The sequence below is a fragment of the Eulemur rufifrons genome, chromosome 7 (assembly GCF_041146395.1).
Source record: "Eulemur rufifrons isolate Redbay chromosome 7, OSU_ERuf_1, whole genome shotgun sequence".
In the NCBI taxonomy this organism is placed as follows: domain Eukaryota; kingdom Metazoa; phylum Chordata; class Mammalia; order Primates; family Lemuridae; genus Eulemur; species Eulemur rufifrons.
Window position 1 is genome coordinate 125,136,315 of NC_090989.1, and position 143,758 is coordinate 125,280,072.

The 143,758-nt window shown below is 44.7% G+C and overlaps 3 protein-coding genes and 1 pseudogene across 5 annotated transcripts; 2 read left to right on the top strand and 2 right to left on the bottom strand.

The window, feature by feature from the left end:
- Window positions 1–20,772: 20,772 nt before the first annotated feature.
- Window positions 20,773–37,596, bottom strand: METTL6 (methyltransferase 6, tRNA N3-cytidine). The gene is made up of 7 exons (XM_069473264.1): window positions 37,507–37,596; window positions 36,321–36,693; window positions 35,373–35,507; window positions 29,829–29,999; window positions 24,582–24,723; window positions 22,765–22,957; window positions 20,773–21,187 (listed from the first exon to the last, which is right to left on the bottom strand). Exons 2-6 carry the CDS (start codon window positions 36,543–36,545, stop codon window positions 22,776–22,778), a joined length of 855 nt encoding a protein of 284 aa, XP_069329365.1. The 5' UTR covers window positions 36,546–36,693; window positions 37,507–37,596; the 3' UTR covers window positions 20,773–21,187; window positions 22,765–22,775.
- Window positions 37,597–37,627: 31 nt separating this feature from the next.
- Window positions 37,628–52,129, top strand: EAF1 (ELL associated factor 1). The gene is made up of 6 exons (XM_069473265.1): window positions 37,628–37,994; window positions 40,157–40,251; window positions 42,456–42,592; window positions 44,573–44,778; window positions 46,970–47,203; window positions 48,918–52,129. The coding sequence occupies exons 1-6, from the start codon at window positions 37,628–37,630 to the stop codon at window positions 48,962–48,964; spliced, it is 1,086 nt and encodes a 361-aa protein (XP_069329366.1). The 3' UTR covers window positions 48,965–52,129.
- A 7,041-nt stretch (window positions 52,130–59,170) lies between these two features.
- COLQ (collagen like tail subunit of asymmetric acetylcholinesterase) lies at window positions 59,171–121,443 on the bottom strand. Of its 3 annotated transcripts, none has more exons than XM_069475440.1 (17): window positions 121,257–121,443; window positions 91,066–91,178; window positions 89,481–89,582; window positions 86,227–86,271; window positions 85,882–85,908; window positions 83,694–83,765; window positions 81,959–82,021; window positions 81,440–81,466; window positions 80,741–80,785; window positions 80,524–80,559; window positions 76,465–76,545; window positions 71,442–71,547; window positions 65,662–65,801; window positions 64,300–64,419; window positions 63,731–63,851; window positions 62,046–62,148; window positions 59,171–60,669 (listed from the first exon to the last, which is right to left on the bottom strand). In XM_069475440.1, the coding sequence occupies exons 1-17, from the start codon at window positions 121,360–121,362 to the stop codon at window positions 60,600–60,602; spliced, it is 1,377 nt and encodes a 458-aa protein (XP_069331541.1). In that variant the 5' UTR covers window positions 121,363–121,443; the 3' UTR covers window positions 59,171–60,599. The 3 variants fall into 3 exon arrangements, with proteins under 3 accessions (XP_069331541.1, XP_069331542.1, XP_069331543.1); XM_069475441.1 differs by lacking the exon at window positions 121,257–121,443 and adding an exon at window positions 96,237–96,583; XM_069475442.1 differs by lacking the exon at window positions 89,481–89,582.
- LOC138387758 (large ribosomal subunit protein uL24 pseudogene) lies at window positions 78,603–79,076 on the top strand (annotated as a pseudogene).
- Window positions 121,444–143,758: the final 22,315 nt, after the last annotated feature.

Consider the following 143,758-nt stretch of genomic DNA (forward strand, 5'->3'; position numbering starts at 1 on the left):
GAACTAAATGAGATTAGGTATCTTAGTATCTGGCATAAATACTCAATTAATGTAAATTTTCATTTTCTTCTTTCTATGAGAGTATCTAGATCTGTGGTTTACAAGGTTTACAAACCTGAGTCGGTGTTGGTGCCCAATAAGGAGCCAGTCACAATGAATCTGCAGGCGGCCACTCCCCAGTGGCGGGCAGGGTCTGTGCCTCCACCCTCGGTACCTCCAGCTCCTGCCCATCATGGGATGTGGCACATACTAGGGATTCAACAAATGTCTATTGAATGAATTAATGGACAGCTGAGTGTGTGAATACACTTCTCTAGAATGGTAAAGGATTTCAGACAAATAGCTAAGTTATGTCAAAGTAATCAAATAATTTATAATACGTGAAATGCATCTCCAAAAATCTATCTGATCCTTACAGCTCCGACACTATAAAATATTAATAAAAAGTTGGTTGTGAAAGTCCACAACACTGAGCGAGGGGGGCATGTGGAGGGGAGGCAGGGGCCTTGAGAAATTCAAGCACCCTACCATGCATGCAAGAGCAGGTGGGCTGAGCAGGTCACTTGCTTGCAGGAGTTAATTGTTAGGGCAAGGATTTAGGGGAGGCGAGAAGAGGAGTTGCCCTGTAATTACGATTGTTTCAGCATAAATATATGTTTTTTTCTGGCAAGTAATTGCTGTGTATCTGAGTTGCAGGGATAGGTTCTGATTGTAGAGATGTCTTTGAGGAATGGCTCCGATGATTAAGCACAGCCTGCCATCAGCAGATGGTTTGCTGTGGTCTGCTGTCCCAGGCTGCAGCAGCAGCCTCCCAGCGAGGCTGCTCCTTCCACGGTTGCCCCATCACATTCCAGGGCAGAGGCGGCGAAAACTGACTTTGGCTATCTAAACAAAATGAGAATTTATTGGAAAGATATCAGAAGCTCATAGTTCCAGGAGAGACTGGTATGATTAAGCCAAGGACGTGAGGAAATGCAGGGCAGAGTAGGTGAACCACGGAGGACGTGAAGGCAAGCCAAGGACGTCTGCAGGGCAGGAAACCCATCCCTTTGTTTCCCGGGCACATTAGGTGGGCCCCTGCCCTCTCTCTTCCGTTTCTTTCAGGGTTGAGAAGAGGCAAACTTGTCTGAAGCAGGATATCCACAGACTAAGGAAGCAGCGCAGTTTCCCTTGCTAGCTCTGCCTGCTGAAAAATGAGGAGGTGACGGTAACATCTTCGTCACTACCTCCAAAGGACCTGATCAAGCCCTCTAGGGGAAAAGTGGCCCTGGCAAGGTTAGGCTTTACTGACTTGGCAGTAAAGCAGGTGTCACAAACTGACATGCCTTGGGGACCAGCAGGTCGGGGAATACGTGCAGCTAGCTGGTGAGAGACAATACAGAATGACGATTGCCTGTGCCCAAGTGGAGCTCAAGCCCGCCTTGGGCATCCAATCCTAAACACGCTTGATATGGCAATGGGATTTTACTTCTTCAATGTATTGACAGAATGGATTCTTTGACAGATTTCCTAATTTTGTTTTGGTTTTTTCTTTTTTTTGAGATGAAATCTCACTCTGTCACCCAGGCTAGAGTGCAGTAGCGTCAGCCTAGCTCACAGCAACCTCAAACTCCTGGGCTCAAGCGATCCTCCTGCCTCAGCCTCCTGAGTAGCTGGGACTACAGGCTTGCGCCACCATGCCCAACTAATTTTTTCTATATATTTTTAGCTGTCCAGATCATTTCTTTCAATTTTTAGTAGAGACGGGGGGTCTTGCTCTTGCTCAGGCTGGTCTCGAACTCCTGACCTCAAGCCATCCTCCTGCGTCGGCCTCCCAGACTGCTAGGATTACAGGCGTGAGCCACCACGCCCAGCCCTGTCCAGCTAATTTCCTTCTATTTTTACTAGAGATGGGGTCTTGCTCTTGCTGAGGCTGGTCTCCAACTCCTGACCTCAAGTGCTCCTCCCACCTCGGCTTCCCACAGTGCTAGGATTACAGGTGTGAGCCACCACACCCGGCCCCTAATTTTGAATCAACCTCTAATAGTGAGCTGCAGCTGGCTCTTACCAGCTTGTGAGAGCCAATTGTTAAATTTTCAGGAATTTTTCAAGCTGGTTGAGATCATGTTGGTAGCTTAAAATTGGCCATGATGGGAGTATTTACACCATGGGAATTGTCAGATGTTACAAATCAGGACAGTTTTTCTTTCTCAGCTAGTTGTTTTGGTTTTTTGGGTTGTTTTATTGAAACCGGGTCTCACTCTGTTGCCCAGGACAGAGTGCAGTGGTGCGATCATAGCTCACTGCAGCCTCAAACTCCTGTTCTCAAGCCATCCTTCTGCCTCAGCCTCCCAAGTATCGGGGACTACAGGTGCATGCTACCACACCCAGCTAATTTTTTAGTTTTTGTAGAGACAAGATCTCACTATGTTGCTCAGGCTGATCTCAGACTCCTGGCCTCAAGCAATCCTCCCACCTAGGCCTCCCAAAGTGCTAGGATTACAGGCATGAGCCACTGAACCAGGCCTCAGTTAGCTGTTAATCCAGCATGCTACCCTTGTGTTCCTGGGATAAACTGTGCTTGCTCTTGTATTTTTTGTTTTATTATTATTGCTGTATTTTTTTTTTAAAGACAGGGTCTTGCTCTGTCGCCCAGGCTGGAGTACAGTGGCATGATCATAGCTCACTGTAACCTCAAACTCCTGACCTCAAGTGAAGCTCCCACCTTGGCCTCCCAGAGTGCCAGGATTACAGGCTTGAGCCACTGCACCCAGCCCAGGCTAATTTTTCTCTATTTTTTGTAGAGACGGGGGGGGGGGGGGGGGTCTCACTCTTGCGCAGGCTGGTCTTGAACTCTTCACCTCAAGCGATCCTCCCACCTAGCCTCCCAGAGTGCTAGGATTACAGGCATGAGCCACCCTGCCTGGCCCATAACTACAGTTTTGATTGTATAAGAGATTGATTTCTATAACTTTCTCCTGGTAAGAGACCACTGACCATGGACCGGATCTGGCTAGTTTACAGAGGCTGCACACTGAGTGCCTCTGTGTCCCTGCTTCATCTTTTGATGTAGAGGGCTTGACTATAATACATTTATTTTATTTATATTTTTTTAATTTATATTTATTTATTTATTTTGAGACGGAGTCTCACTCTGTTGCCCGGGCTAGAGTGCCGTGGCGTCAGCCTAGCTCACAGCAACCTCAAACTCCTGGGCTCAAGCAATCCTCCTGCCTCAGCCTCCTGAGTAGCTGGGACTACAGGCATGCACCACCATGCCCGGCTAATTTTTTCTATATATTTTTAGTTGTCCAGCTAATTTCTTTCTATTTTTAGTAGAGATGGGGTCTCATTCTTGCTCAAGCTGGTCTTGAACTCCTGAGCTCAAATGATCCTCCTGCCTCGGCCTCCCAGAGTGCTAGGATTACAGGCGTGAGCCACTGAGCCTGGCCCCATGATCCTCTTCTTAAGAAATAAAGCTCTCCTCTCCAAATTTATGAACTTTTATCTTTTCATTTGACAAACTCAAATATTGGTATTTTTTAAAACTCCACAGATCAGCCAGGTAATAGTGGCTCACACCTGTAATCCCAGCACTTTGGGAGGTGGAGGTGGGAGGATCATTTGAGGCCAAGAATTCGAGATCAGCCTGGGCAACGTAGTGAGATCCCATCTCTGCAAAAAATTTGAAAAATTTGCCAGGTTTGGTGGCATGCACCTATGGTCCCAGCTACTTGGGAGGCTGAGGCAGGAGGGTGGCTTGAGCTCAGGAGTTTGAGGCTGCAGTTAGCTATGATTGGCCCACTACACTCCAGCCTGGGCAACAGAGTGAGACCCAGAGCAAGACCCAAACAAACAAACAAACAAAATATATGTGTGTGTGTGTGTGTGTGTGTGTGTGTTACCGAAGTGATAATCCCAGAAACAGTTTCAGAGCTGTACTATGCTTAACAACTATGTGATCCAATCACATTATTTTACACATGTGAATGATGTGCAAGGCACAGGGTTTATCTGGCACTCAGTCTTCTATATTCAGACCACTTTTTTTGATGTTCACAGCTTTTCTTCATGACCCCAGGGAGAAAGTGATATCATTAAGGAAACAATGATTGTAGGAAGCCAATAGCGCCCACTGGGCTGGAGGACAAAAAGGAGAGAACGGTTTTACCCAGAGCCCATGAGCATGCGCTTACAGCAGGTGCATCTGTAGTGTTGTTGCTGCCACCAGCACCACCAAAATCATTGCCTCTCCGCTGAGCAGGAAGCCGAGAGCCCATCTGTTCATGCTATTGAAACTGGCACCAGAGCTGCTGGAGCCCTGAGTTGCCCATAGCCCCCCACTTCCCCCACCCCACTACCCCACAACTGCAGAGCCCACAGCTGCCTGTCATTAGCTGCTGCTAATGTCACAAACAGAAAAAAAATTGCCTCTCCTCTCCTCCTGCCTTCCAACCAACCTCACATAAGTGCCTTCCACCGGCAGAACCTACCTGGCAAGGAACCCCGCTTGCAAGGAAGTTTGGGAAATGCAGCTTCCAGGCTTCTAGCCTCTGAGATATAGAGAACGTGGAAAGGCAGGAATGGGCCTGAGTTGCCACAGACAACATCTGGGTACAGTTACTAGGAGAAAGTGGAGAGACAAGAATGTGGCACCTGAAAGTTAAGTTTTGGAATTTAGACGTGTCCCACCAAGAATAATCACCAGTGCTGGATTATCGCAAATTCCATCTGGAACAGCCCTTTGTCTATTAAACTGTCTAGCTCTTCTCTCCTGGCCTCAGGGCACAGCTGGGGGAGATCAGAAAGTCTCCTGTCACAGCAGAGTGGGCCAGAAACCAGAGACTCCCCCGTTCCATTCCCAGGTTAGGAGCTGTATTGGGCCTCCGGGCTGCCGTAACAAAACACCACAGACGGGGTGGCTGTAACAAAAGAAATTTGTTTTCTTACAGTTCTGGAGGTTGGAAGCCCAAGATAAGGTAGGTCGGTTTCTTCTGAGGCCTCTCTCCTAGACTTGCACAGTCACCTCCTTGCTGTGTCCTCACACAGCCTGTCTGTGCACATCCTCGTATCTCTTCTGCTTCTCTAGGAACATCAACCCTATTGGATTAGGGCTCTGCCTTATGACCTCATTTAATCTTCATTACCTTCTTCTTTTTTTTTTTTTTTTTTTGAGACAGAGTCTCTGCTATACTGGCCAGAGAGCAGTGGCACAATAATAGCTCACTGTAACCTTGAACTCCTGGGCCCGTGGGAGCCTCCTGCCTCATCCTCTCAAAGTGCTGGGATTACAGGCACGAGCCACCGAGCCCAGCCTTAATTGCCTCTGTAAAGGACCCATCTCCAGATAGAGTCACACTAGGGGTTAGGGCTTCAACTTATACATTTTGGGGGGACACAATTCTGTCCATAGCAAGAGCCGAGTGGGTATTCACAACTCTGAGAGTAAACAGGGACCTGGCTATTGAGCCCTCGTCAGGAATATGCTGTCACCCCTAGTGCTCCCCCCACAGTTAAAACTTACATTGGTTTGTCTTTCCATTCATTTATACAACAAATATTTATTAAATCCCAACTATGTACTGGAGACATGGGTGTTGACATTAGGCAGGCGACTATGGTGCAGTGTGATATGCTCACAGTGTAGGCAAAGATGCAGGGAAGGCTTCCTAGAAGAGGTGACATTGGAACCCAGTTCTGAAATATGAGAACTGGTGGAATTATCCAGTCGAGGCGGGGGATTTGTTTAATCAGCAGGCCCCCAAAGGGTCCCTATTTGCCTTGCCTCATACAAGAAGGGAACTCAGAGTCTGTAAAGCTTTTCTACCCCAAGTGTGGGCCACACAGCAGGAGTATTGGAATCAGCTGGGAGCTTCTTTGATAGAAACATAGACTTTCAAAGTCCATGGGAGACTTAACTGAATCAAAAGCCACAGTTTAAGAAGATTCCCGGGGGAGTATGTAAACACATTTGGGGAAACACTAAGCGAGTGCAATCCTAGTGTTTCACAGATGGAGAAACCAAGGCCCAGAGGGAGGAAGTGATCCTTCTAAGATAATACAGCATTTAGAGCAAAAAGGAAAATTTCAAATGTAAATTCGCCCTCGTCCCTGCACCAACAGTCCTTGTGGATTGACGCATTTGCCAGTTCACCTGCGACTGGTACATCACACTATGCTGATCTCTCTACCCAGTAAGCCCTGGCTAGGCCTAGAGGACTCATCAGAAGCTCTCACTCCTCAGGTGGGACAGGGAGGACCCAATAATAGACCTCTGTTAACATTGTCCTGCCTCTGGTCTTGGATGGTTTTGACTGCTTTGAGGCAGGCTCCCACCACGTCTGTATTTTCCAGGGAGTCCGCTCTTCTCCCTGCCCTTGCTGACGCAGCTGCTGGTGCTGCCTGGCAGGTGGTGAGGACAGCCGAGGGCTGGACCATTCAACATTATCGATTGTGCTCCCACATTCGATATTAATTGTGTGTGTTTACGTACGCTCTGGTGTGTGCATTTCTTTTATTTTCCTGGTTTATTTCTTTATTTGGTAGACACTGCTAGTCGTCTGCGCCAGGAATATCAACCCCCGAACATGGTTTAAGATGTTTTGAGACTCTTCCACCCCTGGACGCCTCACAGAAGCAAATGCAAAGACTTTTCTGCTGGAAGATACCTTGAACATAGGCCTCAAATAATTTCTACACATAATGCTTTAAAAACAGTATCCAGCACACATAGATAACTCAGAGTCCAGGAGTGACAGTTGGTAGGAAAACCACCAATTAACAGAAACAGATCTGCAAAGAGTTTAGGTTTTGAAATTATCAGATGTAGACTCAAAACAAATAGGCTAAATTTCATTTATTTGTTTATTTATTTATTTGAGACAGAGTCTTACTCTGTTGCCCAGGCTAGAGTGCTGTGGCATCAGCCTAACTCACAGCAACCTCAAACTCCTGGGCTCAAACGATCCTCCTGCCTCAGCCTCCCAAGTAGCTTGGACTACAGGCAAACACCACCACGCCCAGCTAATTTTTTCTATTTTTAATAGACAGGGGGTCTTGCTCTTGCTCAGGCTGGTCTTGAACTCCTGGCCTCAAGCAATTCTCCCACCTCAACCTTCCGGAGTGCTAGGATTACAGTTGTGAGCCACTGCGCCTGGTTAAGTTATTTTTAAGATGCAAACTTGTTGATATCTTCAAGGACTTGAAAATTATTAAAAGCAATGTAATTTGTTTGACAAATAACTAAATAGAACTTCTAGGAAAAAACTGCAATAACCAAAATATGTACACACATATGTACATATATAGACACTAACTTCAATGGGTAGATTTAACAGCAAAAGAAATACAACTAAAGAGAGAAGGAATTGTCAGATAGGTCTAAAGAATGTAATTCCAAGAGGTAAAAAGAGAGGGAATACAGAAGAGCAGATAGAAGACATAGAAAACATATAAAAAAACCTGGTGTACCTTTCATCCGAGACGCAGAGGAGTAAGGGAGAACAGGCGGTGGCAATACTGAAGACAGACTGGCTGACAAGGTGGTCCTTACAGCACTGGCCAGGAGTAAGGGGGCCGCTGTAAAGAAACAGGTGGATTACAGCAGTCCTCAATTAGAAAAAAAGAAAGAAAACAAACAAAAGAGAAACAGGTGGTCTCCATGACAGTGAGGGCTGGTGGTTCCTTTTCCATGGAATCAGAAAATCAGAATCAAAGGGCTGAGCTCCACCTCCAGTCTCATCCTCCAGATGTCTTCTTGTTTCTTTTTCATCTATTTTCAGTAGGTCCTTATTTGGTGTGAAAAAATTAAAAATCCAGTGTTTATTTCAGATCTCACACACAAGGCAGGCACAGTTTCTAGGCAAAAATATATAATTCAGGGATCAAGAGTTTTGAGGCTGAGCAAGGTGGTTTATTCCTATAATCCCAGCACTTTGGGAAGCCAAGACAGGAAGATTGTTTGAGGCCAGAAGTTTGAGACCAGCCTGGGCAACATATTGTGATTCCATTTCTACAAAAAATTAAAAAATTGCACTTGTGTGCTGGGGGGAAAAAAGAAAGAAACAAAAAATAAAAAAATTAGCCAGGTGTGGGGGTGTGCACCTGTAATCCCAGCTACTTGGGAGGCTGAGGCAGGAGGATCGCTTGAGCCCAGGAGTTTGAGGTTGCTGTGAGCTATGATGATGCCACTGCACTCTAGCCAGGGCAAACAGTGAGATCCTGTCTCAAAAAAAAAAAAAAAAAAAAGTTTTGTGTTTTCTGTCACTGCTGCTGTTAGAGGCATCTAGGACAAGGAACAAATCTCTCTGGAGTCTCACAGCAGGCCTGCCACCTACATTGTGTGATTTGTGCCTGCACAAAGGTCCCTGCTAAGAGGATGGGGGCCTGAAATCCAGCCAGGGCCCTGCTAGCCAAGCGGTGTGTCCCAGCTAGGGCCTAACAGAAGGGTGCCTTCTACCAAAGGGGATACCCCAAGCTACAAGAGCTACATTTGCCCAGAGCAGGCCCCTTTTCTATTTTACACAAAAGCACGCATTGGTCGATGGATTTCTGCCAAACTGTGCACTGGAGAAATGTCTAACAAGAGACAGATCCATTCCCAGGTACTTCACAAGGGCCAGTCAAGGCTAGGAAACAGTGGCAGAGTGTGGCTCCTAGGGTGGCTGACTGCCAGGTTCACCCCATGCTAAGAGGTTTCCTGCCATGTGTTGCTGCCATGGTAAAGTCGGGACAGTCCCAGCAAATGTCACAGCTGAAGTCTCCTCATACAAAGTATGCATATAACAGAATGTTCCAGTGTCAACTCAGATATCTTGGCTGACTTGGAGAGTCACTTCTTTTCTCCCGCACCCACACCCTCCCAAAGGAGCAGGCTTGTCTGCTACCCCTGTACTCTGCACCATTCTGTTCCCTCCTGATTCCCCGCTGCTGTCCCTCAGAACACTCATCCTCTGCTCTTTGGACCCCTGGATAACCAGTTCCTTTCCTAATCTGACCTCCAGTTCTACTGTCAGTTTTCAGTCTGAAACGTCGGTTCTTGGCAAGCTCATGGCGAAGGAAGCACCAGACACGCCAAAGTAAGGCAAGGTGGAAAACGAGGTTTATTGCGGAGAGAAAGACAGGAGTATAGAGCAAGAGCAAGATATAGGTTTATAGAGTGTGACACACATGACGACCGGACCCATCATCGCAGCAAAGGTAGAGCAGAAGGAAGGGCCAAAAAAGGGATTGGTTATGGTCTGCATCTTGTTTTATAGTGCCCGGATTAGAGGATTGGGACCTCCCGGGTGGCTCCGATGTCACCACGCAACCACTTTGATTGGACAGCTGGGAGTTGCATGACCTGAATCTTACTACGCATGTGGGTTGTTCTAGGTCAGTTTCCAGACTCTAGGGTACCTATGCTGCTTGGCCCATGGGCTAGAGAGTCCTCTGCATTCTTTTGCAGCTGGCGCACTGTTATTTATGATTGGCAGATTCGTAGGGTATTTCCTCCTCCCCCAGGTATGGAGAGGATTAGGGTGGGGCAGAACCAAGATGAGGGCCTGGGGCCCACCCTTGTTTTTCTTCCTAGGTGGGGCAATTGCACCAAGGCGACAGAACCCACTTTCGTCCCTTGCTATCCACCTAATACTACGTCTGAGCTTCTGGTTGTGGCACAGAGAAATATTAACATTTTATGGTACTAAATTTCTTGCCAGTGTATTTTTTCTGTGCATATTTTTATGTAGTTCAGAACAGACTAATTTTATATCTAGCTTTTTTTACTTATCATTATTACATGAACATTCTATTAAAATGTTAAACACATTTTTTCCTAGACACAATGTTCGTTGACTATATTCTATTTCTTTTCCTTTTTTTTTCTTGAGGCAGAGTCTCTGTCGTCCCAGCTAGAGTGCAGTGGTGTCATCATAGCTCACTGCAGCCTTGAACTCCTGAGCTCAAGCAATCCTCCACCTCAGCCTCCTGAGTAGCTAGGACTATAGGTGCATGTCACCATGACCAGCTAAGTATTTTTAAATTTTTTGTACAGATGGGGGTCTCACTATGTTGCCCAGGCTGGTACCAAACTCCTGGCCTCAAGTGATCCTCCTGCCTTGGCCTCCCAAAGTGCTGGGATTCACCACACCCAGCCCATTTCTCTTATTAATCTATATTTTGTGAATTGATTTTTCAGTGAACCTTCAGACGATGAAGGGGAAGCTTTTCACTGGCCCCAACCCTTTCAAAATTGTTAAAAGTATAGATTTTAAATTTTTCACGACAAAAAAATAAGTATGTGAGGTGACAGATATGTTAATTTGCTTTGGGAATAGCACTCCCCAAACTGCACTTTCCTCTAAAATGCATAACAATCAACGCAGAGGAGGACTTCTGTGACCAAATGTGGGTTTTTCCCCACACACCAAGCAGCAGACGCCAGCTGGGTGTCCTCTAACTCAATTCCAACGTTATCTACCTGGAGATAGCATCAGATCCCACAGGATGAGGGCTCAGTCCCTAAGATAGCACCCCCAGACACTGGTCACAAGGCCAGGCCTCCAGAGATTCTGACGGACTGGCTTCAAGTTGAGGCTCCCACAACCTCCTCTTTGGGTTCAATCAATTTGCTGGAGCGGATCGCAGAACTTAGGGGAATACTTACATTTACCAATTTCTTATAAAGGATATTACACAGGATACAGATGAAGAGACATGAAGGGCAAGGGATAGGGGAAGGGGTGCGGAGCCTCCATGCCCTCCCTGGGCACGCCGCCCCCCAGGAACCTCCACGTGCTCAGCTATCCGGAAGCTCTCAGTCCTCTTGGGTTTGCACGGAGGCTTCATTACATAGGCATGATTGACACCTGTGTAGAAATGTGATTGCACAAAAAGCGCATGATCTAAACCCAGCAAGGCCTGTCTGCTCAGATTCTTCCTGGCCTCTCTGTGCAGCATGCCTTCCTCCAGGGTATGGGGCAGGACCCTCTCTGGAATCAGGGTCTTTTGACCCACAATCAGATTAGTGTCCTGCCTGGGGCAGGTGAAAGGAGGACAGGAAGTCAGAGAGAGAGAGAGAGAGTCTATCTCCTGAGACCGCAGCGCCTCAACATTATAACAGAGACTGTGGGAACTATGAGCCAGGAACCATGGATGAAAACCAATGTATATATCCTAACACCACATAATTAGCTTGGTATAATCATTCCACAGTGTATACATATATCAAAACATCATATTGTACCCCATAAAGTATATAATTATTATCTGTAAATTAAAACTAAAAACTTTAATTTAAAAAATGTGAGGGGCTGAGAAGCAGAGTATGAATAGCAACTGACTTAGCAGACTCAAGAAGCTGAGTCTAACGCCAGTAGTGACAAAAGACTAGAGGAACTCAGTTTGCACTGATGAGGCAGAGCTGGGACCCCTCTTGGGGGCCTGCAGGGTGGGGTGGGGGATCCAAGCATGGAAATAAAGGAAAAATCTTGAGTCCCGCCAAGGGGAATTCTAGGAACCTAGCTAGCCTTGAGAAGTAAAAGAGCAACCTGATAAACAAGAAGATGGTAATAATTTAAACAGCAGCCTCCCAGGCAAGTCAGAATCTTATTTATTTATTTAGAGACAGAGTCTCACTCTGTTGCCCAGGCTAGAGTGCCGTGGCGTCAGCCTAGCTCACAGCAACCTCCAACTCCTGGGCTCAAGCAATCCTCCTGCCTCAGCCTCTCGAGTAGCTGGGACTACAGGCACGCGCCACCATGCCTGGCTAATTTTTTCTCTATATATATTTTTTAGCTGTCCATATAATTTCTTTCTATTTTTAGTAGAGACGGGGTCTTGCTCTTGCTCAGGCTGGTCTCAAACTCCTGAGCTCAAACAATCTGCCCGCCTTGGCCTCCTAGAGTGCTAGGATGATAGGCATGAGCCACCGCGCCCGGCTGCAAGTCAGAATCTTTAAGTGTTCTGGCACCGTATAGAAACTAAAAGATAACATCTTAACATATGTTCTTGCGTTGTTTTTCAGAAACCCTGACCCCCACCAGATGGAAAATGCCAACTGCCAAGGAACTGAGGACTGAACTCTGATCTTTGTTCTAGTTTTCTTCCTGAGGGACCGGGAGAGAGTCCTCCCCACAGGCCATACTTTAACATTCTTTTCACTGACCACAAGTTTTTAGACAGAGCCTTGCTTCCTTAACCAATTGCAAATCAAAGAATCTCTGAATTCTTTGAAAGCCTCTGCTTTAACATATTCCTCCTTTTTGGGCCAAACCAATGTATAACCTGCATGTATTGATTTGCAATTTTGCCTATAACTTCTGCTTTCCGGAAATGTACCCCTGCCTTTAAAAACCCTTGCTTGGTCCATGCCTGTAATTCCCATGACTGAGGGAGGGAGGCTAAGGTGGGAGGATTACTTGAGGCCAGGACTTCAAGACCAGCCTGGGCAACATAGCAAGACCCTGTCTCTATAAAAAAATAGAAAAATTAGCTGGGCATGGTGGAGCACACCTGTAGTCCCAGCTATTCAGGAGGCTGAGGCAGAAGGATCGCTTGAGCCCAGAAGTTTGAGGTTGTTGTGAGCTAGGCTGACGCCACAGCACTCTAGCCCGGGCAACAGAGCAAGACCTTGTCTCAAAACAAACAAACAAACAAACAAACCTGAGAGAAAGATACTATATTTAAAATGATTTAGGCTAGGTCAGGTTGCATTTTTGATCATTTTTCCGGCAATATAGTGAGATAACAGGGAGGGGAAGGGAAGTCAATTGTTCTTTTGATCAGTCAGTCTGCTTTATGTAAATAGAGGAAAAGCCTCTTTCAATGCTTTTTGATCCTGAAGGGCCTTTAATTCAAAATATTCTCTACACCAAGGAGTCATATTTTGAGGTGAAATTTCCTGAGCTCCTTCAATCTCCATTAGTGGGAAAGATGGATTTGAGGCAGTTTCTCCTGTTCTCCTGACAAGACATCTTTCATATTAAAAAAAATTCCTTCCTTCCTTGGCAATCCTAGTCTCAATAATTGGATCTTTGTGTGACAAGTAACTAGACCTAGGCCAAAATACCCCTTGAAGTTTTGATACAAGTATTTGGTTTTTTCTGCGTGCTGGGTTGAGTGCTCCCAAGTTCATTTTGTAACATTGAGAACTCCTAGAGGTTTTGTGGCTCAGGATTTGGTAGCACCAGATGTCTCTAGAAATGGAGGTGCAATGGGACTGAAACAGGGGGATTGGTTAGAAGTCCATGAGAAGCAGTTAGACCCCCAACCCAATTCTTTCCCCCAGTCCACACAGTCAGACAATGGTACCTCCCCCGCCAGAGCAAGATTAGAAGATGAAAACAAAAGGTCTCTGGATAAGGGGACACCAGGCAAAATCAAAAGTGGGATACTATGCTGAAAATAGTACCATTCTGGAAGATTATTCTGTGTGGGTCATTTACTACAACTGCCCAGCAGGATCACCATAAAAAGAAGTCCATGCTGACAACTGCTCCTCGTGCACTCAGAACTTCCAAGCAGCCTTTTAGCTCCCCATTTAAAAATATGAATGGAAAACCAAGGATCGCCACACATCTGAGCAAAGCTCCTAATAAAGGTAGAGACCCAAACAGGAAAGGTATTATATTTAAAATGATTTTAAATATGAAACAAAAAAGAGGAACTATGCAGAGAGAAATTAAATATTAAACACATGATTTCGTTGGACAGGGTTGAGTTTTGGAGGGCCACAGATCATTGTAATATGTGTTTTTTTTGGCCAATCCTCAAAGAAAGGATTTTTGCCCCCTTGGGGTGTGACTGAAAGCTCAGTACTTGTCCCCCAGGCCAAATCAATGAGCACAAAGAATGAGGACAGTGGTTTGAGGAAAAAGGAAAGATAAGTTTATTAATTTGCCAGCAAATGAGGAGGACAGTGGACTAGCATCTCAAAGACCAACATCCTGTCTTTAAGCAGAAATACAGGGCTTTTCTAAAGGGGGGGCATCGGCAGCAGGGCTTGGGCCTACTTGACCAGTGTCACATGTCACAGGTATGGGCTATTGTTGCTTAACTATAATTGGTGTTTTTGGTCTTGGGCCATAGTGACCTTATCTCCAGTGTCTAAGACCTTGTGATCCTTGTCTGGACAATTCTGTTTTAAGATAATAGAGAAGAAACAGCAAAGAACATTTTTCTGCCCCTTTGATCACTGGCCTGGGGATGGAATGCAAGTTTTAATTCCCAGAAAAGGTGGGGGCTTTTAAAGAGACAACTTGTAAAATATTGTGTTGCCCTTTTTCAGAACTTTACCTCTGTTACATGGGTACAACATTGCCCCTTTGGAAAGCACATGTCCTAGAGAGACAAAAGAACACATTTCATCTGTGAAACAAGGTTACTACAATATTTTTAAAATGAACATTAAAGTGAGAAAGAAAAGTAGCTCAGAACAGTCTGAAGAATGTGTGGTATGCAGAATATATTAATATCATGCATCAGGCCCGGGACACCTGAGAACGAGTCATGCCTCCCCTCTGCCCCCTTCCCCTACCCATGCCTGGGGGCGATTATTTAAAGGAATTTCATCTTTCCTTTCCTTCCCCACAGTTTCCACACAAGCTGATGAATTACCTAAAATGCTATCACAAGTTGCACAATGTGACCCTCACCCATTCTCTTCATGTTCCTGCAATTTGTGATAGAAAGAATAATCTATAGTTAATCCATAGCTTATGTTCAATCTACGAACTGCTTCTTTTTTCCTTGAAAAACTCACTTGTAACTGCTGCTCATCAGAGCACATATTCAAGCCAAATTTGCAGTCCTCAAATTTGACCCAAATAAACTCTCTACTTATATTAAATTTGCCTCAGTTTCTTTCTTCAGGTTGACAGAAGGAATAAGAGCTTCTTGGAATTGTAGGGGCCAAGGGGCCAAATTTCCCCTTCGCCCTCTTAAGGTTCACTGAAAATCGACTCACAAAATGCAGATTAATGAGAGAAATGAGGTTGGGCGAAATGCCTATAATTCCAGCACTCTGGAGGGTCAGGGGGACATGGGGAATATAGTAATTCTGTTGAGGGGCAATAAATGATTACTGGAGAGAATGAATGGATCTGGGAAGAGAGATTAACTTGTAAGTGGTTCTCCTTGGAAACTGGTCTTTTCTGCAGTAGATAATGAGCTAATAGAGAGGGGAAGGAAAAACAGTTGTTCTCCTTGGTGGGTCTGTGTGGTCTTTATGTAGATGGGGGAAAGTCTCTTCCATGTCTGTTGATCTCTAAAGGCCTTTAATTCAAAATACTCATATCAGGGAGCCGTATTTTGAGATGAAGTTCCTTTTACTCCTTCAGAATTTAAAAATATAAAAGCAGAAATTAAAAACTCAATGAAAACATTGTGAGTTAAATCCCCTAGAAAGCAAAACACTTAGAGAGATGGGAGAGAAGGCGAGAATAGATTGTAAAATTATATCATCAGTTCAGGAAGTTCAACATTTTAACAATAAGAGTTCCAGAGAGAGGAGAAAATGTGTGTGTTTGTGTGTGTGTGTGTGTGTGGCGGGGGGTTGGGGGGGTGGGGAGTGGTGGTGGGGTAGTGTTGGAAGTGGTAGGGCATCAGTAAATAAATAATTAAATTTCCCAAAACTAAAGATTATGAATTTCCAAATTCATAGCAGCCATGAAGGACCCAGACCAACGTCTGAAAATACCCCCGGTTAGAGGCAACTCACCACGACATTCCAGTGCCTGGGAACTGTTGGGGCGAAGGACACCTTGCCCCAAAATATGACTGTGGGAGACTAAAATATGCCACCCGAAAATAAACTTCTTTGGCATATTTCGAGACGGCTATTCAGGAAAACTGCAGATATAGAAATAGCCGTGAAAAGCTCTCCTTTCGTAAAAGAAATATATACCTGTAAAGGAAATCTACATTAGTAAACAGCAAATGCCAGCCCAGGCTTTCTCTGGGGCCCCTTTATCTGCCTAAAGATGGATTTAGGAAAGATCATACCAAAGGAAGAAGAGATTGGGGGTACAGACGCCTCGCAGCGATTACCAAGGCAGTCACCTATTCTTCTGACGGCTGCTGCCTGAGAGACTTTATCTGCGCAAGATGACAATCACCTTTGCTGTGCATTTCCTCCCCTCAACCCCCCATAACTTGTGTCTGGACCTCCCCCCAGCCCCCAGAAGCCCCAGGTCCCTACTCCTTTCTGTGGCTTCAAGATGGTATACAAACTTCAGTTATCTGGCCCTTCTGGGAGTCTCATACTGTGTGAGGCTCCTGGGTACATGTGCACATAATAAATTTGTATGCCTTTTTTCCTGCTGATCTGCTTACTGTCAAGTTTATTCCAGAGACTCAAATTTTTGAACCTTCAGAGGGTGGAAGGAAAGTTCCTTTTGTGCCTACAGAACAAAGAAAATATTCTAAGAGCGCTCATTCTTATTCCTGGTGTCCTCTAGCTTCTGGTGGGTAAGAATCTTAAAGGTTGAAATGGGATTTCTAATAGATTTTTCACAAGGATTTTAGTTCACTTAACTTGTGAGCTTCAGAAAGAAGTTCTGAGGATGCCAGAATACATTTTTTATTTTTTGGAATGTAAAAGTAATAAATTCTTATTACAGAAAACTTGGGAATTTCAGAAAAGCATAAAGAAGAAAAATTATCAGCTATAATTGAACAACCCTGAAATAAATACTATAACCATTTTTGATTGGTTCCTTCTTGTGTGTGAGGTTTCCTTCCCCATATATCATCTTCTTAACCTTTTATAATATTTATTATTAAGCATAATTGAAACTACATTTATGTACAGTTTTATATTCTTGCTTTTGTACATGACATTGAGTGTTTTGATGATTGTACAATATTCTTATTGTACTATAATTTATATAACCAATCTCCTATTTTTAGACATCTGAGTTGTTGCCACCTTTTCACTGTTCTAAATAACACCATGATGAACATCTTTGTAAAAACACCTCTGATTATTTCCTTAAACTGGATTGTAAGACATCCTGGATCAAAAATTGCATATAGATTTAAGGAGTTTGATATGATGCCTCTTTGTGTCTAGATCTCTGGCTATATTAACATATAAATTTAAATGTAATTAAAAAATTAGTTCCTCTGTTGCATTAGCCACTGGCTGCAGTTCTCAGTAGCCACATGTGGCTAATGGCTACCATCCTGGACAATGCAGATAGGGAACAGTTCCATCATCGCAGAAAGTGCTAGTAGACAGTGTTATTTTAGGAAATCATACTTTTTGAACCCCCATAATATCTCTCTACTCCCTCACCAGCATTAAGTATTTTTTAAACTTTCTTAGTTTGATAGGCAAAAATAGTCTCAATTTAACTTACAATTACTTCTAATTAGAATTGACCATTTTGCCCATTTTGTTAGCAGTTGTATTTCCTTCAGAAATTGTCTCATTTTGCCAGTCTTGATATTTTTTTATAGACTTGTTTGGCAAGATACTCAGGGAGCTATGTGTCATGTTCTCATCTGCACTGCCATGCCCCAGACCAGAGAATATGACGTCTTTGCTGTGAAAATGTGGAAATATTCTTTCCAAATGATGGTCACAGTTGTCACACTCAAGTTTTCCATGTCTTTCCTTCCTCCTTTTTCTTTCTCTGATGCTCTGTTTGTGTTTTGGTTTCCTAGTTATCTTCTTCTGGCTTAGGGAACATGTGGCTGGAGCTGTTTCCCTGCCTCCCAGCATGTGCCCACACTGTCCTCGATCCTCTCACCCTAACCCTGCATTCCGTGCCCTGCGCAGGTGGTACCCACCAGACATTATGTAATGAAATGCCACATGTTTGAGAAGGACGGCAAAGTGAAGAAATATCTAATAATTTTATTTTTAATGGAACGTTTGGTTTCAGTAGAACTTAAATTTATATGGAATATTTGCTCCCCAACAGAAAACATGGTCCTGCAAAGCACTCTTGGTTTACTTGATTTATTTCACAATTTTCCTTTCCTTGGCTGACAACTATGAAATAGGGAACCAAATATTACCAAGGATAACTATGAATAATGTGTGAGGCAGACAAGAGTCCATGCTGCAGCTCATTCTCTTGCTTTGGCCTCAATCCCACGCAACAGTAAAAGCAAATCCACAGAACCAATTAGGGACAAGGGAGGTGCGAAGGGGTATTTTATTTACCCACAGGAAAAAAACTTTAGGGTCCTTGATTGGCATCCAGCATGTATTTATGCTCCCCAATGTGTCTGGGGCCTTACACTTTTAGAGCCCATCACAGACATTGCCCAAATTTAGTTGAAAGCAAATGCCCTCAGTAGGTAGACTGTTAGGTAAAAGCACCCTTATTTTCTTATCTCCAGTGAGGCCAGAAATGATCTTGTCAGCTAAAGCTGACCTAGAAAGCACATTTGTAACAAATATTTTTCTCCCTCTTCAATGACAATAAAAATGGACACTATACAACTGTAATTAAGATGGGAGTCGGCCAATAAGGACACTTAGCGTCTAGCGCCACCTTGTGGTGGCACATCCAAATCTTGGGCCCTATCAAGGACCTCAAGATTAAAAATGACTGAGCCTTCTTGAAAAGAAGTTGGCTTGTGAGCTGTTCCACCATTTCGATGTAACAATAATCATGGGAGAGGTTACCTTCTGGGGGAACACAAAATAATAGAAATAACTAGCACTTGACTGGCACTTTATAGTAAACAAAGCACGGGGTGCGGGGACAGAAAAAACAAACAAACAAAAAAACAACAAAGCAGCACCCACTTGGATGATGTCACTTAATGATGGCAGCAGCCCTGCCAGGGACGAGGTTCTAGGATGTCAGTCTTAGACATGTGAAAACTGAGGTTCAGAGAATTTGGTGATTCGTATTGGGCAAGCCTGGACTTGAATCCATATGCTCATACTCCAAATCCTGTAATATAATTTTATTAGTACCATTGTATAGAATGTATACATAGTGCTATACAATATTATCAAAAGTTCCAAAGGAACATGGCACGATGTAGAATGACATAATACATTTTAATGTAACTACAGTACTTATTCTGTTTTCCGTAGTACTGTTAACTAGTAGTCACTACCTTTCTGGAGGCTCCGCCTGTAAAGACAAGGCAGTATCGGTCGACTCTTTACAGTATGATTCCACACATGCTGTTACGAGAAGAGTTTTGCCACTAAACCAACCATGGCCTTGCTTTTCTGGTACCTGGGTACCCAAACTGTGGTCCTCTGTTGTCTTAATTTAGGATGCACTAAGGTAAGTGTGCCCAGGGAGAATGAACACCAGGACACTGAGGCAATGGGACTGAAGCCATGTTTTTATTATGTTTGGCCTTTTAAAAAAAAAATCCTTTGAGTTACTTATTATACTAATCTGCTGGCTCATAGCTAAAGCACTACTGGGTGCAGTGGCACACACCCATAGTCCTAGTTACTTGGGAGGCTGAGGCTGGAGGATTGCTTGAGCCTGGGGGTTCAAAACCACAGTATACTATGATAGCACCTGTGAATAGCCAACACACTCCAGCCTGGGCATCATAGTGAGACCCCTTCTCAAAAACAAAAAAAACCCTCCCAAAACCCACTGATGGACTAGGTTACTTCACTATTTAATAAGTTTATTTTGCAATCAACATATCTTAAAGTTATATCTGAATGTATCTTAAAAATATCTGAGAGGTTACATTGCTTAGCATCAGAGATCAGCATGCTAATAAACCAACTTTAAATATTCTAAGTGAAAACTTTTGCAGCCTGGCTTTATGGGGTAGGAATTTGGGGCCATAATTGCTCCTGGTGGTAGAGGCAACTCCAAGTTGTTTGGAGGAAACTGTTGGCTCCATTCATAGGTGTCCCCTCAGCAGAAGAAGTCTTCATCAGCCTGTTCTGCTTTCTCTTGGCCAGATTGTCTGCCCAATACCTGCACTTCTCAGGGAGGAAAACCTAGACTCTCTGGTTCCTGGAGTCACATCAAACCTTCAACTGAGAACACTACTGATGGAGGATCACCAGAGGGACCAAGAGTCCATCAATCAGTCTTTCAGGGATTCTAAAACCTACCTGGACCATCTCCTTTCAGTCCTCCCCACATACAGATAACTGACTAGTCATCTGGCGTTGTACCTACACTAAGCAATATTAGAAACAATGTTTTGATACTCGTATTTATTATCGCTGAAGTTGCTAAAAGTGTGGTTTGCTATATTAGTGTTCTTTATGAGAACTGAAGGAAAAGATTCCTTGAGTAGCTGCCTCAGGTTTATCTTATGGAGGCTGGATTTGATCTTGTTTCCCTCTTTACACTAACCACTACGAAGCCAAATTTGTAATTTATCTTTTAAATGTATCAGACCACCGATAATGCAGTTTCTGTGCTAACCTTATTCCTGGCCTCAACTTTTTTCCTTTAGCCCAATTTTCTTACAAATGAGGAATCTGAGGTTCAAACAGGTTAAGTAAGGAATTAGGCCAAAATTCCAAATGACTTCTGATAACAAAAGCCCATGCCTATTTTATTATATTACACTGCTCCCCACTTTTCTACTTTAAATAGCTTATCTTTATCCAGCTTAATGACTAGAACCCAAGTGACACTGGTCAGACCTGGTGGAGATACAGGTGAAAAGACTTTTGTGGAGGGGGTGCTGGGTAGCATCAGGGGCTGGAGCTGGCTGTGGGACTCACCTGGTGCAGGGGCTTAGTGGAGAGAGCCCTGGACTGAAGTGAGGAGCCTGACGCTGGGCCCAGGCAAGGCTTGACCCTCTCTGTGAGAAGGCCCAGGAGCCGTCCTATAGGCACATTTCTTTCCAAGTTAATTTCAGGAAAACCACTGCAAAGGACAAATTCTGTACTACTCCTGACCAGTTTTGCTCTTAGCGGGAATAGCATCTTCCAGCCTCCAAAGGAAGGAGAGAGAATATACAAAGCAACAGACCAGCAAGAGGTAGGGGTTCCTCTAGCTACCCCCATCAGCCCCACCCAAGAAGCTGAGGACAGATGGCAGAGTCAGGACATCCAGCAAGCACGCTGAGTCCTGCTGCCTGTCCCTCTTCTCTCCAGGAGCCCCAAGGATTTATTCTGACTGTACAGAACTGCTATGACTATTATCCAGCCCTGTCCCACTGGGACCCCTCCTCTCCAGGTGTGGCTGGGGTTGAGGGGCCCAGGCTTGCTGCACGTGCAGTCCAGTCATATACTCGAGACAGTATTCTCATGAACAGCTTTCTGCAGAAAGAGAAACATAAAGGCTGACAGGATTCTTTTGTTAGCAGATCAAAAGAAGTTAGATTTTATTTCATAAAATGAAAGTCATTGTATGGCAATGCTTGGGAAACAGGTCAGCAGACCAACTGAGGGATTTCCCCACACTCCACCACAACACTAGCTGTGTGATTTCTGGACTCATCATTTACCATTAGCCACTGCTTCCTTATTTCCCAACAGGGAGTTGGGACAGTCCATTCTAATGCCCCTCTCAACTCTGAAATTCTAACTCTAAACTAGATGTTGCCGTCTTCCCAGAGAAATTGCATCGCACAGATGGGATGGGCGGGTGGGCAGGAAGAACAGGTGGTGGCCTTCCCCTCTCTCCCAGGGCAAACAGTGTGGCCAGGAACTGCCCCAATTATAGGAGGTCAAGAATCAGGCAGAGGGCAACAGTGAGTTCCTGAGCAGAAGACATAATAGCAAAAGTGGTATCTGTAGAACACTGGTCTCGGTCGGGCGTGGTGGCTCACACCTGTAATCCTAGCACTCTGGGAGGCCAAGGTGGGAGGATTGTTTGAGCTCAGGAGTTCGAGACCAGCCTGAGCAAGAGCGAGACCCCGTCTCTACTAAAAATAGAAAGAAATTAGCTGGACAACTAAAAATATATAGAAAAAATTAGCCAGGCATGGTGGTGCAAGCCTGTAGTCCCAGATACTCAGGAGGCTGAGGCAGGAGGATTGCTCGAGCCCAGGAGTTTGAGGTTGCTGTGAGCTAGGCTGATGCCATGGCACTCTAGCCCAGGCAACAGAGCGAGACTCTGTCTCAAAAAAAAAAAAAAAAAAATAAGTTAAAAAAAAAATAAGTGTAGAACACTGGTCTTGAATAGGTACATAAATGAACTAAAGGGGAGGAAAATGGGCAAACGTGAGACATTGGAGAAAGAGAAGAAAAGGGAACAATCCTTCAGGCTAAAAATACACAGGAATATCTTATTTTAGCAAATTTGGCCTCATTTTTCTACAGGATTGTCTAACATGCTGCCTGGAGGCACACTTACAGTGCTACAGGTCCTTATGCTTTCCTTCGTGGAATTTTATAGGCAGACAACACGGCTAAATTCTGTTATACTACAAAACTTTTACTTTTCAGGCTTTGAACTTTTATTTGCATTTCTATAAGACACACACTTGCTACTTTTTAATACAAAAATCATATAGTAGTCCCCCTTATCCACGGGGGATACATCCCAAGACCTCCAGTGGATGCCAGAAACCGCTGGATAGCACCGAATTCTATATATACCATGCTTTCCCTATGCATATATAGCTATGGTAAAGTTTAATACATAAATTAGGTAACAACTAAAAATAAAATAGAACAATTATAATATACTGTAATAAAAGTTCTGTGAATGTGCTCTCTCTCTCTCTCAAAATATATTAATAAAAATAACTACCACAGTTGACCACAGGTAACTGAAGCCGTGGATATGGGGGACTACTGCATATGCTCATTTAAAAAATCAAAATACAAAAATATAAAGTAAAAAGAGTGATTTTAAACTTTCTTCTTCAAGGGGAGGCACAAACGCCAACCTCATGAAAGGTCAGGACTTATGTCCCAGGTCCAGGGTCACAGGACTTGGGTTCTTTGGAGGCTTTTGAAATTTGCTCTGAAGGAAAACTCTCGACACACATAGGCTTTCTTTTTTATTCACCGTCTCTCGAAACACATATTCATTCACCACTTCCTCATAACCTGTGTCCGTAAAGAGCTGAGCCAGGAATTCTGTAAGACAATCAGGTCAACAATGCTCAAAGTCGTAACAACATCACCTTGCTTTGCAGTAGTAAGGTAGAGGGCTGAGATTTTTTTTTTTTTAATGAAAACTTCAATGCTAAAAAGTTTCTTTCTTTCTTTCTCTTTCTCTCTCACTCCTTTAATAGATTTGGGAGGTACAAGTGTATACATGTGTGTATATATTGTATAGTGGTGAAGTCTGGGCCTTTGGTGTACCCACCATCCGAGAAGTGTATGTTATACCTCATAGGTAATTTTCATCGCTTCCTCCCTCCAACCTCCCCCCTTTTGAATCTCCAACATCCATTATACCACTCTGTGTGTTCTTATGTAGCCATAGTTTAGCCCCCACTTATAAGTGAGAACATGTGGTATTTGTTTTTCTGTTCCAGGTTAATTCACTTAGGATAATGGCCTCTAGTTCCATCCAAGTTGCAACAAAAGACATTATTTCATTCTTTTATCAGTGCTAAAATTTAAAAAAGGTTTTGTTTTGGGAACTAATGCACTCCTACTTCTCACCTTACACCCAAATAGAAACCTCCAGTTAAACAGTTTAATCAGAAAGTAGTAAAGGACAATCTGGTGCGCTCATCCTGCCCTGTCGTAAGTTCTCAAATACAAAAGCCTGAGTAAGAAGAAACAGAATTCTAAATTCATACAAGATCTGAGAGTGGAAAAAAATCACCTGATAGTGATACATTTCCAGGAAAATTTAACTCAAATAATACACCACTACACATTAAATGAAATAAGTAGAATAAATGACTGTGTAGAAAAAATAAACTCTTACTAAAAGCATCACTCCAAACAATGTGCTATGAAGCACTTTGCAGATATCAATGCATCTTCTCAATTATTTGTAATTGGTTTAGTCAGATTTTATGAATCAGAAACATTAAAACATCTTTTCCGTTTTCACCTGATAAAATTTTAACGATTTTGCAGTTTTTTAATGGTAATCATTTTTAGTTTCATTTTAGTTATCCAGAAGAATATTTCATTTTAAGAAATAAAAACGATTGTAAAAACAGAGCTTAAGAAGTTAAGTATCTCATGGTCCAGATTATTAGGTAGACTTAAAACTAATGTTCAAGACACTGGAAGAAAATGTTTATTTTCTTACCAAAAATGACTATTTAAAATACCACTTTATAGCAAATTTGTATATTTAAAAACAGATCCAATCAATTCTATAGAAAAAAGTTTCTTGTTTTTGTGCTATGGGAAAGTAATCTCAAGGCATTATACTGTCCTATTTGCTTTATTTTTAACTGGACAAAGAGAAGTTTTTGACTTGCCCTCCCTCTTTTTTTGAGCACAGTTCCTGGCAAGGCATCCACGTGCCATGTCAGAGCCTGTTGGTTAACCTAGGTGAACTATGGGGCAGGCACTGTCACCAGAGAAGGCTTGTGAACTCTCCATGGGCAGGGGCCATGTCTGTGCCTTCCCAGGTGCTGCATAAGTGGTGTGTATCAGCTTGCTCAAGGGCCCTGTGCATCTGTGCTAAGTGCAGCCACAAGCTCTCCCCACCAGCATTGTAGTGATAATGCAATCAAATAAACAGAAATAAAGAATAAAACATCTTAAAGCTAGATTCCATTCATCTTACCATCAGTAAAAAAATATGATCTGGTCCCATCTTGTCTAACATAAAAGTTTTCTCCAAGTTTGCTGCCGGCTTTAAACCTAAGCATGGCATGATCATATAGCCCATAGTCACGAAACAAGACGCTTTTGCCTGGTTTTAATACCTATGAAACAAAAGCAGGTTGCATGTAACTCTGGAGAACCCAGTCAAATAAAATAAAATCTAATCAAGTTAGGAATTAAAATAACTTAGATTTGTGATAATTATGAAAGGGGTCAGACTGAAATACCCATAATATGAAGGAAAAAGGGCCCGCTACTCAAAGGGATAGGGAGACTTGACAAGGCCCCTTAATATTGGAGACACTTCTTGAGCACCTCCAAGTGCACTCTGGAATGTGCAATGTCATACAATTAAAATGTTAAAGACAAGAAACGAAACAGTCTTATCCTCATTAAAGCACTTTCTCCCATATTTTATTAGCCATTTCCTAGTATTCAAACTGTATTCAACTGTCTCTTTAAAAAAACAGGATGTCATTTTGTCTTTTTTTTTTTTTTTTTTTGAGACAGAGTCTCACTCTGTTGCCCAGGCTAGAGTGAGTGCCGTGGCGTCAGCCTAGCTCACAGCAACCTCAAACTCCTGAGCTCAAGCGATCCTCCTGTCTCAGCCTCCCGAGTAGCTGGGACTACAGGCATGCACCACCATGCCCGGCTAATTTTTTCTATATATATTTTTAGCTGTCCATATAATTTCTTTCTATTTTTAGTAGAGATGGGGTCTCGCTCTTGCTCAGGCTGGTCTCGAACTCCTGAGCTCAAACGATCCGCCCACCTCGGCCTCCCAGAGTGCTAGGATTACAGGCGTGAGCCACCGCGCCCAGCCTCATTTTGCCTTTTTACTGATTTGGGCTGCTATTCCTTATTCTGAGTGTCAGCTCTGGTTTCACTGTACTACAATAAAGTATATAGCTCAATCAATGTGCTAATAACTGGTAAATGCCTAGCACTTGACAGCTTACCATTTTCTCACTGTATTTTCACCCAATTCTGGGAGGAAGGAGTGTGATTATTATCCTCACATGAAATGGGGAAACTGACACTGACCTGCCCATTACACATTAACTATTAAGTGGGGGGAGTCAAGACCAGGACTCACACTTAGTTCTAAAGGTCTCATACTGGAGTATCAGAGATTTTTGTTAGTCCTGGCGGGGGTGAGGTACATGGTATCACTCCATTCACACTAGAAATAAGAAAAGAGAGGCTCAGTTGGGCATGGTGGCTTGTGCCTATAATCCCAGCTACTCAGGAGGATTGCTTGAGCCTAGGAGTTTGAGGCTGCAGTGGGCTATGATTGAGCCACTGCACTCCAGCCTGGGTGATAGAGTGAGATCTCATCTCCTAAAAAACCAAACCACCAACCAATGCGTCCCCCCCCCCCCCCCCCGCCCAAAAAAAAAAAAAAAACCAAACAGACAGACAGACAGAACAGATAGAGAGGCTCAGAGGGGAGGGAGAGGGGTAACCAACTGTGCCGGAATTCTTGATATGAAGAGTGGATCCTCAGGCCAGAGTGCAATAGTGTAGGGAAGGAGATTGCTAGGACCAAGTGGTGAGTCCCAAAAGAAAGCTTTTCAGAGACAGTGTCAGACAACGGTGTCTCAAAAATTAGAAGGCAAGATCCACAGGGTGTATGCACAACTGCCCCTATTTTACAAAGCAAATAGCCATATGCTTTTCAGAATGAAAATTGGTATACATTGTGACACTTGTTTTTTGTGCGAAAATTCTTTCAAACTATGTAATATCACCAAATGAGAAGGAACTAGGAACTTCAAAGAGGGTATCATTAAATCATTTTTTTTTTTTTTGAAACAGGGTCCCACTCAGTTGCCCAGGCTAGAGTGCAGTGGAAAATTATAGCTTACGGTAACCTCATACTGGGACTACAGTTGTGCACTACCACACCTGGCTAATTTTTCTATTTTTTTGTAGAGATGGGGTCTCACTATGTTGCTTAGGCTGTCTTGAATTCCTGGCCTTAAGCCATCCTCCTACCTCAGCCACCCAAAGTGCTGGGATTACAGGTGTTAAAGGGATTACATGGCCACCATGCCTGGCCATGTTACTCTTTTCTTGTGTGTTAAAATACATATATAATTTACCATTTTAATCATTTTTTTTTTTTTTTTGAGACAGAATCTTGCTCTGTTGCCTGGGCTAGAGTGCCGTGGCATCAGGCTAGCTTATAGCAACCTCAAACTCCTGGGCTCAAACAATCCTTCTGCCTCAGCCTCCCATGTAGCTGGGACTACAGGCATGTGCCACCATGCCTGGCTAATTTTTTCTATATATTTTTAGTTGTCCAGCTAATTTCTTTCTATTTTTAGTAGAGACAGGGTCTCACTCTTGCTCAGGCTGGTCTTGAACTCCTGACCTTGGGAGATCCTCCCGCCTCGGCTTTCCAGAGTGCTAGGATTACAGGCGTGAACCACCACGCCTGGCCCATTTTAACCATTTTTAAGTGTATAGTTCTGTGAAATTAAGTACATTCATCTTAAGCTTTTACAACTCTTTTATATTTTCTGGTTATATTTTATGCAAATACAAGTTTTGTTTTCTTTCTTTCTTATCCTTAAATATTTTCTTTTTCTTGTATATTTTGAACTGACTAGCACCCCTGGTAGAATGCTGAACAGAAGTTCTGATGGTGGGCAATCTTGTCCTCATAAAGCTCTGGATATTCTTTCTTGTATCCCTCTCTTCCACTCCTCCCTAATACCTGAAACTCTTCATTAGTGAAATCACTGGTATCCACCACCTCTTCTGGATGTTCCCTTCACATTCTCGTGCTCACAGAACCTGACTGTCCCCTGAGGACACTGTTTTCCTGGCAACCTCTCAAGTCATGGCTGTGTTTTCTTCCATCATCCTTGTGCCACGGGACCTGGTAATGGGGCTGGTGTCCTCCTCCCTCCTCATTGCTTTCTGTGCATTTTCCTTTCTCCTCTCCAAACCCCTAGCTCTGAATCTCCTGTCATCACATTACATTACCCTCTATCCCTTATTGTTACTGCTGTCAGTTCCAGGGTTACTTCCCTCCATGAAGCCCATGACTCCCCAAGTAGTTGAGGCTTGGAGGCTTTCTAGAGCATGCACTCTTGCACTTTAGTGCCCCAGGAGAGCTGCATGCTCACCATCAGCCACTTGTCTTTGTTCCCAAACTTGCTTATGCCAGTTGCACTTGGCTTTATAATTATATTTTAATTAACATATTACCATGTGAGTTGTATTTAACTCAAGCTAGTTTTGAGCCTAGGGCCTCTTGAAGCATATGAAACTCACACGTCTCTGGAACCTTGGGAACCACGTTTTTCAAGTTGCATATACCTCACACACAGAAAACAATAAAAAATAACAAATTTTTCATTAAATTAGAAAGCATTGTTTTGTTTTTGAAGTTTTTATTCTATCTTCATAATAAAACACCGTGACCCAAGGAAACATTTTTTTCCTAGTGTGGCAGTCAATGTGTTAAGAGAGTATGTAACAACGAATGTAAATAGGAAGCATTTTAGCTAAGGCTGGTCTTGAACTCCTGATCTCAAGTAATCCTCCTGCCTCAGTCTCCCAGAATGCTAGGATTACAGGCATGAGCCATGGCGCCCAGCCTTGGCTCCGCTTTTAAAGAAACTAAAACTCTATTACATGGTGGCTTATGTAAGAAAGATGATCAACGGCCTCATACTTAAAGAAAAGACCTTGGCCCCACATCAAAAGAATGATGAATAAATTAATACTTATAGATTTTAAGTTATAACAAAATGTTTTGTTTTGTTTTTTTCTTTTTTTTTTTTTTTGAGACAGAGTCTTGCTCTGTTGCCCGGGCTAGAGTGAGTGCCGTGGTGTCAGTCTAGCTCACAGCAACCTCAAACTCCTGGGCTTAAGCCATCCTACCACCTCAGCCTCCCAGGTAGCTGGGACTACAGGCATGCGCCACCATGCCCGGCTCATTTTTTTTCTATATATATTTTAGTTGGCCAGATAATTTCTTTCTATTTTTAGTAGAGACGGGGTCTCGCTCTTGCTCAGGCTGGTCTCGAACTCCTGACCTTGAGCGATCCACCCGCCTCGGCCTCCCAGAGTGCTAGGATTACAGGCATGAGCCACCGCGCCCGGCCTACAAAATGTTTAAGGTAAGTACCATTTTGAGTGATATCTTGATTTAGTTGATTTTTTAAATTAACCAACACTGCTACCAACTGTTTACATAGGTCAGAAAGCTTCCACTGCAGCACTTACACATGATCTTACCTGCATCTCATAACAACCTTGTGTGTGAGACACTTCCATTTTACAGACAAGGAAGCTGAGGCTCAGAGATGGAAGGTGAGGTGGCTTATCTTGAATCACATGACTTATGAGTGAAGCTTTTACTTCCTGAGTGCTAGAGCAGCCTCCTAGTGGCCAGGGCAGTTTGGGTCTCCCCAGTCTATTCACAATCATGATGGTAGTAACAACAATAATGGCTGGCTTTTAAAGGGCACTTACCATGCTCTAGGCATTGTGCTAAGCACTTTATACATATCTCATTTAATCTATTCAAAATCCTACGATCTGAGAATTATTACCTCAACATTTTACTGGTAAAGAAACTGAAGCTCAGAGAGGTAAAGGAACTTGCCTAAGTGGTGAAGTCAGGCTTTAAAACTAGGCACTCTGACTCCCAGCTACTCAGGAGTCTGAGGTGGGAGGACTGCTTGGATCCAGGAGTTTAAGGTTGTGGTGAGCTATGACTGCTCCACTGTACTCCATCCTGGACAACAGAGCAAGACTCTGTCTCAAAAAAACAAAACAAAACAACAACAACAACAAAAAAAAACCAGTCACAGAACAACCCGCCATCCTAAAATATGGAGAGAGACAGGTGCCCTCAGGGAGACACAGGACCCAGCCTGTGTGCTCTTGACCACTGAACCATACTCCTCCCATCTTATAGCAGGGCTCCTCGGATCCCAGGTAAATGCAAAATCAACCTTGCTCCAAGGCTGGCCAACCTCTGAAGAGCAGCGATAGCATTGTCACAAATCAGAATTTAGGGTGGATGTTATGCCAGAGAACTCCTTTCCACATACTGACTACAAAGCTTACCTAGTAAGAATGGAGAGACTATGTGTATCTAGACAACAGTCCATGAGCCTCAGAGGAAAGGTAAGCAAGAAATTAGGATTCTCCATCCCTCAAGTGCAGGCCCCAAATCACTGACCTTGTAAACATTTTGTAGGACAAGGTGCATTTTATCAGGGTGAACAGCTGAAAGCACAAATATCAACAAGGCAACATCCACAGACTCTGGTGGAACATGATCCAGGAGGTCATCTTTAGTCAGATCACACTGGAATACCTTGCATCTTTCTGTGTTATACAAAGGATTTTGCTAGAGAGGGAAAAAAACACAAATGAAGTTTAACACAACACTATGCTGATACATACAGAAAAATACAGCATCCTGTTTAATATTTCCATTTGTGTACTGCTGCATAGAAACGAGCGAGCACTTTGTTACTGGATAAAACTGAATAAGTCACTTGCATATAAAGCATGTAATATTCAATATCACTACAATGGGCAAGATTTCATTTCAACAAATCATTTTTAACAAATGATAGAATACAGCCTATTACATATCCAAAACTGAACATTTTAGAAGCATATACTTCCAGAGGGATGATAGTCCAAAACTGCCCTCTGCTTCCTTAATCCTCCTTTAAATCATCCACAACAAGACAACACCCTGTGAGAACCCCTGCAAACTGTCCTTATTGAGATGCTCCCACAGTTCTTCTGGGGTATATTTTCCCTTGATGCAGCAAGCTAAACAAACTTAACCTTTGTTTGACTATAAGTGTGCTCCTGGAACATTTTAGTTGGTAGACTTCAACATATGTGTAAGTCCATTAGGAAGAAAATTATTAAACATCTTTCGTGTAAATGAGGACCTGAATAAATATAGTTACTGGGTGGGAAAATTAACATTGAAAAAATGTCAATTCTACCCATAATTTCACTTATAAATCCAATGTAATCTCAACTGAATCCCAACGGTTTTCTAGAAACTTGACAAGGTGAATCTAATTCATCAGGAAGTAAAAATCTTCAGGAATAGCCAATTCAATTTTTAAAAGGAAGAACAATGAACAATGAAGGAGGAAGTACACTACTGGACATCAAAACATATTATAAAATGTAGTAATAAAACAATGTGACTTGAGAATGGGGACATATAGATCACTGAAACAGAATAGAGTCCCCAACACTGACCTACGTATACTACATACACACAAAGGAATTTAGTATTTTCTATAAGAAAGAGAAAGGTGACAATTATATTTAAAGGTAGATAAAAGTGACAATTATCAGTGAGGAAAAATTAATTTCTCATTCAACTTATTGTGTTCAGACAGCTGGCAACCCATATGCATTAAAGGACCACCAGTTTCAGCCAGGAGATGTATATAAAAGTGGAAAGACATAGTTCCCATCCTTAACAAGAAACAAACTGGAAAGACAACAAAGTAATAACTTTTCTGTGAACCTAGAAGAACAGAGGTCAAGCCTGGGCAACAAGTGAGATCCCTTCTCTACTAAAAATAAAAAAAACAGCCAGGTGTAGTGGTGCCTGCCTGTAGTCCCAGTTACTCAGGTGGCTGAGGTGGGAGGACTGCTTGGGCCCAGGAGCTCAAGGTTGAGGTGAGTTATGATTGCACCATTGTACTCCATCCTGGGCGACAGAGCAAGACCTTGTCTCAAAACAAACAAACTAACGGTCACAGAACAGCACACCACCATTCTAAAATTTGGAGAAAGACAGGTGCCCTCAGGAAAACACAGGACCCAAGCACTTGCTTACCTGAGGCCAAAGCCTCCACAGTGGAAAGATAAAACTAGAAAGTTGACAAATTGCTGGAGACCAAGTGTGGGCATTAGACGTCACAGGGATGTTCCCACACCTTTGCAGGTATTTCCACCAGGAATATCACCAGGCCCTCACACAGAGGATGGTGCTCTTTCCAGTGCAGGCCTTTCTCTTCTCCTTTAAGGAAGAAAAGGCTTAATCTGCAGGGGAGAGGTTATCTGAGGCCTGTAGCCTAAGGGCACTGGTGGAACACCACTGCAGCCAGGAGGAGAAAGGAACTGTTCTACCCAGACTCAGTCCTAATCTACAGGGGAGAACAGCCTCAAGATCACAGGAGAGGACACTGTGAAAAACTCCTGTAGCTGGGGGAGAAATGCAGGAGACAAGCTTTATTCTTGGAGAGACAGAAACACTTGTGAAGGCCACACCCTTGAGACACAGGCTCACTGTACAGTTCAAAAATGGAGAGCAGAGCATTAGAGAACAATCCCGTCCCTGACACCCCACCAACCAGTCTCCAATAATAACAGTAATGCAGCTGGGAGAGCTGCAACAGACTGACCCTTTTTGGGACACACCACAAAGAGAAGAAGACCCAAAGCCAAGAGGAGAGACCAAAACAAAGTCACAAGAGGAGTTTGAAGTCTCTGGTACCCATAGCAATGACAAACCTCACAGATAACTGTAGCAACAATAGACTTCAAACACAGTCCAACTCCTGACTAGATTATTACAAATCTCTATTACCTCAGTATCTACTGCCCTGTTTCAACCAAAAAATACAAGGCATACCAAAAGGCAAAAAAAAATAAATCTGAAAACGCAAAGCAATAATCAACAGAGTCAGACTCAAATATGACACAGATGTTGGAACTAAAAGTTTGGGCATTTAAAATAACTATGATGAAAATATTAAAGGCTCTAATGTAAAACATAGATAACATGCAAGATCAGATAGGTAACTTCAGGGATGGAACTATAGAAAGACTCAAACGGAGATGCTAAAAATCAAAAACATCATAATATAAATGAGGAATGTGTTCAATGGGTTCATCAATAGGAACATGAACTGCCTAGAAAAGAATCAGTAAACTTGGACGGGCATGGTGGCTCACACCTGGGGAGGCTGATGTCGGCGGATTGCTTGAGGTCAGGAGTTTGAGACCAGCCTGAGCAAGAGTGAGACCCAGTCCCCACTAAAAATAGAAAAAACTAGCCAGGCAACTAAAAATAGAAACAAACAAACAAACAAAAAACACTAGCCAGGCGTGGTGGTAAGTGCCTGTAGTCCCAGCTACTCAGGAGGCTGAGGCAGGAGGATCGCTTGAGCCCAGGAGTTGGAGGTTGCTGTGAGCTAGGCTGATGCCACGGCACTCTAGCCTGGGCAACAGAGCGAGACTCTATCTCAAAAAAAAAAAAAAATCAGTAAACTTGATGATAGGACAACAGAATTATACAAACTGAAAATGCAAAGAGGAAAAACCCTAAACAATAGCATTTAAGAGTTGTAGGGCAATTGCAAATGGTATAATATACATGTAACTGGAATCCCAGAAGGAGAAGAAAGAATGAGAACTAAAGAAAGGAAGAGAAATAATGAGCAAAATTTTTCCAGATTAACTAAAAGACATAATGAAAATTATGAAAGCAATATATACGTGGTTGTGTCTAAATCCTAGGAGTAAAGAACTCCTAAACAAGACATAAAACTTAAGCACATCAAAGGGAAAAGATTAATATATTTGACATGACAATTTAAATCCCGTGAAAGAGAAGAGGTACCATAAAACAATGCTGAATAAACTGGAAGAAATGTTTGCAATGTATATACCAGAATATTCAGCATATATCCTGAAAATAAAAAAGGAAATGACAATCCTATAGAAAAGTGGACAAAGGTTATAAAGGGACAATTCATACTATAATATAAGCTTCACATGGGCAAGGATTTTTGTCTGTTCACTGCTTACCCCTAGTGCTTAGAAGAGTGACTGACACACACTAAGCTCTCAATAAACATGTGGAATAAAGGAACTTACAGGTAACTAACACTATTTACTTACTATAAGTTAGTTTAACCTCTCTGGTAATTTGGAAAAAAACAAATTAAAACGTGGAGACATTATTTTTTGCCCATAAGATTGGTAAATATTAATATAAAAAAGACTGTTACCAAATATTGAGGAAATAGAGAAAAAGGTACCTTTATATTATTGGTGAAATTATAAATTGATATGATCTTTTTGGAAGGAAACTTGGCATTATCTACTAAAATTTAAATGTGCATACTCTTCTTCCAAGGAATTCTACTTCTTCCATTACTCATCACAGAGAAATGGGCACACACTGTTTTGGGAAGTACGTGTACGATGCTGGTCACGTTAACCCTATTTGTAAGAGCAAAGAATTAGAAGTGATTCAAATGAGTATCAACAAGGTAATTGTTAAAGTATGGTATATTCATTCTATGGAGTGCTATATATGTTCTATGGAACATGTAAATAAAATCTACATGTGCTAACATAAAATACACTAATGTTAAGAAAGCAAGTTATAGTAAATGTGATACCACTACAATTAAAAAAAGTTCTAATGAATGCTAAAATTGTGAAAGGTTGATGGGGAATTATATATTTGCATGTTGCCAAAGTGTCCCCCACATATTCGTTAATGGCAAAAGGGAAACAGTTTTTACAACAGGCGACTTAGGCAGTTACTACTTTAACCCTGTGGTCAAAATGAATATCACTTTTTTTTTTTTTTTGAGACAGAGTCTCACTCTGTTGCCCAGGCTAGAGTGAGTGCCGTGGTGTCAGCCTAGCTCACAGCAACCTCAAACTCCTGGGCTCAAGCGATCCTCCTGCCTCAGCCTCCCGAGTAGCTGGAACTACAGGCATGCGCCACCATGCCCGGCTAATTTTTTCTATATATATTTTTAGCTGTCCATATAATTCCTTTCTATTTTTAGTAGAGACAGGGTCTCGCTCTTGCTCAGGCTGGTCTTGAACTCCTGAGCTCAAACAATCCGCCCGCCTCGGCCTCCCAGAGTGCTAGGATTACAGGCGTGAGTCACCGCGCCCTGCCAAAATTAATATCATTTATAGTGAGATCACTGGACAGTATTGCCTCCTGTCAGGATGTAATATGCAAGATATAACATCACCTATTGAAGTATTTTTGACAAAAATATTTTGTCTGACTTAAATTTAACTTCTAATTTACAAGAAATACAGAAGATAGAGGAAAAAGCTAAACAATAACATAAAGAAACGATCTGATCAATCTGGAACGTGGGACTTTATTATAGAAAATTGCCTTGATCTCTCTAAGAACTCACTGTAAATGAGGGAAAAGGTACGAGTAGAGCAGGAGTATTTTAGGTTAAGGAGATTTAAAGGACGTAATGGAAGAGTTAAGAGGTAGCCCTTGATTGGATTAAAACAGTAATGAAAGACACCTGGAACTATTTGGGGACCTCTGAATCTGGAATGGGAATTAATGACATTAGGGGATTACAGTTATTTTTGTTAGATATCACAAGCTTATTATGGTCATGTAGAAAAAGGCCCCCCTTTTTTAGAGATGTATGCAGACATATTTAGGAGTGAAATGTCTTTATGTTTGTAATTTACTTTAAAATAGTTCAGTAAGAAGTCTATAAAGCAAAAGGTGTTAAGTATATGGGTGTTGTTATGGTATTTTTTCCTACTTTTCTTGACTAAACCTGTGTTTCTATATGTACTGTATAAGTAGGTGAACAGGAAAACTATATTCATGGTGATCACAGCTGGTTAGCTCCAGGGAAGACTGGATTCGGGCAAATGGGTGTAGAATGCAAGTCAAACAAATCTAAGAAAACAGAATCACAGCAGAATACATAGATGGTGCACCAACCTTAACATATTCAACTGCTCTTGGAGAGAAATCACAGGCATAGGCAAAGATATTCACATCTTCTTCTAAAAGTGGAAATAAACAGTTTCCAACCCCACAGCCAGCTTCAAGCACTATCAACTTTTGATCTTCAAACTGGAGAAAGAGAACCCAAAGTTACAGTACATTATATTTGTATAATGAAGAATCAAACAAAACTAATGGCTAACTGAATAGGCTCTGGAGTTAAATTGCCTGCACTCAAATCCCAACTCCTTCCCTGCCCCTGATTTCTATCCTTGGGCACATCACTAAAACAGTCCCTTGTCTCAATTTCACCTGCAAATGGGGGTGATACTAATACTAATACACTGCACAGAGTTATTATATTAGAAGGCTTAAATGAGAAAACACATGTAAAGTTCTTAAAAAAGGGCCATGGTAAATAGTTCACTAACATTAATGATTATTATTTTGAATCTGTCACTGAAGTCATTCAGTATGAATTTATTTATTTAATTTTATTTATTTATTTTTACTTAAGATACAGAGTCTCATTATGTTGCCCTGGCTGTAATGCAGTGGCTATTCACAGGTGCGATCATTGCACGCTACAGCCTCAAACTCCTGGGCTCAAGTGATCCTCCTGCCTCAGCCTCCAGAGTAGCTGGAACTATAGCCCCAAGCCACTGAGCCTGGCTCTTGAATTTAATATTTAATATTTACAACTTTCAGATTAGCATTAAAGAGATAGAAAGTGTCGCACTAACATTCTCTCTCCTATGTATTAAACCAGAAACTGCTAAAAGCTACTTGAGACCAAACAGTACATTTCTCTTCCAAGGTGCAAAGCATTTTGATAGGCTTCATAAATTCTCTAGTTTACATGCCATGGGAATGCACTAAAGCACCCCTCCTCTACACATTTTAAATGAAGAACAATTCAGATAAAGTAGAATATTAGCTTACCTCCCTACATGATCTTAGCTCCTCAAACTCTCTGGTGGTCCAGTGTCTATCTTTGAAGAAATTAGTGCTGTTTCTTTTGTAAAAAAGGTCCCAGTTCTTCTGAGCCTCTTTTTCCAGCTTTTGCTGTTTAAAATCAGACACCAAAGCTTGGTCTCTTTTCAGTTTCTCCTCTTCTTGAGAGCTGAGAATCCTTGTCTGCAGCCCTTTCCTTTGCAAAGAAGCCATCTCATAAATTGACCGCAATACATTTAACACTGCTAAAGATTCTCCATCCCTAAATAATCTGAGGTATCCATGCTGATACTGCAGACACAGGGTTTTCTCTGATACGTTTCCTCAGGTGGATTTCACGCTCCAGATATAGCACAGGGTGCTTAGCAAGAAAAAGAATGAGATTCTGTTTAGTGGTTCTAGAAAAGTTCAGCACACTGAGTTAGCAGTTGTAGATCAGTTAAGACGCTGGGTTCAATTCACCAAATATTTACCAGATGCTGACCCTAAGAAAAATCCTGCCTGTTATGCGAGGAGAGGTCACAAAGACAACCAAGTCACAGTCCCTGCCTTCAGAGAGGTTACATTCAGTGCTCAGGATTATCTCAAGCATCAAACCATGCATTCAAACCAAAATGAGCCAACTATTACAATAAATTGGTTTAGTTTAGGAAAAATAAAAAGGACCCTTCCACGAATTGACTGAGAAACCCTGAGGAGAAAATACTCATCAATTTTCAGGGTCCCTTAAAGGGGTGACTTAAAAACCGCAACAGCGGCCTGAACTGGAAGCGGTAGTCAATTGCCAGACAGAAGTGGGGTCATCGTTTCCCAAGGGCAGTAGCTCCGTTTTTTCGGGGGATACGACACTGAACCTGAGCGGCCTGTTTCTGATCGCACTCACAAGAAGCTTTCGCACGAACCAGAAGAGGTGTCGCTTTCCCAGGGACTTAAGTCCTAGCACCGCCATCACCGCGCGAAGTGGAAGAAAAGAGCCAGTAGGCTCGAGGCTAAGGTCCCTAGGATCCACCTCTCTCAGGACAGTCGGGATAAACTGGGCCGCACGGGCCCCTAGGGCCCGCGGAGGGCCGCCCATGTTGGCTATCAGACCCGCGTTAACCTAGTCAGCCACGCTCAGGGCTCACCGTCATCAGTTTCTGAATTCACCTCTAGGGGTAGGGCCGGGCGTACTCACCTCGCAGCTGAGCCCAGGCCTAGGAGGCAGAATTTGGAAGCAGCCGCGGACAAAGCCTGAATCTGGACATGCCAGGTCTAAACACCTCGAATTAGGATTCTCCCGGCAGAATTCTTTTGCCATGGTACCGCCCCCGCCACTTCCGCTAGGAACCCGGAAGTTCCTTCGCGACATCGGAAGTCCCGCGGCCTCGCATCCTCAGAGTCTCCCCCAACCCAGACGCCGAGAAGACTTGCTTCCGGCGTTCGGTGGGCGCCGGCTGGGCTCGCGGTGCGCTCCGGAGTGGTGTCCCGGGAGCACCGTCCTCCCACACGCCGGCGCCGGAAGCACGGGCTGCGGCCGCGCCAGGAGAGCGCCGCTCTCGGCGCTAGGCCCGTGCGCGGCCATGAACGGGACCGCGAACCCACTGCTGGACCGCGAGGAACATTGCCTGCGGCTCGGGGAGAGCTTCGAGAAGCGGCCGCGGGCCTCCTTCCACACCATTCGCTGTAAGTCAATGCTCCCACGGTTCCCTTCGGCTGCTCCAGCCGCCACATGCCAACCTCGACTTCTTCCTTTATTACCTCCGTCCACCAAAGTCCAGGGAACCCCCTGCCAACGTTAGTTCCCCTCTTTTCTTGCCCCAAATTCTCCGGGACCTCGGTCTGTTCCTTTTAACAGATCAGTCCTCCTAAACCTTCGTCACTCCCAACTATTCTTCTACCTCATAATTCCAAAAGTCATTGGCCCCTTTCCATTTTCCCCCAGATCTTAAGCCAAACCACCCTCTCTTATCGGGGTCCAGTTCTTCTTCCACGGATCCACCCTTCCTTTTTGATTACCCCATCAGGGTTCTCCACATGTAAAAGACTCTTCCCGTTTGCTATGAGCCTCATCTATTCCCTCCTAATTCATTCTCTTCCCTGCTTTTCTCAGCCTTCTTTCCATCTCGGTCTTAGTCCTGGACACGCTAATACTGCGCTTTGTCCCCTCTACAGCCGAAGAATTTTCATTCTGTCTGCGCCGCATCAGTCTTCCTCTTCCTCCTTGCCGTGCTTCGTTTTACTTCTATGTCCTTTGAAGTGACCTATACCATTCTGACTTTTCCCCTGGACCAAGTCCCTTGTGGGTAAAGAATAAAATTAGAATTTGTGAGCCGGGAATAGGTTAAAGCTTGATCTATGTTTGGAAGAAGAGAGCAGGCATAAGGAATGTGGAAATAGTCATTATGCTGAACCTTTCCCCACATGATTATAGACTCTGTTTAGACAGTACACTTCCACTCTATGTCCTGGGTGAAGATTTGGTTGTTAGGAATTGGCTGACTGAGCATCCCTCCATGATTCACAGCCTTTTGGTTTCCCGTAGCACTAACACTGGTTAAGACTTGTTTTTGTCAGAGGAGGTAATAATAGATGTGACTCAACATATATGAAGAGGGTGTGTTAGATAATGAAGTTCCAGCTTTGTGTGGACATTTGCTGTGCCATTACTGCGCTTCCTACTGACAGCTCTTTCAGAGAGAGAATGCTGGGAATATGATAAGAACATCATTTCCTGAGTAGTTTGTTAAGTTGCTGTTTTCCTCTAGTGAAGGGGAATATGGAATTTAAATGAGATCATTCGTGTATGCACACGACCTGTAGTTTGAGGCAGGTGTGTGTTAATGTCAAGGAAGATGGCCACTGATGTGGTCTAACTGCAGTTAAGAAACATGACCAGGATAACCTTTAGAGATACAGTTCAATTGTCTACTCTGAACATCTACAGAAGCATCTTTGTTAAAGCTATGGAACTTGAGTGTGGCAAATCCTAATTTTAACATTTTCTATACAAAATGAAATCAGCTTTTATGAGGCTGTGGCCTTTTATATTTCATACAGGTTTTACAATCACAGAATCTTTTTCGTATGCTCTTTTTCATATGCTTGTGCTCCTCACAACTCTAATAAAACACTTAATGGATAATGAGGCATTAATTTTCATCTATCCCTTTTATTATCTTTGTTTAATAAAATGGTATGTAAATTCTAGCTTTTTCCCCCCCATAATAATCCAGTGGGGGGATCAGAGGAAAAATATGTGGAAGAGTCGATGAAACAAGATCATCTCTGAGTTGATAATAATTGAAGCCGGATGATGGTACATGAGGGTTCACTGTCTATTCTATGTTTGCATATGTGAAGTTTTCTATAATGAAATAGTTTTTTAAGAATTCTAAATTGGCCTGGTACTGTGGCTCACTCCTGCAATCCTAGCACTCTAGAAGGCGGAGGCAGGAGGATTGCTTGAGATCAGGAGTTCAAGACCAGCCTAAGCAAGAGCAAGACCCTGTCGCTACTAAAAAATAGAAAGAAATTAGCTGGACAACTAAAAATAGAAAAAGTTAGCTGGGCATGGTGGTGCAAGCCTGTACTCCCAACTGCTCAGGAGGCTGAGGCAGGAGGATCGCTTGAGCCCAGGAGCTTGAGGTTGCTATGAGTAGGCTGATGCCGTGGCACTCTAGCCCAGGCAACAGAGTGAGACTCTGTCTCAAAAAAAAAAAAGAATTCTAAATCATTTTTATTTTCCATTTATTTGAGGAATAAAAGTTTAATTCTTAAATGAAAATACCAAAAGAACCCTATTATAAATGACCTGGTGGTTAAATGTTTTTATCCTTTCTCATTAGATGATTTTAAGCCAGCATCTATAGACACTTCCTGTGAAGGAGAGCTTCAGGTTGGCAAAGGAGATGAAGTCACAATTACGCTGCCACATATCCCTGTAAGTTTATTTCATTTTTTAAAAATATAAGATCATAGTGAATTCTCATATTTTATGTCACTGCAATTTAAACTTCCTACTGTTTAAAAATGTCTAGATTTCTAAAGTACCAACGTTAGGAAAAAAGGAATTCTAGGTGGTAGAAGGAGGTGGAATTCATGTTACTCAGGTGCTTCATTAAAAATGATTCTTTGCCATTTTCCCCAAGCTCCCCTTTCCTCCATTTGCTACGCAGTAGACAAAGTTCCTGTCTGGACACCTAATCCCTCTTTTAGACATGCATTCTTTTCTCCCAAGTAACTCCAAAGAGAAAAGCCTTAGGTGCCCTGCTGTTTATATGGGTATAACAGCTCAGGAGTGTGGGGTAACCTAGCCAGGAGTTAAGGCAGGTAGGAGCAGGATGGACATATTTCTATCTGGCACGGGTCAAGTGCATGCTGTTAGTCTCAGGCAGTAACCAGAGGTTTGGAGCATTCAGCTAATTTAGGGATGAAGACCTTAGTTAAAAGCTGTATCGACAACCCTTGCAAAGAGAGACTTCTGTGAAGCCCTGCCCAAGACAGCACTCATCACCAAGCCCAAAGGCTTACATGATGTTGTTAATGAACATGTGTCATTGCATGTCACAGGTCCATCCAGGAACATAATAAATTCTTGGTAGCTGATGATAGAATGAAAAGACTCTGGACACAAAGACCTGGAAAGCTTTGTGCTGAGGAAAAATTGCCTGCCTGTTCAAACTGCTACTTCATTACTTGTTGCTTTTGGCAGGTTACATCATCTCCCTTTGGACCTTAGCTTCCCAAATGTAAAATGAAAGAGTTAGATAAATGGTCCCTAAAGTCCCTTCCAATTCTAAATTTTTATTGTATGAACAAGGAGTCAGAGAGCCAAGCAGTTTTGATTCTAAGCAAGGCATTAAATCCTATATTCAACAAATATTAATTGAATGCTTACCATGTTGTTGGCCCATTACTAGGCACTAAGAATACAGCTTCAAACAAAACAAGCATATTTTCTTGCCCTTGTGGAGGTTATGGTTTGGAGTGTAAGTAAATATAAGAAAATATGGGCCTGGTGTGGTGGCCCACGCCTGTAATGCTAGCATTCTAGGAGGCTGAGGTGGGAGGATTGTTTGAGCTCAGGAGTTCAAGACCAGCCTGAGCAAGAGCAAGACCCCCCTCTACTAAAAACAGAAAAATTGGCTGGCTGCAGTGGCACTCGCCTGTAGTTCCCAGCTACTTGGGAGGTTGAGGCGGGAGGATCGCTTGAGCCCAGGAGTTGGCAGTGAGCTATGATGACGCCACTGCACTCCAGCCTAGTTGACAGAGTGAGACGCTGTCCCGAAAAAAAAAGAAGAAAAAGAAAATACAGCACGTATTCTTGATAATCAGGGAAGACTTCCTTAAGGAAGTAACCTCTGAGCAGATCTGAAGATTGAATAAATTAAAGAGAAAGGGGTAAGATGTAGCAGGCAGAACCGTTGTTAAAGCCCTGAGGCAGGAAAGAGCTTGAGGATCTGAGAGAAGCCAGTTACCATCTGCTCTGAAGCACGCAGAGCCCACGGGTTCATGGTACAGGGTGAGGCTGGAGAGCCAGGGAAGAACCAGGTATTGCAAAGCCAGATAGCTGGCTGGTTTAAAATTTTATCCCTTGGCTTGAGAGCACCAGAGGAGTGATAGAAGGGCTTAGGCAGGTGAGTGGCATGATCACTTACTCTGAGCTAACCAGGAGAATGACCTGCCCTTGGAGCGGGCTCTGTTGGTTACTTGCCATAAGAGAGGGAAGCCCTGGACTCTTCAGTTACAAAGAAGTATGAAAGAAAACAAAACAAGATAGCCCTTTTGTTTTGCTATGCAAAGTGATAGCTCTACTTAGTGTAATGCAAGTAATGGCTAATTTAGTTTTCTAAGTTTGTACTTTACCATTATTTGTAATGTTTCCCCAATCCCTTAGAAACATGTACAGTAATTTAAAATTTTTACACTACCTTTCTTAGAATAATCAGTTGCACAGTCACAGATTTTTGCTGCATTATTATATCTCTTTTATTTTAACTCAGAAGGAGTTAAAATAGAAATCAGTTCATTCTGTTCATTTTGAGTAGCTTTGATAAAAGATTTATCACATAAAGTCATCTATAAATTCAGTTTTGTTATTTATAACTGTTTAGTTTGATCATCTTATACTTTTGTGGCAAATAGGGATCCACACCACCAATGACTGTGTTCAAGGGAAACAAACGGCCTTACCAGAAAGACTGTGTGCTTATTATTAATCATGACACTGGTGAATATGTGCTGGAAAAACTCAGTAGTAGCATTCAGGTGAAGAAAACAAGGTATGTAAATAACCAGATACAGATTTATATCATGTTTCTAAACCTTTGTGTTATCTATTCAGTTTTCAGAAGGTTGTGAGCATCTACTTGCTCATAGTGTTCTGTTGATAATCTTAACTCCCCGTGTCCTCTCAGACAAATCAGTAAAATATATCTTTTCCTCAAATGCAATAAAAAGAAATATTTTAAGACCTAAAACATGGGAGCCATTGGGGAAAGGGACGTACTTTATAATTAAGCCAATTTTGTTAATGTCATGATTGTCGATATAGTACCACCTAAGGGATAAAACTTAAATTTATAGATTTATAATTATGAGATAATAATTAAATATATTCTTTATTAAAGTGAAACATTAATTTTTTTATAAGATACATTTGAGGTCATTATATTACCAAAATAAAACTGTCTATTTTTTAAAATAGTGAACTCTTTCACTCAGGTATTACATATCTAATATGAAGCCAGAGTTTATTTGAAAGTCAAAATTAGTTCTATTAATAGAAGTAACCAAGTGATTCTATTTGTTACATTGTAATATAGTAATTATTATAGTAATTAAGTTATAAAGAGAGGCTTACAACCTGATGTTTTCCTGTTCATGTGTCCTCAAGCCCCTTTTCTTCATTCACTCATTCCACAAAATAGCTACCATTTATTGAGGGATTATCATGTGTTGGGCACTGTGTTAGATGCTTTATGTACATTATTTTATCTAATCTTTATGAGTAATTTTTAGGTGCTATTATTGTCCTTAAAAAAAAAAAAACAAATCAGGAGACTGAGGATTAGAGAGATTGTGACTTACCTAAATTTGAGTGCTAGAGCTGAGAACTAGCCCAGGCAGTGTGCTGCGTAGCCCTTGCTCTAGAGCCCTTGCTCCTGTTCTGCTGCCGTCTATTTGTATTCATTACGTACAGTGAACCAGGTGCTGCAGTTACTCCTCCAATGTCTGGCTGTTGTGGTGTGTTCCTTCACTACCCAGTGTGATGTGGGGACTAGCAGCATTGTATCATCTGGGTACTTGTTAGACGCAACATCTCAAGACCTACTAGGTCTGAATCTGCAGAGTTCCCCGGGTGATTATACATACGCTAGAGTTTGAGAAGCACTGGGCTAGTTCATTTACAAAAGAAATTATTACTGGAAAGAATTTTCTCAGTTTGGGGTGGAACTCTGCTTGTCTGCCAACAAGAGCTGGCATGTGATGAAATGAGCAAGCAGTATATAGATAATGGAAAAACTCACAAGTTGGCCAGTATTTTAAGAGCTAGTTTATTTAGGAACCCATGCACTCATGAGTGTAACTTCATATTGCACACAGTGAAGTAATCACACAGTCATGTATTGCACAATGATGTTTTGGTCAGTGACAGGCTGCATATACAACAGTGGTCCCATAAGATTATAATGGAGCATATATGGAAACCTGATATATGGCACTTGATACTGGCATTGCAGATCAAGTAGGGGAAATGACTGATATCATTAATGGTGCTGGGACATTGGGTTTTCCATATGAAAAAATATGTATAAATGAAAATATATATACTATCTAGGTTTGTGTAAGTACACTTCATGGTGTTCACATGATGACGAAATCACCTAACGATGCATTTCATAGAACATACCATGGTTAAGTGATTCATAACTATTTTCTACTAGTAAAATGGATTCTCATAATCACATTATATCTTATATCTGTTTTATCTCCTTCTTGCTATAAAATGTGAGCGTCTTGAGGGCAGCGAGTCTATTTTATTCATCTCTGTATCCCTGGTACATAATACAGTGCTAGAATGCAGTAGACACTGAGAGGTTAAATGAGTTGTTCACATGATAAAATTATAAATATCAATATTTTCCAGTGGTCTGGAAAGAGCGTGGGATTCTGCGGAGACTTCTGGGTGCTTGGTCACCTGGACAAATTTGAGAACCACTGTTTTTCCTCTCTGATGTAGTGTCTGTCTGTCCTTTCAGAGCTGAGGGGAGCAGTAAAATCCAGGCCCGAATGGAACAGCAGCCTACTCGAACCGCACAACCATCACAGCCACCACCACCACCACCACCTCCACCTCCACCACCTATGCCATTCAGAGCTCCAATGAAGCCTCCAGCTGGACCCAAAACTTCTCCCTTGAAAGATAACCCCTCACCTGAACCTCAGTTGGATGATATCAAAAGAGGTAGAGAACATTTTCTGGAGCCATGGTAGCAACTTGGAGTAGATTGTTGATGTTCTTGTGGAGATCACAAGGCTGCTGTATTGACATGGTGGCGGGAACAGTCACTGCCATCAAAAAAATTTCTGCACAGCTCACTGTTCCAGAGGTGGTAAGGATAGGGCTTCTGCCACTTATCTCATTTGACAAGGGTGATTCCTTGAATAGTGACTTGAATTATGGCTATTTTGGTAGCATTCTGCTTAGAGGTCCAGGGTTTAAACAAGCACGACTGCCATCTAAAGCTCCATATGGCATGCCTCTAAGACTTTGGAGAAAGAAAGGATTCTAGGTGTTGGGGGGTGAAACCCAAATGTAGCAATGTTTCTGAGCTCTATATTAATATAGTATCTGGGTTAGAGGGGCCAGGTGTGGTGGCGCACACCTATAGTCCCAACTACTTGGGAGGCTGAGGCAGGAGGATCGCTTGAGGCCAAGCATTTGAAGCATTGGTTGTACTGTCATCATGCTTGTGAATAGTGACTGCACTCTAACCTGGGCAACACAGCAAGATCCCATCTGTTTAAAAAAAAAATAGGTTAGAGGGCTATTTAAAATGCCTTGACCAAATGTTTTGTGCTGATACAAAGTGTATAAATATGAACAAAGCCATGAGGACCAGTGGAAATGGATACTGGCCTAGAAAGACTTCAAGGTCTGGTTTGGCTCTCTGCGTTGCAAACCTGAGACTAAGGAGTTTACTTTGTCTTTCTCTCCCATACAATCAATGGTTTTAGTCCTCCAGAGTCTTATAAGTTATGAGGTTAAGTGGCATATTTCATATCTGTAAGTTTTATGAAGCAAAATTAAATCCGTAATATAGTAGTAGGGAAACAAAGAGTTGTCCTTCGGAATTTTGCCTGTTCCACCCTATAGAGAGGCTGCCTTTTAGCAAATGAAATCACTCTGTGCACTGTTCACAGCTATACACGCCTTGATTTTTTTCCTTGTGGATATTGGAATGCTGTTACAGAAGTTTCCGCTCAAGTTAAATAGGAGTGAGACCATGAGTGGTTGGTTGTTGCCAGTTATGCTTAAAGGAGCTTTTAACCATTTAAGGTCACCTGGTGTGTTTGGACAGGAAAACCTGGCATCTTTATTGATATATACTGTGATGATGTATCCTTAATGTATTCGGTGACATTGAAATGGCTAGGTAAAACATGTTTTTTCTTCTGTACTTAATGTCTGTCGAAAAGGCATGGCTGTCAGTCAGGTATTTGTAGAGTGGAGAGGAGGAATGTTGTTCCACCATTTTTCTTAGCTGGAAAGGACCTCAGAGGCTGTTTGGCCTTAATTTTTCCAGAGTGGCTTGGGATATTCATTGACTTCCACCTGGGTCTCACTGCTGGTTAGAGGGAGATCCAAAAAAATCACTCAGACCTTCCAACTCCTAGTGAAGTATTTTTCAAACCTTTAGCATAATATTTCTCTTATTTGGGAATTATGGTTTTATCCCATAATTCACAATCTTTTTTTTTGTTGTTTTTTTTTAGTAGATAAAGGTAAAATAGACTTAAATCATTTCTTATACAGAATAGTCATCCTGAAACATAGTCTGCTTTTTATTTATTTTGGGTGCATTTAATGGTTCCATTGTCTCTCTGTAAACAGGTTTTTTTGGTTTGTTCGTTTTGGTGTTGGTAATTTTGTTTGTATGGTTTTTTTTGTTTTGTTTTAGTTTTTTGAGACAGAGTCTTGCTCTGTTGCCTGGGTTAGAGTGCCATGGCATCAGCCTAGCTCACAGCAACCTCAAACTCCTTGGCTCAAGCGATCTTCCTGCCTCAGCCTCCCGAGTAGCTGGGACTACAGGCATGCGCCACCATGCCCGGCTAATTTTTTCTATGTATATTTTTAGCTGTCCAGATAATTTCTTTCTATTTTTAGTAGAGATGGGGTCTCGCTCTTGCTCAGACTGGTCTCGAACTCCTGACTTCAAGTGATCCTCCCACCTCAGTCTCCCAGAGTGCTAGGATTACAGGCGTGAGCCACCGCACCTGGCCTGTTTGTATGTTTTTTAAGGAATTGAGAAGTAGGGCTTTGTTTAAAATATTTTTAATTCTGTTGGTTTTGCTGATTTACTGTTTATAGAAGCTTCAGTGCACTGCCTTGGGAATGGGAGCTGTGCTGACCCATGTCATGTCATTTATTCCAGAGCTGAGAGCAGAAGTTGATGTTATTGAACAGATGAGCAGCAGCAGTGGGAGCAGCTCCTCAGACTCTGAGAGCTCCTCGGGAAGTGATGACGATAGCTCCAGCAGCGGAGGCGAGGACAATGGCCCAGTCTCTCCTCCACAGCCTTCACACCAGCAGCCCTACAACAGCAGGCCTGCCATTGCCAATGGAACCAGCCGGCCACAAGGAAGCAACCAGCTCATGAACACCCTCAGTAAGTGTGCTCTCCCTCTTGTGGCCGAGAGAGGGCTATCGATGCAGCTTCTATTTATCTTATAGCAGAACCTGTAAACCTAAAGACATTTAAGGCCTAGGAAAGGATCTTGGCAAAGATAATTTGGAGCAGAAAGGAGTGAGTTACATAACATTAAAAAAGGGAAGTACAAGACTCAAAATCTGTTCTCCCTCTTTCCCATTCCCCACTGGCACAAAGTGAGTTTTGTGAATTTTGGAAAATGCTTGAGCGTGAACGAGTAGGCTCTTTGCTTTTGCTCATATACCAGGCAGTAGGGGACCTACCGGCCACCACAGTACCCCCTGCCTCCAGGTCTTTCATAAAAAAGAATCCACTGTCTCTGCAATGTGGTTCCTGTAGCTCACAGACTTGGGAACCTCTGCCATTAGGATATATTTGGAGACCTATTAACCTCTGGCAAGGGGGAAAGAAATGGATATTGTAATGTCTGGGTGGCTTTTAATGTAGTTGATAACTAAAGTAAAACAGGAAAACAAGAACAAAAATTTCTTTGTTTTAGAGGTGGGGAGAGAGATGATTTTCTATATTTTTTCTCTTTCTGGGAGCCTGATGAATGTTCTCCCTTGATGCACCTCCTTTTGGGGAAATTGGAAAGTCTGGAGACAACAGTGGGGAAGCTAACCTAGCTAACCTAGTTAACCCTACTGTTGTGGACCAAGCAAAGATATCTTAACCTTGGCACTATGGACATTTTGGGCTGGAAGTATCTTTGTTGTGGGGGGCTGTCCTGTGCATGGTAGGATGTTTGAGAGCATCCCTGACCTCTGCTCAGTAGATGCTAGTACCATTCCCCTCTCGCCCCTGCCCCCCAACACACACTCTGCCAACCAAAAATGTCTGAAGACATTGCCGTACATGTCCTGTGTTCAACATAGGGTGAAGTGTATAAAGAAAATGGCATTACACAGGTAGTTAGAAAAGGGAGGACCTTGGGGTCAGACCCCTGTGAAAGAGTCTCAGGGATTCCAGAGTCCTCAGAACAGACTTTGAGAAGAACTAGCCTGGAGATTAGCAATCCAGAAATACAGAAGTTCGCTTTTGTTTTTTAATCCAAATGGTATCAGCTGGGACTCTGTTGTATGTATTCCTGTTATATTAGATTGAAAGGTTGAGTACTTAAATTCTTCACTCCTAAATTCTGTACACTAAACAAGAATCCGGGGGGTTGTAAAACTCATTGGTTCAGATTTGAGGTTGAAAATAACGTGTGTATCCTGGACAGAGGTGTACAAAGGGAATATTGCATTAGTAAATTATTGGTGTTAGCAGTATTCAGCTTCCTTAATGGGAAGCCTAACTTGGTGTTTTCTTAGCTTTTATAAAGCAACTTAATGTGAACAGTTCTACCAAATGGTGAATCGGTTATTTATAAATATTTTCTTGCTACTTACTAACACATTTAAAAGCTTTCTAGCCTACTCCTCCCTTGCTCCATCCTAATCAGTATTGCTGTGCTTTGCAGATACCAAAAATAGCATCTCTTTTAAAATGTTGACTATACCAGTTTTTTTTTCAATGAGCTAAATCGATTTTTCTCCCTAATTAAGTTGAATTAGCAAGATTTTACTGTAGTGTGGTAGCTAAGGCAGTCAACCAAAAAATTGAGAGGAAGTCATTTTTAAATCCTGTACTTTTGGGTTTATTCTGTTTTTTTGTTTTTTTTTTCTTGCAGGAAATGACTTGCAGTTGAGTGAATCTGGCAGTGACAGTGATGACTAGCGCTGGATCTTTCAAAATCTGCTTTTTGGTGCACATACATGCTGCAAGACCGGGCTACTTTAGCATGGAGTCCATTGCCAAGAGGAAAATGTTATGAATCAGTGACTGTAGTAGGAGTTTGAGGCTCTGGAGCTCTCGGATATTCAAATCTTTAACTTAGTGGTGATGGGTGATTTTCTCATGTAATTTTTGAACAATCTCATGTTTCAAAGTAGATCTATAGAAGAATTAACAGAATTATATTTCTATTTAGTTAACATTGTTAATGAGAAACAGACAAATATGCCCTGGTCTAGGTTACTCAAAGGCCAAGTCTTCACCAGGCCAGTCAGTTTGGCCAAGTGGTTTGCACCAGTGAAGTGAAACAGTCTTTGAGGGGATAGGAGAGAGGGGGAAACCTCAAACTGTATCACCAAAATATGTGAAAACCACTTTAAATTGTTGACACAAAGTGGTAAGGAAGTTGTCTGACCCAAGCCTGGGTAGAAATGGATTTCAAGACTGAGTGCTTGCGTGTCAGCTGGTTGGGAACCGGGAGATCTGGCTAGCTGAAGCCCATTTACAGACTAGGAAAAGGAAGCACACGGCCAGCTATGGCGGTCTCCTGGGTACTGCCGGCCCCATTCCCAGGCTTTTCTCGTTACTCCCTCCCTTGAATCTCTTTTGTTGGAATCAGAGATTTCTTGCACATGGGACTTTTAGATGCACATTGGAGCTTTAATGAGATTCCAAAAGACAAAAGTGTTGGGTACTTCTAGCTTGAATTCAGATCCACACAGTCCCTAAACCCATGAGGCTGGGTGAGCAGATTAAACCAGCAGCCACTGTGCTGATGCATGTGACTGAGTTAAACTGGGGCTTTTGGTTCCACGTGGATCCATAATAAGTGTTCTTCATTCAGTGGATTTTAGCAGGAAGAGATAGGAATAGAAGAGAGGTGCGGTGAAGAACCTCTCTGAACAAATGAACCAGCAGTAAGTTTCCAAAAACCGGAATCTAGATAGGAGTTCTGCAGTAGGAAATGACACATTCTTTGATAGGGGATTTCTGTTCATGCTTTTGTACCACTGTTTGTGCCTGACTCCCAGACTGATTTGTATTTTTTATATACAACAAGATGAAAGTCACAAGATTGCCTTCTGCAGTGTGCAGTTTCCAAATGACTCTATTGTTGCAGGAAACTGGTCACTAGTAAATGTTCCATATTGAGTGAATGTGTGATAAACTGTCCTGTAATTAGTATAGAGTAGCCCATTTCTGCAGTTTGAACATGTCCTGAGAAATTTCCATCAAGACAGTAATAATAATTTTTCCTCTTTGAATCCCCCCACTCAGATGGCCTCCCCTGCCCCCGCTAGTGGAGGGAAGTAGTCTAGACCTAGAAAGGTAATGGTCTGTGGTGGGGGATTTTGTTTGAGTTGTACCTTGTAGAGTTGACTATTTTCATCCGCGTAGCGACCCCAGCGAGCTGGAGACAGGGACAGAGCCCTTGCCCAGCAGCACGTTCACACCACTCCACCCAAGTTTAGGTAATCGGTGTGCACCAGTACTCTGTGGTGGGTTCTCAGCTGTTGGGAAGTTGTGACGTTTCAGTGGATTTAGTGGCAAGTAGGAACTTATTTATAGTGGATTGATGATGACAGCTCAGGGAAGGTGAAGGTCATGATTGGGAGACTTGAATCATTACTGGATGTGGGAATTGTTTCACTACTCTTAACTTGCTCAAACTGGGGCAGGTTCTAGGAACTTGAACTAAAAATATCTATTTAAGCCTCTCTCTTTCCCTTTTTTCTTTGAAAGCCTTTATTTATATAGACAGAACTGTGGTTTTTGGTATGTTGGGCCAATTTGCTTGGTTCTATAGGAAGTACTTGCATGTGGCACTGGGCTCAGTGAGTTAAGCTTTCTGAGCTTCAGACCCTTGCCTCCCTGTCGTGTGTCCTACCCAACACCGGATGGTTATTCTATAGCACAGGTCCAGTTTTGTTCTCTGCACAAAACCTTTGGTGGTTCCGGTCCCCTACCCCCTATTTGTACCCACCAGAGTAAGGAATCTTTTTCTTTTTGGAAATCAAGAATTTGGCCTCACAGATGGCTTCTCATAAGTAACCTCATGCCAGCCAAACTAGACTTGGTTCTTCCTGCCTCTGTGCCTTCTCTCAGCCTCTCCTCCTCCCCTCCACCTCCAAACCCCACTCCTGAGGCTCTGTAGGGCCATCTTCGTGGACCCTTTCTCTGTTTCAACCACATGGAGTGTCCCGTGTGTACATACTGACCTTTCTCTTGCCTGAATTCGAGTTGGTATGAGCTCCTTAAAAGCAGAGAATATTGCTCTCATCTCTATTCCGTGGTGTGTCCACAGGAATAGACATTCAGATGCTTGTAGCCTTGTGGGGGAGGAGGCAGAGAAAACTAACCAGTGAAGTATGGGGGATAGACATAGAGAAAACATTCCAGGCATTTGGAGACAGCTGAAAATATTCATGTTGATTTTCATGATTTAGAAATCTTTAACTGAATTGTTAAAATTGCCTTTTCTTTGCTTTATACAATGTCTACTATACTGTGGGTCATTTAGGCAAGATGAAAAGACTTAAGTCTAAAGTGTCTGAAATGCCATGGCAAGCCTTAGTAAAGATGTGATTTGGGGAAACTTAATACAAATAAACTAGAGATTTGTAATAATGCCACTTATGAACTATTTTATTTCTGTAGCAGAACCATTTTTTCTGTGGAGGTGTTAATATGTATGTGTATCAGTGGTGGGAAAACTTGAAAATTCCAAAATCCTTAACTTCCCTATTTGAGAGGCTGGTTCAGCAGTGTGTGTGTGTGTCTGTGTATGAGAGAGAGACTGTGTGTGTGTGTGTGAATGAGAAAATGAATGATGTATTTATTATATTATTTTGAAAGAGAATTAGTCTGTTATGTGGATACATATTAGGTACAGCCAAATTGGATGTTTCCATTTGGCAAGGAAGGTAGGATTTCTGAAACTCAGGCCTTAACCAGTAGGTTGGAAGAGAAGACCAATTGAAGCGTTATAAAATGTTTTTACTGTTCCTGTTATTTCTCTCTTGGATTCATTATTTTATTTGCTTCAATGATTTTTAAAATTTTGTGCCTAAAAGTTTATTTTGCTTAATTATTAAGTAGACATGCATGTTTACATTTATGTAAAATATTTGCTGTGTAAAGTTTTTTTTTTTGTTTATTCTCTTAAAAGATCATTGTATTTAAATAAAAATGAAGGTCATCAATACACTTAACGTCTTTGTGGCTTTTATTTTCTTACTAGCAATCAATGAGCCATATGGGTTCTTTTAAGAGACTTTTGTGCTTTAATCAGCTAGCTAGAGTGATTCCTTTTTAATTTGGTGTTTATGATCATTAGGAAGTACACCTCAGTTTTTAAAAGTTGTGACATTCAAAACTGAAGGATGAACTTCAGTTTTTAGAGGGTATGAAATTCAAAAGTGAAGGATGACTTTGGCGAGCCACATGGCATCTGAGGGCTTTTTACTTGGTCTGGAAAAGCAGGCTTAGCTTTGGGTCTGAGAACTATGTAAGGGTTAAACTGAATTCCTAGGCATCCTACAGTCATTTGAGTTCACCGGATTCCCTGCACCTGGGGCGTCATGCTGCAGGCACACAGACACCGCTGCCCCCAGTGGACATTCCGCTGGGGTGATCTGCACTCCTTCCATTCTGTACTGCGCCAGCACTGCTCACGTCTGCCTTGTGGTCTTGGCTCCTCTTCTAGACTGTAAACTCCTAGGTGGGCAGTGACTATGTTCCTTTTTAATTCTCTGATGTTTCTAATGGTGCTCAGTAAATCTGGGTTGAATAAAGTCACATGTTAAGTTTCTAGGAATTTTCTGCTGTTAATTCTGCAACTGGTGCTCATTCCCTCAGGTTGAAATAGGAGTTTGGCTTGAACCTTGTATACATTTATCACCTAAGGGAGTTTTTTCTGCAGTTAACTGTGGGCACTATAATGGTATAAACAAACCATCCCCAAACTCAATGGCTTAGTAAGCATTTATTTTGCTCACAAGTCTGTGGGTTGATGATTCAGACTGGCCTTGGCTAGTCTTGACTGGCTCCCTCATATGTCCTGGCTGTTGACTGAGGTTCAGCTGACCTAGGATGGCTTTGGCCAGCATAGTGGGGACAGCTCAGCTTGTATCTCAGCCTCCAGTAACAGCCTGGGCATACTATGGCAAAGGCAGAGGAGCAGGAGAGGGAAGAAACAGGAAATGCTTCCATCACAATTGCTAACATGTCATTGGCCAAAGCAAGTTACTGGGCCAAGTTCAGAATCAAGGGGTAGGGAAATACGTTCTACCAATTGATGGGAGGAGTTGCAAAGTACATTGCAAGGGTGTGGATGCAGGGAGGTTGGGAAGAACTGGGGTTACTAATGCAGTCAATCTGCTACATCCACATACCCCATGGTCAAGAACTTGGGACCATATGATCTCTAAGACCCCTCACAGCTCTGGCATTTTCCCTGATCAGATAAATAGAAGTCCCAGCAGGAGTTAAGACAGATTTCTATTCATCATTCCTGTAGAGGGTGCCAAATGCAAGCCAATAGCTGGCTCCTCTTGGCTTGGCAACCCCACCCACCCTCACCCCTTACTGCATGTAGTTTGCTTTCCTCCTACCATTTTACCAGAGCACTATTCTGATTATCTGTTGTTAACTAATAAACTACCCCAAAACTTAGTAGCTTAAAACAACAAACATTTTATCTCATGAAATCTGTTGGTTAGGAATTGGGACAGAGCTTGGCTGGGCAACTCAGCTGGCAGATGGGCCGGACTGAAGGGTCCAAGCTGTCTTCACTCACATGTCGGGCACCCTGGTGGGGATGGCTGGAAGCAGGCTCATCTGGGACTGTCAGCCAGAGCCTACACCGCCTCTCCTGCATGGCCATCTCAGGGTAGTGGGCCTTCTTCCACAATGGCTGGCTTCCTCTAAAATGAGTGTTTTGAGAAGCTGCATGACCTCTTAGGACCTAGCCCGGGAAGTCACATAGCATCACATCTATAGTATTCTATTGGTCAAAGCAGTCTAAAACTTACCCGGATTCAGGAGGAGGGGGCACAGACTGTACTGCTTGAATGGAAGACTATCAGAAAGCCATCCACCCAAAGTCCCTACCTTTCCTCCCTGTGTTCTTTCGATCTAGTTTTCTGCCATTGTTCTTAGATGAACCATCTCTCCAGTGCAGTAGCTCTTAAAATGTGATCCTGGACCCAATATCATCTGCATTTTCTGATGCCCTTGTTAGAAATGCAAATTCTTAAGCCTACTAAATCGGAAACTCTGGGGAGGGGGCCCAGCAACCTTTGTGACAAGCCCTCCAGGTTGATTCCAGTGAACACTGAAGCTTGAGAACCACTGCTCCAGGACAAAACAGCCTCCCTTGCTGAGCCTCAAGGGATGATCCATGACCATGATGGCTGCCTTCAGCTTCCCCTGCTGGGTCAGAAAGGGTTGAGGGTAACCCGAAGGCGGGACATGCAGTGGCAGGTAGTACTGTTTATGGGTTGACACGTCAAAGACCAAAATGTGGAAGAGCTGGGGGGACAGGGAAGACAAGCTATTTCCTCATCATCCTTGAAGAAATTCAGGGGCCAAAATAACCCCAACTGAAATTCTCATGGGGTAGTAATGTCTTTGCAGCAGAATTCAGTGTTACACGCGGTCCCTTTTTAGTTCTATAAAGGGGTAGGTGGTGGGGCAAGGAGGAATAGAGAGCAGGGGAAATAGTTAATTTCTTCCTTTATTAAGGTTGTGTTGCTTGTGGAATGGTCTGACTCTAAAAATCAACTGTCTGGGACTGAAAAGAACTCAGGGTGAGCCCCCAGAGAGAAAGCCCCAGATAAAGGCAATGTGAGTTCTTTCACTGTTTTCTTGGGAAGGGTTGGATGAGGTGGAAATGGGGAGTCCTTAGCCCACCACTCCTGTGATTTGCAACTCTTAGAATGGTTACAAATGAGGATGCAGGAGAATAAACCATGCTTCCAGAACCTCTGGGCCTAGGGACGGTAATGGTGGGTGCTTAAGTGCAGCAATCTCCTTGGTGAATTACCAAGGTCCTTGACCTGTGAGCTGATTGTCACTACACAAGTGCAAGAACTGAGATTCACTGAAAATTCTAATTGGCTCACTCTGCTGGGGGCAGGGATGGGGCTGGACCACTCCAGTAACGCCGTCGCTGGGGCACAGGTTGGCCCGTTCATTGTAATGAGCTCTGGAGACTCTTTAGCAATTTGATCCATTCATGCCCTCCGTGCCCCTAGTAGAGTGACGGATGCCCTGTGTGTCTTTGCCAGGAGACGCTCAGAAACTTTGTTTTGCTACCTTCAGCACTAGTTCCTAAGTGCCTAGTGACTGACCAAGCTTCCTTCCAAAACCTTATTACTTTGCTTACAAATTTGTTACTCAAATAACTTTGCAGGTGCATAGGGAAGAGACCTGGGACCAAACCCTACCCCACACTTCCCTGGTTATCGTGGGAGCTTCTGGGCTGGCCTAGAGAACCCGTGACAGGCTGGATCCTTGGGTGGCAGCTGAGCAAAGCATGGGCCTCTGTTACTGGTGAAAACATCAAAGCCAGCCCAAAACTGAAAGAGTGAGAAAATCGGTCCAGACTCAGAGAGTAAAGTCAGCCCTGTGTCCCTGCCACGCATCACACTGCCGCAGCTGACACTCAAACCCACCGCAAATGGAAAGAAGTATTTCTCCCAAGGTCACCACTGCAGTTGCAAAGTGTCATAATCACTCTTAACTTTGAGTGAGTGCTGCTTTCTTTCCAATGACATCCCAGCCTTGCTTTGTGACTCTCTCCACCTGAAAAAAATTCCCACAAAACTTTGCGACTGAAGAGGCTGTCAAAACTTTGCAGTTTAAAATCCTGTAAGGAAGAATAGAATAATCCGCTCTTGCCTGGAAGATCTGGGCCTCACGAGTCACTTTGACACACAGAAGCAGTTTCAGTTTCCAACCTAGATGCAGAACTTCTGGTGGTGTTTTCAGGCACGACACTCGATATTTATCTAACTCCAAGGCTCTGAGGGATCCGGACCTGGTCCCCTGCACAGCTCAGGCCCGTGTTGCCCCCTTATGCACGGCCCGCTTTGCTTTGAGCCTCCCATCACTGCTCCATTCCCATTCTACTGAAACCCCATCCCTTCCCAGACCCTATCAGAATCTTGTCTTTCTTGGTTTGATGAAATGCCCATTGTTCTTTGGGTGTTTGGTTTCCCTACTACAAGTCAGTGACCTGACTTTGTTAGTCTATTCAGCCCTGGTAGTGTGTATCAGAGGGGCTATTGTGCAGAGTGTGAGAACCACTGCTCTTTTTGTTTGTTTGTTTGTTTTTAGAGATGGAGTCTCACTATGATGCCCAGGCTGGAGTGCAGTGGCTACTCACAGTAACAATCATAGCACGCTGCAGCCTCAAACTCCTGACCTCAAATGATCCTCTTGCCTCAGCCTCCCAAGTAGCTGGGACTATAGGTACACATCACTGCTCCTGGCTCCACCACCCTTTTTCACTGCTTTGCAATAAAGACTGTGGTCTAAACTGCTGTCCAAAGTGAAATCATGTAATCAGCCTCAAAGAGAGGAGAAAAATACCCCTAGGTCCTCAAAGAAGTGATTGATTCAGCCTGAGTCACTAAATAATGATACTGACACAGATAAAATCCAACACTTCATAAACAGCTTCTAGGTGGCAGGAATTTTAACTATATTATCACTAAAATTCACCACAATCTTGAAATAAAGTATTATTATTCTCAGTTTATAGATGAGCAAGCAGAGACTCAAAGAAGTTAAGCAAATTATGCAGGATAATTAAACAGCGAGTTAGCAGCACAGCCAGGACTCAAATCCAGATGTGTGATTCCAGTCCCTGCTTTTTCACACCACATCTTACTTGACCTACAGCACCCTGTGAAAGTTAACCTCTCTGAGTGCACCTATCAGAATCAATCAAGAACCTTCTGGGTTCGGGCAGTTTTCCCAAATAGTCCCAAGTGGCTCAGCACCTATTCCTGCTGAAAGGAGAAGCAAAACCAGAAAGACACCCACTGTCACGGACACTGTGTGCCTGGCACCCATTCTCCCTGTTCTTGCTCTCCCGTATTCAGTCCAGTAGCCACCCTTTCCCCACGAAGCCTGTGTGCTTCTGGAGAAACCCCAGGGCTAAGAGTAATTGCATAACCTTTGCCACCATGGGTTCAGGAACCCAGCCCTAATTCCATCAGCAGGTGTCATTCTCCTGATAAATAGGAATTGGTTCAGGAATAGGCATGTGACCTAAAACAGGCCAAGGAGGCTCCCAGCAAGACTTGCTAGCTGAGAGGAGAGCAGAGAAATGGAGTGGGGGCCCTGATTGAACCATGCCTGATCTCCACCCCACCAGTGGACTTTTTAAGTCATATGAGCCGATAAATGTCACCTTGTAGTACTCAGATTAGGTTTTCTGCTTCTTGCCAACAAAAGCATCTGGATGGGCAGAGCCTCCTTTGGTGACCAACTGCATCTCTGAAGACCGTGGGAGTAGCTGAGGGAATCCATCACCACTCCTGGGGCAGATGCTGTCAGAGCTGGAGAGCAGAGTCCACACTCACAAGCTGTTAGAGTTGGAAGAAAATTCAGCCCTTGTCTAAACGCTCTTTCAGGTGAGGAAATTCATGCTGTGAGAAGTGATGAACCAAGTCTGAACACAGGTACTTGGACTCCCAGTTCAGTGTTCCCCCCTCTATATTGTAGCATCTCAGCCTCCTACTGGAACAGCAAATTATCTCAGGAAACATTTTCCCCGGCACAGACGAGCTCTTGGGTACCTACTCCATGGCTGCCTGGCCTACTTACAGGCAGCGCGGCCACTTCTGTTCATGGGGAGCCTGCACCCTACGGCACAGAGTTAGCATTTCAGGGAGGGCTGGGGAGCCACGCATCTTCCCTGATCTCTCATCTTTCCATTTCAAAATGCCAAAGGGGAAGAACTGCTATTACTACATATATCATTAAAGCACACGCCTTCAAATCCTTTCATATCTTGAGCCTTTCAGAACCCTCCCTTGAAATAGCTGGAGACAGGCCCACCCCTAATATTTCAGACAAGAGCATATACAGACAGTCACATACCAAATGTCTAAATATTTACATTATAATCAAATGAACAAACTAATTTTTGTTTTTTGGGTTTTTGTTTTTGTTTTCTTTAGAGATGAGGGTTTCACTATGTTGCCCAGGCTGGCCTCAAACCCCTGGCCTCAAGTGATCCTCCCGCCTAGCCTCCCACGTAACTGGGACTACAGCCACGCACCACCACTCCTGGCTAAAACTATTAATTGAATATGTTCTGTCCGCTTACCTCAATAAACACACTCTCACAGGGACCGGAAGGCCAGGTTTGAATTTGGAATTTTAGGTTTCACGAAGTCCTGGGGCAGCGCTAGTAGAGCAAGGCCCAGCTCCCCGCCCGACCCCCTTCCGTTTTACCCTCTGGCCCGACCCACACCGACAGCGGCCTCACGTGTGTCCATGTGGAAACGCCAGCCCGCATCCAGATCTCCTCTATGATCTCTACAAACAGCTTTTCCCTGGCCACCACTCAGGCCTGAGTGTGTGCAAGTCACACTCAGGAGGACAGACAGGGGGACCAGGTCTGCGCAGGCCCTGGAAGCAGGCTCAGGACCACTCGGCAGGAATTGTGGCTTCCTGGGTGCCTGGAGCATGGTCCAGGAGTGGGCTGTGCAAGCCCATGGACACCTTGCCCTGTGGGGAGGCTCATGGCCAACGGAGGGCCAGAGTGGCGCCCTCCAGCCTTAGGAGCCAGGAGAGGGCCCCTGCTGGTCAGGTCCAAGGGCAGTACTGAATCTCCATTCCACCCTAGACAAGGTCCTAAAGCAAGGCTGGGGCAGGGCTGGGCAAGCAAGACAGAGCTTCGTGACTTTGGACAAGTCCCACTACATCCCTGGACCTCAGTTTCCTGCCTTGTCTCTAAGGGAGCTAGAGTGCTTCCACATTCTAGAACCCTCTGCAGAGATAGGGAAGCAGACTTGAATTCAGACCCCTCACCATCCAGCAATGCTGAGGCACTGGCCCCACGCCCCAAGGAAGAGAGAGCCACAGTGGGGAAATGAACTGCCTTTATTTCTCGATTTCCCATCCAGAAATCTCAATGTGACGGTGGAAGAAGCACGGAAGCAACATCTCCCCAGAACCTGCAGGGGCTAAGGGAACCAGAGTAAGCAATGCACTCGCCCCTGAACACACCACCCTCGGGCTGATGTCACCTGTGGGAGAAATGGTCCACCAACAGACCACCAGCAGATGGCCTGCTGGGCCCAGAGGTCCTGCCTGCTGTGTCCCCAAGACTCAGCTCATTAAACAGCTATGTAAAAACCCCAGGGTGTCCTTCCACCTGGTAACAAATGGGCAAATCCCACTTGAGCTCTTCGCGGGGGCGGACCTCACCTTGGAGATGTGTTTCCACATAAAGCCAAGCCCCACGCGGGAGGGACGGTGATGAAAGGCAGCTCACAGGCATGCAGGACTGACACAGGCACGCAGACGTGAGGACAAGGCTACCAACGCAGACGCAATGGCGGGTCACAGGGCACTCACAGGAGCCAGCAGAAGCGAGGAGATGTGCGAGGGGAGTGTCCTCAGCAGTGGGGACAGGTGGGTGTCTTCCTAAGGACCAAGGACACACCAACAGCCTGCGCAGGTGTGGACTTACAGAGGTCACTCTGTGCCCGGGAGTCTCTTGGATGGGAAATGGACATGAGGGACATTCGCGAGACAGGTCAAAGTGCAGAGAGAGCCACGAGGTCAAGATGCTGCCAGGGATTTTGAAAGCGCGAGAGGCGCCCTCTGGGAAGCACGGAGAAGAGGCGGCGGCTGCTCTGCTACTGCTCACGCAGCCGGCGGCCTGGGGAGCCTCCGCCCTCCGCTGGGCAGGCCTGGGTCTGGCGGGTCTCTCGGTACTTTTTCACAGTTAAGTCTCCTCCTGGGGGAGCCACATCCACTCGAGCCTGGGCCAGGCTGTGGCCAGCTGAGGGGCCCTTGGCGGGTCCAAAGCTGTGAGCCACACCGAAAGAACGTGCCTGCTTCCCTGCTTTGTGGTTCCCAGGCCTTGGGAGACCTGCGGCCGGCTGCCCCTGGTGAGCACGCCGGCGGGGCAGAGGTCAGAGGGGCGGGAGGCCTGGACTCCAGACTCCCCAGACGGGAGAGCGAAACCAACTGACAGCCCCAGAGGCCTGTGTGTGTCTAACAGTGCTAAGCCAAGTCCACAGCCTGGGTCAGCCACTTTCCGGAAGAGGAAGGGCATTGTAGCGGCTGTCTGGCCGCATGGTAGTGATGAGGGACAGTTCCCAGGCTGGGCATGAGGAAGGTTTTCTGGTCCTTTGGAGTAAGACAGGATGCAGTGGTCCTAAAATTCTTCCAGTCAGACTGAGTTAAAATCACGTCGTAGCAGCAGGAGTTTGTTTTTGTCGCACAAAGGTTGGCGGAGACTGGACCAGGACAGTGCGAAGGCCAGTTGGTACGGTGAGGACGCTGCTGCCGGTGACGTGGGGCGCAGCCCACCTTCTCCGCGGGGCCCTCATGTGAAGTAGCGGCAGGGCGTGGAGTCGATGTAGCAGTACTGGGTGCACCGCAGGTCCCCATACGACCTAGGGAGGTAGAGACAGGTCCTGAGAGGCCACTTCTGCCGACTCTCAGCCAGACTTCACCCAACCGCCACTGCTACCACCTTACCAAGGGGCAAGGGTTCTACGAAAACTTTTCTCCTTCTCATTTGGGGTGAGGGGCTTGGGGGAGTTGAGTCAGGTCTCTGAGTATTTTGCCTTGAGCCCCAGCTGAGGGATCTGAGTGGGCGTTGGCAGCCCTGCTCTTCACAGCACACTGACCAGAGAACCACCCTTTGCTCAAGGCCTGAAAGGTTTCCGGTGCTGTCCATTAGAACACACCTTACAGATGCAAACCTTCTATATCTGCGCAGCCACTGGCCAGACGTGGCTACTGAGCTCAAGAAATACGGTGGTGCTTTCCCGTAGTCCCAGCTACTCGGGAGGCTGAGGCGGGAGGATCACTTGAGCCCAGGAGTTGGAGGCTGCAGTGAGCTAATGATGACATCACTGCACTCTAGCCAGGGCCACAGAGTGAGACCCTGTCTCAAAAAAAAGAAAAAAAAAAAAAGGCCTGAGGGGCCAGCAGATCCACTCTGGAACCAAGAGAAGAACAGGTCATGGACTGGCTATGAGGAAGCGGCCCCCCCATTTTCCCACGAACGTTATACAGCTCTGGTCTGTGAGCACGAGGGGGAACACGGAACAAGCCCAGACGGCTACGTGCTGGGCATGGAGGCAGCACCTCATGGGGCGGTGGCCTCAGTTGGCTTGGAAGATGTCAACAAGGAGGCCAGGACACCAGAATACTTGTCCTGAGTAACGCGAACACCCACTGAGGATTCTAGGAAACAACCAAAAAGAGGTTCTTGGAGGGAATATGTTCTCGGAGGGGCCGCGAGCCAGCAAAATGAGATGTTACAGCCACAGGCATGCCCGAGGGGTGGACAGGGTGTTCCAGAGGAGCCAGGTCACCTAGACGCGTAGATTCATTGAAAGCCCTGATTCCTCTGTCCCCCACTGGGCTTCCGTCCCAGGCCCACAGCCCAGGAGGCGGACGTAGCCGCGGGGCGCGGGGGCTGCGGGTCCCACAGCAACAGTGGAGCTCAGACCGCTGCTCCCCTCTGGGCCCAGGTCGGAGTGGTGGCTGTGGTGCCCCAGCTCAGCGTCAGTGGCATGCAGGCTGTGTGGACTGAGGGGCCACGTGAGTGTGTGCTTACTGCCTGTCTCCCTCCTGAGCAGAAGCTCCAGCTGGGCAGGGAGCACGTGTTGTGTCATTCGTCACTGTACCTCAGTGTCTAGAAAGTACCAGGAACGGGAGAGGCACTCAAAAATATCCGCGAAGGAAAGAAGGAAAGGAGGGGGTGGGGGGAGGAGGGAGGAGGGTGGGGGGTCATAATATCAAGTGGGGTCACCCCTACCCAGGCAGATAGGTCTCGCACGTCAAGTGGCCAAAGTCGGAGCCGTCACAGTCCTCCACACCCTCATGCCGGTGACCGTCTCCACAGTAGGCCCGGTGACAGCCTGAGGGGACACAAGGAAGCACAGCCTGAGAAGGAGCAGGGATGGGACAGGCTTGCCGCAGCCTGTAAGGACCATGTTGCCCAAAGGATCCACCTAGAGCACTGCGCCCCTTGGAGAACCGACCTCTGTTAAGCTTCAGCCTCACCTGGGGACTCCCCCTCTGGCCCTAGGTCCCACACCGATGCGCCGTGGAACAAGAGTAAAGAGGCCCAGGCTCTGGCCCAGCCTCGCCACTCACTAGTGAGGGATGGGGGACCTCCATGTCCTCATCTGCAAAACTGGGACGTTAACATTGCCTCCCCCATGGCCCATGGGGGGTTCAGGAGACTGTTGAGTATCAGGCACCAGTGAGGGGACATGGTGGCTCTTATCTGTCAACAGAGAGCTTCAGGGGAAGGGGACACTGAGGGGCCCAGCCTGTGTCCCCCGGGAGCTACACGATCTTCAGCAAAGACCTCTGTTCTCACATGCAGGGAGGGTCTTGGAACACGAACCCCACCCTCGGTTTACAGGGCATAGAGACCCTTCTGGCTGTGAGAGCTCCTACTTGACAGTGTCTGCACCGGAGGCAGAAAGGACTCCAGGCAAGGCCAGTTCCCAGGGGTCACCATCCTGGAGTTGCCGGGGGACAGTGCAGCATCTCCCCTGTACCCACCTTGGGCACACCTTCATCACTCTGCACTGTCATCCTTCCCCTGAGCTGCTGCAGGACAAGGACCATGACTTTGCATCCATATACACCCAGCCCTGAGCCTGAGCTTGGCTCTGCAGAGGAGGGGCTTAAAACACAAGTCCTGAATGTCCTCAGTGAACGGATGTTGAACCCTTGCTGCATGCAGACAACCCACGCCAGCGTTAGCTCAGACTCTCGAAAGACTCAAGCAGCCGGCACGTCATACGTACTTTATAGCCAAGGCAAGTGAGGCTCAGAGCTGTCAATCTCTCTCCGTCACCCCACGCACTCAGTGTGCCTCTGCTCTGAGCCCGAGGGTGAGTTGGTGGCTCTCAGAGCCTACATTTAAACTCTGTCCTGACTCTATAGCCCATGCTTTCCATCTTACCTCTTGCTTTTGTCACCTGGTTTTAAAAAAAAGCAAACCTCCAGCGCCTGCTGCCTGCCAGCTCAATAGCACCCATGAGGACGGCCGCTCTGGCTGGCGCCCTCCCCTTACAGAGGGCGCTGCTGCTAGAGCTCTGCTGGTAAAAGCGAGTCCTCAGTCCCCATTCCCTTTGCCTTTCATTCCTGCATGCAAAGGAAGAGCCCATCACCTTTGTCTCTTGTGCCTGAAACACGGATTTTGCCAAGAAGTAGGATTGGGAGGGCCTGGTGGCTACACTTGGGGGTAAGGAAGGCCTCGCTGGGGGCAGGATGCTTGACACCCACCCTTGTTGACCTGCTTGGGTGGTGGAAGAGTTAACATTTGGCCTGAAATTGGGGCAGGCGGGCACAAGGGAGCCCAGCTACACCCTCCCGGGCTCTAGAATGGTCCCAAACCACCAGAGCTGGTGTCCAGAGCTTGCCCCAAGCCCCACCCCACTGGCCGTTCAGGCCTCAGGGCCTCCTGGGCTGGGCCTCACTCACTGATGCAGTCGTCACCCACATTGTTGTTACCGTCGTCACACTCCTCCCCAGGCTGCAGGACCCCGTCCCCACAGGTGCTGTGCTGGTCTACAGCGTAATCCACAGGGTAGAGAGGGGTCAGCTGGCCAAAGAAACAGACAGCGTTAACTGGAGGATGGCATGCCCGGGCAGCCGCAAGGCAGGGAGGTCGTCAGCACTGGGGACAGACGCTCTGGGTCCAGGGGGCACTGCTGGGCGGCATCCCTTGCCTTCCTCCTGGGGGGCTGGGAAGGGTGTTGCCTGGAGCTCTGTGGCTGGTGGAATGCTGGGTCAGACCAAGACGGCAGCCTGGCAGTGCAGGAATGTGGAGACCATCTGGAACCTTGGCTCAGAGAGGAGCTTCTATTTGGGGGTGAGGGGCATGGAAGCTGCTCAGAAACAGTGTGAGGATGCTTAGCCCTTCCATGGAGACAGACGGCAGAAAGCTCCGCCCAGGCCCGTCTGCATGGCCTTCCCTTCCTGTAATGGATGCGGCCTTTTCCTGGGCAGGGGGAGGTGGGGTGTGTCCTGAGGTGCCCGCCTGAGGGTACCTGGATGGGGAGCCAGCCAAGGCTGTCCTTGAAGTACAGAGATCTCTGGTCTCTGCGGAAGGCAATGGCGTTTTGGGTGTTCAGCCTCTCGAGCTCTTCCTGGTTGTTGACCACAAAAATCTGACAGAACACACACTGGTGAGGATTCTAGAAAACACTTTCACGGGGGCCGGGAAAAGCTGGCCTGGTTACCAGTGGGAAGGGGGATGACACGCTACGCCCCGGCATTCCTTCTGAAGTGGGAAGGAAGATCCCGGTTCCTACACCTTCTCAATCCTGTGCCTCATGTCTGAGTTTGAAATTAAAACATCTACTGTGCTTTAACATTTTTTTTTTTTTTTTTTTTTTTTTGAGACAGAGTCTCACTCTGTTGCCCAGGCTAGAGTGAGTGCCATGGCGTTAGCCTAGCTCACAGCAACCTCAAACTCCTGAGCTCAAGCGATCCTCCTGTCTCAGCCTCCCGAGTAGCTGGGACTACAGGCATGCGCCACCATGCCCGGCTAATTTTTTTTCTATATATATTTTTAGCTGTCCATATAATTTCTTTCTATTTTTAGTAGAGATGGGGTCTCGCTCTTGCTCAGGCTGGAGTGCTTTAACATTTTTAAACATTTTGAATGTTCCCAAAACTTAAATTATAAGGTGATGTCGTACAGTTACGTAATTCAACATCTGAAAATGATTAACAAAATTATCATGCTCAGAGTTGTTATAGGATTCTTTACATCAGCGAAAAGCTCGGGAGCACCCTGTAAATATCCAGCCACGGGCAGTGGTTCAACTGCTCCAAGCACAGCCACACGGTGGGTGGGTGACTACACGTCCACTCTGACCATGTTTGTGACTAATTGATGTCCCGGCTTTACTTCAAAGTAATCCAGGGGAGGGTGGGCAGTCGTGGGTAGGCATAAAGAGAAAATAAGGAAACCAGGCTGGCCATGAGTGGATAATTACCAAAGCTGGGTGAAGGGTAGGTACATCGGTGTTCATGACACTACTTATTCTGCTTTTATATTGATTTGACATTTTCTATAATAACAAGTTTAAAGTGATGTTTATAGAGTGTAGAAACATGGTAGGATTTCAACTGAGATACCTAGAGTACAACATTTTTATGCAATATAATATCAATCACATAGACATTATTCTTAAAAAAAGACAAAGAAAATACACAAAAGGGGACCCACAACCAAATGGCCAATTTGGTTTTCTTCTTTTGATTTTCCAATTTCCTACAATGAGTGTCTACCCAGAGTAATGGAGGAAAAGCAATTTTACTGAAAGGATTTTACAAAGCCCTAAGAGGATCAGATGAGAGGTCCTTATGGATAATCACCCCAGTCTTCTCCCAGAAAGCCTTACCACAGGAACTCGCGGGGAACTGGGCCCATACACGGATTCCCCGTAGGAAGGGTTATTCACATTCACAGGGGGTCCACAGAGACATCTTCCTGGAGGCCCGGGAAATCCTCTTTCCCCTTTGGGTCCCATGATAAGTTGTCCTAGGAAGCAACAGACTGCTGCGTTACTAGAGCCAAGGAAGAGAAAACCTAACAGTCCAGGGAGATGTGAGCAACTTTGCAACAGAAAGAAAGTTAAAGTCCACAGCCTTTCAAGGTAAGCCTGAGGGAGAGGTTCAAAGAGATGCTCTTGATCCAAGATGCAGAGGCAATAAGGTAAGAAAAATAGCTGGTTGGAGACATAGCTTCCTACTCCTTTCTGCCTTGAAGACAAACAAGATATCTGGTGCTGCAGCAGCCATATTGTGACCATGAAGTAACAAGCACAAGAAGACAAGCCAATGTGCAGGAAAGACAAGGGCTCATGAGGCCTGGGGCCTGACAGTGACAGTTAGAGGCTGAACCAAAGCCAGCTACTGCCCACCTCTGGAATTCTTTGTTGGAGAAAAACTATGCCCTGTTTATTTATTTATTTATTTATTTATTTTGGAGACAGAGTCTCGCTCTGTTGTCCAGGCTAGAGTGCCATGGCATTGGCTCACAGCAACCTCAAACTCCTAGGCTCAAGCCATCCTCCTGCCTCAGCCTCCCAAGTAGCTGGGACTACAGATGTGCACCACCATGCTCAGCTAACTTTTTCTATTTTTTAGTAGAGACGGGGTCTTGCTCTTGCTCAGGCTGGTCTTGAACTCCTGAGCTCAAGCGATCCTCCTGCCTTGGCCTCCCAGAGTGCTAGCATTACAGGCGTGAGCCACCATACCCAGCCATATTTGTTTAGACCATTATTAACAGAGGGCTTCTGGCAGATGAGTACATTGCTGACTGATAACTTTTGTTGTTTTAATTTTGCTTTTCTTATATATAGGACCTTTAGAGGGGAATTTCTGGGTGTGGGCTTCTTTTACTTCTTCAAGAAGAAAATGGAACATTAGTATATGCTCAGCCCACTTCCTCTACCCCGGTATTGAGAAAAGTCAGGAAATATACTAAAAATAAAATGATTAGGAAATTTATTCCCTAGCAGTGTAGGAGAACTGCCAGGGTGGTAGGTCTCACCTTGACATTTAAAGGCCCTGATACCCAGGCCATATCCCAGACCAATTCCATCACATCTTCTGAGAATAGAACCTAGGTATCCATGCTTTCATTTAAATAATTAATTATATTTATTTATTTAAACATGCCACTTTAGCATAAGGGAACCATTTTTTTTTTTTTTTTTTTCCCAGACAGGGACTTGCTATATTGCCCCGGCTAGAGTACAGTGGCATTGTCATAGCTCACTGGAACCTTAAACTCCTGGGCTTCAGTGACCCTCCTGCTTCAGCCTCCTGAGTGGCTGGGACTACAGGCACACACCACCATGCTCAGCTAATTTTTCTATTTTCCGTAGAGACGGGGTCTTGCTGTCGCTGAGGCTGGTCTTGAACTCCTGGCCTCAAGCGATCCTCCCAAAGCACTAGGATTACAGGCGTGAGCCACCGCGCCCGGCCAGGATCCATACTTTTAAAAGCTCTCAAGATGATTCCAGTGTGCACCAAGGCTGAGAACTGCTGGACTAGCGAAATGATCTTTGTACAGGCCATTCCCCCACCAGATCACCCTCCCTTCATCCTCCATCCCTCTTCTTCCCAGGTGCCGCCTAACTACTTTCTGATGTGGGTTCAAACATCACTTCCCTGAGGAAAGCCCTTTTGAATCCTCACACTCTGTCATGTTCACCCTGGATACAGTTTCGTGGTTCCCTGTCCCTTTCCTTCCCAGCACTTATCTCTGCAGTCAAATGCTCTACTCCTGAACTACAGCCCCATCAGCACTTATCTCTGTTTGTGATTCTACAAATTGTGAAATTATTCAGTCGAGGTCTACCTCTCTTAGAACGTCGGCTCCACAAGGGCAGGGCTGGTGCCTGTCTTCACCCCCCAGGGCTTGGCACAAAGCAAGGGCATGGTACATATGTGATGATGGAATGAATGAATGAATGAATGCAGACTAATTGGTGAGAAAAGGTCTCTGGAAAAGCTAGAAGTCACACTCCAGCTGGCTGAAAAGTACTAGAGCAGGAGCCCTCTGACAGGAAGAGCAGGAAGAGAAGAAAAGATAGGGAATGAAAAGAGATATAAGGACCCCTTCTCCTGGGAAATAAGGGGGGATTTGGAGACTAGCCAGTCACGGGGTAGTATGACTGCCTGTGACTGAGGCAGTGTGACATCTGGGGCAGCTGGGAACTGGGAACACAGTCCCCAGATCCCAGAAGGGTAAGAAGTGAACTGACCCCAGGGGAGAGAGCTGGCCAGCACCCCAGGGAAGTAGCTGTAGCTGGAGGAGACCCCAACAGAAAGACCCCAGCACCCTGAGCCATCCTGAGCTGGTTGACAGACATGGCCAAGATCAGAATGCTGTCAGCACGAGGGCCAGGGAGGTTTGCCATCTTAGGCCAAGCTATGGCTGTTTGTTCTAACAAGAAATGTCAATACAATTCTGTGGGAAAAGCTCCAGTCTTGTGCTCTGATATTTTCAGAAGAGGCCAAAGAGTCAGACACTCTATCAGCCTAGGGATAGTTGGGGTAATTACGCACTTGGGGAAACTGAGGTGGGAAAGCTCTGTAACCAAGAACGTGAGAGTGGCCTTGGGGCAGCCTTCCGGAAGGCTCTGTGACCCCAACAACTCTTCCAGAACCATGGCCCAGAGCGAGTCAGGAGTTTGTTGCATTAGCCAACTAATTAATGGTGAGGCTGAGATTTGAATTCACATTTGACTTAACACTGTGCCGTTCAAAACACAAACGTCCAAGAATATTGATGCTCTCAGGAAGCCGGCAATTCCCAGGTACCACACTGATTCACTTATGTATAGTCTGGGTGCAGGAAGGCATCAGCCAAATTTGTGATTTGATTATCGCAAATTACATCCTACAGGCATTTTGCCCTTGTTCCCTACCCACCCCCGGCCCCTCTTTCCCTGTAACTTGGGTAATTAACACTCCCACCCGCTCCACCTCCCCCGGCACCATCTGGTCCCACAGTGCTGGGCACCAGAACCCAAGGGAGCCTCCTGACAGGACGTGGCAGGGAGCCTGCTGCCACCACTGCAGTTTCCCTGCAGCTTCCTCCCAGCTGTTGGAGGGCATCCGTTACCCCCTGCTTTCTGCCAGGCTGCGCTGAAGGGCACAGCAACCTGAACTTCCCCACCTCGGCCTCTGGGAGCTCATGGGCCTGGTCTCATCACACGCCCTGCAGCCAGAGCACCGTGCAGTCCCTCTTGGCCCAGGGAGCCTCCCCTTCCATCAGCTGCCTCAGTGGAGCAGGTCAGGAGAGGGGAATCTGAGAGAAGGCAGAGGAGCCAGCTCGACAACCTCCAGAGGCTGCATGGCCGGGTGGGGAGTCAGAAGAGTCACAGACTGATTCTGGCCCAGAGTGGCCACCAGTCAGCTCTGTGACCTTGTGAAGTCACTCCCCTCTGAGGCTCAAGGTTTCTGTCTAGAAAGGGAGGGATGGACTAGACCAGGGGAGTTTAACCTGAGGTCTCTAGAGCCCAGGGACATCCCAAGATGGATCTGGGGCAGGGGTTCTGGAACCCTGAGAAATAGTGTGCAGAATCTTGGGCGTAGGTACACACATTTTTTTCCTGGGAGTGGGTTTAGGACTTTTATCAGACTCTCAAAGGTGGCATCGGGAATCACTCTGGGTACCTATTCCAACTTCAGATAATTATCTGACTGGTGCCAGACACAGGGATGTCTTTTTTTTTTTTTTTTTTGAGACAGAGTCTCGCTCTGTTGCCCGGGCTAGAGTGAGTGCCGTGGCGTCAGCCTAGCTCACAGCAACCTCAAACTCCTGGGCTCAAGCTATCCCCCTGCCTCAGCCTCCCGAGTAGCTGGGACTACAGGCATGCGCCCCGATGCCTGGCTAATTTTCTTCTGTATATGTTTTTAGTTGGCCAGATAATTTCTTTCTATTTTTAGTAGAGACGGGGTCTCGCTCTTGCTCAGGCTCGAACTCCTGACCTCGAGCGATCCACCTGCCTCGGCCTCCCAGAGTGCTAGGATTACAGGCGTGAGCCACCGCACCCGGCCAGGGATGTCTTTTTTAAACGCCTTCCTCCCCTTCTCTTCACACCCTTCCAAAATTTTTCCAAAAAGCAGGATTATTGCCCCAGTTTTCCTCTTTTCCCTCTTTAGCCCTCTCACTCTGGAAGGCTTCTCGGAAAGGAAATGACTCAAAGGAAGGCATAGGCATCTCAAATCTAGTTCCCTTAACAACATGGAGGATGTGGCAAGATAAGTTATCACCATACTCATTGATGTTTGTTCTCCCAGTATTTCCTCCTCTCCCAATTTCAAAACAGTAGTGAGACTGTGCTTTCTTGTCCTTGCTAAAAGCAGGTACTATCTGAAGACAAACTTGCCTTTCTGTCTTCTGTTCTCAGGAGGGCGAAGCTCCTAACTGGATGCTGGTATATGAGGAGGATGAGGAGGGAGGGGACCGGAAAGTGGAAGAGGAGAGATTTCCCTAGACATGGAGAGGATAAGGACCCTCGTATCCTCAGGGAGAGACAAGGTCTCAGAAAGAATGGTTGTGGGTGCTCCTTGGGAAGCTGAACTGTAGGGACCAAGATCTCTAGACTTGGAAGTATTCCAGTAACCACTCAAGGCATGAGGACACCAAGTATCCATGGGCCATAGGACGTGGACAGCAGGGTAGAACAAAGGCTGGAGGGACCTCCCCTGATGTTTTTCTGTCATAATTCACCAGGATCTTTGTCCAACCCTTTTGCAGCAGTTGGAGGAGTGGCGAGAACCCCAATAATGCCTAAGATTGAATTTTCCTGCCATCTTGGGAGGTTACAGTCTCAGAGTCAGCTTTAATTTGGTTTAAAGAAAATATGACATTTCTTGCCCATCCTGTGATGTCGCTGAAAATATATTCTCATAAACATGGGGGGGAAAGTGCACAATGGAATTTTAAAATTTCTTCTTTTTCTGAAAAAAGTTGGAATAAAAACTGTTGGTTTCCTTTTGTACAACTGAGGACAGAAAATCTTGCACTGTCAGCAGTCTTCTTGGACCTAGAGATGCTGTCTTTACACACAGGCTGTCCTGTGAAAGGCCTTGCGCGGAGCTGACAAGAGAACAAAATAAAGGGCTTACCTAATCAAACCAAACAAGGTAAAACAAGGTAGCAGTGTACCTCTGCCCTCTTCCACAGCAGAATTTTTATTTTTTAAGGAATTTCTTTCTATATTCAATGCAAACAAATAAGGACTCTTTCATAACATTGTAAGATAGAAAAATCTGCAAATGTCATCTTTACTTCTAGGTTTAAGAGAATTGTTTGGAGCCTTGAAACATGTGTTTCTAGAAAAAGGTGTTAGTTGATGAAATATATGCCTGTTATTGTTCACTTAAAGTATAAATGACATCACCAATGCCATTTTTTTCTTTTTCTTGCCTCTATTTGTTCTCCAAAATGCTAAAACAAATCCAGAGCAGCATTTATCTCTCTTGTATAAAAGTTGAATGAGCTAAATTGTGGAGAAATTATAAAGATATTAAAATGCCTCTGGCAGTTTCTAAAAACTTGAAACACAAGGCAGAGCTCTGCTGGCATCTCCTTGTGCCCCCTCTGCAGAAGCTGGCCGGGAGTGTGACACGAGCTCAAGTGAAGCAGGGTAGCGCTTACCTGCAGATGGGGGGCCTGGGGGTCCCGGGGGGCCTGGGCGGCCGGGTTGACCAGAAGACCCAGGCTTGCCGGGTGGGCCCGTAACTCCACTATCTCCCTTCTGTCCCTGACGGAGAGAAGGGCGGAACCCGTTATGACGGCATGACGTAGCAAACTTCCTTCCCCAATTTGTCTCTAAACCAGGGACCGCCTTGCACTTAGGGGGAAGAGCCCAGGGCAGGATGCAGCCCCAGAGGTCTTGACCACCAAGCTCCTAAAAAGCTCAGGGCAAGTGACATTTGACACAGTGATGGTTACAAGTTTGCAGACCTTAGTTCTTGCTCTGTCCTAGAAATATGACACATGACAGCTGAAAGGAATCAATCTAATCCATGCCCTGGCCTGGGCAGATGAGGAAACTGAGGCTCAGAAAAGAGCAGCAATTAATGTGAGTCACCTAGCATGGAGGTGGCAAAGTTGGGGCTAGAACACAGGCCTCTGCCTGCTCAACAGGACCACTTTCATTCACCAAGAGAGCTGTTCCCTTTTAATGGCTTCTTGTTTCTCTTAGGATAGAGACCTCGCTCCTTACCTCAGTCTCTAACGCCCTGCATGGCCAGGCTTTCCGGCCTCATTTTGGTCTTTTTGGTCTCCAAGAGCACCATGCCTGTTACCCCCTTCTCAAGACCCTTCTCTCTGCCCCAAACTCATTCCCTTCCCCTCTGCTTAGTTAACTGCCACCCACCCTCTGACTCTTAGTTCAAGGCAAAGCCTTCCCTGGCCTTCTCAGACCGAGTCAGTTCTCCCCACCACAGGCTTTCATACCTTGGCCCTTTTCCTTCACGACATTTATCCCAGGTCAGAGCATATAGATTATCTGTGTGGCAATTTCATCAATATCACCCCCTGAGACATAAGCTCTCCGTGGGCTTGAATCTGTCTTGTTCACCTCCCTTCCCCAGATGTAATGAGGGAGAAGAAAAACACTGAAAACACAAAGGGGAGGCAGCTTTTCTGATCTGTAAATGTGGAATTTTCACCTTGACTATGAGACCCTGGATAACTCCTGTCATTGCTCTGTGCCTCGGTTTTGTCATCTGCAAAATGGTAAATATACACCCACATAGGTTTGTTGTGAGACTAACAAAGATCTCAAAAATGAAAATGTTTTCCCAGAACAAAGGGCTGTGTGGGGCAAGCCAATTGTTGCATCAACTAGCCTGGTTTCATCTGTTTCACACAGTTAAGTCCTGGCCCGGTGTGGTGGCTCACGCCTGTAAGGCCAGCACTTTGAGAGGCCAAGCAGGAGGATGGCTTGAGGCCAGGAGTTCGAGACCAGCCTAAGCAACATAGTGAGACCCTGTCTCTATAAAAAAATACAAAATTAGCCAAGTGTGGTGGCATGTGCCCGTAGTCCCAACTACTTGGGAGGCTGAGGCAGGAGGATTGCTTGAGTCCAGCAGTTTGAGGTTATAGTGAGCTATGATCACGCCACTGTACTCCAGCTTGGGCAAAAGGGAAAGACCCTGTCTCTCAAAAAAAAAAAAGTCCTGAAGAAGTCCCACTTTCTTAAAGAAAAGGACACCTGTGGCTACAGCCATTCCACATGGAGTGTCCTCTTTGCTACCTACTCTGGGGGCTTCAAGAGCACAGATCAGGCTCTTGGTTCCCCCCCAAGGCTGCCCTTAAGAGAGACCCCAGAAACTCAGGCTGGCGCATGCTGTGGGCTCTTCCTCCAGGCCTAATCAGGGCAGTGATTGATACTGACAGCTTTGGCCTGGCTCTCCTTACTATACTTGTGCCTTGGCAGGCTTGCCCACCTGATGAAACATAATCTTCCCCAAGTCTGGGAGGCAGGCATGCAGGGGACTCCTTTCCAGTCACAATGATGACATGTGACCTGCCACCTTGTCAACATTGCCGTGGGGGCCCTCTTGGTAATGTCCAAGGAGCTCTTAAACTCTTAATACGGGACCCGTGAGGTCAGACTTTATTTCCAATTCCATCCTTATGGAGGGAGTTCTTAAGCCTTAGCCCAAGCTGAAGCATTCCATGCAGTAACCAAGATGGGTCCCAGAATGGCAAAGGAAGTCACACCGTCTTAATATAGCCACAGTTAAGGCTTGTTTTTCTAACAGCCATGTCAGCTGGCTCTGAGCACAGGAAGTGCCAAAGCTTGAAGGCGCTGGAAATGCTCCTTAACTCTAACACCAGCAGTAACGGAATATTCCGCTTCTCGGTCATCTGCTCAGAATGAGCCATGTTTTTCCAGGAAAGGCATTCTTTACTCCTTATTTTTCACAGAGTTGGGTGGTCTCTCTTAAGGAAGTTGCTCTGTCTCCATAAACTGAAGGTTTTATAATTAAGTCCACAGCTGCTTTCCTGGGCCTGCCGAAAGCAAGTCCTCAAGCGTGAAGGCGATTGAGAGAAGTGATGTGGGGAAAAGCTGGGCTCTGACTTTCTGATTTCTTGCCCTGGCTTTGAAGCTGGCTTAGCTGAGGGGTCTTGGGCAATCAACTCCACCTCCCTGGCCCTCCGCCTCCTTGCGAATAAACTGAGGGGATTAGATTAAGTGGCCTCTAAAATCCTTCTGGCTTGAAAATCCTATTCTGAAATCCCTTCTGGATTTCTGATTCCTGGTTTTGGATTGACTTACAATAGCCTCCAGAAACTCGGCACCACTGGCCTAACAAACACTGGGTACATAAGACTCTACACTAGGAAATTAATTCATGATAAAAAGAAAGTACCATGGCCGGCTTCCAAGGCTAACCACTCAATGAGCTGTCTCTTCTAGTCAGACAGCTATTCCACAGAGTGGCTGGAAAGACAGTGAGGGTTTGGAGTACGCTCAGGTTGTTTATAACGCCTTGTAGAAAGCTTGAGCTCACTTTCCTAACTTCTCTGAGCTCCCAGGTATGGTTTTGGTGTAGTTTTTAAAATTACTGCAACTGAATCAATGTCAGCAGGGTCACGAAATAGACTTTTTGTTTGTTTGTTTGTTTATTTGTTTTTTGAGACAGAGTCTTGCTCTGTTGCCCGGGCTAAAGTGCCGTGGCATCAGCCTAGCTCACAGCAACCTCAAACTCCTGGGCTTAAGCAATCCTACTGCCTCAGCCTCCCGAGTAGCTGGGACTACAGGCATGTGCCACCATGCCCGGCTAATTTTTTTCTATATATATTTTTAGCTGTCCATATAATTTCTTTCTATTTTTAGTAGAGACGGGGTCTTGCTCTTGCTCAGGCTGGTCTCGAACTGCTGACCTTGAGCAATCCTCCCGCCTCGGCCTCCCAGAGTGCTAGGATTACAGGTGTGAACCACTGCGCCCGGCCACGAAATAGACTTTTTGGCTTTGGCTGTCACCAGAAAAAGACAAACACTGCCCAAGAAAAACGCTAGAGGACAGATGCTAATAGGCTTTTTGAATCCCAAGCATAAAATATTCTAATGGAAGTCATCAGCAGGGAATAAAGTGATAAACAAAAGATTCTCCCCTGCCCCATTTTTTCCTTCTTTTTCTGAGCCTACTTTTAAGGAAATTGCTATCTGTGGCATCATTGTGAAGCCATGACCATGCTACCTATTGTAAAACTTTGGAAACTGGGCTGCAATATTATGACTTCAAAAGTTAGTGTGCAGTCTGAAGTATCCAGGTTGGAGCCTGTGTGATTTCTACATTTACTTGGAAAAGATCAGAGTTGACTTTGCCATTTTACCATGGTTCTGAACCCTGACTGCACGTTAGAATCAGATGGACAGCTTTAAAAACACCATGCTTAAGGCCCATGCCAGGGCAACTGTATCAGTCATTGGGACAATGAGATGCACACCTGGAACTACAGCCATTGCACCAGGTGTGGGAAATCTGTACATCTGTAGTTAATCAACCCCCCAGGTGATTCTGATGTAAGATAGAGTTTGAGGACCACAGATCTAGCCTAAGGAAATAAGTAAAAGAATAGAAAAAGCTTTGCATGCAAAGATGTTCACCTGTCAGCATTATATATGATTTGATTAGGCCTCTCTTGTCCAAGCAATCTATTATTTACTCATTTACTAAAATGAGATGCAGACATTTAAAAAAGATGTTTAAAAATTCTTAATTAATGTCTTTCAGTAATAAGCAAAAATGTGCACACGGTGGTATTAATTTAAAAATTTAGGATACAATAACAATATAATGCATGTAAAAAAAACCCCAAACAACTAGAAAGTGTAAAAGAAATAATACTGGAAGGAAATATACTAAAATGACACCATAACCACAACAGTGGTTCCGCCCGGATATTAGGTTGTTAGATGATTTCCCCCCTATATTTCTGAATTTTCCAAGTTTTCTGTGATGATTGTATATTACATTAATAATGGGAAGGGAGGTAAAAAGCCAACAAACTGACAACTAAAAAAGTAAAGGGACACATCTTCTCTCAGGAGTGCCTGTTCATTAGAGAAAAGACCAGACATTTCTCTGAGGGACCCACTACAGCCCTCAAGCCAGCCAAGGCAAATGCATCTTCCTCTCTCCTCTCCCTGTCACACCACAAGGCTTAACACAAGAGCCTGCTGACCAGCAGGAGTTCAGCATGAACAACTTCCCTAAACCCTTAATAAACCCAATAGAAAGGGTTACTTATAAATTGGGGGCCCGAGTGGGAATAAACCACCCCACTGTTGAGACCCAGAAGACCCTTCAACACAGGGAACTATCTGGGCTCTTCTTTAATCCCCCATTTGTGTCTGGGACATTGAGGCAAAAAGCAGATTTTCTGGGTAAATGACCACATCTGGCTTCCATTCCCAGTTGCTTGAGTTAAGATAGACTCGTTCATAACCGCTCTTGCATCTGGCCTTGGGCACAGTCTTAATATCCCATCTGCCTCAAACTATGGTTAGCCTAGAGATGCCCGCAGCTTCTGGAAGTGGTGCTGGTTCTGTCCAGCAGCCCAGAGGACGCTGGCATCTGGGTCTGTGGAATAGCTCTGACTGGCCCCACCTGCCTGCTGCTCCCCACACCCCCAGGTCAGGAAGTTTTGGAATCCTTACCTGCTTGCCTCGTTTTCCTGGTCTTCCTGTGGGTCCTCGGTGTCCTGCTATCCCAGGCTCACCCTTTGGACCCATTTCACCCTGGAAAGAAGATAGAGAAGCAAGAGAGGAATTAGGACGTGTGGAATAGGCACACTTACACAGGTCTGTCCAATCATTGGCTACTGATCTTTCCAAAGCTTTCCCAACTGGGCTGCCCTGGGAGATGGAAGTGATGAAATCATGAGAAAGGCAAACACATCTTTTAAGAAAGAGGAGAAAGAAAGGAACCCTGGGTGGGTTATTTATTATCTGACAGAGACAGCTGTGGGGCAGCACACATTTTGGTGGCCAAACGGGGGGGGGGAGACAAACCATCATCCAGAATAGCCAAAGTGGGGGAGTGGGAGGCTTGTGCAATGCAGTCACATGTGTGCCTGTGACACTACAGCTGTCTGGGGAAATGCTTTTCTTTTTAGTTGAAATTTTATGTTGTGCTTTGTTATGTTTTGTTTTTAGCACAAATTCAAATTTAAAGGTTTTTGAGTGATTGGACACAGTTTTGCCAACTATCATCTTTTGAAGTTTCTGCTCATTTAATGGCATTTACTTGGGATTATCTATTTCCCCTCTCTTTAGTAAACGTTGGTTTGAGTTCCAGCTCACTTCCATTTGATTTAGATGAAAACTCTTTTTGTAGGGAGAGATGTTTCAAAGATATGTTTAAATATTCAATATAATTATTGAAAAAGGCATGGAAAACTATGTAAACAGTATTCCTGTTTGATAAGCCTATGTTGAGGCCGGGCGCGGTGGCTCATGCCTATAATCCTAGCACTCTGGGAGGCTGAGGCGGGAGGATGGTTTGAGCTCAAGAGTTTGAGACCAGCCTGAGCAAGAGCGAGACCTGGTTTCTACTAAAAATAGAAAGAAATTATATGGACAACTAAAAATATATATAAAAAAAATTAGCCGGGCATGGTGGCGCATGCCTGTGGCCCCAGCTACTTGGGAGGCTGAGGCAGGAGGATTGCTTGAGCCCAGGAGTTTGAGGTTGCCGTGAGCTAGGCTGACGCCACAGCACTCTAGGCTAGGCAACAGAGTGAGACTCTATCTAAGAAAAAAAAAAAAAGCCTATGTTGAACTCTCAGAACCAAATGCACCAACTATAGGATTTCATAGTTTAAGGCCAATCTTTTGCAAAACCCATTTCTCCATCTTAGTTTTTCTCCTTCTTCTATTATACATGTTCTAGGATTCCAGCCCCGCTTACTGTTTCTTTGAGTCATGAACCCACAGGGCGCATCATTCCTATCTCCAGTAATCCCCTGACAGCCCAGAAAGCACCACCAACAAGATAAGTTTAGCAATTGCAACCATGAGTGTTTCTGTTAGTCAGCAGCCAGTGCCCATGAGGAGCTGCCCAGCCGCTCAGAGAGAACAATAAACACCCAGGCGCCTTTCCACGTGGAGGTCAGAGGAGGTCAGACACAATGGAAAAGTCCAGGGAACACCAGTATACAGAAAGGACCAAGCATAAAGCTCTGAAATTACCTGTCAGCTCAGCCAATGTAATGAATTTGTCCCTACCCAGCCACCAGTGTCTTGCCTCACCAAGAATTGTCCTTAAATCTATGATTTCTTTCCCACTCGTGCATCCTTCAGCATTCTAGGCAGTGAGAGAATGTGAGAAGACATTCTCACATGTGAGGGTGATTTCTACGTGACCATGGAGATGTTTGCATCATTTTCCCTTGGCTGTTTAGAGGGGCTCAGGGGATGTCTTGTTTGCCTGGGAGAAAACAGCAGCACAAGCATCATAAATTTTTTTAAGAGATTTTCAGAAGGAAGTGTGGCCCTTCTCTACATCAACTGGAAGCAGCCAGTAATTTCTTGATCTAATTTCTTTCCTAAGACATAATTATGGTTATCATATCAGCTCTGTCTTAAAACAGCCTGCCATGAAAGGGGAAGAAAACTCTTCAGATGGCAAGTCTAGAAATGAAGCGGGGGCCAGAGAAGCTGTCATACTTAATTTTACAGAAATTTGTTATTCTTTGATGCTCACTGTTTTACTGAATTAATTTTATTTTAAATATTTAAAAATATGTAGCTCTCTTCTCTTTTGTGGCCATGTCCAAAGCAGCAGAGAGGCCAAAATGAAGTTCAATGCCTTTGTGATTTCTGACTGAAGCAAGAAGCACAAAAGGCATTTCAATGCACCTCCCCACATTCACAGGAAGATTATGTCTTCCCCTCTTTCCAAAGAGCTGAAACAGAAATACCATGTTCGATCCATGCCCATCAGAAAGGATGGTGAAGTTCAGGTGGTTTGGGGACACTATAAAGGTCAGCACATTGGCAAAGTAGTCCAGGTTTACAGGAAGAAATATGTCATCTACGCTGAATGGGTGCAGCGGGAAAAGGCTAATGGCACAACTGTCCATGTGGGCATTCACCCCAGCAAGGTGGTTATTACTAGGCTTAACCTGGACAAAGACCACAAAAAGATCCTTGAACAGAAAGCCAGATCTCACCAAGTAGGAAAGGAAAAAGGCAAGTACAAGGAAGAAACAATTGAGAAGATGCAGGAACGAAATAATCTTATGTTCAACTTTCATAAAAACTACTAAAATGAAAAAAATTTAAAAATAAAATTACTTTTCTTCTCTTTTAATGTTTCCTTTAATTTGCTTATATAATTAATCTATTTTTTAATCCAACTCCCTATCAAGGGTAGCAGGAATACTTTCTGACAGCCTAAGGTAGTGATAAATCATAATAAATTAATGCATGATGACTGAAAATATTTAAACATGCTCTACTGACTGGATAAGGTCAGATAAGAATGTTTATTCAAGTTTGGAAAATAAAACTTTAAGGTGAACTTAAAAATTAAAAATGCTAAAAAAGAATCCCATTTACACGTTTGAAGAATATCATGGTCTGAGACCTAGGTTTTAAATAACGATTTCCAATGTCAATGCCTTACAGCATGAGCAACCAACACCACAGTGTTAGCTTAGGAGCTATTCTTTTTTTTTTTTTTTTTCCTTCTTTTTTTAGAGATAAGGTCTTGCTCTGTTGCCCAGGCTGGAATACAGTGGTAAAATCATAGCTCACTGTGACCTTGAACTCCTGTGCTTAAGTGATCCTCCTACCTCAGCCTCCCAAGTAGCTGAAACTACAGACACGTCCTACCATACCCAGCTAATTTTTAAATTTTTTGTAGAGACAGGGTCTTGCTGTGTTGTCCAGGCTGGTCTCCAACTCCTGTCCTCAAATGATCCTCCCGCCTTGCTGGGATTACAGGCATGAGCCACTTGTGCCCAGCCAGGAGCTGTTCTAAATGGCCATTTCTTCACTTTTCACTCTTTATTCTCTGATACCCCCCTCACCCACCTTCATTCTTCTTCCCTAGACCTATCCCTAAGTAAAATTTTCCAAAAATCTGTCAGTCAATGGCCACCTTCACAACTTTTGTCAAATCTACGCACCACTCTATTGTTACTTACTGAATATTTTTTCCTTTAAGTTACCTGAAACTGATTCCTTTCTTTATTAAGCCTTCTCCCAAGCCAGATATCCACTAAATATTTAACTATTTAGTTAACTATTTAAATACGTCTGTGTCCCTCTGGCAGGATGTATATGACCCTTGAAGGACTGCATTAAGCGTTTAGGCAGCAATGACGTTAAATAAAAGATGTCTGTGCTTTGCACTGGGGCCCACGTGCTGAGGGGCCTTGACCCTTGGAGCTCAGATCTGAGTGCTTTGTCAGAGAGGTTTCTGAGTTTGAACATTACTGCAGCCCTCTGAGAGGCAGGAAAAGCAAGGAAGGGCCTCTCCTACCCAGATGGGTTGTCCTTTCCTTCTCACTGAGTCAGAGGGAGGCCTCTGACCATCCTGCCACCCTGTCCCCAAAGTGTAAGGCAACTTGCTCCCCACCCTAAGGCAGAACCTTCCACTTCCATGGTTAAACCCCCTTTTCCTGCCTGACGGACAAAGAGGCAGAACTCTTTGTGTTGTGCTTGGAGGGCCTGATTATTTTCACTGAGGTCTAACTTCTAGGTACTTACTTTTTGTCCCAGCATTCCAGGAAATCCTGGGAAGCCCTGTGAAAAGAGCAACAAACAATGTGATCACCACTGAAATAACACCTGAAAGGGCTCGGACAAACTTGGCTGGCCCCTTTCAAGATGGGGGCCTGTCAGTCCATCATCCGCCCACAGGTGGGGGTGGACAGGAGGCCGCCACTTCCACTGAAGCTTATCATTTCTGTGGAGTGGCCATTACCTTTTCTCCTTTGGGACCCAAGTCGCCCCTTTCACCTCTAGATCCCTAGGAGGAAACCACAGGAGAGGAGAGAGTTAGTACCTTGGGGTGGGGGAGGGACAATTGGAGCATTTCAAATTGAAAAGCTCCCTAAGCCAATACCTTCATTTTACAGGCAAATAGGGTCAGAGATACCAGGTGACTTGCCCAGGGAAGGATGCTTTGTGATCTACCTTCTATTTGAACCCAGAGATCTCTTGCATTAATAAAGGACAACTCACATAAAATTCTGGGTCCTAGATCTTCTCTCATCCTGTGGGGAAATTGTCCCCAGGTCATGCTGGTTTTTGTTTTGCTTTGGTTTGGTTTTGGACAGGTGAGAAGGATGGTGGTGGGAGCTTGGCCTAAAGACACATCTGCCATCTGCCTGTAGCACTCACTGCAAACTGTGCTCATTCTCTACCTGGCACTGCCTTCCTCGGCTCATCTGCTCCATTGCGGGGCCCCTGCCTCCACGGGGTCCCTCCCTGACCTGCCTGCCTTGCTCCAGGAGGCGCCTCACTTCTCTCTCAGCCCACTGACAAAGGACGGGGGACTATCTAGGGATGGTCACTGCAGTTGCTGACCAAAGAGAGAGCTGGGCCCACCCTCTGCATGTCACCGATGCCAGGGCCTCTTGCCCACACCAGGCTTGGGATGCCATCAGAGACCAGCACTAACCTTTTCCCCTCTGGATCCAGGGTATCCCTAAAAGAAAGCAGAAGGTGCATTTACAATCAGCCCTGTAGGACCTTTGGGTTTGGCGCAGAGTGGAAGGAATCCGCGAAAGTGGCGGTGATGTGTGTCTCCACATTGTGCTGGAAGTTTTAGTGGGGTTGCAGCAGTAAACACAAAGATGTCCCAGAGGGTTTTGTTTATACCAGGCCTAAAAGAACATTGCTTTTCTCACCCTGGAAAGACCTGGTCAAAGGTTTCCATCTGCCCTGTTGTCCAGAGGCTTGCCCCTCACTGCCCAGGAGAACACTGGTAGGAATGGCATCCCTACGTCCTTACATCCCAAGGCATGATGTCCCCCAAAGGGCTGGTAAAGGCAAGCACCCTGGTGCCAGGCCCTGCAATACCTGTGACATTCCCCAGCCCAGGATAGCCGCCCCACCCAATTCCCATCTTTGTAGATGGTGGCTGCTCCAGAGCCTTAGTGAAAAGACCTGGGAATGTCCATGTGGACCACACACTCACCTTGGAGCCCATTGGTCCTCTTGACCCTGGCAGGCCCATCATACCCATGTCACCTTTTTCACCCTATGGGAAACAGAATAAGGAAAAAAGATCCACAGTGACATTTCTTAGAGAAACTGAACCAGGAGAGTCATGGGCAAGATCAGGATGGAACTGAGGACATTGGGACTGGCTTGTGAGTCTGAGGCCCCAAATATCCAAATGCCCCTTTGCTCCCTCCCAGAGCCCCATGGCCCCATACTCCATATTTCACTCTGTATTGAGATGAAATGCAAAATGAAAATGCCCAAAGTAAAGCAGATCTCCAAACTAAATGCTCACTGAGATGTTTTAAATGGTGATAGTTGATCTTTTCCTACTAAGGATTCTGAGAGGGTAAGGGAGAAAGCATGAGGGCACTGGGGCTTCAGAAAACAAATTGTCAACACACAAAAAAACTTTGCCTGCTTTGCCCTTTGCATAGGGAGGCCCTTCAGAATGGTTTGCAATTGGCACTTCCAGTACCCTCTGTACTAAAAGACTTTATACCAGCACTAACCAGAAGAAAAATAAGGTAAGCCACATACTTACTTAAAAAAATTTTTAGATGTCACATTAAAGGTAAAACTAAACAAGTGAAATTAATCTTAATGATATATCCCATTTAATCTAGTTAATTTAATCTAATTATTTCAACATGTAATCAATATAAAAATTACTAATGAGATGTCTTGCACTCTGTTTTTCATAACTACTTGAAATCTGCTGTGTATTTTATATTTAAAGCATATCTCAATTCACATGCTAAATTTTCATCCAAAATACTTTATCTGTATTTAGAGTCCATAAAATTTATAGTTGAAAAAGCAGACTCACACATTCAACTTGCTCCAAAGATACTTAAATGTTTTCAAATAACTGAATTAAGTAAAGGTTTTTAAATTCAAACTTAAATTAATTAAAATTTAAAAATTTGGTTTCTCAGTTCATTAGCCACATTCCGAAGGCTCAAGAGTCGTATGTGGCCAGTGGCTGCCATGTTGGATAGCTCAGCTCTATACAGAGGATTTTTAAAAGAAATACCCTTGAGACTTGTCCTAAGGGGACTGGAAACACAGTTTTCTCCTCCCATAACACATCCAGTAAGTGAATCAGAGAAGATGGTGTTATCCATCTGCCCAGCCCTGACTTCTACAGGTAAAATTCCTGAGTCCTGGCCTCTGAACCCTCTAGTCTATGACCACCAGTGAGAAGAACATAAATAGAGGCATAGATAGGGGTGTTTGCCTTCCATACCCTGACTGAGGAAGGGATTTCATCAGCACTTGGCAATCTCTCTCTGAATGTAGGCTTGCCATTCTTCAGCCAGCCAACACACACTGTAAACCCTCCACCTCCTGCCAGATCATCAAGACAGGCAAGAGCTTCCCAGGAACAAACCCCTCTTAGGTCATCTCAGGGAAACCAAAGAACAGGCTGCTAATTCTCAAGACAAAGGAGAACCAGGGTCCCTGTGAAAAGGGGAGCCACCCCTCTTTTCTCCTTCCACAGAAACAGCTGTGGCACTGACCAAGGTCTTGTAGTCCAAGAGAAGGAGGAAGTGTTTGGGGACTTGTGGATGGTCCTTGAGCTCACTTCCTCTTTCTCCTCCTGAGGAAGTGATTCACTGACTATGTGCCAGGGGCCAGGGGAGCTGCCATCCTCCCTCCTCTTGTTCTGACACCACAAGGGCCCCCAAAGCACACCACACACTTACCCGGGGTCCTTCAGGGCCCGGCCAGCCGACAGGCCCAGGCATACCAGGAACACCTGGGGGGCCAGGTCTGCCCTTCAAAGACCAAGAACAAAAGTCAAGACAAGTGGGTTTGTTTCTTCACTTCCAAGAAATAATATTTGTCTCTGGGGCCCACGGGGGGGATGGGGCCTTCAAGCATGGGCCCATGGACTCTCATCCCCACCCTCCAAAGACTGATGGCCTAAAGAGTTGGCCTAAGAGTCACTTAGGTATAAGTTAAACCCTTAGTGTCACATTGTATTGGCAAACAAGATCTTATTCTACTCAAATAGAGGGTGGTAGGGGCTGGGCACGGTGGCTCACGCCTGTAATCCTAGCACTCTGGGAGGCCAAGGCGGGTGGATCACTCGAGGTCAGGAGTTCGAGACCAGCCTGAGCAAGAGCGAGACCCCCGTCTCTACTAAAAATAGAAAGACATTATATGGACAACTAAAAATCTATATAGAAAAAATTAGCCGGGCATAGTGGCACATGCCTGTAGTCCCAGCTACTCGGGAGGCTGAGGCAGTAGGATCGCTTAAGCCGAGGAGTCTGAGGTTGCTGTGAGCTAAGCTGATGCCACGGCACTCACTCTAGCCTGGGCAACAAAGTGAGACTCTGTCTCAACAAAAAAAAAAAAAGAAAAGAGGGTGGTAGGAAAGAAATTCTAAACTTCTTGGTTTTTTTAATATTCATCACCTCCACACTCCTGCCCCAAATGTCCCATGGCTTCTTGCCAAAGACTTGCTGTAGAATGAGATAGGACTATGTTTGGAGAGCAGTAGCTGATGCTGCTGGTACTCCCTCAAGGTCTTTTTTTATCTGCTCAGAGCACCCACCCCCCAGAGGCTACCCTTCTTATGGCTAACAGCTCATTCCTTCGACCTGCAAAGGTGGAGTTTGTCCTTGGGTAATTGGAACTGCCTAGTAATGTGCCTCTTCCTCCTGCAGAGAACAGCCCAGCTCCCTTACCTCAAGGCAGGACAAGCTGTAGGGCAACTCACAGTCCCGAGCTCCCCTAGGGATCATGCTGCAGAGGCTGGGCTTCACCTGACACCACCGCCCCTAGCTTCTCCCACTCCCTTCCAGGCTCCTCCTCAGAGTGCTCCCTTAATAATTTATTCACTCGCACATGGTACATGCTGTCCCTGTCTCTGTCAAGCCAAGGCTATGGAGCCCTGCAAGAGAGAGTGGGAGCAGGGATTGAGGGTCTATCTTGACCTCTGCACCCATTGACTAATTTCACAGTTAGCCAGAGATGTGAAGGGCTCAGCCCCTAAACCAGAGGCGCCAAATGCTGGCATGTGTACTGGTTTCTACTTTTGCCTCCCATATCCATGCAGGTGTCATTAATCACTCATGGTCCTTGTTAGGTCTGAGCATGGAGACTACCCCAGGACCGTTTCTAGCCCAGCACTTCAGCTGTGCCGTGGCTAGAGTTTTCAGCTGTGCCCTAAAGAGTTGTAACTTTGCCTTGCAAAGGTCTGTTTAGTTTAAGGCTGTTGTCAACAGTGAAACCATATGACTAAAAATATTTAATGAGAAATACAGTAATTTATATTTGGAGCCATGCACATCTTTCTTGGCCAGATTTAGCACCTCCTTCTATCACTGAGACCTAGACATTCAGTGGCTGTATGCACTGACCACAGTAAGTATAATAGGCTGCTGATTTACTCCCTCTTGACACTAATGAGAGTCTTGATAACATGTATTTGATTCACTCCGAGTCACTGTGACCTTAAGTAACCCCCATTTATTTCAGCTGGGCCAAAAAGCAAAAGCCATTTGTTTCTGTCTGCTCTGGCACTTCATTCCAGTTTAATCAAATAGACAGTGAGAGTTGTTCTGTGTTGATGGTTGAGGCCTTGGAGGGTTTCTCTGATGAGATGGTCTGAGGCTGGGGGAAATTTGGCCAGGCTTGGCAGCCCCTGGAAGGAGTCTGAATGCCTGGCAGTAGCAGGCTCCAGCTCCTAAGCAAAGGATTTGGAAGAAAGGGCAAGATTATTACTGTCATCGTAGGGATGGCAGCATCATTATTGTCCACCTAGGTATTTAGTGATGGCCACTGAAGGGCACTGCTGGTCCCCATCCCAGGAGCGCACACACACTCACACGCACGTGGAGCACAGTTGCCCGTATGACGCCAACAGAACAGCACAGACCATACCTTCCTTCCTGGTCGGCCAAGCTCCCCCTGTGGATCGAAAAGACAGGTAAGGAGAGTCTGCTTTGGAAGCAGAGGGCTTGGGAGGGCTGAGGACTGGGCATGTCCACGAGGCTCGGTTGCTTGGCCACTCACAGCCCTCCAGCCATATCAGTGGCCAAGTCAAAATACACCAGTGGTGTCCCACACCTGCTGCAGCAGCTCAGCCAACATGGAGCCCATCCTCACACACTAAAGCAGAATTAGCACATGTCTAGAAATCTCAACCAGAAAAGTTTTGGTGCCACTCCCAGAAAACAGGCTGGAATTACCAAGGAGAGATGGGTTGAAGAAAGTAGTGGCTCCTACCTTTTCTCCCTTTGGTCCTGTCTTGCCAGGAAGTCCCGGTGGACCCTAGACAATCAAGATAAGAAGTGAAGAAAGTATGTATTAGCCCAAGACAGGACTAGAGGGGAGGCTCTTGCTGCACTGGGCTCCTACAGCAGCAACCTCGTTCCCCACGCAGATGCAGGGCTGCAGGGACCCATGAGGCCCCTCTCGTGCCCTCCAGCCCAGTCCCCTCCTCTCTGTTCCTCCTCCTCATTAGCTTTCTCTGAGCCGTGTTTCCAGTGGTTCCAGGGCTGCTATGATTACATATCTACTCTCTGTGATTTTAATTTTCTCCCTGGAACCTTTTGGTTGCCTGAATCATCCCAAGTGCTAGGTGAGAGCAACTAAAGAGTCTTGAAGAAATTCCATGTGCTGAAAACAGGAGGCTTTGCCACCTCTCATATCTTTTCAGCTACTGTTACCAAACTTCCCTGGGGCCTTGATGAGAGAGAAGTTAAGTTTTACACACATCAGCAGCCAACTCAGAAATTCCTACGGTTGATCTGTGGGTACCAGGTGCCAAATAATTCTCCCCTTCCCTCTTTCAGCAGGAAAAGTCTTCTTTTTTAATATGCTAAGAATACGGGCAAGTAAATTGTGCATTTTTGTCTCACTGCCCAGCCATAGGAGCGGCACTGACCCCAGCTCAGGGACTCTAGAACCCACCGTACCCAAGCTTTGCACACCCACAGCCAGAATGCAAGTGTTTTCTGCTCATGCACCTGCGAAATGCTCAGTCAGCTGCTGTCCAAATTCCTAAGAACAGCAGAAAGGAAATCTGTCAAAACCCCCAAGCACCCACTGCACCCCTAAGATCGGTGGTGAACTTGCACAATGCAAAGCCTGTTTGAAATAGGATTTCTAGAAACCTGTCCAAATGACAAACAGCTGCCTCCCAAAGCCAGCAGTTCCCAAACCTCTCAGCACATTACAATTTCCTGGGGATCTTTGAAAAATCCCAAAGCCCAGGCCCCATCCCAGACCAATTAAATAACAGCCTTCAGGGGAGGGGCACAAGCATCAGCGATTTCTGAAGCTCCCCAAGGGATTGGAATTTGCAGATAATTTGCGAACCACCATCTTTGGTGTATTCATCTTCTGTTTGGGGATGGGGAGGAGCAAGAGTGTTCATTTCATTCCCTTCATTCCTCCAAGCCTTAGTTTTTTCCATTTCTTGAAATGGGCTAGAACTATTTTACAAGGCCATTGTGCTCTAGCTCAGTGCTTCTCAAACTTCCATGTTCAGATGATTTATACCATTCACTCAGTGGAGGGGTGGTGTCTTGTTAAGATGCAGATTCTGATTGAATAAGTTAGGGGGATGAGATTCTGCATGCCTAACCAACTTCCATAAGATGCCAGTGTTGCTGGTCCAGGGACCTCACTTTGAGAAGGGACAGCATTCATGCTGTGTGCTCAGGGAACCGAGGTGGCCACACAGATGCTGCAGTCTCCATGTGCAGACTCCATGTGCTTCAAATGGGATTGCACAAGGTTAGAGATGTGCACGCGTGACTGGAGAGCTACTGTTCTGAGATCAGCAGAGCATCCCCCTTTTCCTTCCCATATTCTGTGGGTTCCCACGTGCCCAAGATCTGTCAGAGTAGACTGCTGAAGGTGGGAAGATAGAAATGCACCTTAAAGGATTTCCATCTTGCCTTTCTGCACATTTCCCAGCCCCTCTGTGGCAGCTTCTGGCCAACTCTAGGTTCAGAGTCCTGTTTTCTTTCTTGCAGTCAACAAATCTATATGAAGAATCATGCACTGTTGGAGACTGGAACGGTAGTGAGCAAGATGGACAGTGTCCCCGTTCCCACAGACCAGGGGTCAGTAAACTTCTTCTGTAAAAGGCCAGATAGCAAGTATCTTAGGCTTTGTGGGCCATATTTGGTGTCTGTCACAACTAGTCAACTCTGCCCTTGTAGTGCAAAAGTAGCCACAGACAATAAGACTTTAAAGTTTAAAACAGGCTGCTGCAGGATTTGATCCACAAGTATAGTGTACCAACCCCTGCTACTGAGTAACATTTTACAGAGGGGAGATCAAGAGACCAGGAATGAAAGAAAGAGAGAGAGAACTGCAACAGGATGGAAAACTGTGCAGAGAATTAAAATAGATATTGTCACCGACAGACAGTGATTGGTGGTGTTTGGGGTGGGGACTACTTTAGACAGGGTGGTTGAGGAAGAAATGTAAACTGAGTCCTGAGTATCCAAAGGAGCTGGCCATGATAAAAACCAGAGTGAAGAACATCTCAAACTGCAGGAACTGCAAGCGCAATTGCCCTAAGGCCGAAGCAGGCCTGGAGTATTTGAAGACCAAGCGATGGTCACTGTGGCTGAGTGGAGAGGATGACGGAGGTGGTGTGAGATGATGTGGGAGGTGCAGGCTGGAGTCCCCTCTCGTGGAGCTTTGTAATCCAGGGTTAGGAGTTTGGCTCTTAGTCTTCCTGTGACGGGAAGCCACAGGAGGGTTTACCCGGGGGAGTGACATAATTTCTGTGCCCCCTGCATGGGAAGGCACTTGGGGAACTGACTGCTCCTTACACCCTCTTCCTCCTCCCCATGGAGGCCCAGAGCCCCAGGCCAGGGATGTCCCTCATCGATGGAGCCCCTCTCAGAGGTGGGCCAGAGGAGCCAGGAGTCTGTAAGGTGGGGTCTCTGGAGGGCACTCTGTTGTTTGTTTAGAAAGTCCTTTCTCTAAAAATAAAAAATAAAAAAAATAAAGTTCTTTCTCTAGCATTTTGCCTGTTCCTCACTCTTCCCTTTAACTTTTGTGGGGAGGGGTGGGCTGCTTGGTAGCAGTATCTGGGGGCCCAGTGAAACTCAGGGTGACAAGTTCCTCTTTGCCCCCACTTTCCAGCACTGAATGCCACACCTCTGGGCCCACAGGGGGGATCAATGATCATATAGGGGCATTGTTATGGAGGGTTTGCTGATAACTGTAATGACAACCCCATCCACATAGGCGGCATCTCATGTGATTCCCCCTGAAATCCAGGACAGCAGGGGCAATTATAATCCTTATCGCACAGATAGGGAATCCGGTCTGGGGGGCCAGAATTCACTCAGAGGGGTCAGTGCTCTACCCATGTGGCTCTGGAGCAGGAGGTGAGCAAGAGAAGGAAAACAGCCCTGCATCACATGTGAAGGGGCACACACTATGAGGCTCTGCCCAGTGGGCTTCCCTGCTCTGAACGGAAGACAGCAAGACGGCCTGAACGGTGCACCAACCTGGGGGCCGGGAGGCCCGGGGGAGCCGAGCGAGCCTTGCATGCACGAGGACGGCGAAGTCTCCAGTTCCAGGATGAGGTTCTTCATGTCTGGGGAGAGAAGCTTCAGTGCAAAGCAACACAGGGATAGAGGTCAGACTTAGGGGACAGAGGAAGGGTCCCCACACTGGACACAGACCTGCTCCAGGGTCAGGTCCCCAAGACTGGCAGTTTCCTGGCTCCCCAATGAGTGTCCCAAGATGACGACATTCTGGGCCACCAGTTTCTGTTCTCTCAGCTGCTCTTGAGATGTGCCTGGCTTGAGTGGATTACAGAGGCATAATGGAGACTTTGGACGGAGTCAGGAAGCCCACTTCAGGGGCTTTATCCAATGTCTAGGACAGCACTGTCCAATAGAAATGTAATGTGAGCCACCAGTGAGAGCCATATTGTACTTTTAAATTTTCTGGTAGCCACAATTTTACCTTTTAAAAAGTTAAAAGGAAAAAAGTGAAATGAATTTTTTTTTTTTTTTTTTTTGAGACAGAGTCTCATTCTGTTGCCCAGGCTAGAGTGCCGTGGCGTCAGCCTAGCTCACAGCAACCTCAAACTCCTGGGCTCAGGCAATCCTCCTGCCTCAGCCTCCCGAGTAGTTGGGACTACAGGCATGCGCCACCATGCCCGGCTAATTTTTTCTATATATATTTTTAGATGTCCAGCGAATTTCTTTCTATGTTTTTAGTAGAGACGGGGTCTCGCTCTTGCTCAGGCTGGTCTCGAACTCCTGAGCTCAAACGATCCGTCCGCCTCAGCCTCCCAGAGTGCTAGGATTACAGGTATGAGCCACCGTGCCTGGCCTGAAATTAATTTTCATAGCATATTTTATTTAACCCAACAGACCGCAAATGTTATCATTTCAACATATATTCAATATTAAAAAGTTATTAATGAGATATTTGACATTCTTTTTTCTTACTAAGTATTCAGAATCTGGTGTATATTTTACACTTATAGCAGCACATCTCAACTTGAACTAGCCACACTGCAAGTGCCTGATATATATATGGCTAGTGGGTTCTGTATTGGACGGTGCAAGTCTAACAGCTTCCGGAAAGAGCTGAGAATCCCAAGTCCCCAGAAGGCCCCGGCCTGTTGTCTTCTAGGTCAGTTTCCCCATCTGTTTCCTCACCTTTTCCTCTTTTCCCCAATTCTGTTCCCTCTCACAGCTGAGTGTGGCTACTGGACTATTTCCTGAGGTACTTTACGGAAATGGCCTGCATTAGACACAGGCCGTGGAATAGAATTTCAAATACTTGGGGAGAAGAAAAACAGAAAGGGAAATTCCATATCTGAGCAGCTGATGGGAATCCAGAAAGTTATAAATTCATCTCATTGTTTTCAAGAAGATGGGATGTTGCCAAATCCAGCTCCCTGCTGAGGAGAATCTCCCTCCATCCCTTATTTAAGACAGCGGGAGAAGGAGGGACGTGCCCCAGAAACTGCAAACTATCCATCCCAGGGGTTGAGCCTGTCAGAAAAGATCCTGGAGGAGCCCACGTTGAGTATGGGGAGCTGGGAGGGCTGTGTGGTGGCGCTGACATACTCACCGGACTGCGGCTCCCCCTGAAGAAGGGTGGTGGGAACAGCGGCGGTGGCGGGGGCGTCGGCAGGCAGCATGCTTTGTGGCCACCACGCTTCTTCTGATCCAGGCTGGGAAGGGCTGTTCAGAGAAAACTGCTGCTCGTTAGTGGGGTCAGTGGTAGGCCTCTGTCATGCGCGCTGTGCCTGGGGAGACCCACGCTGTCACCCCAGACTTCTGAATCTAATTTCTGGCCTGTTAGATGTGAGCGTACCTCCTGATTGTTCCTTGACATAGCCCTGCCCTTGCCTTTGCTGAATTAAGATGGTCAATAAACGAGCAGATGCTACGGACACTGTGACCATTATAAGGTCCGTTTCTCCTTCTTCAGATACTGACTTGTCACTTTGTAGATGTGGCAAGGGGTGCAAAGTTCAGACTCATAATGTGCCCCTCATTGGGGAGAAGGAAGTGTGTCTTAATAACTTTGATGTTGTACTCAGAAGGAAATTGTTTAGACAGGGAGGCAGAATCAATCAAATTCATTAATTACAGGAGACCCAGACTCACCACTTAAAACACACATATTGACTCTAGACTCTACACACATTTGAGTGTCAGCCAACTCAGTGGAGAGTCACAGTGTAATGCCTCAGTATATGGGTGGCCTAGTCCCAAGTGTGAGGAGACGAAGGGAAGGCCCTGCCCCTTTATAGCTTTATTTTCCTGTGGAGTCTCGCCTGTGTTCCATGTTAGCACATGTGCCATGTTGGAGTATGCTTACAACAAGCACACAGATGCGTTACAGCCCAAGAGAAACCAGCACCAGACTGACAAACAGAACTCCCCCAAACCCAGAAGCCCCCTTAATCTCCAATCTTTGCATTCCCCCTCCACCCTGCCACCATCCTAAATTCAAACACCAGGAATTCATTTTGCCTAATTTTGAACTTTATGTAAATGAAACCATAAAACACGAATGCCTGTCTTTGGCTTCTCTCACTCAGCATAGTGCCTGTGGGCATCACCCAGGCTGTGTGTGCAGCTGTTACAACTGATCAGAGTTCCACTGTGCGACTATGTCTACTTATCCATTCTGCTGAACATCGCTGATGTTTGTTGGGTTGATATCACTACACACCCACCAGAAAGGCTAAAATGAAAAGGACAGACCATAACAAATGTGGCAAGAACGTGGAACAACCAGAACTATCAAATTTTGGCTGGTGAGAACGTAAATTGATAACAACCTCTTTGGAAATTGCTTGATATTTTCTATTAAAGCTGACCATAGACATACACTATAGCCCAGCAATTCCACTCTAGGGATTTACTAACAGGTAAGTGGGTGTATTTTCACTAAAATTCATGTACTAGAATGTTCACAGCAGCAATATCCATAATTGCCCAAACCCGTGATTGTTCAGCTCCCAGTTTTGGTTTCACAATGGTACTCTCACCTGCACCCCTTCACAGAACGTCTGACCACACAGAACAGCAAGTTGACCACCATGTGCTCTCCGCTCTGATCCCAGTTTTCTGTATTATCTCCCAGGGAACAGTGTCTGCCTACTGTCTGCACCCAGTGCTCCAGAACCTGCCTCAGGCACCAGGCAAGTAAGTGCTGGGTGCTCCCCAGAAGTAACCAGGTTGTACGGCCACTTGTGTCAGCCCCAGTGCAGCCTAGCCCTGGTCACTCTTACTTATTCATCAAGAACTGTTCAGGTGCCGCCTCCACCAGGAAGTTTTCCTTGACTTCCCAGGACAAGGTTGAGTGGCCCTGCTGTGTTTTTCTCTGGGTTGAGACCTGTTATCTCTTTTCTACGGGGAAAAACTGTTTCCTTGAATCTCCCTGACTAAATTGTGCTTCCTGGGAGGAGCCAGTTTTTATCCCCAGGGTCTATCACTGTACCTGGTATACACTAGGCACTCTACAAATGTTTGCAGAATTAATATTATTAATGACAAACTCCACATGCAAGGCACCATTTAAATAGCTCACACATATAAATTCACCTACTCCTGACAGCAACCCTGAGAGCTAAGTACTGTTATCATCATCCCCATTTTACAGATCAGTTAACAGAGACAAAGAGGTTAAGCAATTTTCCCAAAGCCACATAGCTAGCCAGTGACGGAGCCAGGCCGTCTGGTTCCGGAGCCCCTCATCTTGAACTCTACACTACGACTGCATGTGGGTAGAAAGGAAAGTGGGGAGCTAAGAAGGTGGGGAGGGGGTCCTATGACCGCTACTGGAGACTACAGCATCAGTGCTACAGCCAAAGACCACAGGAACACACCTGCAGTTGAATCAAGTAGGGTTTGCTGACTCGCTGCGACTAGGCAGAACACACACCAGGAGCGTCTGTGGGGCCTTTTAGTAAGACAGTGTTAGAAAGGAATTATTTTCGGATGGGGGCTTTTGCTATGTGATTTTCAGAGACACTAGGAGGAAGGAAAGTGTGGCTTCGCTCTGGATTGCTATCAGGAAGCAAGGGCTATTCTATAATTGGGTGTCTTAATTCTTATCTAGAAGAGAACAAAGCCAGACCAAAGCAGCGACCAGTTTAAAAACAAAAAAAGCAGCAATCACTCCTATTAGCAAGGATAGGAAAATATTTGGTCATTTTAGGGGTTGGACAATAGTCTTGTTTTGGTCTGTGTTCACTTATGATTACAGTAATTCTTTTTTCGTCCTGATCCATCAAAGTCACAGGTGGCTCTGTCTGATGTTGGTGTTCTGTGACATTGATTCTGTGCTGCAGGAGAAGACCATGCTGAGCTGTGAGTGTCGGGTCAGCTCCAGCTGTCATGGCTGCTTTTGTCTTTCTCGGTGGTAAGATAGTATAGCTATATCATTCTAGAATTTGATGTTAACATCAGCGTATTCCTCTTCAAGTTTCTTTCCTAGAGTGTGGAGTACCTAAGAGTGTGCAGCTTCAGTTGTTCCACTCAACCTTGGGCAGTGGAGAAGGCTGGCAGGCTCCCACCAACCCTGGAACCTTTTTAAGGTCCGCTGGCTGCAGTTTCTCCTTTGCCTCCTTCTCTTTTGCCTCAGCGGGCAGCTCCCACAAAGCCTCTCCCAGCCAGGAACACCTGGGAGGCTGGCAGGTCCGCACGGCTAATTTGCACCCATCACCATGATTTTTCCAGACCATATATGGCCTCTGATGCCTTCCTTTACCCAGCACCCTGTGTGGCCTTCCACTGGTGAACGACCTTGCATCATTCAAAGCAATAACTTCTCTCATTTCTTCCTGGAAACAGGAGACCTCTCCAGTGACCACAGATTATCGGTTGCTTTCCCTGCGGAGGCATCTGCATTGTTCACTCCCCACCCCATTCCTCCTCACCCTTCCCCTTGACCCACTTCACTTCCAGCAGGTGAAGGCCATCTATTTCTGCCCCTCCCCCAACTCCCTGGAGCTGTTTGTTTTTAGCAGTCTAATTTATTTACAGCTCATTCCAGCTGAGGATATTTCCATCAGGTGGACGTGTTTGGGAGCAGCTTCCCCCACCCTCCTCCCGCCCAGTCAACTAAGCCAGGACTTCACATGTCTATTTCGGTGTCACCCGAGTGGACTGTGCGTCTTCAGGGCCGTGCTGTCTCTGTGGAATCGTGTCTGAGCTCAGGGTCCAGTCTGGAAAAGCCCCAGAAGGCTCTGTTGTAATGAAAACAATCGTGTGTGTGTGTGTGTGTGTGTGTGTGTGTGTACACAGAGCCTGCAGAAGCCCAGGCACACCCGTGGCTCAGCCCCAGGCAGCTGCCTTGGAAACGCTAACTATCACGGAATTTCAGCACCGTTTGCCCTGACTTAAAGGCATCAAAGTCATATTGTATGTGGCCACTGCATCGCCAAAGTATGGGTTATTGTTTAATGCAGCCTTTTGGCAAGTGTTTGGGATTTTTTTGCTGTTGTTGATGCTGGTTTTACCTGTCAGACTCAATACCTACTCTTGAAAAGGAGACTTTTCTCCTGTTTCATTTTGAGAAACTGAGGCTCATCCTTGGAAAGTGATTCACTCCAAATTACTCTTGGAAAGATATGGACCTGGAGCAGAGAGTATAAGTCTGGGCACAAGTGGTCATGTGACCTGGTACAACTCACTTCCTCAATCTGGGACTTAGTTTCCTCATCTGTACCACAAGGGGTTTTGCCCAAGCCATCTGCAGAGTCCTTTTTCAAATAAATCTGACACCAGAATCACCACTGTGTCCGTCTTCATCTCCCCACTCACAGCCCAGCACTAGGTTACTGAAGACAGCCTTTTCCATTTCTGCCTCCTGTTTTTGCATCAAGCAGCCCCCCGCAAATCCAGCAAATGTGTCATTAGAAGTCACCATAGGAAAGACGTGACATAAGCACGCTGCCTTAGCAGGTTGGACAATTACAAGTGCAGCCATATGCTAACTGTTCTGCACCTGCTTGTCCAGTTGGTGAACTAGTCAATGTTTTACTTCCTCCTCCTGATCTGGGGCCTTTCCCTGCCTGTGGGAACTTGCACTAGAAAGAGACTCACGGTGGCGAGATGGCCAAAGGCACATACTCCCTGGCAGCTCTCAGTGCTCTGACTGGGAGTTGGGCATCTCAGCTACAATAAACTCTCATTAACTGGCTGCAATTTGCCCCAAGTTTTCCCCAATTCACAGATTCCGGAGAAGGCTGCACCCTATGAATTTCCTTCAACCCCCACACAAACTTTGAAAAACAAATTCTGATCCTAAAAGTTGAAAGTTAATCTGAACTTCTCCGAAAGACCATGGTAGAAGTTTGCCATCTGCAGTTTGCCCCTGAGTGGGAGAGGACACAGCCTACAAAGAAAACAACTTGGCAGTTTGGTGGCTGTGCTTCTGAGCCACACTGCCTAAGCCAGACCACTTGGAGGGTGAGGGGGAGTGTCTTTGCCAACTGATGCCACGGGACCCCGGACTACAGATCAAGATTTTACTTCAAAGCCAAGGGAGCTGCAGCTGCCAGCCTGCCAGACTGAAGTCAAGGTCACAGAGAGGCACACGTAAGAGTACACACGAGCATGTACACCAGGTCCCCACCAACTCCACCTTGAAACCCCTTTGTATTGTAATTCCAACACTGGCTGAGAATTTTAAAATTTAAAGCCTGCTCCCTGAACAAGTCTGCTTTCCAAGAGTCTTTTTTCCAAACAATGGGAGCATGCACACACACACACACAACTCACCTAAGCAGCAGGCTGAGTAACAGAGCAGTCCTGAAATGATGAGCGTATGAGTAAGGCTGAATGATGGGTCTGTCATCGTGAGGCAAAGCCCAAGGCGGACTGGCCAGGGAACACAAGCTGGAGACAGGCTGAGATTTGTCACGCCCCCAAGTGCTCCCAGTGCCTGGCCTGCTTGGCATTTGGGGTAGGAGTCAGCCAATCCCTGCTTTGATGTTGCTTCTGCCCCAGATGCCAGGGGTCCAGGGACCAGTCCTGAGCTCCTAGGAGCAGGAAGGGGGAGGCAGCCCTGCTCTGGCTGCTCTAGGGGAGGCTTAGAGGACAAGAGTGCCTTTGGCTGAGGGGAGGATGCAAGATTGGGAGCGCAGGGATACTGATCCCCCTGCAAGCCGAGAAGAAACGGAGTGCAATTGGTCAAACAGGCTGCTTTTCATTTGGCTCAAAAACTGCCTCGTCAATACTGCTCTGGCAAGCCTCAAAGTCAACCCCCCACCGAGACTGTCCAAGGGGAATCTGCCCTCTTCTGCTTCAGAGAAGACCTTCGTGGTCAGGGGACTCAGCTCTCACTACGTCTGTGCCAAGGTACTGCCGACAAAGCTAAACTTAATTAAAATAGCAACAACACAAACAAACAAAAAAATGGCATGTGGGCAAACCTTTCTGGACAAAGTCTGCCTACAAAATAATAAAGTGGCATATACCAGATACACACTGAAATCTGTACCTTATAGGTATACTCAGTGCATGAGCATGGACACACACAATATTCTAGATTATAAAAGACAAGATTATTAGTACTTAGCAATAAGCACTATTGTTTTAACCAACTTGGTAAAAACCACACACTATAGCACGAATTAGCAAACTCCAGGGCCAGATAGTCAATATTTAGGCTTCGTAGGTCACATGTTCTCTGCTACAACTTAACTTTGCCATTGTACATGAAAGCAGCCATATGCAATACATAAAGGAATGAATGCGGCTCTATTCCAGTAAAACTTCATTCACAAAAATAGGAGGCAGACTGGATTTGACCTGCAGGCTGTAGTTTGCTGATCCCTGCACTATAGCCTTCAAAAGAAAAGACACTTCTTTTATTCATTTATTCACTGTTTTATTCATTCAGAAACACACACAGTGAGTACCAAATTGTGCAAGATACAATGACTAGACACAATTCCTGCCCTCAGAATGTGTTATTCAGTGTCATGGAAAGAATATCAACCCTTGGCCGGGTGCAGTGGCTCACGCCTATAATCCTAGCACTCTGGGAGGCTGAGGCAGGAGGATTGCTTGAGGTCAGGAGTTCAAGACCGGCCTCAGCAAGAGCAAGACCCCATCTCTTCTAAAAACAGAAAAAATTAGCTGGGCATCTAAAAGTAGAAAAAATTAGCCAGGCGCGCCTGTAGTTCCAGCTACTCAGGAGGCTAAGGCAGGAGGATCACCTGAGCCCAGGAGTTTGAGGTTGCTGTGAGCTAGGCTGACGCCACAGCACTCCAGCCTAGGCAACAGAGAGAGACTGTCTCGAAAAAATAAAACTAAAAAAAGAATACCGACCCTGGAGTCCTGGTTTTTTCACTTATTAGCTGTGTGACCTTGAGAAAGTTATTCATTCTCTCTGTCACCTTCCTTATCTGTAAAGTGGGTATAGCAAAACCTACCTTGCTAGTTTATTGTGAGAATTAAGCTACAATTTGTGGAGTTCTTGGCACAAAATCGGGCTCTTTTATTGACATATTCTTGGATAACTATTGTATAAGGTGGAGAAAACAGGAATGGCTAACATGGGATGTCTGGAAGGATTTACAGGAGGAAGAATGGGTTCTAGTTGAGGGGAAGGGGGGGGTCCAAGTGAGAAATCAGGGAAGGCTTCCTAGAAGAGGTAGCATTTGAGCTGAGCCTTGAAAGCAGAGAAAATTTGCTGGTACCAAGATGGGAGGAGTGGGAGGGAAAGCTTAGGCTCTGGGCCTTGGTACTTCTCTGGGGAATTCCCCTTTGTCCTTCTTGAAACCACAACAGCAATAAGGACAGAGATTGCGCAGTCCTGAGTTCTAGACAGTTGCAGAAATATCATCTGCATTATGTTTCCCCAAATTTCCCTGTTCTGGGTCATATTCCTACAGATCATCAATTTTCAAACTTCATTTCAGAAATCCTTGGAGATGGAACTTTCGCCACTTTCACACCAAAAGCATTTTTTTTTCCCACGTGGCATCAAACTTTTTCTAAAACAGTTTTCAAATGTAAAAACACTCAGTTGTACCTTGTTTCATTATTGTAAAAATGAAGGTGGCTGGATTGGATGATCACTGGGGTCCTGTCCAACTCTGCAGGTGCTTGAAGCTCTATTTTGCGCCTAGTGATTTAGGTTCATGAATGTCTTCTTCTGTCTCGCTCTTCTCTGTGTTTCCCTCCTTCTGCTGCTCCCTCTTCTGTCTCAGTCTTACTTTCTCTGTCTCTGTGACTCACTATCTCTAACTTTGTCTCACTCTCTGGCTTTGTCTCTGTCTTTCCAAGCACTGATAGTTGAATTTCCTTAAGTCAAATGCCGGGATGTATGCTCAGCTACTTTTAACTCCCTTCAGACAGGTGTGCCATCCTGGGATTAGGAACCCTGTCTCTAGCCCTGGCAGTGACTTGCTGTGTGACCTTGGACGACTTCTTTTCCCTCTGGGCCTTGATGAGTTCTAAGCCCTTTCCAGCTTTGGCTTCTACCAGGGGCTGGAATTCCTGACACATAAATGGTCCTTCGTAAGGGGCCTGGACAAGGAGGGAGGATCTTCCCTGTCCCCCACTGGTGAGCATCTTTGCCCTCAAATTCCCTCAGTTACCTTGGCCACAGCACAGGCTTATCACAGCAGAGCTGCCTGCAAAATCTAATTCATAATAAAAGTTTCCGGGGCCTTCCTGAAGCTGTCAGCGGGTGTCATATTCACAGTATTTTGTCTTAATTGCAGCTCTGGGATTTATCAACCAGTCCAGAGACCACTTCTGGAATATGGCCTCCTGGGCTCTGTTCCAGACGTTCCTGACCCCGCTGCTGCCACACACAGGCCTGCCTGCTCCCTGGCAAGGAAGCCAAAGTGGGTTCTGCTTTGCATCTTCCTCTTTCTGTGTCTCCTGCCACTACCGCACAGAGAGGTTTCGTGGCTTAGATAACTCAGACACCCTTCCCAGGGATCCAGAGTACTCGTGTGAGGCAAAGACATCCACATGTTTGGGGCAGAGCCTAGGACCCCATCAGCCCGGGGGCACTTCGCGTCTGCTGCTCCACCCCAAAACCTTGGTGGGCAGAGGAGCAGGTAGGAGGCCCTGGGTTCTACTTTCCCACTGACAACGATTCTCTCCTTGACTAAACTTTAGTCAGGCTCCTCTGAGCCCTCCTCCTGATTAGGCCTCAGCTGTGGGCTTCCGTGTCCCTCTAAGCAGAATCCAGTTATAGTAAGAACCCTATTCTTGCTATAATCCTAATTCTAAACTGATAAGTCAGTTTAGAAAGACTCCTTTACCCTTGATATCCGATCACCCTTGATATCTGATCAAATTCCTCATTTCCCGCCTTTGGCCTCAACACAGTAGTAAGGCGCCAGCAATGGGGAACATTCCCTGATGTTCTCCATTCAATCCTTCTTTGATCTCCACAGCAATACCACAAGGTATGAATTAGTATTATCCTCATTTTCAGACAAGGCTCAGAGAGATTAAGGGATGCACCTAAAAATCACACACAATCAGGAGGTAAGTAGGCCAGGACTGTATCCAGATGTCTGACTCTGGAGACCTCCGGAGATTCAGTTACCAGCACAAAGTGGTGACCTCTTTCCACCACGAGCACCTAGAGAATGAGCAGGAAGCCTCAGAAGAAATGGCACCCAAAGGAGCCAGAGGTATTGCCTCCACCAGCGAGGGTTAGAGTTGTTTATCAATGCTCAGAGTCATGTCTTTCTAACCAAACCTTACAATTATTCGTCTCTGGGTTTCAGTTTCCTGGTTTGTAAACTCCCACGAGCACACCATTCTGGCTGCCTCTCTGGCTATCCTGACCACAGAGAGGGTTCAATCAAGTATGTTGGTGGCCTTCAATCAACATGCATTTATCTTCCCTATTCTGCTCCTCAAAGTGGGCAACGGATCTGAAACTAACTTTGAAATCCACCAAGAAATAAAATGGATGGGTAAACAGATACATGATAGAGTAAATGCAGTAAAAGGATAATCAATGCAGAATCTATGTGGTGGGTGTATTACTCTGCTAGGGCTGCAGTGACAAAGTACTGGAGATTCAGTTACCTGGAGTACAGATTAGGTGGCTTAAACAACAGAAATATACTTCTCACAGGAATGGAAGCTAGAAGTCCAAAGTCAAGGCGTTAGCTTTGGCTTGTGGATGGCCACCTTCTTGTTGTGTCCTCACATGGCCTTTCCTCTGTGCACACATCTCTGGTGTCTCTTTGTACAAATTTTCTCTTCTTATAAGAGCATCAATCAGATTAAATTAGGGCCTACCCTAATGGCCTCATTTTAACTTAATCACCTCTATGAAGACTCCATCTCAAAATATAGTTACACTCTAAGGACTGGGTATTATTAGGGCTTCACCATATGAATTTTGGGGAGACACAATTCAGCCCATAAGAGTGGGCATATTCATATTCCCTGAACAGTTCTTTTCACTTTTTTGAATGTTTGAAATTGTTCATAATAAAAAATAAAATTAAAAAATGTTAAGCATGCAACAGAAAACCAGAAGATATCTCCACATGGGTTAGAGTTGGGAGTAGGTCAGCCCAATGCCCTTTTTGGCCAGTATCTAGGGGCTCCTGGAGCTGCTTGGAGCTAAGGCATCAGCGTGGCCTGAAGAAGCCTGCAGCCACTCACTATGAGACCTTGATAGGTCACTGAATCTCCTCAAAGGGCATTCTCTTCTGCCCCCACCCCACCCCAAAGAGATGCCTTGAGGAGGAAAAGTCTGCCTGCACTGCAAGGATGAAAGAAAATCAATCATCTTATTTGTCATTATTTTATATAAATCATATATTTTATATAAATCATTATTTTATATAAATCATATAAATAGATTTATAGATCTATAGCACACATAGATTCAAAGAAACAAACCCATCCCCTTTTCCTCCCACAAAGGAAATATTTTGGACCTTATCTAAAGAAAGGCATCTGCTTTTTGAGTTCAAGTTCTAATTTGACCAAATGGCATGTGGTAAGTAGAGAGGAAGGAGGAGACAATGCTATTAGGAGTCAAGGGAACATAAAGAAACCTCCCCGTGGCTGGCTGAGCCTTGGCTCTGAATTTGATTACAGCGGCCAGCATAAATCAGCCAGTGCTATTAAATCTTCTGCTAGTGCTTGACAGGGGAGGCCAAGTTTGTTGAATTATTTGGGAGATCTGGCCATAAGTCAGAGACAAAACCCTCCAGCTGCATCGAGCCCAAAGGGTGGGTTATTTCCAACACCCGTTGACAACTGTGGCTGAGTGGAAAGACCCTGTGTTTCCAGCCGCTATGTTTCCATGCCTTCATTTTTCCATGGTGACAGTTTAGCTCTATGGGCACTTGTAATTCAAAACCACCTGGTTCACTTATCCCTTTCCCCGGACCACCCCCATCAATATCTCTCCTCCCTACCCCCACCTCCAGTATCTGTTGTCCGAGGGTCCACAACAGGTGGGGAGGAGGGAAGCTGGGTTACTAGGAGCCCTCTGGCTGCCCACTGGCACAGATGGGCATCTCTACCCATTTGTCTCACTGAGTCACTCAAATCCTTGGATTCCAGAAATTGGGGAACCTAGGGGTGACCCCTTTGGACTCAATTAAGCGATAGAGCTTCTAAATTGAGAAGTTGGCAAGATGAACCTTAGCCTTTTTGCAGTACTATAATTGTGTGATTCTACCATTCTGGAAATTATCTTAGATCTCAATTCCCCATGCTGCTTTGGATCTAATAGATTTTTAAAGGCAGAAGAAGTCCATCTTGTGTTCTAGACAAAAGGCGGTGCTTTGTTATGTACAGATGGTATTGTGCTTAATTGTTTAGAATAGGCATGTGACTCAAAATTTAAAGGTATGAACAAGAATACATGAAAACTCTCTCTCACCCCTCCCCCAGCCACCCAGTTCCAATTATTTATTATCAATCAATTACTTAGTTTCCCATGTATACTTCTAGGAATATTTTATGCATATCCAAGCAAATAAGTAGGTATAATATTTCCCCCTCTTACTCAAAGGGTTACTTATAATATTAATATTATATTATACCTATGGTATTCCTCTTGGTTTCTTAACAGTTTTTCTAAGAGATTATTCTGTGAAACTACATTAATGCATCCATATACTTTTCTATGGCCTTCATTTGGAAGAACCATAACTTGTTCACTCTGCCCCCTACATTTGGGTGATTTCCAAACATTTGCTGATGCAAACTACGTAATAAAATAACCTTCCACATGCATCTTTGTGTATGTTGGTGTGTCCATTGGATGAATTCCTAGAAATAAAAATGGTAGGTCAAAAAGTATGTGCATTTGTAATTTTTACACGCGTTGCCCAATTCATCTTCACAAAGCCTCCTTCGATCCACATTCCCTCACAAGAGCAATAGGCAGGAGTGTCAGTGTCCACACACTTTTTTTTTTTTTTGAGACAGAGTCTCACTCTGTTGCCCAGGCTAGAGTGTCATGGCATCAGTCTAACTCACAGCAACCTCAAACTCCTGGGCTCAAGCAATCCTTCTGCCTCAGCCTCCCGAGTAGCTGGGACTACAGGCATGTGCCACCATGCCCAGCTAATTTTTTTATATGTATTTTTAGCTATCCAGATCATTTCTTTCTATTTTTAGTAGAGACGGGGGTCTCGCTCTTGCTCAGGCTGGTCTCGAACTCCTGAGCTCAAGCAATCCTCCCACCTCGGCCTCCCAGAGTGCTAGGATTACAGGCGTGAGCCACTGCGCCTGGCCTCCATACACTTTCACCAACAGTCTGTTTGGACCTTCTGAATTTTGCCCATCTGATAGGTAAAAAATGGTATTTCAGTGTGGCTTTAATTTGCATTTCTCTTATAGTGAATGAGACTGAGAATATTTTCACACGTTTTAGAACCATTTATATTTTTTCTATTTTTCTATTGGGTTGTTGATTTTTCTCTTATAATTTTTTTCTTATATATAAAGAAAGTAACACTTTATTAAATGACTTTCACATTTTTTTTTCCCAGTTTTGGCCTTTGACTTTGTTTTTGCTATTATACATGTAATTTTTTTTTTTTTTTTTTTTTTTTTTTTTGAGACAGAGTCTCACTTTGTTGCCCAGGCTAGAGTGAGTGCCGTGGCGTCAGCCTAGCTCACAGCAACCTCAAACTCCTGGGCTCAAGGGATCCTCTTGTCTCAGCCTCCCGAGTAGTTGGGACTACAGGCATGCACCACCATGCCCGGCTAATTTTTTCTATATATATTTTTAGCTGTCCATATAATTTCTTTCTATTTTTTAGTAGAGATGGGGTCTCGCTCTTGCTCAGGCTGGTCTTGAACTCCTGAGCTCAAACGATCCGCCCACCTCGGCCTCCCAGAGTGCTAGGATTACAGGCGTGAGCCACCACGCCCGGCCTATACATGTAATTTTTATGTAGCTTTTCTTTTTCTTTTCTGGGTTTCTAGGTTTTCCCCATGCTAAAGTTACCCCCAAAATCTCCCAAGGTTTCTTCTACTAATTCTTTAGATTCATATTTTATATTTAAATTTTCATTCATTTGTAACTTATTCTGGTGTAAGATATGTTTGTTTGCTTGTTTTCTAGAAGATACTTTATCTCTGGTCTAAAGCAGATAACAAAAACAGTCATCAAATTACCTTTATGTAGCTTGCAAACATCAGCTATCACGACACTCAATAATAGGTACTGAGCACTTATTACATGCTAAGCACCAACCTACAACAGCCCTAAGAGTTGTTAATGTTTTCTGAATCTGTCAGATAAGTAAACTGGTGCTCAAAGAAATGCCCAGGTAAATGGCAGAGTCATGACTTGAACCCAGACATGTTGTCTCCTTGTCTTAATTTCTCTGCTCTCACACAAACTCCAACTACTTGTATACTGAGAAGTCAAGTGTATAGTAGGAGGTACAATAAATATTGGTCTGAAGATACTCAATAAACTTTAAGACAAAGAGAGAAGGAATCTGAAAGCCTGTCAGAGAAATTTAATGAAGACATTGAAATAATTTTTTTGAAAATCAAGTAGAAATTCCGGAGCTGAAAAATTCAACTAGCAAATTGAAAAATGCATCAGAGTCTCTCAAGGGCAGAATTGATCAAGCAGAGGAAGGACTTAGTGAACCCGAAGACAGGCTATTTGAAAACACACAGTCAGAAGAGAAAAAAGAAAAAAAGAATACAAAAGAATGAAGCACCCCTACAAGATCTAGAAAATAACATCAAAAGGGCAAATCTAAGAGGTATTGGGCTTAAAGAGGACGTAGAGAGAGACTGGGGTAGAAAGTTTATTTAAAGAAATAGTAACAGAGAACTTTCAAAACCTACAGAAAGATATCAATATTCAGGTACAAGAAGGTCATAGAACACGAAGCAGATTTAACCCAAATAAGACTACTTCACAGCATTTAATAATCAAGCTCCCAAAGGTCACAGATAAAGAAAACATTCTAAGGGAAGCAAGAAAAAGGAAAATAATAATATATAAAGGAGCTCTGATAAGTCTGGCAGTAGACTTCTCAGTGGAAATCTTATATGCCAGGAGACAGTGGCATGACATGTTCAAAGTGCTGAAGGAAAAGAACCTTAACCTTAGAATATTATATCCTGCAAAAATATCCTTCAAACATGAAGGAGAAATAAAGACTTTCCCAGACAAACAAAAGCTGAGAGACTTCATCAACAGCAGACCTTCCTGCAAAAATACTAAAACGAGTTCTTCAGCATAAAAGAAAAGGACATTAATGAACAATAAATAATCATCTGAAAGTACAAAACTCACTGTTAACACAAATACAGAATATTCTATTGCTGTCTGTAATTGCGTTGTATAAACCTCTTATATCTTGAGTAGGTAGACTAAAAGACAAACCAATTAAAAATAATAACTACAACTTTTTGAGAGATAGTATAAAAATATATAAACGGAAACAACAAAAGTTAAAAAGCAAGGAAGATGGAGTTAAAGTGTAGAATTTCTTTTAGTTTTCTCTTTGCTGATTTATTTGTTTGTTTGTAAGTGGAATTAAGTTGTCATTTGTTTAAAATAATTGGTTGTAAAATGTTTTTTGCAAGCCTCATGGTAGTAACCTCAAATCAAAAAACCTACTACAACAGATACATAAGAAATAAAAAGGAAGAAATTAAAACACACTACCAGAGAAACTCACTTTTAACAAAGAAAGATAGAAAGGAAGGAAGAAAGAAAGAGAGGACCACAAAACAACCAGAAATCAAGTAACAGCATGGCAATAGTCTGTCCTTACCTATCAATAATAACATTGAATGTGAATGTAATAAACTCTCCAATCAAAGGACACAGAGTCGCTGAATAGATAAAAAATCAAGACCAAACTATATGTTGTCCACAAGAAACCCAGTTTACGTATAAAGACACAAATAGACTGACAATAAAAGGGTGGAAAAAAGATATTCCATACAAATGGAAACGAAAAAGAGCAAGAGAAGCTATATTTCTATCAGATAAAATAGATTTCAAGACAAAACTATAAAAAGAGACTAAGAAGGTCATTATATAATGATAAAGGGGTCATTTTGGCAAGAAAATATAACAATTCTAAATATATATGCACCCAACACTGGAGCACCCAGATATATAAAGCAAATATTATCAGAGCTAAAGAGAGAGATAGACCCCAACACAATAGTCATTGGAGACCTCAACACTCCACTTTCAGCATTGGACAGATCATCCAGACAGAAAATCAACAAAGAAACATTGGACTTAATCTGCACTACTGACCAAATGGACATAACAGATATTTATTTACAGAATGTTTCATCCAACAGCTGCAGAATACACATTCTCCTCCTCAGCTCATGGATCATTCTCAGAAATAGACCATATGTTAGGCCACAAAACAAGTCTTAAAAAATTCAAAAAAACTGAAATCCTTTCAAGTATTTTCTCTGGCCACAATGGAATAAATCTAGAAATCGATAAGAGGAACATTGGAAATTATATAAACACATGGAAATTAAACAATATGCTCCTGAATGACCAGTGGGTCAATGAAGAGATTAAGAAGGAAATAAAAAAATTTCTTGAAACAAACGAAAATGAAAACACAACATTCAAAACCTATTGGATACAGCAAAAGCACTACTAAGGAAAAAATTTATAGCAATAAGTGCCTACATCAAGAAAGCAGAAAAGCTTCAGATAAACAACCTAATGATGCATCTTGAAGAACTAGAAAAACAAGAGCAAATCAAACCCCAAATTAGTAGAAGAAATAATAAAGATCAGAGCAGAAATAAATGAAATTAAAACCAAAAAATACAAAAGATCAATGAAACAAAAGCTTAGTGTTTTGAAAAGATAAACAAAATTGACAAACCTTTAGCCAGACTAAGGAAAAAAAGAGAAAAGACCAAATAAATAAAATCAGGGATGAAAATGGAGACGTTACAATGGATATTGCAGAAATTCAAAGGATCGCTAGAGACTTCTATGAGCAACTGTATGCCAATAAACTCTAAAACCTAGAATAAATGGATAAATTCCTAGACACATACAATCTACCAAGAATAAACCAGGAAGAAATCCAAAACCTGAATAATCCAATAATGTGTAATGAGATAGAAGCAATAACAAAAAGTCTCCCAACAAAGAAAAGCCCAGGACCCCATGGTTTCACTGCTGAATTTTACCAAGCATTCAAAGAAGAACTAATACCAATCCTACCTAAACTATTCCAAAAATTGAGGCAGAGAGGATACTCCCAAATTCATTCTATGAGGCCCGTGTCACCCTGGTACCAAACCAAAGACACAACAAAAAAAACTATAGGCCAATATTTCTGATGAACATAGATGCAAAAATCATCAAGAAAATATCAGCAAACCAAAATTCAATAACACATTAAAAAGATTATTCATCGTGATCAAGTAGGATTCATCCCAAGAATCCAAGATGGTGCAACATATACAAATCTATCATGTGATACATCATATCAACACAATGAAGGACAAAAACTATATGATTATTTCAATTGACGCTGAAAAAGCATTTGATAAAATTCAACATCCCTTCATAATAAAAACTCTCAAAAAACTGGGTATAGAAGGAACTTAGCTCAACATGATAAAACCCATACATGACAGACTCACAACTAGTACCATACTGAATGGGGAAAAACTGGAAGCCTTTCATCTAAGATCTGGAACAAGACAAGGATGCCCACTTTCACCACTGTTATTCAACATAATACTAGAAGTTCTAGCTAGAGCAATCAGACAAGAGGAAGAAATAAAGGGCATCCAAATTGGAAAGGAAGAAGTCAAATTATCCTTATTTGTAGATGACATGATCTTATGTCTAGAAAAACCTGAAGAGTCAACAAAAAAAGTATTAGAACTGATAAACAAATTCAGTAAAGTTGCAGCATACAAAATCAACATACAAAAATCAGTAGCATTTCTATATGCCAACAACAATCTGAAGAAGAAACCAAGATATTAATAGTAATCCCATTTAAAATAGTACAAATAAAATAAAATACTTAGGAATAAATTTAACCAAAGAAGTAACAGATCTCTACCATGAAAACTGTAAAACACTGATGAAAGAAATTGAAGAAGACACAACAAAATGGAAAGATTTTCCATGCTGATGGATTGGAAGGATCAATATTGTTAAAATGTCCATACTACCCAAAGCAACCTACAGATTCAATACAATACCCATCAAAATACCAATGACATTTTTCATGGAAATAGAAAAAATAATCCTAAAATTTATATGGAATCACAAAAGACCCACAATAGCCAAAGCCATCCTGAGCAAAAAGAACAAAACTGGAGGAATCACATTACCTGACTTCAAATTGTACTACAGAGCCACAGTAACCAAAACAGCATGGTACTAGCATAAAAATAGACACAGAGACCAATGGAACAGAATAGAGAACCCAGAAATAAATCCACACTTCTATACTGAACTTATCTTTGACAAAGGTGCCAAGAACATATCAGTGGGGAAAGGACAGTTTCTTCAATAAATGGTGCTCAGAAAACTGGATATCCATATGCAGAAGATTGAAACCAGGCCCTTATGTCCCACCATATACAAAATCAAATCAAAATGGATTAAGGACATAAATGTAAGGCCTGAAACTATGAAACTACTAAAAGAAAACATGGGTGAAATGCTTCAGGAGATTGGTCTGGACAAAGACTTCTTGAGTAATACCCTCAAAGCACAGGCAACCAAAGCAAAATTGGACAAATGGAATCACATCAAGCTAAAAAGCTTCTGCACAGCAAAGGAACAAACCAACAAAGGAAAGAGATAACCCACAGAATGGGAGAAAATACTTGCAAACTACCTATCTGACAAGGAATTAATAACTACAATATATAAGGAGCTCCAACTCAATAGGAAAAAAAATAAAATAATCCAATTAAAAAGTAGGCAGAAGATCTGAATAGACATTTCTCAAAAGAATACATACAAATGGCCAATAGGTAATATGAAAAAATGCTCAACATCATCAGTCATCAGAGAAATGCAAATTAAAACTACAATGAAATATCATCTCACCCCAGTTAAAATGGCTTTTATCAAAAAGACAGGCAATAACAAATGCTGGCAAGAATGTGGAGAAAGGGGAACCCTTGTACACTGTTGGAAAGTAAATTAGTGCAACCACTATGGAGAAGAGAATGGAGCTTCCTCAAAAACTGAAATTAGAACTACCATAACCCAGATATCCCACTGGGTTTCTTTTCCAAAAGAAAAGAAATCAGTATATCGAAGATATCTGCACTCCCATGTCTATTGCAGTACTGTTCACAATAGCCAAGATTTGGAATCAATCTAAGTCTCTATCAATGAATGAATGGATAAAGAAATTGTAATTGTGGTACATATACACAATGGAATATTATACAGCCATAAAAAGAACAAAATCCTGCCATTTGCAACAACATAGATGGAACTGGAGAACATTATGTTAAGTGAAATAAGTCAAGAATCTTGCATATTATGACTCATATGTGGGAGCTAAACATTAAAACAATTGATCACATGGAGACAGACAGTAGAATGATGGTCACCAGAGCTGGGAAGGGTAGCAGGGAGGAGGGGATACAGTGGGGATAGTTCATGGTGCAAAAATATAGATAGACAGAATGAACAGTATTTGATAACACAACAAAGCGACTATGTCAACAATAAGTTAGGATATACTTTAAAATAATTACAAGAGTGGAATTGGAATGTTCCTAACACAAAGAAATGATGAATGCTTGAGGTGATGGATATTCCAATTACCCCAATTTGATTATTATACATTGTATGCCTGTATCAAAACATCACATGTACCCTATAAGTATATACAACTATTATATACCCATAATAATTAAAAATTTTAAAAAAATTTAAAGAAATTAAGCCAAGACCACATGGCCAAGATCCCTCAGTTAGTGGGTCACAGAGATGTCTCCCCAGCCCAGAGCTGTCTGCCTGGGAACTCCATCCCTTTTACTCACACACTATTGGTTCTTAGTGCCAATGCTCAGAAGAGAAACACACACCAAGACCCCTTCTTGTGTGGGTACTGATTCTGTAAATTAGCAAACGGCTTTTTAGCCAATAAGTCAGAGAAAGTCTAAGGCTAAAAGGATCTTTGAAATCTGGCCCACTCCTTCATTTTACAGACGAGGACACTGAATCCCAGAAGAGAGGAGATGGCATGCCCAACACTATACATGTGCCTGGATTTTACCTGAGTGCCTCAGCGCTGTGCTACAAGTCTCCTTAAGAACATGTGTAAACAGGCAAATAACCAACCCACTGACTAAATGTCCTCACACCACCCCCCACTGGCCATGAACAATACAACCTTGGCAGCAATGCCCAGGGTGGTGGCTCATTCATCTTTTCCACCCTTAACTTACCCTGCCATGACCATGACCTTGCCCAGTGCAGCTCTCAGAAAGATGGACAGAAGGGAAACAGGTTGTTTTCTTCACTCCGAGCCTCCCTAAATCCTGAACACTAACCTCAATGGCTGAGAATTGGTTTCTGGATAACTGCAGAGAATTGGAAGCCTTCTGGGGGCCACCCCATGAGGTCCACCCCAGTAAGGATGGTCTCAGAAATCAAGCTGGTCCTGTTTGGGCACAAAGGGGCAGTCCCGTTTCAACTCCCTGTGATAATAACCCACCCCCTGGGCCCCTCATATATGGGACATGTCCAAACACTCAAACCCCAAGTCACAGTAAAGTAAGAGTCTCAGTCAGGCAGCAGGGTCTCTCTAAGTGGCATGGCCATTGTCATTCTATTCCCTGCCCTCCTGGGTCCCTGAGAAGCCCCATGCCTGGCCTGAGATCCCCGGAACATCCTCCCTGGAGCCTGTGTCCCAGGAGAGCGCTACCAGCAGCATCAGGAGAGCTCCTGAGGCTTTCTCCAAACTTCTCAGAAAGATACCAGGAAGGGTATGGCATGGCAGGACCAGTGGAGGGGCATGTGGGGGGCCTGGGAGGGGAGGAATCTGCCCAGCTCCCACTGATGTTTCCTTCTGTTCTTCACTCTCTTTTTTAGTTTTCAGTCCCCAGCTGGTTGCCAGTGCAAAGCCTGCAGCAGCACGAGGCCTCCCCTTCAGCTGTCGCCAGCTTCCAAACACGCGCCTCACGCCGTGTTTATGCTGGTTGCCATGCGAGATAAGTGCAGGCTTGAATGGAGCTAAATGCTACGGGCTGAGATGGAATGGGGCCAGGTGTATTTTTAAAGCATCTGGGAAAGCCGGTCACCACGAGAAGAGTCTCATTCTCTGGGCAACATGTTCCTTCTTCAGGGACTGGTTTACAAATGCAAAGTGCGTGAAAGCTGAGTCTCTTCTTTTTGCCTTAACTCACTGAATATTTTCAGCAAAAAGATCTTTGGGATTTGTATTTGGGATTCTTTGTATATGGGATTTTTGCCTTTTGGTGTGATGAATTATATGGGAAATTGTAAGCTCTTGGCATGTGTAGAGCCACTGTAAGTTTCCGGAAACAATGACAGAAAATGTGTAGATATCAAATACTGTATGCCAGGCACTATTGAAAGTACTTTATGTTCATAGCTATCCTACTTAATCCTCACAACTTCTCTAAGAGTTAAACCCTACTTTTAGTCTGATTTCATAGATGAGGAAACTGAGGCATGAAGAGGATAATTTGCCCAAGGTCACAGAGCTAAGGGAAACACAAGATCCGAACCTAGGCTCTACTCCTACCTACTACTTGATTGTGCCTCGTGATGCTTTTGGGTCAGAAAGTCCTAGTTTGGAATTTTGAGCCCGGCACTGTGTGACCTCAGGTGAGTGGCTGCCCCTCCATGAATGTTCATTTCCTTTCTGGTAAAATGGGTGTACTAATGGCTACCTTGTGACACTGTGGTGAAGATTAAAAATAATGTATGTAAAGAGTCTAGCATCTAGGAAAAGTACTCAATGAGAGGGCACTTTCTTATTGTTAGTGGTGGGTCCACATGGCAACTGGATTCCAACTGCTGCATCACAGCAGGGCAGGGAAGCTGAGCTGTAACTGCTGCTGCCCAGAGGGGTGGCTGAGGCAGGGTCTGTATAAGGGCCAGCAGGACACAGCTGGTCTCTCACAGCATCTACAGCAGATGCCATCACTTCCCTGCCCACGTCCCTCAGCACCCCTCATCCCACCTATGACTCCAGCTTCTTGCCACAAGCACCTGTGACTATGCCAGAGGGCTTCTCCAACCATGGGTAGCTGTTTGGGGCAAGCAGGAAGAATAGAGTGGTTAAAATTTCCAGGAGTTGTTGGGTAGATATCCCAGTTCCCTGTCTGCCTCCCTGCAGTCCCCAGTAGAATTGAGCCCCAGTTGCCCAGAGCAGTAACCTGCTCGCAAACACTCTGTGTTGACTGCCTTCTCTTCCCTTATCACTGCGCTACTGGGTTCACCTCCCAAATAAACTACCTGCACCCAGATCTTTGTCTCAGGGTCCACTTCTGGGAAGGAACCCAATTGAAGACAGTATTTATGCCTGCACTTTTGATTCTGATGTCATTTAAAACACTCATGGGTCAGTTCACCCAGCAGAAAAAGTAACTATGGTAGGCTGAATAATGGCTCCCACAGATATCCAGATCCTAATCCCTCGAACCTGGAAATGTTACCTTATATGGAAAAAAGGACAGTGTAGATGTGATTAAGTTAAGAAGTTTAAAATGAGGAGATTATCCTGGATCATCTGAGTGTGCCCTAAATGCGATCATAAGTGTCCTTTTTTTTTTTTTTTTTTTTTGAGACAGAGTCTCACTCTGTTGCCCAGGCTACAGTGCCGTGGCGTCAGCCTAGCTCACAGCAACCTCAAACTCCTGGGCTCAGGCAATCCTTCTGCCTCAGCCTCCTGAGTAGCTGGGACTACAGGCATGTGCCACCATGCCCGGCTAATTTTTTCTATATATTGTTAGTTGTTTCTTTCTATTTTTTTAGTAGAGATGGGGTCTCACTCTTGCTCAGGCTGGTCTCAAACTCCTGAGCTCAAATGATCTGCCCACCTTGGCCTCCCAGAGTGCTAGGATTACAGGCATGAGCCACCGCACCCGGCCACAAGTGTGAGACTTGACAGGCAGAGTAGACTGGACACAGAAGACGATGTGGTCACTGAAGCAAGATTCTATGCCACTGGCTGTGATGCAGCTCTAGAGCTGGAGAGGGCAGGAACACATTCTTCCCTAGAGCCTTCAGAGGAAGCTCGGCCTTGCCAACACCTTTATTTCTGCACAGTGAAACTGATTTCAGACTTCCTGACCTCCAGAACTATAAGAGGATAGATGTATGTTATTTTAAGCCACTAAGTTTGTGGTGATTTGTAACAGTGGCTATAGGAAACTAATATAGTAACTCGGAGGCAGGCGAGAGCAGAGGTTCTCAAAGTGTGGGCAGTGGACCAGCGGCATCAGCAGCACCTGGGGTCTTGTTAGAAATGCACTCTTGGGCTCCACCCCAGACCTATAGAATTAGACACTCCTGGGTGTGGGTCCCAGTGGTCTGCATTTTTAAAATGCCCTCCAGGTGATTCTGATGCTAGCTATAGTTCAGTGGTTAGCCATGGCTAGACATTAGACTCACCTGGAGAACTTTATTTATTTATGTATTTATTTAGAGACAGGGTCTTGCTCTGTCACCCAGGGTAGAGTGCAGTGGTGTGATCACAGCTCACTGCAACCTCAAACTCCTGGGCTTAACCAATCCTCTCATCTTAGCCTCCCAAGTAGCTGGGCCTACAGACACATGCTACCACAACTGGCTAATTTTTAAACTTTTTATAGAGACGGGGGTCTTGCCATGTTGCTCAGGCTGGTCTTGAACTCCTGGCTTCAAGTGATCCTCCCACCTCAGCCTCTCAAGTAGGTGGGCCTACAGGCATGTGCTACCACATCTGGCTAATTTTTAAATTTTTTAGAGCTAAGGGTCTTGCCATGTTGCTCATGCTTGTCTCGAACTCCTGGCTTCAAGTGATCCTCCCACCTCAGCCTCCCAAAGTGCTGAGATTATAGGCATAAGCCACCATGCCCGGCCACCTGGAGAATTTTAAATATTCCCGATGCTTGATCCCATACCCTAGAGATTCTGATTTAATTGGTGTGTTCAGTTTGGACACTGGGCTCTTGTAAAGCATCTTGGGTGATTCTTATATTTAGCCAGGACTGAGAACCAGCACAGTAGTTTGAGACCCACTGATCTAGAATGTTGACTTTCAAACTGAGCTTTGGAATTTTGGAAAGACACTAAAGAATGGGAAGGCAGAGGCCAAGCCAGTAGGGCTTCTGGCCCCACAGACCTAAAAGTCACATGCCCAGAGGGGCCAGACAGAGAGATGTAATAGGGAGGTGGACTCAGTGTAAGACCAGAGCGCACGGCGGGGATTTGGTGAGCGGAGTGACCACCAACCACTCCATTCCACACAGTGATGGCTGTGCCAGAATGTGGGTCCAGGACTCCCAGGTTGTCCGGCCATTCAAGAGTTTTGTTAAAGGGACATCAGAAATACATTTTTAAAAAAAAGTTAACGCATTCAATTTTAAATGTTAGCAACTAAGGCAGTTTTTTTTTCTTCAGGTTTGTCTACTCTAAGGGCATAAGGAAGTTTTTAAAAATTTCTTTCTCTCTCTCTCTCTCTCTCTGTTTAGTACTATTAATGCAAGCACCAATATAAAGGTTAGATCCGGTCCTTGGGCAGCTGGTTCGTGAGCTTCCCGTCTTCTCCATGTGCCGTTCATTCACCTGTTGGGACCAGTGGGCTTGCCTGGACAAATTCTTCTCACAGAGATGACAGAAACCCCATGTGAGTGGGATATTTTTGTCTGTTTACTCACTGCTGCATCCCACTTCCAGGCACATAGTTGGCACTCGTGAAATGTTTGTTAAATTAATAAATCCTTGTAGCAACTCTGTGAGACAGAGACTATGATACCTATTCTACAGATGAGGGGCGTGGGGCTCGCTGCAATGAAGTGACCTCCCCACCATCACATAGTTCATAACCAAGAGAGTCGCGATTCAAACCCAGGACCCCTCACAGGGGGGCTGCTGTGAAAAGCAAATACAGCTGTGGCTCTGAAAGTGCTTGGTAATATAAGAGGTTTGGGGGATCATTGGTACCAGTCATAAGAACAATACAAGTAGTACTTATGATGTAATTGCTTTTAAAGACGATGGGGTACCAGCTTATTTGGTTTCTCATCAAAGCCAGGAGCGGAGAAAGCCGCGTTCGCCGATTGTGCCCAGGACCAGACCGTGGTCCACTCGCCGCATGTCTTTGGTGGGCGGCATGCGCACGGCCTGGGAAGCTTCAGAGCCTCTGGAAGAGAAAGGGTCCCAGAAACGAAACCTGCCCCCGGCCTAAGTCTCGGCGCCCAGATCCCGATGAACCCCGAACCCAGGCACCGCCCAACAAGTTTCCGAGGAGAGGGAGACGACCTGGGAGGCGGTCAGAGCCTAGCCGTGAAAGGAAGCGAGCAGGATAGTAAAGCTTAGGGGAGCCAGCCTGGGAGTTTTAGGCAGTGTTTTCCTTTCCCTGTTTTTCTTACCCAAACCCCATCCTCCCCCCAACCCCGCACCCCACCCCCACCCCCAGTCAAATGGGTTGGAGAAAATGCACAATTCGAAGTTGGTGAGAGCAAAATGGCACAAGTAAATCAACCCGTGGTGGTAGCTAAAAGGTTTTTGGCTGCAAAGAAACAAACTGTAAGTCTGATCCACAAACTTAAAAATCTGTACTGTCACCTCGAAATGGGAAGGGGGTGTTGCAAAAACCAACTACCACTGTCAAACTTAGACCGTTTTCCAAATGAGTGAAAACGTATTCCTTATTAATATCTTAACAACAATAATAATGCTGTTTCCTTCCTTAAAAAAAAAAAAAAAAAACAAAAAAAAAACTAGCACTCTGGGAGGCCGAGGCGGGTGGATCGCTCGAGGTCAGGAGTTCGAGACCAGCCTGAGCAAGAGCGAGACCTCGTCTCTACTAAAAATAGAAAGAAATTATATGGACAACTAAAATATATATATATATATATACAAAAAATTAGCCGGGCATGGTGGCGCATGCCTGTAATCCCAGCTACTTGGGAGGCTGAGGCAGGAGGATTGCTGGAGCCCAGGAGTTTGAGGTTGCTGTGAGCTAAGCTGACGCCATGGCACTCATTCTAGCCCGGGCAACAGAGTGAGACTCTGTCTCAAAAAAAAAAAAAAAAAAAAAAAAAAAAACAAAGCCAGGAGCGCTCTCTGTTCATTCTGAGCTGTGCTGTTTCTGTGTGGTTGCGGCAGTGATGGCTGTGGATCTGCAGAAAGCAGACCTGAGTGTGGCGATGGCAACGAGAGGGCTTGGCCCAAGTTATCCCAGGGGAAAGTCTCCTAGCTCTCACTCGCCCTGTCTGGGTCTGAGCTGGAGATGAGCCCACTGCTGCATGCATAGGCTTGGGACGGGGTGAGGCAGGAAGCCTGGGACCCCCCTCCCCCCAGAGAGCCCTTTAATTTAAGAACCCTCTCTGACTTTATTACCCAGAAGAAATATGGGGAGCTAAATCAGAGGAGACGCTGGCAAGTGCATTACAGGACATTAAACAACAGCTGATCAACATCAGACATAAATAAATGGCCCATAATCTAGTGCCAAGAACATAGACGGTTCCCAAGTGGTGGCCTGGCTGGCTTCCAGGCAGGGGAGCGAGGGGCTGGACATTAGGCCCTCTAGGCCAGAAAGTGCCTGCCCTGGGTCACGTTGCAGTGGCCACAGGGGAAGATTCAGGTGCCCAGACGGAAATCACATCCTCCCACTTGATCTCACTCTGCAGGACTGGATTTGGGTCTTTTCACCATCTGGTCTCTGAGACCTGGACCCAAACATCACCTGGAGAGTCCTTGCCTGCCTGCGAAATCCTGAGTTAGACAAGGGAAGCCACACGTGTCTGTGTGGGCATCGGGTGAGTCTGCTCCCGACGCCTGAAGAAAAGGCTCGTAAAGTGAGTTCCCCTGTCTCCAGGAAGGGCCCCACCCCCAAACACCCTGGTTAAAATTTATCTCACTAGAGCATCCTTTAGCTTAGCTCTTTCACCCCATTAAAATGCAATACCATCAAAGGAGAGGTAAATCAGTACCCCTGGCAAGTCACGCACACTTTCATATAAAGTGATATTCAATCTCTTGCCAGAGCTTTGGACACTGATATCCCGAGGAGAAGGTGGGAGGAAATGGAGCACAAAGAATGCAGAGAATAGGGGGTAGCCTACAGGACCTTAAAAGCCAGCGTCACTACCCAGGACTGTAGCAGATTTGGTCTGTGTTGGTGAAAGCCCTGGACTTAGAATTCCAGCTTCCGGTTCTCCCACATGCCAGCCGTGTGACCTTAGGAGTCAACCGTTCTGAGCCTCTATTTCCTGGTCTGAAAAGTGGGAGTGACGCCACACCCCTCCAGGGGTGTGTGAAAATTACGTAAATTAAACTGTGCAAAAGTCCTGCCCCTCTATAGATATTATTTTCCTTGGGTCTGTGCCTCCACATTCTAGAAACTATACAACTGCTGAGCTGCATCTGCGGATGGATACTGAAGCCCAGTCAATCCACAGATCCGTAAGTGGGCCCAGCCAGGGCCAGCCAAACCCAGCCGGGCTGGATCAGCTGACCCTTAGTTGACCCACAAACACATGAACTCCAGTAAAATGATCATTGGGTTAAGCCACCAAGTGTTAGGGTGGCTTATTATCCAGTAATGGCTAAAAAAATACCTCAAACATAGGGCTCCTGACATTTTAAATAACTGTCATGTTCAATAGAAACCAGGCTAAGATATAATTGTCATTTATCTGCCTTCTTAAGCAAGATAAAATAAACATAATTCAGTCTTCACTGGGCCATTCATGCTCATCATAATGAAAATCAGTTAATGTGCTATAGTCAATGATGCCCTCAGGGGTTACACACAGAAGGAGGCTCTAGAGACAGTTCCAGTCTACTATTCTTTTTGAAATCTCAGAATCATTCCCTAGTTCTTTATCATTTTTCTTGTAATCAATCTTATCAGCTGTCATTTTGTTGTTGTCATTGCATCTATCTGAAGCAGCAACTCCTCCCTCCCCAATCTAATATACTATACCAAATTCACCACACTTCAAGACATCTGCTGTCTATGCCTGTTAGAATGGTATACAAAGTAGGAGTTAATAGGCTTAGATTAAGGGCCTAAGACAGTTTTCTGTCTATCAAATGCATGCGCTTAGTGTTGGGATTTCTATCATCAATTTTGGCTTCTTTGATGGTTTTTGCTCCCTTCCTGGTTCTCCTCTAGGACCCAGTAGTGGAGGTAGCCAGGTAATGAACATCTGATCCAAATAGTGGTGCTGTGTCTGGCGTTGCTGGAATACAGTCTTTCCTGGAGAGAATGAGGGAGTGGCTCAGCTATAAAGGGAAGCACCGGCCTGCAGGCCTGTAAGAGCTCTTCCTCCGTCTCAGCACCTCTCTGGGTCATTTAGCACACACTGCCTGTGTTTCAACAGTGGGAGATCCTGGATTCCCCCTGAGCAGAAACCACATCCTACTTGTCTCTGTGTCCCCTAAAGCATATATCACAGGGCCAGACAGACAGTAGGCACTACGTTGTAGTGGGCAGAATGAGAAGATTTTCCTGTAGTGGCCTATATTTCTGTGTATACACAGCTTGTCTTCAGAAGAATAAGAATTTACAAGCTTCTGAATATAGAATATTTAACATCAAATTCTTGGAAAATATTTTCAAAGGATTAAAACTGTCTCATGTCAAGGAACAGTTTCCATTTCAAGGCCTAAGTTGATTTCTGAACTATGCCATCATAAAGCCATTTCAACTAAATGAGGGGGACAAAGCCAAGTGATTAACTACAGGAGAACGAAGAGTTTTTGCTACATTGAGTTGTTACCTTAGTGATTCCCCCTAGGTCTGCCCCATTGTTTTACCAAATGTCTAAAGACCACATTCCCAAGGGGAAGATCTAGATGCAGCACTTCATCAAGAAGTGCCCGTGGCGTGTGGACTGGGTATTTTACGTCCCCACCCTCCCCTTCGCTCTCTGCCCTCTGTGTTCTGGACACTGACACCTGTGACCTGCCCTCTGGCTTTGGGTTGGGTATGGCCAGTGGGAGGCACTGCCAATAGGTGGCTGGATGGGAACAGAGAGAGGTCGGGGTGTTTCTTCTTTGCTTTCTCCCTGCTTTCGGTCCCTCCATGACCAATGCTCTTGCTCTGTGCCCCTTCTCCAAGGCTCCAAATCTCTGGGGGATCCATTTCCCTATTTCCTTCTCTTGCCTTTTTAAGCACAAGGTGGTAAAGGCTTCCTGTGGTTGCTAATCTCTAGGTGTCTCAACAGTCCTCACTGGTTCCCTTAACCCTACCCACACACCTCTGAAAGTGGTCCCTTCACTCAAGTCTTTTCATCTGAACCATCTGAGTGGCCTCTTTATCCTGCTGTTGTTCTAACTGGTACAATCTGCAAAAAGTTTTACCTAAGAGACGTCTATGCTGTGCCAGGGCTCTCTCCAGGGAAAGGAGTGCAAAGAAATCAGAAGTTCTTTCCTCTCTAGCTTTCAGAATTCCTTAGCCATCTTGGCTCTGTCTAAAGTAATACAATATAATGGTAAACCCCAATCTGTAGATGAGAAAAGTTTTTATTCATTCATTCACCAAATATTTATTGAGCACCTACTATGTGCCAGGTAGTGTTCTGGCCCTGGGGAAGCAGTGGTAATGTACAAGATAGACACAGTCCCTGCCCACATGGTGCTTACCCTGTAACGCCAGCTGCCTCCCAGCAGTCTGAGAGCCCAAGAGAGGCAGGGCTGACACCAGAGAACTGAGTTTCCTTAAGTCCTGAGACTTCAGCAGATTCTCAAAGGAATCTATGACAAGATTATGGATGACCAAATTAGACCAAATTAACTATCAAGCTTCTCCTTGAATTGGGGAATAATGACCTACTCATTCCCAGAAGGAGCTTGATGTTCTCAACTTGAATTTGTAGGGGCACATTGGCACACACCCACCCTCCGTCCCCCCAGTATGCTCCACAAATCCTCCCTCCCCCTCCTCCTTCTGTTCCTCACACTTTTATAATTAGTCCCACACTCTCCTCTGACTCACTCCCTCAGGGCCCACAAACGCTGGCAGCACAACTTGTCGACAAGCTGTTTTTATGAATGGAGGGCAGTTGGGAGCTGGATTCAGAGACATGCCCTCTCCAAGAGCCTGGCATTTCTGGCCCTCCTTGTGTTTCCAGCAAAGGCAGCGGCAGTGAAATGTCTGTCTCAGTTGAAGTATTTATGAGACTCATGTTGGAGAGCATGACTAAAACTGCCTTTGCTGAGAGACCAGGGGTCGCCGAGATGAATCAGGACAGCTATGAGAGGACAGGCAGCAGAGGCTGGGGTCTGCCTGCCAGCCCCAAGCCCTCCGGAAACATTTGAGTTGCCTCACAAAGGCTTAAATAGGCCATACCGGTAACCCAATACTTCCCCTGCTCCAGGTCAGACAGGACAAGGGCAGCAGCCTGGTGCCCTCAGCACAGGCTGGCAGGCAAAGCCCCTTCCCCAAATCTCGCAGCCCTACCCAGCAGAAACACCCAGCTCCAGGCCTGGCTGTCACTCTGGGATCCCCTTCCCTTCTCCCAGGGCTTCCAGCTGCCTTGTCTGAGGCTGAAGAAAAGTCTCACCCCAGGAAGAAAGCATAGCAGGAAAGCAGACAGGGCTGGGGAAACAGAGAACCTAGTCCTGAGGCTGCAGCTGGGGGCCCTGGGCTCCGAGACAATCAGGGGGCTCCCTTCCCTCCAGCGGGATTGTCCCCCCAGTGGACACTGCCCAGACTTGGACACAGGCATGTTTACTCCACATCCCTGTGAGGCAAGCCCCCTTCGGAAAGGTCAGAGATGTATTTACAGAAACATCTGGGGCTCACTTGCATTTCTCTGTCTCTTCTAAGCTCTCCTAAATTCCTGACCAAGATGAAATCATGCAGCAAATGGGGACAAGAAATGGGGGAGACAGAAACTATTTTTCAAAGGCCCTCTGGCTTAGAACAGCCAGGTAGGGGCCGGCTGGCACAAGGACAGAAGGGGCTTCCGAGGCAAGCTCAGGTGACAGGAAGCTGCTGGGTGAACGTCTCCCTTCCAGCCTCCCTCCGCCAAGAGTTGAATGGCAAAAATATGAGGACACACTGCAAAACAATCTCCCTTCCTCCCCCTGGCCCCTGACAGATGGAAGAGAGGAAAGTTGTGGTCACCGTTTACCTGCTGAGATTGGGAGGACACTGTTGATGAAAGTCGGCTGAGACACAATAGAGCGGAAGAAAAGCTGAAGATAAATTCCCAGAGTCATTGGATTCAGGACAACCATGCTGGCCGGGGTCTGGCAAGTGTCAAGTTAGCGAGCAGGCTGCTGTGGAGCCTTGCTTATCTCTGCTTTTGTCTTCCTCACCGCTGTTTGTGTGTGTGTGTGTGTGTGTGTGTGTGTGTCTCTCTCTCTCTCTCTCTCTCTCCCCCTCTCTCCCCCTTTCCCCCTCCCTCTCTCCTTCCCTCCTCCTCTCCCCCATGCCTTTACTAAGAAAGAATGCCAACCATTTCCCATTAAACCTTCTCCATACTACACAGGGTTATATTTATCTCAAGCACTGTATCAAATGCCCACATTAAAATTAAGATGTCAGAATTTTCTTTTTTGGAGACTGAAGTAAGTGGCTATGGAAGAGGTGACAAAAAGGCAGCCAAGTCTCAAATGTTCACTAGAAGCAGCCCTCAAGGGCAGAGAGATTCCTAATTGGTTATGCACCATCATCCACCTGTTTGGAGGTGAGTTGTCCTCCAGCATCACAGAATTAACTCTCCTGATTCAGACTCAATCTCATGGAGACAAACCCCTCTGCTGCCAGTCGGTGACATTTTTACCTACTGGGTGACAAATGTAAAGTTGACCTTTGATTTTTTTTCTTTAATCATTTGAATAAAAAGGAGGGGGAAGGTAGATTATATTTTCAAACAGCTTTCTCTGTGAAAAAGTGTTTCTCTCTCTCTCTCTAGAAATTGCAACCTTTTAATTCAATGCAAAGCAAAATAAATGAAAACAGTAAATGGATAGAAAAGTGAACGATCATTTATCAAACTATATTTGGAAAAATAGCATCATTAACTTGATCTTTGGCTAGACAAAATTCTTCAAATAAAAATTATTGCACTTTTAATATCTTTTATGAGTTTATAAATCCTGTTATAGAAAGATCATTAGGTTACTAAAATAATTAAAATAATTCACAGAGTTGTTCACTTTGCTTTAATTTACCTAACGTATTCCCGGTGCCTCACAGGAGTTAATTCAGAAGCAGTGTGGTAGTTACTGGACTCTGGGGTGGGCGTCCTTGAGGAAGAGCACTTATCCTCCTTCTGCGGGAAGGGGGAGTTGGGTCAGGGCATAGCATTAAGCAATACTCTGCAGCTTTAGCACCAGACTTGGGCTTGTCTCTCAGCAATGAGTGGCAGTGCACAAACTGTCTGAACTCTCTAAGCCTCAGCTTTCTCATCCATGAGACAGAGACAATGTTCCCTTTACAGGTTTGTTGGAAAGCTTAAATAAAGTAACATGGAGTGAATCCTACATGAACTAGAACTTGTCTAGAGGTAGCACAAATGAAATCCAGGGAGCCCTGGTAGATTGGGTGCAAAGATGGCCACCAAAAATCCTCCCATCCCCACATGTGCATGCCATTCCTCCCATCAAGAAGTGGAGTCTATTTCCCCTCCCTTGGATCTGAGCTGGCCTTGTGACTTGCTTTGACCAACAGGATGTGGCCGAAGGGACACTGTGCCATTTCCAGGCCTAGGCCTTAAAAGGCCTGGCAGCTTCTGCTTTTGCCTCTTCTTGAAAATCAGCTGCCACGTAAAAAAGTCTAGGCTACTGAAGAGGCCACGTGGAGGGGGAGGACCCTACTGTTCCGACTGTCCCAGACGAGGCATTCAATATGTGAGTGAGTAAGTCCACTTTGGATCATCTAGCCTTGTCCAGATCTCAGATGACAGCAGTATAGGAATGACCCCAGGTGAGACCAGTTGAAGAACTGCCCAGTCCAGATTATAGAATCATGAGCAAATAAAATGGCTACTGTTACCACTAAGCTGTAGGATGATTTGTTATGCAGCAATAGCTAACTGATACAGAGTTGATAGGAAAAGCTTGTCAACTTGAAGGCATGAAGAATATACTTGGACTATACTCAAAACATGCAAGACAGCCTAAAGAGGGGGTACCCTCATTTAGCTGCTCCCAAAATGTTTAACAGAAGGAGCTGTGGCCAGGTGAAGAGGCTCCTGCTTATAATCCTAGCAGTTTGGGAGGCCAAGGCAGGAGGATAACTTGAGGCTAGGAGTTTGAGACCAGCCTGGGAAACACAGCAAGACCCATCTCTACAAACAACAGAAAAATTAGCTGGGTATGGTGGAACGCACCTGTAGTCCCAGGCACTCAGAAGGCTGACACAGGAGGACTGCTTGAGTCTAGGAGTTTGAGGTTGCAGTGAGCTATGATGATGCCACTGTACTCTAGCCTGGGCAGCAGGGTGAGACCTTTTTTCACAAAAAAAAAAAAAAAAAAGAAAGAGCTATGATTTTTTGCTAAACCCATCCAGGACATTCTCAAGGTGGGTCCCATAAACTCTTGAAGCCTACAGCCTCAGCAGCAGGCTTTTGGTGGCATGGGGAAGGTGTAGTCTACCTAGAAGGAAGGTAACTCTTGAGTAACTTGGTGACAGAATCTGAACTTTCACCATCCACTTAGACTTCTCCTCTATGGAGCCAGTGTGATTTTTTTCCTTCTCTTAGCACACAGAGTTCTGCATGGACCATGCACTTAGCACAAATTATGTCAGTATGTCCTACCTGTGACACTTGCTGCTATTGTTTTTGAACTGCTTCTAAACCACTTTGTGTTGCTATTTAGCCTGAGTTAACATCCCTGAAGATGAGGGACTGTCCCACAGCTCTGTATACTCTCAAGGCCCCCAGGACAGTCCTTGTCACCTAACAGATGCTCAACAATGTCAGTCTGTTTGATCAAATCATACTACTCGAAATAATGAAAAGAAAAAAATTAGGAAAAGCAGCACAACTTTATGCTCTAGCCACACTATGCAGCTTGGCTTCCCCAGCATCCCTTAGTGCCTTTGCGCATACAGCTGGCTGGCCTGGGCTCAGAGCAAGGGGCTTGAGAGTATGGTGGGAGAGTAAAAGGAATGTGGACAGCCACCCCGAATTAGGACCTGCACAGTGGCAGGCTAAATGGATACATGCAGTCCACTGGGGAGCCATTCACTGCTGAGGTGAAGTTACTACAGGAGCCTCTACTCTTTGGGGAGGCCCCAGCACATAGGTATTTATAAGCCCCCGATACTTATTAAATAATTTTTAATAAATTTCCATTTCCCCAGGTACTGTGTATTTTATGAGCCTATTTGTTATGAGGTTACCCTAAATGACCAAGGCAGAAATTACTATCTTTCTTCAAACTCTCCTGGAAGGGTTCTCTTTCCGAATCTAATAACACAGGCCATTAGATTTTTCCAGAAGCAAATTATTTGAGACTTGAGAAGGGCTCACACCAATAAAGCCAATTAAAGTCAGAGCCTTCCCTCTCAGACCTTGTAAGTGGGAGTGTATACTGGAGAATCATCCATTGGCCCTGTCAAACTTAATGCACACATGCCATTTGACCCAGAAGTTCCACAGAAATATTCATTCAACTGACCAACGGTTTGGGTGCAAGGATGTGCATTACTACTTCAGATTGTAAATAGACTGTCTATGAATATGACATTGGTAGAATAAATCATGGGACATCCATTCAATGAGATGTTATGCAGTGATTAAAAAGAATAAGGTAGTTTTTGCAAAAAAATGGTGCTGGAAAAACTGAACTCTCATAAGCAAAACAAACAAAAATGAAGCTTAACCCTTATCTCACCCCATGTATAAAAATTAGCTCAAAATAGATCATAGACCTAAATGTAAGAGCTAAAACTATTAAACTTCTAGAAGAAAACAGGAGAAAATCTGGGTTAGGCAAAGATTTCTTAAATAGGATACAAAAAGTACAAATCTTAAATTAACAAATATTAAATTGGATTTCATAAAAATTTTAAAACTTCTGCTCTTCCAAATACAATACTAAATTCGAAAGCCAAGCAAAAAACTAGGAGAAAATATCTGCAAAACATACATATGATAAAGGACTTGTATTCTGAATATATTCAGAACTTTTACAGCTCAATAATAATAAGATCAACAATTCAATTAAAAGAAATGGGCAGGCCGGGCGTGGTGGCTCACGCCTGTAATCCCAGCACTCTGGGAGGCCGAGGCGGGAAGATCACTTGAGGTCAGGAGTTCAAGGCCAGCCTGAGCAAGAGCAAGACCCCGTCTCTACTAAAAATAGAAACAAATGATCTAGACAGCTAAAAATATATGTAGAAAAAAATTAGCCGGGCATGGTGGCACATGCCCGTAGTCCCAGCTACTCAGAGGCTAAGGCAGAAGGATTGCTTAAGCCCAGGAGTTTGACGTTGCTGTGAGCTTGACGCCACGGCACTCTAGCCCGGGCAACAGAGCGAGACTCTGTCTCAAAAAAAAAAAAAGAAAGAAATGAGCAAAACAGTGTGAATACATACTTCACCAAAGAAGGTACATGAATGGCAAATAAGCATTTGAAAAGATGCTCAATATCTTTAGTCATTAAAAAATGCAAATTAAAACCACAGTGAGATATCAATACATACCTACTAGAAGAGCTAAAATGAAAAAAACTGACAATGCTAAGTGTTGGTGAGGACATGGAGCAACTAGAATTCTCATACATGGCTAGTGAGAATGCAAAATGGTACAACCACCTTGGAGAACAGTTGTCAGTTTCTTATAAAGTTAAATATATACTTACCATGTAACCCAACAATTCCACTCTTCAGTATTTATCCAAGAGAAATGAAATATATGTCCACATAAAGAATGTACATGAATGTTCAGAACCACTTCATTTGTAATAGCTAAAACTAGTGACAACCCAAATGGCCATCCATTGGTAAGTGGGTAAACAAATCGTATATGTATATACAATGCAAAACTACTCAGCAATAAAATGGAATAAACTAAGTAACATAGGAAGAATCTCAAGTGCATTATGCTGAGTGAAGGATGTCAGACATAACAGTTTACATACTACATAATTCCATTTATGGCATTCTGGAAAAAGCAAACCATAGAGCTGGAAAAATGATTCGTGGTTGCCAGGGTTAAGAGTTGTAAGAAGATGTCAAAACTCACCAAATGTCCTCTTACAAAGAATGAGTTTTATTATATGTAAATTTTCTGTCAACAAATTTGACTTTAAAAAATAAGAAAAAGTTCACATTTACGCACTGACACGGAAGATTGTCAGTGCAACATTGTTGAGTGAAACAGGAAAGTGGCAGTACACTTGACCAAACTTCTGAACAAACAAGCAAATCTATCAATTATTTATATGTGCAAAGAGAACGATCTAGAGTGATGTACATTCCATTGTATATGGGATGAGCGAAGATGAAGGGAGACTTCCCTTTTTAACTTTGTGCGTATTTGTATTGTTTGAAATTTTTACAATGAGCATTATTTAACTTGTAATTTAAAAAGTTTTTTTTTTAGCCGAGCATGGTGGCGCAGGCCTGTAGTCCCAGCTACTTGAGAGGCTGAGGCAGGAGGATCGCTTGCGCCCAGGAGTTTGAGGTTGCTGTGAGCTAGGCTGATGCCATAGCACTCTAGCCTAGGCAACAGAGAGAGACTCTGTCTCAAAAAAACAAACAAAAAAAGTTTTGTTTTGGTTTTGGTTGTTTTCTTTGGGTTTTTTTTTTGTTTTTTTTTTCAAAAGCAAATTCTAGCAACCTTAGGAGTAAAAAAAAAAAAAAAAGGCAGAAAGGCAAAAGGCACCTTTCCTGCATGTCTGAGGTCCAACAAGTCCTTTGCAGACGTGTTATGAGCAGACAGAGCTATTGATCAATCCCAACAGAGAAACAGAGCTCTCAGCCTGGTCTCTCTGGCTCAAAATTAATGATGATTCAGTTATGCAGAGTTTGCAGTGGCATCAGCAGGCGGGGGACAAGACTGGGCAGCTGGGGAGCCCCAGAAAACCCCTCCTCACCACGCACTGCCCTCTGGCAACCCGAGCTTAAATTAAAGCCAGAACTGATAGAGCCTGGCAATGCGAAGGACAGCCTCGCCCCAGAGCCAGAAGAGCTAATGAGCTCTGTAAGACTGATCAGACTCATCCAGGCATTTAGCCTGCAGTTACATCTCCAGGGCTGGAGCTTGGTTTCTCTCACTTTCAGGGCAGAGAGTTGCACTGGGCTGGTCTCAAGCCATCTGGAATGCAATCACCACACTAGTGACAATAACCCTATCCAATACAGTGTTTCTCATACTATGCTGGAGATGCACTCATTCTAAGAGATAGTCTCTTTTTAAAAAGTAGAGGTGTTCATAGACATTGGGAAACACAGCCTCTTTTATGTCACCCTTGGAAATTTACGATATATATTAGCATATTAAAGCTACTGGGAAGTCCTGCAGTAAAGAAACCCATTGACTTTGCTTTAAATTTAACATATTTGACCCCCAGCCCCATTTTTATTTAATTCTTATTGTTTAATTCTCCTCTTTTTTCTTTTTTTCTCGTTTTTCTTTCTTTTTCAAGTTTTGTATTAAGCTTGAAGCCCTCTTTTTTTTTTTTTTATCTATGTTGTATGCACTAAACATATGTTACTGGTGTGGTGAATAAGCAATTTTTATGTAGGACTTTAAGTTTCATAAAATCCTTTTGTCATTTTTTTCATTTGATACTCACAAGTGAGGCAGCAAAACTAGAATTATAATTCCCATTTTACAGATGAGAAACCTGAGGCAGGACTAAACATGAACCCTCCAGGCCACCAAATGACAAACCAAGCCAGATGTCTGGCCAGTGCTCTGGGGTTTTTAGGGCTAGTCTTGCTCTCCATGGAACATCAATCAACCTTGTCTTTACATGAAACCAGACTCGGAAAAGCTGTGAGTCCAAGAATCACTTAGCTCTGAAGAAATCACATTCTTGGTAGGGAGACAGGAAGCCAGGGAAGGTCAGAGACTTCAGAGGAGATCCCAAATGGTTTATGACAACCCAAGGATTGATGGTTCTTGAACTAAAGCCCATAGGAAGGAAAGACATCCTGAATCCTGAACAAATCCAGTTTCCTAATGTTATTTATTTCAAGACTCACAGGAATAAATGAGCTCAAAATATCTGTTAAGCCACTGGTGGGCAGAACAAATCTGTCTCACTCTGTCAGGTGGTGTGGTGGGTTTGCCCCAGATTTCCCCTAGGATGAACCCCAGAAAACCTAGGTGACATTCACTGCAAACAATTATATCCAGTCCAAATGCATATTCCTAGTTTACTTTTTGTACTTACATGTTAATTGCAAACTTTTATTTTTATATGCTTATTAAAATAATACTAATATTACCACCCACAACCCTGTTTCCTCCCTCCTCACCCCAGCATCTGCACCCTACCGCAACCTCACTCCCTCACCCTATCACCTCCACCACCATGCCTCCCGGAGAACGCATGGGGTGGGGAGGAAGGCCCACCCAACAATCTGATTTGGCCCAAGGTAATTTCCAAAGCTTGGATCTATTCTCTGCACAGCTAAAGGTGGAGATCAAGGGCATGTGGCTGTGTTTGGCAAGGCCTTAAAATAGGACTGTTCGTAACGCACTGATGGGCTAATGCTGATCAAGAATCCAAAGTAAAGGGAGAGAAAGGGCCCTGCCCTTGCCACGTGTAATTATACCTCTCCCATGTCCCTTGTGAGAAGAGAGATCTTGGTTGATATGTGCAATAACCAGGAGCTGCCACAAAGCTTTTGAGAATCACAGACTAGCTGCAGCTGGCTGCTTAGGAAATAACCACCTAAACGGTGGAGAAGAACATACATAGGCGCCCAAAGCTGCTTGGAGGCCCATGCTCCAGTGAGGGCCTGTAATCCCTGTGACAAGGAGGTTCCCCCCATCCTGCAGGTTGTGATAGAACAAGTTGTGCAAACCTGAGGCCTCTGTCCGTTCTGTATTTAATCCACTCCTTAAGGCCTTAAAGTGCTTTAAAATACTCAGCCACAGGGAAAGGGTTATCTCCAAGGCCAAAATGTATGCATACACAGTCCAGGATAGGAAGAACAGGTGATTTTTTTTAAGCACTAGAGAGATAAAAAACCATTTCCATCCAGTTATCATGGATTATGTGATAACCTGTTTTCTTACATGAAGAGTTACAAATGTAACTGTGATGTTTTAAAAACACACCTGTGTCCTCAGGAAGCAGATGGACAAAGCTAAACTAGAGAAGACAGAAACAGAAAAACAATGATTCAGAAAAGTAAGAGAGAGGTCAGAGGATTCATTCATTCATTCATTCATTGTTCATTGATTCAATAAATATTTACTGAGTTCTTAAGGTACCACAGGCCAAGATCTAGGAGCTGGGGATTCAGCATGAACACAATGTACAAAACTCCTTATCCTTGGGAACTTACATTCTAAAGGGGTCTCAAGACAGAAGCATATATAATCGTACAGCAGTGCCCAGTGTAATGCAGAATAATGGAGAGATATAATTAATCAGGGAGGCTCTCCCTGGGGGTGACATCGCAGCAGAGACCTGAGAAAATGAGCCATGCAGCTATCTGGGAGGAAAGCATTCTAAGACCAAGGAACATCAGGTACAAAGGTCCTGAGGCATCCACAAGCTTGGTTTATTCCAGGAGGGGCAAAAAGGAGACGCTTGGGTCTGGAGCAGAGTAATCAAGAGGGAGAGTTGAGGGAAAAGGGTCTGAGAAGCTGTCGGGGCTAGCTCATGTGCAGTCTGTAGGCCACACGAGGAGTTTGGACCTTGTTGTAAGATGGAAGCCAGTGAAGAGTTTTGAACAGAAGAGTGACAAGCTCTGACTTGTGTTCTCACAGGGTCACCCTGGCTTTACCACAGAAATAGACTGTAGAGGGAAGTAGGAGACCCAGCAGGAGGAAACCGAGGGTGGATGAGGGTGGCTGGTTTTCTAAGAAATGGTGATGGAGACGGTGAATAATGATCAGATTGGGATAGATTTTTAAGGTAGTGTGGCAGACTATATTTTCCAAAGACAGCCCACCACTATATCCCCCACCTTCCACTGTCTTCTTACAATGGAATGGTGCCACTTCTCATGAGAAGTGGTGTCTCTGTTCCCCGCCTTTGACCCCCAGCCTCCTCCCCTCCTCTGAACTCTGTTTTCCAGGTGACACTCACCCCAGCCAAATATCTCTTATTCCCCTCACCCTAGACCTCAAATAAAGTTACTAGAACCCAGGAAGGGCTTGCAGTGAGCAGCCTTGTCACAGACATAGGTGCAGGTGCCAGGCTTGGCCTCTGGGCTGGTGCAGGACAAAGTGGAGGCCTCAGGGGAAAAGAGTCTCTGCCTGGAATCTTCAGCAATCTGGAGGAGAGTTGGTGTGACCAGAGCTATGCAACTGGGGTCAGAGGTGATCTGGGAGGCCCCACTACCATCTAGGTTACAGGAATTTGGAAGGAGTAGTGCTGGAGTTGAGGAAGGTGAGAGATGAATTCTGACTGCAGTTCTCAGGGAAGGAGCCATAGAAGAGTCAATTCTGACCCTTGGTGTATGAAAATACCAACTCCATCCACCATTCATTAAACACCTATTATGCGTGTACAGATGTTATTTCTTGAGCCTCACAGCAACTTCATGACGTAGGTGTTACTATCTCCATGTTACAGATGAGAAAACAGAGGTTGAAAAGGCAGTTTAGGTAATCTGCCCAAGGCCACAGAGCTAGAATGCAAAACCAGCCCACATACCCTAAAGCCTGTGTTTTTATACCCCATTACTCAGCCCCTGGACCAGACACAGTAGGGAAATGAGGAGCAGGTGAGAGAACCTGCCCCAGCCCAGGGCACAGAGTAGGCATGATCATGCCCTGTGGGGGCCAGCAACAGTGCCTCTAGGCAGGAGTCCTTGGTGGCAAATAGAATGAGCTAAGCATGTATGGTAGACTGCAGGCAGGTTCTGGAGGCCCAGCAATCAGAACGTCACTTTCAAATTTGGGGGGACAGTTTGCCCTGTGTTTTCCCAGGCCTGACAGCCTATTCTGGAATCCCTGCTCCTTCCTTACCTGGAAAACCTCCTGTCCCCACCCCTTCATGTCCAAATCCTCCCAGTAAATTCTCCCAAGTTGAAATGCTCCCCCTCCACACAGCCCTTGACAGGAGGGATGTGTTCCCTCTGGGAACTTTCCTAGTGAGTTCTTTGCTTTTCATCCGTGGCACTTGGAGGGCAGCATGCTTGGTGGCAAGAGCACCATAGTTTAAAGCAGACAATACCTGGTTTAAATGTTGGCTTTGCCACTCACTGACTGAGGAAACTCTTTGGAGTTTAATGAGATAATATTCCTTTCTGGGGTTCTGATAAAGCGATAATGCTGGGGCTCCTTGGAGGAGGACTACCCAGACCTCAGGACTTCTAACCCGGGGAGCTCCTTGAGAGCCTTAGCAGCCAAGTGGAAATGGGAGGGCACCTATTAATTGTGGTAACAATTAAACAGAGTCTGTGAAAAGTTGGGTTGGGGAATGTGGGTTAGGCCTGGAGGCCACACAGGGCTGCCTGCTTTCCCTCCGTAAAATCTGAGACAACCAGCCCCTCCGTGGGCTCCTGTCTGCTTCCATTTCAGGATTAAGAATGAGGGAGGTGGCACAGAGTCCTGGCCTAGGTGAGCACAAGGAAGCCTCCTGGCCACATGCATAGGAGAAAGAAACATGGCCCAGGCCATGGAGCTGATCATTATGGAAGAGTGACCGGCATTCATCAGTAAAATGGCCCAATGAGTGTCCTGGGTTCTGACCAAACAGACTTAGACCTCCTTTTTTCTTGTAGGGTATGGGGGCATGGATTTGGAAGCAGGTGGGCCAGGGTAGAAGTGTGGGGAGAATGGTCTCCTCTTCCATAGTCTGGATTAGATAGACAGCATCTAAAATGCCTTATAGAATGCCCTGCCATGTGGCAGAAGCAATCTGTTCAGAAACATGAGTACTTATATTTATGTGTGTTACAGTTTAGATGTTTGTCCTCTCCAAATCTTACAGTGAAATTTGATCCCAATGTTAGAGGTGGGGCCTAAGGGGAGGTGTTTGGGTTACAGAGGCAGATCCCTCATGAAGAGATTAATGCCATCCTTGTGGGGGGCAGTGAGTGTGTTCTCACTCTACTAGTTCCCCATGAGAGCTGGTTGTTAAAAAAAGCCTGGCACCTACCTCCTTGCCCCTGCTTCCTCTCTCGCCATGTGATCTCTACATGTGCCGGCTCCTCTTCGCCTTCCACGATGAGGAGAAGTAGCCTGAGGCCCTCACCAGAAGCTGAGCAGAGGCTGGCTCCATGGTTCTTGTACAGCCTGCAGAACCTTGAGCCAAATAAATCTCTTTTCTTTGTAAATTACCCAGCCTCAGGTATTCCTCATAGCAACACAAAACAAACTAAGACAATGTATATTCCTCCAAGTGCCAAATCTGATACACAGTAGGATTCAGTAAGTGTTGAATGAATTAATGAGTTAATTTGCATGGTAGATGCAAGATAGACAAACTCCACTGCATACATCCAGAACCTTAAAAATAACTCAGCCTGGGTCAAGCTTCCCTTTATGAAGTCTCAGAACAGATGTGCCTCTTGCCAAGGGAACCATGAGCTTGCAGCTGCAGAGCCTTAGCTTTAAATGAAATGACACATGGAAGGCACCTTGCACAAAGTCTGGCCCATGAATATGAGGTTCCTGGGCCCCCTCTGTGAGTTGACAGCTGGGTGAGTGCCTTGATGTCCACCTGCCTCCCCAAGTCTCTCTCCACAATGTACCAGACACCTCCCACATCAGGGATGCCACCTGGCCTGGAATGAAAGAACTAGCTCGGCCCAGCTCTGGCTTCAGGAAATGCCAGGTCATCGACCCACCAAAAAATAAGTCTTCAGATGGGAAGATGTTGACATAACCTCAATTACAGTCTGTGATTCTCCACACGCTGTCTGGAAAATGCATTAGCCCAGTGCCTTAGTCTGCTAGGGCTGCCATAATAAAGTACCACAGGCTGGGTGGCTTAAACAACAGAAATTTATTCCTCACAGTTCCGGAGGCTAGATATCCAAGAACAAGGTGCTGGCAGAGTTGGCTTCTTCTCTGGCCTCTCTCCTTGGCTTGCAGATGGCCACCTTCTTGCTGTGTCCTTAGGTGGTCCTACCTCTGTGCACATCTGCATATCTGGTGTCTCTTCATGTGTCTAAGTCACCTCCTCTTCTAAGGATAGCAGTTAGATTGGATTAGGGCTCACCCTAATGGCCTTGTTTTAGCCTAACCATCTCTTAAAGACCTCATTTCCAAATGTAGTCACATCTGAGGTACTGGGGGTTAAGGTCTCAACCTATGAAACTGGGGAGGACACAATTCAGCCCCTAACACCCAGCTTAATTGGTTTCAGCTGTGCGAGAAAGCACACATCTCTGGGGTCAGAAGCACCTGGATTCAAGTCCATTTATTTCCTGGCCATGTGATCACGGGCAAGTTGAAAAGCCCATCTGAGCTTTTATTTCCTCATTTGCAAACTGGGGCCTCTGGGTTTTGTGAGGATCAAAGGAATGACCATGTGGGAAGTAGGTGACACACAGAGGGTGCTTAAGGAATGCTGGTTCCCCTCTCAGCCTACAAATGGGAATGTTTGGACTCTTGAATATACACTGCAACTTGCTGATGGACCCCTGGGTAGAGTGGGGAGGGAGGAGGAGGGCTCCTGACTCCTTTTAGCCCTGCTCCACCCTAAAGAGAAAGAAGGTTGCTTGGAGCAGAAACATTAAGAAAAATTTCCCTACCACTGTGCCAGGCTACCTAGCATCAAGCATACAGAGCTGGTCAGTACCTGTCTTTAGATATAGGCACCTAACACCTGTTGTTATTTGAACTGGATGAGAGATTGAAATTTTGATATAGACTAGGCTCATCTTTCAAAAGCCTGAAAATGAGAGAGTTGGTTAATATCTGAAACTGACAGTAAAAGCTATGATTCCTGCTTGAACTACAGCCCAAAATCTGTAAGAGGGAGATGCGAAAAAGCTTGTTTAAGAGCCCAAAGCTTTCAATTAACTGGTTATTAGTATTTATTACTTCTTGTCCCTTTGGTGACTTACATCTCTGATACCCTTTCCACGCAGCAAAAATTCAGATCTTCCAACTTTTCCCACAATATGAGTCAAGACAAAGCACTCTCCTAATTAGGTTATCCCCTTTGAACAAAATTTTATATCTCACCTGATTTTATCATTTGTCCCACAGAAAACTCCAAACCTCCCATAAAGCACTTTTTAAAAAGTATATTAAGTGTAATCCAGACTGAAACTGTGGGCTGTAATGCAGGAGTGGGTGATGAGAAGCGGGCAGACGGTGGAGACAGGCCCTCTGAGTTAGGTTGCAGTCTGCTCAGTCTCTGCAGTTATCTGAAGCCTTGGCTGGGGCTGGAAGAAATCTTGGTTCCTTGTCACACAGACTTCCTCACAGTGCTTCATGAGTGTTTTCATGACATGTAAACTGGCTTCCCCAAGAGCAAGTGATCCAAGAGCAAGAAAAAGGAAAAGGAAAGTGTCACGATGCCTTTTGATGACCTACTCCTTAAGTGACACACCATCACTAGAGCCAAATCACGAAGTCCAGGCCACACTTGAGAGGAGAATCAAGCTGCACCACTTGAAGGGAGGAGTACTAAGGAATCTGTAGACACAGATCAAAACCACCACTTCTCCCACTTATCTGCTCTTCTAGAGTTGAGCTTATGCATATGAATGTTCTCTTTCCTTAGGGTGACTTCCTTTTCACAAGGCTCCTTGGTTTCTTATGCATCCTCTCTGCCAGCCCCCTGAAGCTGCACAGGGCACACAGCCTGGTTCTTCTCTTCAGCCCATCACACTTTCCTCCAATTTGTATGCCATTGTATCCCAGAACAAATTCACACCCAAACCCACTCTCCTATCCTTCTGACATCCTGTGCTTCAGAAAAGAGGCCAAATATCCACGCAACTATGGACAGGAGAAAAATGAGCTGACTTTTCTTTCATAGGTACCTAAAACTAAAAACACATGAACCTGTAGGTAAGCAGATAGGTCTAATATTAGCATGCATCAAGATCACCCAGAGGGAATGTTAAAACATAGATTTCTGAGTATGTAACTCAGAAAGTCTTGGGAGTTGGGAGAAGTTGTTTTTTGGTTTGTTTGGTTTTTTTTTTTTTTTTTGAGATGGGGGCTTTGCTGTATTGCCCAGGCTGGTTTTGAACTCCTGAACTCAAGTGATCCTCCTGCCTCAGCCTCCCAAGTAGCTGGGACAACCAGCACACGCCACCATGCCTGGTGAGATTTCCATTTCTTACATGTTTCCAGGTGATGCTGCTGCTGGGCCATGGGCCACACTTTTGAGAACCACTGGTCTAAGGATTAAGGGAGCAAAATGAATGTCCTTACAGTGATTGAATTACTGGGGCATACTTATCCAGATGACCATTTTCAGCAGGGAAATTTGGGCAAACTTACAACTTCCCTGGAAAATTCCATTTTGTGGCTACTTTCTTCTGGTTTCTTATCTTCTCCCTATGTTCCTCCTCTCCCTTTAACCATCATATCCATCCTGAAAGCATATATAACCTTATTTTTTTAGGTTTTTGTTTACAACTGTATTTCACTTTATTGGTACAAAGTCTCAGAATTGAGGCCCCTTGGAGAAGGCCTGTGGTTTGCAAATTCAAAAATACATTTTGAATTGAGGCAACTTAAAAACACATCTCCTTACTGCTTTTTCTTGCATACTCCAAATTTCCTTTACAATTCTCCCCTTACATATCAGTTTGAATCTAAACAGTACTTAAATTAGGAAGTTCACAAACTCAAGGCAACTGATAAGTGGTAGCATCTAATATGCAAATGACCTTCTAAAGTAATTTTCCATTTTTATTCTGCCCTGTTTCAGTCAGTCTGGGAGATTCCTGGAAAGAACATGTGCTAAAAGCATTTCTATTTATGTTAGCAGTTGGTTCCATAAACAGCCAATTTGTTTTCCTTTTCTCTGGATCATTCTCAACCCTATTTGCTTCAGTTGAGTCACACTGTCAAAGCAAGCTGACATGGTTTATATTCAAATAACCCTAACTTGTTAGTCCTGATGTACAATTTTAAACATATTTATAGAAAAAGGAAAAAGAAAACTACATCAATATATAACGTTTTTTGTTGGTGACCTTTCTCTCTCCAGCCAGCTAGTAACCTATTTTTATTTAAAATAAAGTCTAGCTTTTAAAAAATGAAGATGCTGTTGATAATGGGAAAGGCTGTGCATGTGTAGTGGCGGGAGGTACGAGGGATATCTCTGTACCTTCCTCTCAATTTTGCCGTGAACCTAAAACTGCCCTTAAAAAAATAAAATGTTAAAAAAATGAGTGCAAAACATTTATTGCATAATGATTTAATGACAGGATTAAGGATGTATTAAAAGATCTATTGGGAAGAAATTTTCAAACTTGAGACCCCAAAGTCTCAGTCTTTGGTGAGTATTCAGAACCTCAAACTCCTGGGCTTAAGCGATCCTACTGCCTCAGCCTCCCGAGTAGCTGGGACTACAGGCATGCTCCACCATGCCCAGCTAATTTTTTCTACATATATTTTTAGTTGGCCAGATAATTTCTTTCTATTTTTAGTAGAGACGGGGCTCTCGCTCTTGCTCAGGCTGGTCTCGAACTCCTGACCTTGAGCGATCCACCCGCCTCGGCCTCCCAGAGTGCCAGGATTACAGGCGTGAGCCACCGCGCCCGGCCAGAGCCCTGAATCTTATGTCCCTGTAGAGGCCAACCTCACGTCTCCTGCAATCTGAGAAGCACCAACTCCCCTGAGCCCTCTTCTTTGAAAATCTCACTGAATCAAATCTCAGCCCACAGTTTGTCTGGTGGCCCCATTAGCTGTTCCAGGGTGGGAACTGTGTCTGGTGTCTTTTCTCAGATGAGCAATCTGCAGCCTCACATCTTGCCACACACAGGGTTAGAAAAATGTGTGGCACACAACAGCAACCCCACAGAAGCGGAATTAAATAGAAACTTTATGATTTATTTCTTTGTCACTCTATCACTGCTGCTTTCTAGGTAATCCTGAGCTTTGTCATCTAAATATTAAGCTCAGTATTTCGAAAGCTAATAAAAATGGAAAAATTCAAAAGTTCTCATTTCAAAATTACAGGCCCATTTATTCGCTTTCAAATCTCTTCTCTTTTCAAACCGCACCCTTCGGGGCAAGGGCAATATACGTAACTTAAACATTTGTACCCCTGTAATATGCTGAAATAAAAAAAAAAATTAAAAAAAATAAATAAAATAAATAAAAAAAAATCAAACTGCACCCTTCATGATAAAACCACATAATAAGTGAACTTGGAAAAGTCACTTAATTTCCCTGAGCTTGTTTCCTTACCTTAATATGAGGATAATAATATCTCTTTCAAAAGTTTTATGTGAAGATTAAATAAAATTATGTATATGAAAGCTCTTAAGAGTTAATGCAAACTTGATTATCATTATTAACTCAAATCTAGATCAAAACAATACCAACAGGCCGGGCGCGGTGGCTCATGCCTGTAATCCTAGCACTCTAGGAGGCCGAGGCGGGTGGATCGCTCAAGGTCAGGAGTTCGAGACCAGCCTGAGCAAGAACGAGACCCCGTCTCTACTAAAAATAGAAAGAAATTATATGGACAACTAAAAATATATATATAGAAAAATTAGCCGGGCATAGTGGCACATGCCTGTAGTCCCAGCTACTCGGGAGGCTGAGACAGGAGGATCGCTTGAGCCCAGGAGTTTGAGGTTGCTGTGAGCTAGGCTGACGCCACGGCACTCACTCTAGCCTGGGCAACAAAGTGAGACTCTGTCTCAAAAAAAAAAACAAAAAAAAACCAATACCAATAATCTACACTGATAGCTACCTAAAACAGAACATTAGCCATTTTCTCCTCTAAGATTTTTCTTGTTTTCCCAAAGCCCTCTAAGTCAGTGACATTCACTCCCTCAGGGAGTGGGTGGGCACAGCTAAATTTGGGGAATCCCTGAGCAGAAGAGGCCATTTGCCTGGCTCCCAGAGTGTGGACCTCAAGGAAAAGCTCGTGTCCAACATGGCATCAGTGGTAGCATTACAGTGTCTAGGGGAGAAGTTCAGGCTGAGCCTGAGAATGCAGAGACTGCACATCCCAGCATAGTTGGGGAATGCTGCAAGAAACTCCCCACGTCCCCACAGAGATGTGGAAGGGACTGAGCAGACAGCAAACTGGAAGAGCCCTGCTTGCAAAGAGTAGATTCATTAGCAAATTAGCAGGGCCTAAAGCTGAGACCCAAGGCAGACAGAGCCTCAGGATGGGAACGCCACAAGGAAGAAGAACAATTGTACTAGCTGGTCTCTAAAGATGGCCCCAATGAACCCCACCTTCCAACAGTCACATCCCTGAGTAGTCCCCTCCACACTGAATCTGGGTTGGTCCTGTCACTCACTGTACCAATCCAATGCAGCAGAAGTGACACTGCGCTGTGCCAGTTCTAGGCCTGGCAGCTTTTACTTTGGCCCTCGTGAAAGTCAGGACCCGTTACCTTGTTGGAGAGAGAAGCCAGGTGGAGAGGCTCTAAATGGGAAGGAGACACCATGCGTGGAGAGAGACTACATGAGGGAGTACCGAGGTGCCAGAGTTGTCCTAGACCAGTCAGCTTAAGACTGTCAAGGAATAAACCTGTCATCTGACAAAGTCAGGTTTATTGACCTTCTGAAATGAGGGAGACCACACTCCAGAGGAACCGTGGAGCAGCTCGCCAAAGGCACAGTAGAGTTAGCATAGGATTTGGGGGAAAGGTGGAATATAAAGCAGAGTTTTTCTGTTTGTTTTTGAATTGAAAATCATTTTATAAATTGAGGTCATCAAGGAAACTCTGTGAAGTGACATTAACAGTAAAACAATTTTCACACAAAGCATTTGGAGAATATATATGCATTATGTAGATGAGAAGGAGGTTCAAAAAGGATGCGGGGTGTGCAGAGGATGGGAGATGAGGTGGATAAGGGAAGCTTAGTATCCTAACCCAGTTACAAATTGGAGCAATGGAGGTCCCCTAGGAGCCGAGTAACAGGAATAAGACAACACTGTGCCTGGCTGGCCCAGGAAGTGCCAACAGATTCAAAGCCGTATGAAGCATTCCAAGTCTTTAAATGTCTATTGTCTTTAAAAATTGAGATACCATATTCCACAGACCATGAATTCACATACCATAAAAGTCATCGTTTTAGACTATACAATTCAGTGATTTTTAGTTCTGAATCCAAGTGTCGATGGGCTCAAAGCAAGGCAGGCTCCGTGTGAAGAGTTCAGCAGCAGGTCTGGATGATGAAGGGGACCCCGGGGTCCTGTCTCCTTGGATGTTAGAAAGCTATGATAGAAGTAGAATGCTGTGTCCAGAAACCCTCTGCATCTGAGTTGCAAATTAAGGCTACTTCTCTGTGTCAAAGTGACTTAGCTCTTCCACGCCAAAGTGGACAGTGTCATTCTTACTGATGAAAGTTTCTAATAATCTATGATTTTAGAATACAAAGCTTCTTAGCGAATAATAAAGGTAGTTGGTAGCCATTCACAGCTGCAGTGTGCCCTTGGATGAAAAGTTTTTCTTCAGCTAACTTTGCATCTGGCTTTATTCACATCTCTTATTCCAGCCTGATGAATGGCTGGGCAGATTTTTTACACTCTTAGCCTGAGCTCATTTTTACTTTCTCAGAGTGAATAAGGCACTTAGATCTTCCCACTCAGTGCTATCCTCTAGGGGACCCCAGCTGCAGTTGCCATTTGATCAAAGCTACATGAGAGAGTTCAAGCGAGATAAGCAGAAGAACCCAATGAGCCCAGTGAACCCACAAAAATGTGAGAGAATAACGTCTTGGATTTAGCCACTATGTTTTGGGATAACTTGCTACACATAAATCCATTACTGAACCAACCACGCTTGAAGCAGACCTCTCCCCTGATGGCAGGATAATAATAAGACTCCCCAGCCATGCCCACAGAAGGAAACAGGGGAAAGGAATGAGCCTTAAATTAGACTAAGGAATTATTCAAAAGACTTGAGTTTTAACCTCTGGTGGTAGAAGTCAGAAGAGTGGTTACCTCTGGGGGATGGAGGAGCTGAGTGGAGAGGGGATGAGGGAGCCTTCTGGATTGCTGGCAGTGTTCTACACCTTGATCTGGGTGGTGGTTAGCTGGACACATACATATGTAAAAATTCATTGAGCCGTACACTTCAATACCAAGTGGAAATGGCATTCAAGAGTTAACTTCTACGGTAGAGTAATAAAGGAAAGGTAACCAATTCTGTGAAATGTATACCTGCCATGCATTACATGAATGAAAACAAGGGATTATGACAGGTGCATGAAGTAAACAAATAATTATGTAGGAAAAGAGTACTAATTATGAGTCTAAACACTGAGGGACCAAGATGCCAAAGAGGAATATGGTTGCAAGCATGGAACTTAGGAAGAATATAAAATTATAAAATTTCTGGAATATCCATTCTTATAATTTCTATTTTAATGAATGAAATTCGAAGTAGGCTGTACTCTCTTCAAGGTTATTGTCCCTGGAATTAGAGGTGGAAGGAAGCTTTGAAATCGTCCTTCACTGGTCATCAAACTAGGCTGCACACTGGAATCACCTGGAGAGCTTTAAAAAAATACTGCAGCCTGAGTCCTACCCTAGAGACTCTGATGTAATTGGTCTGAGGCACGGCCTGGGAAGAAGGATGTTTAAAAGCTCCCCAAGTGATTTCAACATGCTGCCAGGGTTGAGAACCACTGGTCAATTTCAATCACTCTTCTCACAAATGAGAACACAGAGGGCCAGTACTAGCACATCCATTCATTGGCTGCAGCCAATTTTCTCTGATGTGCTCTAATAGGAGGGAGCTGTGGCATGGATAATGCCAAGCAGTGAATAATCTAAAAATAATTTCTATTTGGTTTGGGAAAGCAGCACATGACTTCCTGGCTGCAGACTGGCCTGGCTAATTCAGTTGGGCCTAAATCAATGTGCCTTCTCCTGAGTTGACACTGACAACCCAGCCCTGGGCTGAGGTGTGGAAGGAAGATGGCCAAATTAAATGTTGACCATGGCCAGCTCCCCCGTGGGCAACCAACAGGCTGCTGTCAATGGCATACAGTGACTATATGGATGTGGGGACCTTTCTTAGCAGAGGGTTCCACAGCGGAGCAAAGCTAGTTTTCTCCTGACCCTTTACTCCGTGAGGGTTGGCGGCCAGAAGTGTGAAGAGGGAATAAAGGGAGAGGGGCTAGCGGTTATCAAGGAGCAATAGCTGGGTTTTATGCTATGCACTTATATAAACAGTACATGCTCCAGACAGCTCTGAGTTAGGCATTTTATTACCCTCATTATAGAGATGAGAAAACTGAGGCTCAGAGAGGTTATATAACAACCAGAGCAGAGCCAGGATGGAAACTCAGGCTTATCATACTCAACGCTTTTCCTGAGACACCATCTGTCTGTCCAAGAGCATCATCTGCAGATGGCCTTGGGTCAGATCCTTGGATGTTAAGTCCTGCTGAATGAACTTTGCCTCCCACTTTTTTAGCTGCAACAGTCTAAAGGGAGCAGCAAGGGAGACCTCCAGAAAGCACCTATGGCAGCCATGACAATCTGCCTCCAAGTACAGGAGCATAACTGACCTAGAGCCCCAACTGCCACGCTCTGAAATCTGTCACCCCATTTATGCTGAGGCCACATTTCCCAGGCATTGTGCAGCACCCCTCCCACGTCTGAGTCCAATAGGGATACCCTTCGAAAGTGGGCCCATTCCTGGGAGGTACAGGACTCCTCTGATGTAAGCCTTGCCAAATCTTCCCTAAGACTGCGTGCCCCAGGATGCTTCTGCCACGCTTCCTTCCCCCCCTCCTTCACTGGGGTCTGACCTGCCTCGCAGTCTGACGGCTCTCTCAGCTTTTCCAGCTCCTTCTGTTTTCTCTCACATAGGCCTTTCCCTTAACGTATCCCTCACGTATGTAATTCCATCTTGGCATCTGCTTCTCAGAAGACTGGGACTAAAGCAATGCTGTTCTCCAATGGTACCTCCTACCAGACACACATCACTGTGCAGGGAAAGGGGAGGGGGGAGGTCACCTGCCAACTAACCAAGGGGAAGCTTGTCTGAGATTTTGAAGGTGAAGGTTACAGAGGAACAGATTTCTTAACATGTTTGCCTTCATCACTGGTCTCACTGTTATGAAGGAAGGTAGTTAGGAGACAAGAAATTGACCAGCACCTCAACTTGCCCTGACAGAGGGCTAAGTCACCTGTTATTGCAGGTGACCACTAGCCCCAACTTGGAAATGCTAGGTATTGTTTTCTGCTCTTGTCATGTGCTTTTGGGGAAGACATTCAAACCCTGCAGCCTCAGTAACTACTAATAGGGAGGTTTTCCTGTCATCTTTGCTCCTCCTGAAGGAGGAAAGTAGATAAAGGACACACGGATTCGAAAACACCTGGAAGAAAAGTGGTGCATCCCCACCAATACCACATAGCATTGCTTTGGAAGTACTGGCCAATCACACTTGATAGAAAGGAAAAGAGGTTTAAGATAACTTATTAGGTATAGAATATACAGAATATGCAAATAGCTAATTATAAAATATAGTGGAAATTGAGAACTAACTTACAATAGCAATGAAACAGATTAATGTTTAGGAACAAAATTAACAAAAATTGTGTAGGGTCAATATGATGCAAACTTTGTCTTTTAGGGGACAGGGTCTTGCTCTGTAGCCCAGGCTAGAGTGCAATGGCATGATCAGGACTACAGGGACTACAGGCGCCCACTACCACACTTGGCTATTTAATTTATTATTATTATTTTTTTTGTAGAGATGGGGGGGGTCTCACTATGTTGCGCAGGCTGGTCTTGAACTCCTGGCCTTCAGTGATCCTCCCACCTCAGTCTCCCAAAGTGCTGGGATTATAGGCGTGAACTACTGTGCCCAGCCTAATGAAAACCCCACTGAAGGGCAGAAAAAGAACTTCAGTTGGAAGGTAACTTATTTTTGAATAGAAATGATATTTTAAGATCAAATTCTCAAAATATTCATTTAATGTTTATATGAATATTTAATATTCACTTACTGCCATTCTGTATTACCCATGTTTTTTTTACTTTCTATAATTCTTTTTTTTTTAAATTTTTATTTATTTATTTATTTTTTTGAGATAGAGTCTCACTCTGTTGCCTGGGCTAGAGTGCCATGGCATCAGCCTAGCTCACAGCAACCTCAAACTCCTGGGCTTAAGCGATCATCCTGCCTCAGCCTCCCGAGTAGCTGGGACTACAGGCATGCGCCACCATGCCTGGCTAATTTTTCTAGATATATTTTTAGCTGTCCATATAATTTCTTTCTATTTTTAGTAGAGACGGGGTCTCGCTCTTGCTCAGGCTGGTCTCAAACTCCTGAGCTCAAACAATCCTCCCACCTCGGCCTCTCAGAGTGCTATGATTACAGGCGTGAGCCACCGCACCCGGCCTACTTTCTAAAATTCTGAT

Bases quoted from the DNA above. Each gene is read 5' to 3' on its own strand.
- COLQ (XM_069475440.1), bottom strand. From the start codon at position 121,362: ATGGTTGTCCTGAATCCAATGACTCTGGGAATTTATCTTCAGCTTTTC. The intron at 85,909-86,226 runs GTAGGAGCCACT...TTCGATCCACAG, and splicing joins CAGGACCAAAGGGAGAAAAG to GGGGAGCTTGGCCGACCAGG. The intron at 71,548-76,464 runs GTAAGGATTCCA...TCTCTCCGTCAG, and splicing joins CAGGAAAACGAGGCAAGCAG to GGACAGAAGGGAGATAGTGG.
- METTL6 (XM_069473264.1), bottom strand. From the start codon at position 36,545: ATGGCTTCTTTGCAAAGGAAAGGGCTGCAGACAAGGATTCTCAGCTCT. The intron at 30,000-35,372 runs GTTGGTGCACCA...TTCCCTCTCTAG, and splicing joins GAGCAGTTGAATATGTTAAG to CAAAATCCTTTGTATAACAC. The intron at 22,958-24,581 runs GTAAGATGAATG...ATTGTCTTACAG, and splicing joins ATCATATTTTTTTACTGATG to AATTCCTGGCTCAGCTCTTT.
- EAF1 (XM_069473265.1), top strand. From the start codon at position 37,628: ATGGTACCGCCCCCGCCACTTCCGCTAGGAACCCGGAAGTTCCTTCGC. The intron at 40,252-42,455 runs GTAAGTTTATTT...TGTGGCAAATAG, and splicing joins TTACGCTGCCACATATCCCT to GGATCCACACCACCAATGAC. The intron at 47,204-48,917 runs GTAAGTGTGCTC...TTTTTCTTGCAG, and splicing joins CCAGCTCATGAACACCCTCA to GAAATGACTTGCAGTTGAGT.